This window comes from Phoca vitulina, unplaced genomic scaffold (genome assembly GCF_004348235.1).
Source record: "Phoca vitulina isolate PV1807 unplaced genomic scaffold, GSC_HSeal_1.0 scaffold2, whole genome shotgun sequence".
NCBI lineage: Eukaryota > Metazoa > Chordata > Mammalia > Carnivora > Phocidae > Phoca > Phoca vitulina.
This window is the reverse complement of record NW_022589705.1, coordinates 64,853,851-64,993,117: the sequence shown is the minus strand read 5'-3', so window position 1 is coordinate 64,993,117 and position 139,267 is coordinate 64,853,851. Positions and strand designations below refer to the sequence as shown.

The 139,267-nt window shown below is 53.0% G+C and overlaps 5 protein-coding genes across 17 annotated transcripts; 1 reads left to right on the top strand and 4 right to left on the bottom strand.

Moving 5' to 3' along the window:
• The first annotated feature begins 30,523 nt into the window (after positions 1 to 30,523).
• Positions 30,524 to 36,394, top strand: DMBX1 (diencephalon/mesencephalon homeobox 1). 2 transcript variants are annotated; one of them, XM_032416945.1, is made up of 4 exons: positions 30,524 to 30,686; positions 34,338 to 34,516; positions 34,776 to 35,124; positions 35,916 to 36,394. In XM_032416945.1, the coding sequence occupies exons 1-4, from the start codon at positions 30,533 to 30,535 to the stop codon at positions 36,365 to 36,367; spliced, it is 1,134 nt and encodes a 377-aa protein (XP_032272836.1). In that variant the 5' UTR covers positions 30,524 to 30,532; the 3' UTR covers positions 36,368 to 36,394. The 2 variants fall into 2 exon arrangements, with proteins under 2 accessions (XP_032272836.1, XP_032272835.1); XM_032416944.1 differs by having other exon boundaries at positions 30,533 to 30,684; positions 34,321 to 34,516.
• A 17,006-nt stretch (positions 36,395 to 53,400) lies between these two features.
• On the bottom strand, positions 53,401 to 54,636 carry TMEM275 (transmembrane protein 275). The gene has a single exon (XM_032416943.1). It carries the CDS (start codon positions 54,634 to 54,636, stop codon positions 54,115 to 54,117), a length of 522 nt encoding a protein of 173 aa, XP_032272834.1. The 3' UTR covers positions 53,401 to 54,114.
• A 10,534-nt stretch (positions 54,637 to 65,170) lies between these two features.
• On the bottom strand, positions 65,171 to 68,991 carry KNCN (kinocilin). 2 transcript variants are annotated; one of them, XM_032416933.1, is made up of 4 exons: positions 68,841 to 68,991; positions 67,685 to 67,753; positions 66,905 to 66,979; positions 65,171 to 66,097 (listed from the first exon to the last, which is right to left on the bottom strand). In XM_032416933.1, the coding sequence occupies exons 1-4, from the start codon at positions 68,989 to 68,991 to the stop codon at positions 66,018 to 66,020; spliced, it is 375 nt and encodes a 124-aa protein (XP_032272824.1). In that variant the 3' UTR covers positions 65,171 to 66,017. The 2 variants fall into 2 exon arrangements, with proteins under 2 accessions (XP_032272824.1, XP_032272831.1); XM_032416940.1 differs by lacking the exon at positions 67,685 to 67,753.
• A 5,664-nt stretch (positions 68,992 to 74,655) lies between these two features.
• Positions 74,656 to 118,921, bottom strand: MKNK1 (MAPK interacting serine/threonine kinase 1). Of its 8 annotated transcripts, none has more exons than XM_032429748.1 (14): positions 118,836 to 118,921; positions 108,721 to 108,891; positions 101,955 to 102,009; positions 98,405 to 98,506; positions 95,541 to 95,638; positions 92,548 to 92,627; positions 90,916 to 90,989; positions 88,281 to 88,385; positions 84,876 to 84,931; positions 81,301 to 81,396; positions 79,406 to 79,600; positions 78,588 to 78,752; positions 77,294 to 77,337; positions 74,656 to 75,974 (listed from the first exon to the last, which is right to left on the bottom strand). In XM_032429748.1, the coding sequence occupies exons 2-14, from the start codon at positions 108,883 to 108,885 to the stop codon at positions 75,740 to 75,742; spliced, it is 1,470 nt and encodes a 489-aa protein (XP_032285639.1). In that variant the 5' UTR covers positions 108,886 to 108,891; positions 118,836 to 118,921; the 3' UTR covers positions 74,656 to 75,739. The 8 variants fall into 8 exon arrangements, with proteins under 8 accessions (XP_032285639.1, XP_032285648.1, XP_032285655.1 ...); XM_032429757.1 differs by having other exon boundaries at positions 118,817 to 118,899; XM_032429764.1 differs by lacking the exon at positions 118,836 to 118,921 and adding an exon at positions 100,662 to 100,768 and having other exon boundaries at positions 101,955 to 102,025; positions 108,721 to 108,808.
• A 1,885-nt stretch (positions 118,922 to 120,806) lies between these two features.
• Positions 120,807 to 130,507, bottom strand: MOB3C (MOB kinase activator 3C). 4 transcript variants are annotated; one of them, XM_032429711.1, is made up of 4 exons: positions 130,126 to 130,507; positions 126,624 to 127,092; positions 124,353 to 124,514; positions 120,807 to 123,989 (listed from the first exon to the last, which is right to left on the bottom strand). In XM_032429711.1, exons 2-4 carry the CDS (start codon positions 127,039 to 127,041, stop codon positions 123,760 to 123,762), a joined length of 810 nt encoding a protein of 269 aa, XP_032285602.1. In that variant the 5' UTR covers positions 127,042 to 127,092; positions 130,126 to 130,507; the 3' UTR covers positions 120,807 to 123,759. The 4 variants fall into 4 exon arrangements, with proteins under 4 accessions (XP_032285602.1, XP_032285593.1, XP_032285613.1 ...); XM_032429702.1 differs by having other exon boundaries at positions 130,263 to 130,507; XM_032429722.1 differs by having other exon boundaries at positions 130,371 to 130,507.
• Between the last annotated feature and the right edge of the window lie 8,760 nt (positions 130,508 to 139,267).

The window sequence follows — 139,267 nt, the reverse complement described above, 5'->3', positions numbered from 1 at the left end:
ATAATGATGGGATTGGCAAGTTAGGAGGGCCTTGGAAAAATTAAAGACTGGTTCTTACCTGTAAAAGACAAGAGGGAACCTGTGGATCCCTAAAGAGCAAGACTCTCAGTACCATGGACAGCAAGAACCATCCCTTCCAGACTCAACTAGGCTCATCTGTCCGTTTTTTCATTGTGTATTGGTGTGTGTTGGGGTTGGGGATGGAGGTGGGGGGTGTACTGGAGAAGAAATGGGACAAGGAGAGGAATGAGGCTGTGTCTCCACCCTCAAAGCTTTCAATAGGTTGAAAAGACTACTATGTAGCCAAATGGAGGGGATTGTGTCTGTGTTGACAAATCTGTTCTCAGCCAAGCCCTTTGCTTGCAAGGTGGAAGGTGTCTTTCCACATCAGAGGCTCTCAGAATGCTAAAAGGGTGTTTAAACCAGACAGGGCCTCCCGGGGAAACTGAGAAGTCAGCTTTGCAAAGCACGTCTTGCAGGCTCCAGCTGACCTTAAATTCTAGCTGGCACCTGAATAGCTTTGTAGCACGTTAAATTTCTCTGTCTTTTCCAGGTCTGGCCACATTAGCAGATCCGTATCTCAGGGAACATTCACACCTCTCGGAGCACAGGGCCTAGGGAGCGCAGAAGCAAGACTGTTCTGGGCAGGCTCTAACAGTGCTGAGGGTCTGATGGTGGTTGGGACTGACATGCGGACAGTGATCATGGATCTGGGACAGCCGGGGAGCTGGTGGCGGTGCTAAAGAGCTCATGGGGTGGGGAGGGGGCGGGGGTGTGGTAATGGTGGAGGTGTTGGGGGAGTGATGGCAATGGCCAGGAGCTGGCCGCACTGTAGGCAAGGAAGTAAGCCCTGGTGGGAGATCGCTTGGAGTAGCAGCTAAGAATTTGGCCTGGCTTTGACTCCTCGTTCTGACCGTATGCTAGCTGTGTGACCTCAGGCAAGTTATTTAACTCTTCTGTGCACCAGTTTCTTTATCTGTAAAATAGGGATAATGATCGTGCTCCCTCATCGGGGTTAAATAAGTTAACATGTAAAAGACTTAGAGCAGGGCCCAGCAGGTGGTGAGTACTATGTAAGTGACGCTGCTGTTTGCTCTTAAGGCAGGTGGTGGGGGTGGTGATGAGGACAGAGAAGGTGGCAGTGACGTTGATCATGGTGGGAGTGGGGATGGTAATAACCGCCGTACAGTTTATGGAGTGCTAAGGACGTGCCCTGCACTATTCCAAGCATTTTGTATGTAGCAGCTTGTTGAATCCTTTTTAACCCTATGAGGTAGCTGATGTCATCCCCATCTTAAAGGTGATAAAACATAGCCATAGAAGGGGTGAAATACGTGATCAAAGATAACACAGCTAGAGACTAGAGGAGCCTCAGAGCTATGCCCTTGACCCATTGTTGACTGGAGACCGTGGTAGAGTTGGGGGGACAGCAAGAGTGAGGGCTGGGTGCCTGGTGGGGATGGTAAGGGAGGGAGCTGGGCACTGGTAATGGTGACCACGGAGGTGAGGGATGGCAGCCGTGAGGGAGCTCCCGGAGGAGGAGGTGCAGGGGCGGTGAGGTCCTGCTCCAGGAACACCCACTAGCCAAGCTCCCCGCAGGGCTTGTGGCCGCCAACAGTGCAGGATTTCTCTGGGCAGAGGGTGAGGTGACTGACCTTCTGTAAAGTTCTGTTCTGCAAGCAGGTAGGAGAGCAAGGACCTCCCTTAAACGGGCAGAATTTCGACCCACCGTGTAGCAAAGGGCTGGGCTGGGGCTTTCCATTTTTCCAGCTCTGTCCTTCTGGGATTTGGCATCCCCTGACCCAATAACTATCCAGTCCTCTCTACCTCCCTGCCTCCCTGCCGGTCTGCACTGATGGCAGAGGCAAGCCACCCAGCCCCTCAGAGAACGCTCCCTGCCTCGCCTGCCCAGTGCCGGCTCTGGCCTGCCTCCAGCTTGCTGCTGCGCTGAGAGGGGGAAGCCTTAATAGAGAATCGGCCTCTGTGCCGCCGCTCTCCGCCCGCCATCCCGTCCCTATTATCAGCACCATCAGCGGCTGCAAATGACACTCTCGGAATCTTGACTCCAATCTGATGCCTGGTCCCCGGGGCCGCGGAGAGGCGCAGGCCAGCCGGGCTGGGGGGCTGGGGAGGGGCTGTGCAGTAATAGGATGTGGCTGAGGATGGTCTATTAGCAGCACTGTTGATGAGCCCCTTTCCCGGCCCCTTGGCGTCCCCATCCCCACTCAGCCAGGCACAGCAAGAGGCCCTGGGGGGAGTGAGGAGGGGGGCTGCTGAGGGGTTAGGCTGGGCCGTCTTTAAGCCTGGACACCAGGCTCCCTTGGGAACTTGGGGGTGGGGAAATGGAAGTTGGAGAAATGAGGCCACTCAGACACTTCCTTAGACCATGTGTCTGGGGAGGAGAGGAGTAGGGGGCAAGGATTTGGTCTGAAGGTGGATGACCTTTCCCTTTCCTACCTAGGGCCCAAGGTGTAGAAGGAGCCTCAAGAAGCATCCCATCCAGACTTCCTTCTCCAGCCTCTTCTTGAACTCTCCCAGGCATGGTAAGCCTAGCTCTCCCCAGCCACCTCATTGCTTTAGTGCTCCCTCATTTGGGACCCTGATTGGCCTTTCTTGGTACCAGAGCCCTGAGGCCTCCTTAAAAGCACTCACCCCATGACCAAGACAAGCTCACAGGATTTGGAGACAGAAGGCCTGTACCAAGCCTGCTTACCTGGTCCTCACCCCTCCTCATGGCCACAGATCTTCTGGCCTCTGTGTACTTTGTGTGGAAAGGTTCTAAGAGGCTGGGAGGCAGATGGCTAGACCTGCTCCTGGGCCCTGGAGAGCCAGAGGAGATAGTGGGCAGAGCCCCGGGCGAGTGCAGGACACCCGAGTACTAGCCCGACTTGTCTGCTGGGTGATCATGGGAGAGTTACACATTGCTCACCTAGCCTCCCTCCCCCCACCTCCACCTCCAAGGGCCCTTGCTGACAAAGGGAGTTAATGAAGCTGGCTTTTCTCAGGGGGCTGGGTAGATAAATGTTTTGGGAGGCAGAAATCATGGATTTGGGGCTGGACAATCTGAAAGGACGGTCTAATTAAGACCCCCTCCACCCTCTCTTCCTTGGGCCTAGCTGTCTGTGTGGGGCACACCATGAAGGCGTCTTTTCTGCCCTGAAGGTACCTGGCAGGCTAGAAGCCTGAGCACCCCTGACTCCAGCCCAGCTGGACAGACCTCCCCTCTGGGCTTTGAAATAGCAGAGAGGCTGACCCTGCCTGAACAAGGACCCCTGGGCCAAGCAGATGCTGAGGAGGGGGGAGGAGAGGAGCCTGAGGAGGCCTGGCTCACAGTCACAGACCCTTCCCCCCCCGCCCCGCCCCAGGCCTGGGCATTTGACCACAGCACTGAGCTCAATCTGTTCTGCCCACCGCCCCTGCCATGCCCCACAGTCCAGAGGCCACGGACATCCAAGCTGTTTGCCTCTGCTGAGTGCCTGCCCTCAGTGCCCCAGCAGGGGCCTGGCCATCAGTCACAGGGCTGCCTGGACACACAGGGTTGGATGTGGCCCAGCAGATGGCAGGCAGCAGGGGGCACTGACTCCTGCTCATGAGCCCTTGGTGGCCTCCTTTCACTCTGCATCATTCCTGCCCCGTTTGCTCTTCCCCAGCTCACCTGTGTCCCCACCTGTGCATCGCTCTCTTTTTCCCATCACCTGTGCCACCTCACCTGGCCTGTTTACTATGTCTTCTCACCTGTGCCCCTCTGATCTGCCCCCTCTCTCCTCTCTCATCAGATTCCTCTCCCCTGGCCCCTCCTCCCCAGTCTCTGGGTCAGTCTAACTTCTCCTCTCTTAGCCATTTTCCTGTGAGTCTCCCTCAGTCCCTTAGGGAGCAAAAAGCCAAGATTCAGCCTTTGGAACTCCATCCCCCTAACAAGTGCTCCAACCTTAGGCAGGCTATCCCTTTTTCCAGCTGGCTGCCAGTGGGAAATTGGGAGCCCAAGCAGGATAGGTTTTTTTGACCCAACCAAGGGCATCTGGAGGTGGGAGGTGAGAGGAAGAGGTCTTGTGCAGTTGGGGTGGGGCAGGGTGGGTTACAGAAGGATCGGGCTGGGGCGCCCTGGGGAGAGGGCGCAGTTCTGAAGGTCAGACAGCAGGGGGCGCCCAAATCCTTTCTCTATTCTGGGACCCCATCGCTGAGATCACTCAGAGCTAGAATAATCCGAAGGGGTAAGTGTTGAGTACACCGTGGGTGGGAACCCTCAGGAGGGGGCCAGCTTTGTCCTAGTCTGAAGTTGGCCTTGTATTGTTAGCTTTTTAAAGAAACTCTTGCCTGTTGCTCAGAATAACTTCTCTATTTGAAATCCTGCAAGGGATGAATGAACTTGGGGCCTTAAACCTCTGGGGAGAGGGAGGAGGAAGAGGTGCTGTCCTTCCTCTGGGCAGGGCCACCTCCACTGTCCTCCACCCTCAGGGAGGCTGGCAGCGCCTCCCCTCTAGCCCCCTTAAGAGCACTTCCCTCTCATCTCCAGGCAGCGTCCTCCCTCCATGCCGATTCTCTCTCTCTCTCTCTCTCTCTTTCACCTGTCAGCTGGGGGAGGAAGCAAGCCCATGCCAGGCCACCAGGCCGCCAGTGTCCCCAACAGACCTGTCTGGTGCTCAGTGGTGCAGAAGCGAGGGAGGGGCCGGGACGGTGGACCTTCCCTGTGTGACAGTGTGGCGGTGTCTGTGACAGTTTAATAAAGAACGTGTGCGTGTGTGTGCACAGTGTGTGTGTGTGAGAGATAGAAGGAGAGAGAGACAGGGAGGCTCGAGGATCCTTAGGTTCTTTTCTCAGTGAAACCTCAGCCAGGGCCTGTGGCACCCCCCTCCTTCAAGAAGGGCCTGAACCTGGGTGTGGGGTCAAAGCAAGTGTGAGGGACGTTGACTCCAACTACGTGGAGCAGGCTCTTGGGGTCTGCACCACCATCCTCTTTGTCCTGGGCACCGAAAAGCTCACATAAACTTAGGAAGGAAGGCACTGCCTCGTGAGTTGAATACTATCTTAATAGTTATGGCTCTGGGTGGGACAGCATGAAGGGCCCAGAAATGGCTTGGAGAGGACCCAGGCATCTGGAGACAGAGGGTGGCAGAGGAGACTTCCTGACGGAGGCTAAACTTGATGGCGGAGGGGTCTTTTAGACAGCCCTGCGCCCTGGCGGGCAGGAGGGATGGCCCGGCACAATCATTTCAGGACCCATAAACACCTTTCTGGGCCTCCCATTACGCTGGGAACTGGAACTGAGATCCTTGGTGTAACACCCCCTCCGCCCTAAGCAGCCCATGGGAGGTTGGTAAATAGCGTAATCAGATTAGTGGAGTGGAGGCGGCAGAGGCTATGGTGGGAAAATGCTTTGGGCTGGCCAGGCCCCCACCCCTCTCCTGGGAATTCAACCCTCTTGCCCTGCCCAGTCCCTCCCTGCAGGCCCCAAAGTCATCCTGGCTCTTCAGTGGCCTCTGCTGGGCCCGGGTGACCCCTGGCACCCGGCCTTCCCTGGATCTGGTGGAGATTTCTGCGTCCTGGGTCTCCTCAGCCGAGGGGAGGGACGGAGCAGCAGAGAGCCCAGCCCTGCCGACACCCCCTGCCCTGGGAAGCTAGGCCTCTGGGCGGCTTTCCTCAGCCAGCAGGGCTCCTGCCCTTTCCTCTGGCCACGATGCTGTGCTCACCTGGGAGCCTGGGCTGAAGCATCAGGATTCCAGGGGGATTATGGCTGGAGGGAGTGTCTGGTGGGAGGCGTGGGGTTTCAGCAAGGTTGAGTCAGAATCATTTCCCTCCTCAATCTTCTCCATGGCCAAGCTGAGCACCGGTCAATGGAATGGAAGGGGACAGAGACAGCCAGACATACCCGTAGAACAGCAGGGGCGTCAGGTCAGGTCTGGGGGGTGAGGGGGCAGGGCTGGGAGAGCAGGGGTTGTCAGGTCTCCAGAGGCAGGAGGTGGGGTCTAGGGGGGTGAGAGCCAGAGGGCTGTGAGACTGGAGAGTTAGGGGCTGGGGGAGGAGAGGTGGAGAGTGGGAGTCTGAGAGTCGAGACTGGGGGTGAGGAATTAGGGGACAGGGGATTGGAAACTAAAGGATCTGGGTCTGGGATACTGAGAAATGGGATATTGGGGGACTTGGAGGCTAAAGGCAAAGAGCCAGGTGTTGAGGGACTAGGGTACCAGGGCCTGAAAAGAGGTTAAGGTGTTGGGGGCTGAGGAACTAGGGGCCGGTGCAGCTGGGCTGGGAGGGAGAGGAAGAAGAGGAACACCTCCCCACGGAGAGGGAGAGGAGTCCATGGGGGGACAGGAGGAGGCGCAGAAGGTCCCAGGCCAGGCCTTCCTCATCCCCCGTGGCCAAGCTGGGGCCACTGGGGCGGTGGCGGGCCTCTCCTTTTCGGGCTGTCAGAGCGGGTTAGGCTCCAGGAATTGGTTCCCTGGATCATCTCCTGGGAGCCAGCCCCTCCTGGCAGCTTTGTTTGGCGAAAGCGCGGGGATTAGTGGGGCTGCCCCCACACCACCTCCCGGCCGCCAGCTCCTGGCGCTTTCATCCCTGAAGGTCGCTAAAGCCGCAGTGCTTTGAGATTAGGCCCCACAAAGGGGCCCCTTGTGCTCCAGCCAAGCCTTGGGGGCAGGGAGGGGAGGGGGTCCCAAGAACTCAGCCTCCACGGAGCCCCTGAGACAAATCCTTCTCTCTCTCCCTGGTGCATCACGGAGGGTCCCCGTAGCCAAAGGCCGAAGACCCCCCTCCCATCTCTGCCCCCAGCTCAGAGACTGTCTCCAGGGGAGCCTGGCAAAGGGGCATTCAGGCCAGTTAGAGGTGACCCCCCCAGGCCTAACCTGCTCCACGGGCATGTCGGCATCCACCTGTAGTCATCTCAGGTTAGGGGTGAAGGGGGTGGAGTGCAGGGAGAGGTGGGGGTACCCAGGTGAAAGGTCAGAGTTAGTTGAGAATCATCGACTGAGAAAGAACATCTGTCCGACCGCCCATATAGCAGATGGGGAGACCAAGCAGGGCTGGGGAGAGGAAGGGGCTTGTCCTGGGTCACTCCAAGTTGCTGGTAGAGCTGAGGCAGAAATGAGGTGAGCTCCCCCTTTCACCTGGTGTCTGAGCCCAGGTTAGGAGTCAGCAGGTGTTCGGGGTGGGGGGGACAGTTTTGTGCCTCTTGCACAGAACAGAGTGATATTTTTAAAATGTGGGGTCCAGCATAAAGTTGCCGGCTATTAATTTTGCCATATAAGGGCGCTGAGGGAAAGCTGCCAACGGCTCTCAGCTTCATTTCATAAAAGAAAGGATATTTGGACATCAAAAAAGTTGAAAAGACATCATCTCAGAATGGAGAGGATAGTGCTTCATAATGAATAGGTGTAGCTTTATGCACAGTTGCCTCTCAAAACTTTACTTTTCTCTTTTCTTGTTGTTTGGGTGAAGCGTCTTGGGACTCCTAGAGCAGGTGAGCGGGGAGAGGATGCCTGCCCCAAGGGGCTGAGGTGACTCTGGGATCCAGGTCTGCCTACCCCTCTGTGTCAGGGGCAGGTGGGGGCCTGAGGAGGTTGAGGGAAGGGGCACTGGGACTGGGCTGCTCCTCAGGGCTCTGCTGTGAGGGCAGTCTTCACCTTGTCCCCCTCATCACCAAGGAGACCTATGAAGAGGAGGGGGAGGGAGCAGGCCTGACTGCGGTCGGTCGATAGAGGAAAATTTCTTCCTGTCTTCTCGCTCATAAAATGTTTGTGGCCAACATACTGCACAACATTCCCAGAGAGGCCGCAAATGGCAGTGCTCGGCTGGCAGGGTCAAATGGAGCTCATGGAGCCCAGACTGTCTGCTTAGCCTTCCACAGGGCTGGCCTGAGGGGATGGGGTCAGGGAAGGGCCCAGCGTCACTGGGGTGGTGGTGGTGGCTAGATGGGCTTAGTTTGAGGAACATCAAAGGTGCTCAATAAATTCCGTGTGAGAAAGTGTCCACAGGGAGGGATCTGCCAATGAGACGTAGGAACTGAGTGTATTAGCTGAAACTCATGTGGCATTTATTTTTTTTTTTTAGATTTTATTTATTTATTTGACAGAGAGAGGAGAGAGAGAGAGTACATAAGCAGGAGGAACAGGAGAAGGAGAAGGAGAAGCAGCCTCCCCACTGAGCAGGGAGCCCGATGTGGGATTCGATGTGGGGCTTGATGTGGGGCTTGATCCCAGGACCCTGGGCTCATGACCTGAGCCGAAGGCAGATGCTTAACCGACTGAGCCACCCGGGCGCACCCTCATGTGGCATTTATAACATACCAGGTACTGTACTAAATGTTAACTCATTTAACCCTTAGAACAACCCTAGAAGTTAAGTACTATTACTTCCCCCATTTTACAAATAAGAAAACTGAGGCACAGAGGTTGAGTGACTTGCCCAAAGTCACACAGCTAGTCGGTGGCGGCAGAGCCTGGACTTGAACCCAGGCAGTCTGGCTCCATGGTCCATGCATGGAATTACTGTGCAATTATACTGTTATACTGTGGTCCTGAGCAAGGGTTAGCTCTGTCTCCCCCATCACCTGGCCACGCCTTCCCCACTTCAGGATGCTTCATGGTTTTCCTGGAGTCTGGAGCCATCAAGAGATGCTTGCCATTTTGCAGACACTGGGTAGAGTGCAAGTGTCCTCTTGCCTAGTTGTTGTAGTTTAAAAACTATGCCCACAAATTCTTTGATACTTCTTCCTTTGAGTGGTGGAGTTTAATTGTCCTCTCCTTGAGTGTGGGTTGGACTTAGTGACTTACTTACCGGGACTAGAATATAGCAGAAGTGATGGGATGTCACTTTTGAGATTAGGTTTAAGAGATTACAGCCTCTATTTTTGACTTTTCTCCTCTCTTTCTCTCTCATCCCAGCCACCATATAAAGAAGTCCAGGCTACTGTGCTCAAGAGGCTGCATGGAGGAGAACTGAGACACCCCAGCTGACAGCCCGCACCAACTGCCAGCCACATGAACAAGCCCTCTTGGAAGAGGCCCCCCGCCCCCGTCAAGACTTCAGAGGATGTAGCCCTAACCAATATAACTGCAATCCCTAAGAGACCCCCCAGGCCAGAACCACCCAGCTAAGCTGCTCCTGGATTTCTGCCCCTCAGAAACTGTGATATAATATAGGCATACCTCATTTTATTGAGCTTTGCTTTATTGCACTTTGCAGATACTATGTTTTTGTTTTTTGTTTTTTGTGGGTTTTTTTTTTTTTGCAAATTGAAGGTTTATGGCAGCCCTGTATCAAGCAAGTCTATCGATGCCATTTTTTTCCAACAGCATTTGCTCACTTCATGTCTGTGGCACATTTTGGTAATTCTTGCAAGATTCCAAATCTTTTTGTTATTATTATATTTGTTAGGGTGATCTGGGATCAGTGAGTATGACCAGCTGAAAGCTCAGATGACGGTTAGCATATTTTAACAATAAAGTATTTTTAATGGGGATATGTACATTGTTTTTTAGACATAATGCTATTGCTCACTTAGTAGACTACAGTGTGGTGTAAACATAACTTCTTTATGCACCGGGAAACCAAAAAATTCATTTGATTTGCTTTATTGAGATATTCGTTTTATTGTGGTGATCTGGAACAGAACCTGCCAAATATCCCCGAGGTGTGCCTGTAAATGTTTGTTTTAAGCCACTTAAGTTTAGGAGTAATCTGTTATGTAACAACAGATAACTGATACACTTGGCCAATCTCATGGTCTGGAGTCTCCCCATTAGAGCTTCCCCTATGGATGGGTTAAGTCACTGTCTCCTCCGTGTCTCTCGCCAACCCTGAGATAAGTAACAACTGGATAACGCTGATTCGCTGAATCAGACAATGGCCACAGGATGGTTAGGTGATGCCGTTCTGGAAATGGCATGTGGCCACTTAATCATTCTGAACCCACCCAGGCCAGAGGTGGTCACCAATGAGCAGTTTTGACAGAATTATGTGACTTTACAGCTCTCCTATACAGTGGCTTCCAGAAAACCCACCCCCTGCTTTAGTTGACAGAAAAGGCACAGGGCAGTCATGGGGATGAGGGCCTGAGGAGAGCTGGGCTGACTGGAGTAGGGCCCAGGTTCCACAGATCCCATCTTTGGGCTCTGAGACTCCTGGCCTCTCTCTATGCCTTGCCCAGTAGTGGCCATAGCTGCATTCATGAGACCATCCCCCCTTCAGCATCTTCCAACCCCCTTTCAGAGTCCCCATTCTCGGCTGGCCACTACCCAGTCACAAGTTAGCACAATGTGATTGTGCACATCTCAGGGTCATGGTGCGTATATGTGGGTGTAAGAAGTGAGGTGGGAAATATTTGTATGTAGACATATGTGCTGGTGGCCTTTATGCAGCATGGATTTGTGCATTTGTGCACATGTGCATTTGATTTGTGGGTTTCTGGGCGGGAGGGAATGTATACGCTGCTGTATTTCTGTGTGTACCTGGGAGAGCGTATGTGTACATATATGAGAACCCGAGTATCTGAGCGATGGCTTTATGGGGGCCTGTGCACTTCAGTCAGTGTGTCTGTGTTTGCTGCAACTGGGATGTGTGTCCGTGTGTCTGGCTTTCCATGGCCAGGTACCAGCACTAGAAGCTCCTGGACTGCGGTCCTTAAAGGGTTAAGGGAAACAGGAGCCGCCATAACTCTTAATCATAGCTTTGCGAGCTTAGCCAGTGCCCCTGTTGAAAAATGTTTCAAAAAGCAAAATAAATGATCTTTTAGTTACAGAAGTATTGATTTTGCCCACATCTAGTAATAAAGAGCAAGTCACCTGTAGCTAAAACTCTTGTAAAATATATTTTATACTCTAATAGTCTGCAGATAGAGTCACCCGCTGAGCACAGATGACAAATCTCCCCAGCGCGGCCCGCGCCCCCCATATTTCACGTCAGGGACACAGTGGTGGCGCAGGCAGCGACAGAGCTGGATCTCCCTGCGGGTGAAGACATGGCCTGGTTGGCTACAGGAAAAGAAAAAAGTCAGGTTCCCGGCACATGGTCCATTCCCCTGCCCCCACCTGGGCACTCAGCACCAAGCTGGGTCATGGTAGAGGTTCAAGACCTGCTGTCCTTCAGACAGAGTGCCCCCTCTTATATGCAAATCCCTCAGAAGGAGGTCCCCCAGGCTCTTAGAGCAGGGCCACGTCTCTCTGTCTCTCTGCATCACAACTATAGAAGCTGATGGTTTGGGAATGTTGACGATCTAGGAGAAGAGCAAACAATGGGGTGGGGGCTCCTTCCTGGTTTTGAAGCCAGTTACCTTCGGTGTGCACAGACATGTTCACACCTAGGCCCCATGCTGGCCCCTCCCAGGCCTCCGTGTACACTGAAAAAGACACACTTAGCCCCCAGTGCATATATATATCCAGAGGGACACACTTGACCACCCCCACCTGTTCAAGTACACACCCCTTGGCTTTATCCATGCATCCAGACCCACACCCCCAGGAGCTCACCTAGTACACATCCAGTCCCTTCACGCGGATCTGCCATACTTCTCAAGGACCACATCCAACCTACCCAGAGAATTTTTTTTAAGGAAGACTTCTGTGGGAAACGACCAAATAGTCCCTTTGCTTTGGGGGGATCTGAATGGGCGGCATGCTCTTCTCTCTCATTATCTATCATATATAGATAAATCTGGCCAAACCCACCTACTTTCCTTTATAGTTCTCCCCACCCCTCACTGCAGGTGAGAGAGGAGTTGCTTAAGGAGGGCACCCTGATCTCTTGGTCTCCTTTCCTTCCAGAGGGGATGTAGCCTGGGGATGAAGCCAAGGCGTGGGAGGCCACACACCTGGTTGCCATCCCTCTTCTGCACTGACCTGCTGTGTGGCCCTGAATTTCTCTGAGCCTCTGTTTGGATAGGGAGCAACATCTCCCCCTGGCATTCATAGCCTCCCCTCAGAGAAAGTCTACATGACTCACCATCAAGCTCCCTCATCAAGGTACCCTTGGAGAAGGCAGTGTCCTCCCACCTCCACAGCTAGCCAGCTGCCTTGCGCCACCCCAACCCCCACAGTAAGGTTACCTGGGGACAGAAGTGGTCGGGAGGAAATTCAAAAGCACAGTAAAAGATCCCTCTCCCCCAAAGCTGGTAATTAATAGGGTTTCCAATCCCTGATGGCAAGGGGGTAGGTAGAGGAGGTGAGGAGGGTGGAGAGAAGAGGGGGGACCCTCTGGGAGTAAGAAGGTGAGGGGTAATTCAGGTGGTATTGGGAATAAGGCTGAGATGCGGTGGGAAGGGGCCAGGAGCAGGGGGGGGATTGGGGGAGCGGCTGGGCACGGGAGCCGGTTGTAGGAAGGCAGCGGACAGGTATGGAGCCCAGCTAGGGGAGGCGGGAACGCAGAGCAACTCGCAGGGTGAGTGTGTGTGTGTGTGGGGGGTTACTTTGGGGTGGCCGGAGAGGGCCAGGAATATGCCGGGGTATCTTTGAGCGGCGGGGGGCAGTAGGCCATCGGAGGGAGGGGACAGAGCAGGTAGCCGCCCCGCGCAGGGGTTGGAGCTGGGGGGAGGGCTCTTTAAGCGGCGGCCGCGCTAATAACCTGTCCAGGAGATGGCTCGTGGCAAATTGCTTTGTTAGTCTTGTCAGCGCGGCCGGGGCCGCCGTCAGCGCGCGCCATGGATCAAGATGATGAATCGCCGCGGACCGCGCAGCTGCGGGCGGCCCGCGGCCCTGCCCGGGGGTGGGGGGGGGGCGTGGGGGGGGCGCGGAGGGGGCCGCGGGGGGCCGGGCCGCCGCCATTAACTCTCGAATTAGCTCTAAGCCGCCCACCACCTCGCCACTGCCCGGGGGAGCGCCAGCCGTGGGGGCGGGCTGGGGAGTGGGCCGGGCGCCCCCCACGTGGAACCAGGGCTCCAGACCCCCCGACTCCCGACTCATCCGGACGCAGGGGAGAGTGGGGTTCCGGGGAGGAGCGTGGAGGGGCACGGTCACGAGTCTGCCCCGCGAGCCTCTTCCATCGCAGCCGGCGTTCGGGCAATTCGAGGGTCTGGGGGCGCCTACCGAGTGGCCTCATCGGGGCGTCTGCCCCCTTCCCTCTCGCGCTGTGAGTGGCCAAGGAGGCTACGAGCTCTCTTTCAGAATGTGTGTATGTGTGTGGTACGGGAGCAGGGGGTTGGTTTGGCATTGCTGCTCTAAACTGAGCCCAGAGATGGGACTTTAGGGAACCTCGGACCCTCACTTCCCAGATCTTTCTGCACAGATGCCTGGGACCGGTGGTCTCAGAGTTTCCATGCCTGTGAGCACCCGGTTTTCCCAAGTTCCCAAGTTAACCCATCCCTCGCCTACCCACTACCTTGGTCCAATTTAGAAACATCTCCCCCAGCATGCCCCAACACAATCCACATAGGCGCAGTCTACACTCACATATTATGTATTTAAACGTGTACACACATATGTTGTGCACAAATATAGGAGTATATACATGTAACTACTCATATGCACATAATTCACAGGATAATGAATGCACACAAACATACAACCACATCCCGAAATGCACCGCTTCCTCCACTCCCAGCCCCAGCAGCCCTGGAAAGTCTATCGGGGGCGGGTCCCCAGCCAGTCTGGGGACGCCTTCCTTTTAAGCCCTTTGAAGGTGTCAGCCACAGCCCAGGGGCGGGGAGGGTGGGAGGTTCCAGGAGCAGGCCGGGGAGGGAGGCCCTGAATCATTTCTACTTCTTAGCTCCTGTCTAGACGGTGGCACCTTTGGAATAATTTTGTTAAATCAGTAAAACCCACCCACCTTGTGGCTTGCCAAGCTCTCCATCACCCCAGGCCTCCCTAAAGGATACCTTTCCCCCACCCCTCCTCCCCCATTTTCCTCTCTTTCTGTCCCAGCTATGTGCCGGGGATTTTGCTCACCACCACGCCCCCCCCCCGCCCCCAGTCCCCTAAAATCCACAATCAACCTGGAATCCAACATTGTGCTGCAATATGTATGGAAGTACACCGGGGTGGGAATATGACAATGAGGATCCCAACAGCGTGCCCTTCTGTGGAGCCCTGCGCGGCACTGCGAGGTAGTGTGGGATTCTCCAGGTGCCTGGGAATTCCAGTCTGTGGAGGCCCCGTGTGTACCATGAGGCTTGAGGCATACTGGCAGCCCAGCCACCACCTCCAGACCTCTGGGACTGGGAGAGCTGGCCCTGGCAGGGGCCTGGGATCAGAGGGGTTTCGCCAGCTGGGCTCAAAGTCTGTGTGGCAGACAAGTTCCCTCCAAGAGCAGGTGCCTAGTTGGGCCCTATTCCCCATCACCTGGAACCCTCCGTAGCCCTCAGCTCACCTGCAGAAACTGCTCATCCTCAACAGCCCTGCTCTGCAAGTCTGGGCCTGGCAAACCTGGCCCCAAGTCAGGCCCTGACTGGGTTGGGGTCCCCGTCCCACCAGTCTGCCTGGCAGCCCCCTGTCCTGTCTGAGGAGGGAACAAAAGAGAGATGGGTTAGAGTTGGGTCTCTGGCAAAGATGAAGCCCCTTCCTGCTGGGACGGGAGTCCCAGTTGAAGCCAGGATTCCTCTTGGGGGGACTGCCCTCAGCAAACCGTTCTGGTACCACCAAGGAGGGATGGCCTGAGACAGGGAGGGATTCCACATCTGTGCTACCGTGGGAGGGACTTCAGTCTCTCTCTAAAGGGGATGCTCCGTACGTGCACCTGTATCTGGGTTTTGGTGTGTGACTGAGTGACTGTGTGTGGAGGGGGTTACGGGTTTTCTCCGGGATTATCTGTGCACATGTGTTTGTGCGTGGAGGGCAGCCAGGTGGGGGCGCAGTATCCTTCCCACCATTTCTGCTTGTGAAGGGTCTGGCCCAAGTCTGGATAATTTAAGCCAAAGAGACAGGCTTCTTTCCTTCCCCTGCCCTTCCTTCCCTCCTCCTCTCTCCCCTCCCTCACAGGGCTGGATCCCTGAAGGGAAATTAAAAGGTTATTTAAAGCCCCCGCCTCCACCTTTCTTGTCCCTTTAAATGGAGCCTAAACGGTTTTGCTTTGGCAGAAGAAATCTTTTCTGGAGCTTTAGGGTGGGGGTGGGGGATCCTGGTGGGAGAGAAGGGTCTAAGCAGCCTAATCCTCTTACCGCCCCCTCCTCTCCCCTCCCTTCTGAGGCCCACCACTCCCTGCCCCCCCTGAGGCGCTCAGCCCCTAACTCTGCCTGGGGATCAATCCTCAAATCTGTCCACGGGCCCCTTCTGCCCTGCCCAGGCCAAAATTCCTGACCTCCTTGACCCAGGCCAGGGCTCTAAAATCTACTGGCAGCAGCAACCAGCCAACATCTTCCACCCCTTCATGCCTTTGCCCCTAAGTAAACAGCCCAGCTCTCAGGAGCTTCACTTACCAGAGGGAATGCCAAAACCAGGGTCCAGCTGTTCCAGCCCCAAGTTTAAGGCTATGTGCTCACCCTGTGTTTATCTTACATATAGCCACCTGGATTCACAATCATGCTTGGACTCACAATTGCACAAAGATTGGTTATACACACAAAAGGGACTTAGGACCACAGTTACACGTAGACTTGTAGTCATGAGAGCACTTGTCACAAGGACACACCCCACATTTGACTCACAGTTGCTACCACTGTGACCAAAGGCAGACTGCACAGAATCCCAGCCACACAGGGACACACACCGTATGCACCCCACACACCCTATGCACCCCACACACCCTTGGCCAAGTGCCTCTCACAGCCACACAGCTAGACACACGGAGCCTCAACACAATCACTTGTCACTAGGGCAGCAGCAGCAGCCGGGGTGTTAACCTGCCCCTCTGGCACACGCCTCCGACACACCTTTCAGGAGGCTGGCCTCCTTCACCACCTGGCCCCAGAGCCAGCTCCAGAACGTCATCTTCCTGTGAACCGGTCCTGCCTGGAGGGAGTAGGCCACTGGCAGGAATGTGAGGGTGAGGGCCCCAGGCCCAGGATTTTCCCCATGTGGGCCTGGAACCACGTGTCTGTCCCCCTTGAGACAGGCGCATGCCCTGCGTGTGAAGCTGAGCCCCGCATCCGCAGCCTCTCTAAGAGGCCTACAGCTGCCAAACTGGAGGCCGGCGGTTAGGAGCACCACCCTGCGTGCGGGCTGTGTTAGCGGTGAGTTCCGATCTCAGGTTGTGGGGGGCTGTGGTGGTGTGGCGGCGGCAAGGCTGCGGGTGGTGTGGGACCTTAGGGAGAGAGAGCGTGTGTGCGTGTGCGCGTGCGTGCGCGCGCCCTGCTCAGGACCAATCTTGGGGGGACGGCGGGGGTGGGGGTCAGCCAGAGCGCCCCCACGCTGTCGCTACCGATCCTGGTGCTAAGCCCCCAGTCGCGGTGAGGCCTTGGGAGGGAAAGGTTTCTCAAGACCCCTCCTCGTCCCAGGAATTGGCCTGCGACGTTTGCAGAACCGAGAGAGGCAGAGATTCCCGGGACTGGGAGATCGAAAGATGAAGATTCGGAGGAGGTGACGGATGCTGGCCGGGCCCACAGACCCACAGACGGTCGGACCCTGGCCGCCTAGGCCAGGAGTGGCTGCGCCGCACCGGCGGGGAGGGGCGGGGCGGGGGCGGGAGCGACGCGTGATTGGCAGCCACTGGGGCCATTAGGGAGCGCGTGGGCCCGCGCCGGGCGCCCGGGAAACGCCGTTTAAAACTCCAGCCCCGGCCGCCGCGCGCGTAGATGGCAGCGGCGGCGGCGGCGCGGCCGGGGAGACCAGGTGCGAGCGGGCGGGGCCGACGGGGCCGAGCCGGGAGGGGCGCCGGGGCGGGGAGGACATGGTCCGAGAACTCTGGGGACCGCCTCCCCTCTTGTGGTCCTGCAGTCCCATACCGGCTGGGAGGCTTGGAAAGTTTGCTTGCGGTCAGAGACTTGGAGACCAGACAGACTGCGCAGGGACAGAGGAGGCAGAGGGGAAGGCCAGAGGGACAGATTCAGGGAGAGACAGAGGGAGACACGCAGGGTGAGACAGAGGGAACGATACCCAGGGCTGAAAACGGAGTCAGAGACAGCGAGCAACCCAAGGAGACAGAAAGCGCGCAGAACTCGGAATTCCGAGGCGGAAAGAGAGAGAGGAGAGAGCCGTGGGCAGAAACGCGCCGCGGCAGAGACGGAAGCCTTGGCCCGCGGAGACGCAGGCACCCGCAGAGAACGCTTCGGATCCGTCACGGTTTTGCCTCATTTGGAAGATATTACTTCACCCCTGAAAAAAAATAAATACAAAAAAGGTTTGGATATTAAGCGGAGACAAATCCTTCTCAGTTTGGAGGGGGCGGGGAGGAGGTGGCCAGGGTAATGCGGAGCAGATGCGCTCCGGGCTTTGTAAAGCCCGGGGCCCAGGCTGGGGAGGGGGGCGCGGCCCGAAGCCCAGGTCCCCGCCCGGGGAACGCAGGGGCCGCCCACGCCTCCCCGGCTTCGGTGTCCACGCCGCCTGCGAACCCCTCGGTGCCCGGGACATTACCCGGGATCCGGCTCAGGTCGCGCCCGCGCGGCTCCGGCTCAAACTCCGCCGCCGCTGACGAGTGCGCCTTTTCTCTCGGGATTGCGATTCTGCACGAATTCTCCAGTTGGGGGTGGTTCAGCTCTCAGCCTGCCTCTGTCCGCGTACACGCGGCCTCGGGCTAGGGGACCCCAGGTGGATGTTTGGGGCGCGGCGGGCCCAGTCCCCTGGAATTCGTTTTGCCTTCTGCGGCCTCGGCTGGCGTGGGTCGGGTGAGCTCAGGCTAGGAACCGCACGCTGGGGCAGTCCCTGGAGCGGCCCTCGAGGTGCATCGGAGGAGCGGTCAAGGGGCTGGGGAAACTGCCATGGTCTTCTTGTCTTTGGGCCTCCCCCCCCGGGTGGCCTTGACCGGGTTCTGGAGGGGAACAGGCGGTGTCCCGGACACAGCTGGCTGAACTTTCTCGCCAGTCACAAGTTCCCGGGCTCTGCGCTGGGGCCCCGGCGGCCCTGGCGGTGCGCGTGGGGTGCCTAGGAGCAACCTCTCCTCCAAATTCGCCCCGAAACTGGGGCTCGAACTTTTCTGGGCTCTGGCAGAGGCAGGAGGGGGGGCTCTTTAGGCTGGTGATGTGCTCGACGTGGGGGTTTGGCTTGGGGGCTGGGGTCCGCGGCCTTTTAGCCTTCTTTGGGTATTTGGAATCCCCCCAAGCAGGGAACCCGCGGAGTCTCCAGCGCAGGCTCAGGGCCGGTTCCGCCGGACACCGGGCGACCGTTTTCGTTTTAGGAAAGTCTGCAGAGGCCCTGGATTGGCCCGGCTGGTGCTGGTTTTCTGAGGCTCCCCCGGTTTAAGGACGTCGGGAAGAGGGAAAGGCTTTACAGACTCGATGGGCCTTACAGAAGGGGTGGGGGGGAAGGCAGTTCGCACCTCGGAGGTTGTTCGCGCCGCAGCGGTGGAAATTGTGCAAGTTCCCAGTTCGCCGCCGCGACGGCGGGGTGGCCGCCGTCTCGTCCACTCGCTGGAGCTCGGGATCCTGTGCGCTGCAGGCGGGTTGGCCGGGCCCAGCGTCTTCCTGGGAGGTCTTGTCTATTAGCTTTAAGGGGGGTGGAGTGAGTTGTTTTCAATTTTGCTGGGATTCGCCTTTAACTTCCCCGCATCCCCAGTCCTCCCCAAAAGGGAAAGCAGTCTGACCTGAGGATTGGTGAATTTAGTCCCTACCTCCACTCTCTGCGAGCCAGCTGTGCTAATGTGTGTTTAGGCGGTCAGAAAAAAATCGAATCTGCTACCTAGTGAGAGCAAATTATCCGGATAATTGGTTCAAATTTCTCTCCTCTGTGGCTGGGGTATACACAATCTTTGGACCAGAAGCAGGGAATCCCTACTCAAAATGGGGGTAAATACCCATCCCCCTTGCAGACCTTTTCAGCGCCGTCTCCTGCTAGGACCTGGCTGCGGGGGAACAAACCCTGCGTGGAAATCCAAACGGACGGGCAAAGGTGCAGAGGAGTGGAAACCCGCCCGGGGCGAAGGCGAGCACCCTGGGCCTCTGGATGGGTTCGGCCTGTTGGCGGGCTTGCTGGTCAGCTTCAAGGGTGACGGGTGAGTGTCTGAGGGGGGGGTTGCTGCTCACTTTCACACGTGGCATCATCCAATGTGGTCACGCAATTGGAGCCATTTCTCTGCTCAGATACAAACAACTTGTTCTGGACACCTGGCCCCTTGCGCACTCACTCACACTTCCCATGCTAGATCTTGAGCAGGAAGCAGTTTCCAGAGGAGCCCCCAGCCAACACTATTCTGGCCCTGTGGGCTTGGATCAGTTGAGGGATCAGTTACCGCCTTCTGTGCCAGCTTCCCTGAACCCTGGGTTCTGGGGGACTGGAGCACCCTGACCCCGCCTGTAGGTTGTGGGGGCAAAGGGGGAGAACCTGACCAAGGGGCACAGCCTCCCACCCCCATCTCTGAGCTAATCCTGCACACACATTTGGGGGCCATTCTGATTGACCGACACACAGGGCCACGCATCCGCTGCCACACAGTCAGACGCATAGGCTCACCTGGGCTAGGGGTAGCTCACTAAGACCTACCCAGGTGAGAAGCTACACAGGTAGAGAACACACACACATAGGGGCGCACAGGCAGATCTGCAGGCCACACACTCAAAACCCCTCAGACAGACAGACACAGTTATATACACAGGTGAAACTCACAGGGACACTCACTGCTCATCACACCAGACACCCCCGAGGACCATGCTGGGAGGTGCAACAACCCCAGTTCTTCGTCTTGCCAGAGCAGCCCAAGGGCCCGCGGGTCTGCAACGGGCGCCTGGCCTTTGCGCTCCCAATTCCCCCCCATGCTCTCTGGGTCTCTGGTCCGGGTGGAGCTGGCCCCCCTCCCCCATGTTCCCATTCCTTTCCTCCTCCCCCGCCCCTTCCCCGCAGTCCCGCTCGGCCGCCCTGCGGTGCCCATGTAAATGACAGCAATAAATATCTAATCAAGGCCCCGGGCGACGCCACCGCCGCCCGCCAAAGCCCATTACCGAGCGGGCAGGCGGGGTAGGGAGGGGTGCTGGGTGGGGGGGCGTGTGAGCTTCTAGCCCAGCGTGTGGTCGGGTCTGGACAGTCGTCCTGCTCTGAGTACCCCTCGTCTCTGACCTTGGGCGAGTCACTGCTCTTCTTCGCCTCAGTTTCCCCTTTGGTAAGAAGGGCACTGAGCTGGGTTCTCGGTTACGGGTCTGGCCCTCCCGCCACCCAGCGATCTCTCTTTCTGTTTAAGTCTCACGACAGTTCTTCGAACGACTTATTTGACACAGCCCCACTGCTGCAGGATGGCTGGACGTGCCAGCTCGCACAGACCCGGAATCACAGCTCTGGCTCCCACTGTTCTTCGCACTTGAGCCGGCTTTCCGGCAGGGGCACAGCGGAGACTTCTGTGGACCCGAGGCCACCAGGCAAGAGTGCCTTTCCCAGATGGGGTCACTGCTTGCGGCCAGTCTACCGCCGCTGCGGGCGCCGCTTCAGTGCGCCCAGGTGACTGGAGCCCACGGGGTCTCGCGGCCCCTGCCGGCCTGCACAGCTCTATCCACCAGGGTTTGTTCGCGTCCCCGGGCCGCAAGTCCCCCTCTGTACCCGGACGTGTGGCCGCGCGCAGGGCGGGAACCAAGCACTCCGAGCCGGCACCGCGCACTCCTCTCCGAGTTCCTCCAGCGCTCCGAGCCCACCCCGGGGCCTGGAGCGGCGGCTCTGCTGGGACTCTGCAGTCTGTTTCCCAGCGCCGGCCCGGGTCTGGGTCTGGACGAGCCCAGGGAGGCCCACTCGTCCCCGCGGAAGCCTGAGCGGGGGCGTCCCAAGCGAGCTAGGCGGCCTCCTCCGCTCGCGGGAGGGGCGGGAACATGCTGGCGGCCGACCTCCGCGCCACCGTGGCTCCGACCAAGACTTCTCCGTTTTCTCTAGCGTTCTAGCTGCATCTATGCTGGAAAGGAAGTGGAGAATCGAGCAATTATTTGGAGTTCTACTCCCAGGACCCATGGTCAGGCCTCCCCCGCACCACACTGTCCTCAAGAGCATACGTGCTGGACGGGTTTCAGGATTCGAGAAAAAAGAACAAAAATTGGCCTCTCTCATCTTTTCTCCCTCCCTCTGCCGCATTTCATTGCCTTAAAAAAATTAACTCCAGCCGCCTGATTTCTTTGCACCTCCCCGACATTAAACACCTCAGAAAACCAGAGGAGGGTAGGCAGAGTGGCCTCCCTTAGTCTCGGCCCATTAGCCTGCGGGGGGCTAATTACCCCAATTAGCTTCTGATTTATAATTAATGGCTCGGACCAAGGGATAATTGGATGTTAATGGATAACAGTTTGTGTAGGGAACTAAGCTTCTGGGCTCCTCAGGAGGGCCATGGAGGTGGGGCCTGTCCCAAGACCCACCTCTGACCCTGGAGCTCTCCCCACTGGGGGGCGCACCCCTAAACCAAAAGGGGAGGTAAGAATCTCCTTTGAGGAATTGATGAGCTCTAGGTGCCAGACCAGCACCCCATCTGAGCTGACCCTTGCAATGCTACACACCCTGAGGCCCATCTGAGGTCTTTGGGTCCAAATCCAGAACCACTTTGGGGGCCCTCAGCTGAAGGGGCTGCTGGAATTTCTGGACCTCAACAATAGCCCATGCCCTCCCTACATGGATCCAGCAGTGTGAGGTTAATGGTAGCAATGTGGGGTCATGGTACCTTTATCAAATGCCACTGGGGGATGGGGCATGGCCAAGGTGAGAGTCACTGGCCAGGGCTTCATGTGGGACAGGGTCAGGGCTCAGTTTGTGGCCAGATCAGGGTCACAGCTATGGCCAGGAGGTGGCGTGGCTTCTGGTGGGGACATGCGATCTTCCCTGCTAGGGTAGGGTAGGTCGGGCAGGTGAGGAGGAGACTCTGGGCGTTGGCTCACTGAGTTCTGGGCTCTGCTGCTCTTATCACTTCTCCTAAAGCTTGTCTCTTCTCACCCAGGACATCTGACCATTCCCCTAGAATTTGAGCCCGTGGAGCTAGAACTCATTACATTACCCCAGAGTCCCCTGCCTGACAAACAGTGGCTCTCTTTACTTGAGGAATGAGGGTCTAATGTCCCCTGTGCTAGGTACTGAGAACTAGCTCTGGAGCCAGATCCTGCCCTACAGGAACACCCTAACTGGTGAGTTCTTGGTGGGCACTGAGTTCACACTGTGGAGTTAGACTCCCTGGATTTCATCCTGGCTAAGCTGCTTAGCTGTGTGGCTTTGGGCAAATGACTCTACCTCTCTGAGTCTCAGGTCCCTTATCAGTCAGATGGGAATTACGAGATTGTTGTAAGGATAAAATGAGATGCTGCCTGTCAGGTCTCTATCAGGATGGCTGGTAAAAATAGTTATTATTATGTTTTGGGTGAAGGGCAGGCAAATGGGCAACTAACTATAATCTGGTGAGGTAATGCTATGATAGGAGTTCAAAGAAGTCACCTGACCCAGCCTGGTGTATCACGGGAGGCTTCCTGGAAAAGGGGGTACCTAAGCCTAGTGTGAGGGGTCAGGAGTTCCCAGGGGAGGAGGCAGCAACACAATGACTTTGGAGAGCTATATCTCAGTGCTGGGTGGGAGAGTGGTGGTGCAGGAGGGTAGGGGGAAGCAAAAGAGGGAGAAGTGGAAATGATGAATTTGGAAATGCCTTTCAAGAAATTTATCTTTGAAGGGACCAGAGATAACTGGTCTGAGAGATGAGCCCATTTGTTTTAAAAGGGGGAAATGGAAACAGGTTTGAATGTGTACTGATAGGAGCAGCGGGGCCGGGGTTGGCCATCTAGGGGATGAGGATCTGAGGGAGATGGATGTGCCCCAGTTTCCCCAGCTCTTACACACCTAGAAGCAAATGATGCCACATTTCCAGCCATCAGCCCTTATGTGTGTCTCTAGAATGTGTCCTTGGCCATTTCCTGTGGCCTTGCTGGCCACGTTGAATCACTGAGTTGTTGGCGCCGTGGCCCACGCCCTTGGGAGGGAGGCCGTGGGTGGGGGACTCTGGCCCCTGGCAAGGGGAGGAAGTGGCTGGTTCCTGGGCTCTCTGCACCTTTGGGTGCCTGATACTGACAGCGGAGATTTTCGGAGTTGGAGGGTTCAGAGGGAAGCTGTAGAACAGCATCTGAGAGGGAGAAGTTGGGGACACGCTCATCTCAAGTCTGCCCTCAGACCTGGTGACCGTAGGGCCCTTGCTCAGGGAAGGGCAGGGCTCTCGCTACCCCCTTACATCACATGTCCCCACTGCTCTTTCTTGGCAACTCGGGACTAAGGACCCATGTGGAAATAGGGGTGCTTCCTGGGAGGGGGCTCAGCTTTTCCAGTTCCCCAACAGGTCAGCCAAGGGTAACTCACCTTCATTGAGTTTCAGTTCGTCCTCTGTAAAGCAGGGGTGACGACGGTGCCTCCCTCATAGAGCTGAGGGAAGAGATTAGTGAGGTGACCGCAGCTGAGTATCTGGCGTGTGCGAGGCACAGAGGTCTTCTTAAAATCTTGGACCCACCTGCTCAGAGCTGAAAGTGTTCTAGGTCCTCTTGGTCCGCTACCCCCCCATGTGTGTGTGCACACACACGTACCCCCATGAGGGAATCTCTCCTCCTCAGCCTCCCTCAGGTGGCTGGCCAGCCCTGGGTTACGCACTGCTCATGCTGTGGGACCTTAAGCAGGTGGTTTTTACCTCCCTGAGCCTCGGTTTTCTCATTCATATAATGGGGATAATAATTCCTACCTAGCAGGGTTGTGCTGAAGCCTGTGAGCGAGAAGAGGGTTTGGCTCATGGTCACTGTGCCCTGTAAGGTGGCTGTCATTGTTAATGAGATAATGTGTCTGGCCGGGCTGGGAACAGAGGAGGCAAATCCTCAGAGAATGCTGGTTCCCGCACGCCCCCCCCCCCATGCTTTGTTTCCATCCCTTTAAACAAAGTTGTTCTGCCTTGCTCCCCACTGTGTGTGGGGCTGAGGGGGAATTAACACTTCGGAACAGGAGAGGAGGAGGTGAAGAGAGAGGGCGTGGGCCTGTGGGCGTGCTGAGCCGGGTGTGACTGAAGGAAGGCTCCACTCTCTTGGTAATCAAAGGTGCCTTGCGTGCAGTTTCCTAGCAGTCCTGCTGTTAATTTATAAAAAATGCCCCCTAATAAAATTCTGCTTGATTCTTCGATTGGCTGGGCATTAGGCCGCAGCCGGCAGCGACGCGGGGACATAACGGATGCATTTGCAGATTTGGAAAATTAAAGCCATCTATATGGCGCCTGTGGCGGGAGATCCGCCGATCTGCTTGCTTAATGAAATATAAAGATTCTTTTAACCAATGTAAGCACAATTCGACAGCTTGTGAAACGCGGCCGCGCCATGATGGATGGCTCTCCTGGCTCGCCAGGAATTGCGGGGCGGCACCTTTTAAATATATAATTGATTCTGTTTGGAGTGTGCAGTGGGCTGAGCCCGCGCAGGGCCCGGCCTGGGGCCAGGAGTGCAGGGCCCTGTTTAGAGGCTCTCGCAGGCCCTGCAGGACTCCAGCCTGGGCGGCTCTTGGCCTTGCTCTAGGACCCATGCACTCAGAAGTGGATGTGTATGGGGTTCCAGCTGCTGGGCCTGGCTGAGGACCCCAGGGGCAGGTCTGGGCTGCCCTGATTGCTGGGAAAGGGCCCACTGAGCAGGGCTCTCCCCAGACCCTGGCTTCTAATCCTGGGGACAGAGGAGGTGGTGGGACTCTGCCCTGAGGACCATCCTGGACCACGGTGGCCCTGCTTCCTTCAACCATTCCTTCATCTCTCTTAGCCTGTGGTTCTTTCTCATCCATTCAGCATTTATGATTTACTAAACACTGGCTGTGTACCAGGCTCTGTGCTAGGTGTTGTAGAAACAAACAAACAGAAAAGGATGAGACAAATCTATTCATTTTCTCCGTGTTGATCTATCTCTGCGTCAACTCCATCTCCTTGGTTTTTCACCTTTTTTTCTCCTTGTATTTCTCTCTTGTTCTCCCTCAGACCTTGTTCTGAGGGTGCCGTTTAGTGTATGTTCCTCTGGTCACACACACACACACACACACACACGCACGCACATCAGCTCATGCATGCACACGGGCCCACAGACATGCACACGCACGGAGACATAAATAGCTGCAGATGCGCACATAAACACAGACACACACACCGTTATGCGGCCAGTCGCGGTCAGGCTGCGTACAGACATGGGCACACGGGAACACTGAGAGGAGCTGCAGACGTGGGACTGTGTGCTGTCACGTGTGCACAGCTCGGGTGGTAAGTGGCATCCACAGACGAGGGCCCCTCTGTGGCCTCAGAGGAGACCAGGGGCCCTGACATCTACCTGGAGTGAGGAAGAGGAGTGTGAGGCTGGGGAGAGGGGAGCTCAGCTGGGAAGATTTGGGCTCACACACAGCCTCATCTCACGACACACACGTGTGTGCGTGCACATGAACGCACACACATGCATGCACAAGCGTGCACACCGGGGAAATGTGCTATTTCTTTGCTGTCATCCTGTTGCCTTGGATCAAATCAGAGATGCTGGAAGTCAGGGAACAGAACATGCTGGAATAAGAGCCTGCGTGACCGGGGTTAGGAAACACGAGTTGCTGGGAAGAACCTCACCGTGGAAACCTGTTCCAGCACTTCCTAGCTACTTGCCCTTTAACAAATTAATCGGTCTTTCTCACCTTACACTTCTGCATCTGATAAACACAGTCCCTACCTCCTATGGTGTTGGGAGGATGGGTGGAGATGGCTGATGTATCTGAGGCACTTCATACAGAGTTGTTTTTATTAATTTATTCATCTGATCCTCATCTCCTGAGCCCTGCCTCTGACCTTGTGATCTGGGCTGTGATCTGGGCTGCAGTGGGGAGTCCAGAAATGCGTGAGTTACCCCTTTTACCCTCAAGGAGCTCCGTCTAGTGGGGGAGGTGGAAGTGTCATCACACAAGTCTGAGTCAGGTGCTAGAGTTAAGAAATTCCATGGAAGGTGCTCTGTGTGGTGAGCCAGGGCTCACAGTGTGTTCGGGAATCAGACGCTGTTGCTGTTGTTTTCTTCTTGTTGGCATCATCATTTCTATGACCTGAGCTTAGCTCTCTGGAGCCTGGAGAGGGGAGAGATGCCTTCTTAGGGACGAATTGGGAAAGGCTCTATTTCTGAGGAGGTGTCAGGTGAACTAGGCCTTGATGGAGAAGGAGGAATTTGGCAGGTGAAGGGGGGAGGGCCCAGCAGCAGCAAAGGCATGGAGGTGACAAGAGGGAGTGGCAGGTAATCTGAGATTGCTGGGTGCTGAGGGGAGGGAGGGCATCGGGCTGGAGGGGCGGGCAGAGGCCAGCCTGGGAAGGTCTCGGAGACCTTTGGAGGACCAGTGAGCTGGGGCAGTTGCGGCACTGAGAGTGGTACCTCCCTTGGCTTTAGTTAATAAAGACTTGTCGTGCATCGAAAACTGTGAGATCTGGGGCGCCTGGGTGGCTCAGTTGTTAAGCATCTGCCTTCAGCTCAGGTCATGATCCCAGGGTCCTGGGATCGAGCCCCACATCGGGCTCCCTGCTCAGCGGGAAGCCTGCTTCTCCCTCTCCCACTTCCCCTGCTTGTGTTCCCTCTCTCGCTGTATCTCTCTCTGTCAAATAAATAAAATCTTTAAAAAAAAAAAAAAAAAAAAAAAAAGAAAACTGTGAGATCAGCAATAATTAAGTCAATTAAAATGCCACCACATCAACAGCACTGAGTATTAAAGCAACAAAGCCCTGCAGGGGTGGGGGAAGGGGATGGATAAAATTACTTCTAAACTCTGTTTCCTCTTCCCCACCTGGAGCCTGTGACACCTTTTGGGGCCTGGCTCCATCCCCACATCCACTGGAACACCTGGATAACCCTCCCCATCCCCACCCTCAAAAAAGGGAAAGAAAGAAAAGATATAAATGTGAAAATCATCAGTAATCCCATCTGCTATCTCCCAGAGATAACCTCTGTTAACATTTCAGGGTATAACCTTCCAGACTTCTTTTCTATGCATATTTATACATACATTACAAAAATGGGATCATATCATGCATACTGTTACCTCTTTCTTCCACTCAACAATATATTGTGAGCATCAGCACGTACAGATACACATCATTGTTTCAAACTGTGGCACGGTGTTCCATCGCGGGCATGACTGTCCCCTCATTTACTGAACTAAGCTCTCTCGATGGACAGTGAGGTTTCTGATTGTTTGCCATCATAAGCAGAGCTGTGATAAACATTCCTGTACACACATCTCTGCATATTTGAAGGATATGTTTCTGGAAATGGAATTGTTGTGTCAAATGATGCTCTTTCTAAAGGCTTCTGATGCAGGGACTAAAGCTCTTTTGTCAGCGAAGTAGGAGAAGGACCATTTCCCACTCCTCTAGATAACCCTGGGTAATAACTTTTTTTCATATTTGCTAATCTGATTGGTGAAAAAATTGTATCTTATTGTTTCTATTTTTATTTCTTTGGTTACAAGGAAGGCTGAGCTTTTTGTCATAGGTCAGATGGCTATTTGTGTTTTTCCTAATAAGTTGTCTCTTCAGTTACTTCACTGTTTTATTAAGGTGACCATCTTTTTGTTTCTAGAGAAGAGCTCTTTATATATTATGGATATTCTCTTATTTTTATCTGTGCTATTTTTAAAATCAATTTTGCTCTATCATATATATGGTAAAGATTTTTCCAGGTTTGTTGTTTGCCTTTTTAGCTTTGTTTATGGTATATTCTATTCTTTTTTTTTTTTTTTAAAGATTTTATTTATTTATTTGACAGAGAGAGAGACAGCAAGAGAGGGAACACAAGCAGGGGGAGTGGGAGAGGGAGAAGCAGGCTTCCCGTGGAGCAGGGAGCCCGACGCAGGGCTCGATCCCAGGACCCTGGGACCATGACCTAAGCTGAAGGCAGACGCTTAATGACTGAGTGACCCAGGCGTGCCTGGTATATTCTAGTCTACAGTGTTTAAACACTATGTCGTCATGTCTATCCTTCTTTTCTCTTAGATCTCTGCCCTTGAGGTCATGTTTATAGTGCACAGAGTGGGCCTCTGTAAGTAAATGTTGTTGGTAGGTGTTATGTGTGAGTGTTGACTCAGAAATCTATAAATCCAGCCCTCAGCTCCTGACTTGTATATCCAACTGCCAATTCAACACGCTTACTTGGACATCAGATCCATATTTCACACTTAACATGTCCCCCCAAAACCTTGATTCCTATTGCTTCTTCCCCAGACCCCCTTCTCCCTCAATGCTCCTGACTCAGGAAAAGATCCATCTTCACTCAGTTGCTTAGGTAAAAAATTTGAGTCATCTTTTTTTTTTATTATTTTTAAAAAGATTTTATTTATTTGAGAGAGAGAGAGCATGAGCGGGGAGGAGGGGCAGAGGGAGAGGGAGAAGCAGACTCCCTGCTGAGCAGGGACCCGGACGTGGGGCTTGAACTCACAACCCTGAGATGAGTTGCATGCTCTGCCAACTGAGTCAGCCAGGCGCCCCGAGTCATCCTTTTTTGACCTCTTTTCCCCACAGCTTACAGTTAATCTATCACAGTCATGTCGAGTCTTCAAAATACGTCGTGAATCTGACCACTTCTCACCACCTCCACCCCTACCGCCTAGCAGAGGGCACCTCGGTTGCTGGCCTGGCCTTCTGTGGTGACCTGGTCTCTCTGCTTTTCTTCTTCACCTCCTGCAGTCTGTTCTCTGTAGCCAAAGTGAACTTTTCATGACAAATTGTATCATGTTACTCTTTATTCAAGACCCTCCAGGAGTCTCCCATCACGGTGGGGATAAAATTCAAACTCCCACAGTCGTCCCATGAAACTCTCTGGGGTCTGGCCTCTCCTCTCCCTCCAGCCCCATCCCCTTCACTTGCTCTCTCCCTCTCTGGGCTCCAGCTGCCCTGGCTTTCTTGCTGTTCCACATACACACCAAGCTTCTTCATGCCTCAGGGCCTTTGTCCTTGCTATTCCTTCTGCCTGGAAAGCATTCCCCCCAGAACTTTGCATGACTCACTTCAAATAGCAGAGAGTGCTTTCCTGACCACATATTCTCAAATAATCTTCCCTTTTCCTCTTGTATTCTCCTCCTCTGTCTTATTTTCTTCAGAGCACTTGTTCCTGTCTGACATTATTACATAAATTTCTTTGTTGTTTGTAGTTCTCCCTTGGAATGTAAATTCCATGAAGGCAAGGGCTTTGGTACTTAGTAGGTGGGTGCTTAATACATATTTATTGAACAAATATGTGTAATATATAAGTGTGTGAGAGTGTAATGTTTGTGTGTAGATACGTCTGCTGCATGGATAGATATCTGTGAGAGTGTGTGCAGAACCACCGGAATAATGACACTGAATTTGTAAATATTGCTGAGTTTGTGTGTGAATATGACTGCATCTGTGAGTGCCTTGCTGAGAATGTCCATGCATGTGTATTTGTGCGTGAAACGTGTGTGTGTGTGTGTGTGTGTGCGCGCATGCTCGCGGGTGCATGCTGTGGATGATGGGTTATGTGTAGCCTGAGCGTCTACTTCTGTGAGGGTGGGGAGCTGGGACACCTGGGCAAGTTCTTCCTCTTACCAAATGGACCTGCCATTGCCGCAACCCTCCCCCTTTCCCTCCCACACCCAGGAAACAGGAAGCACCTGTGTGTCTTTTGGAGCCTGCAGACACTGGAGCACATTCCAAAAATGCCATTTCAGGGTGACACAGGGTGGGTGGTCAGATGAGGACCATGAGGGTCCAGAGGAGACCTGGGGCTGATAGGACCTCATGCCGAGCTGGGCGATCTCAGGAGGAAGGATGATAACTTGACCACCAAAGAATGAGACTGAAGCAGTGTGGGTGGGCTGGGCCCTGGATTGGCTGTGTGGCTTCCACATGTGCCTGCTCTTTCTCTAAGCCTCAGTAGACCCATCTGTAAATGGGGTTGGTTGCTCTTGGGGAAATGGTAAATAGAGGGAGGTAATGGTAGTGAATATGTAACAGTCATAACGATAGTGTTCTTACATCTGTGCAGCACATGAAGGTCTTAATCCACGATCTCGTCAAATGCCTCAGTGTCCCCAGTCCAGCCCTGGACTTGGCCCCATGTGGGCCTCAATGGTTGAATGAATAGTAAGTGTATGAGTGAATCAATGCAGGTACAAATAAGGCAGCGCCTGGGTGACTAAGTGGAGACATGGCTTCGGAAAGCAGCAACAGGGCTGATAAATCACAATGACTGACATTTTTTAGCACACGCTATGTGCCAGGCCCTATGGTAAATGCTTCTCTTAATTCTTGCAACAAACCCATGTGATAAGTTCTATGATTAGCCCCATTTCGAAGAGGGAGAAACTGAGGGTCAGAGAAGTGAAGTGACTTGCCCAAAGTCACAAAGCTCCTGCGTGGCACAGTTAGGATTCCGGCCCACGCAGTCTGACTCCAGAGCCCAGAGCACGGGGTGCTTTCCGATGGAGGCGCAGAAGCCCTGGGGGCTGAGGCGGGCGTCCCAGGTCTGGGCTGGGGGTGGTGTCTTCCCCAGGGTAGAGTGCAATACCCTGTCTCCTGTCCCCCTCTCCTCCTTCCCCGTCTGCAGGCGCATGCCGGGATGCAGCACTACGGGGTGAACGGCTACTCACTGCACGCCATGAACTCCCTCAGTGCCATGTACAACCTGCACCAGCAGGCGGCCCAGCAGGCCCAGCACGCCCCGGACTACCGGCCCTCGGTGCACGCACTTACCCTGGCCGAGCGCCTGGCTGGTAAGGGCCGTGGGGATGGGACCCTGGGGACAGAACGGTGGGGGCTGGGGGTGGAGGACAGGTCTGGGTGGGAAGGCTCTGGGGGTCCCCAGTAGGAGGGAGGGAGCACTGGGAAAGTTTACTCTGGGAGGCTCTGGAAGTCCCAGGTCACTCAGCAACACAGAGAGGTGTCGATTCAAAATCTGTGTGTGACCATCCAGAGCACTCCTTGTTAGCTGGCGCTGTGCTGGGCGCTGGAGCCGCCCCAAGCCTTCAGATCCCTTTAACAGCCCTGTGGTGGTGGGCGGACGCGTTAGCCCGTCTCACAGACGAAGGCTGAGGTGGGAGGGTAAGGGAGCAGGCTCGAGGATTGTAGCTGGGAAGTAGCCGGAAGTGGGCTGGAGTGCCCAGGGAGGACACTTCAGGCGCAGGAAGGCACATAAAGAATAACAGCTCCCGTGTTTTGAATGCCGATGATGTGCCAGGGGCTCTGTGAGGCTTTCCGTGTGCATCACAGTATTCAAGGCCGAGGAAGAGAGGTTATTACCTCCATTTTATGGACCAGGAGACTGAGGCTCAGAGAGGTTAAATCTAGGTGGGGGTGGGGCTGGGGGCATTGAACATGACGTCATGGCTAAAAATAGAGCTTTGATGTCCCGGATCTGTGGTCGCTGCAGATCTGCCCATTCACCTCTCCTCTCTGAGCCTGGGTCTCCCCTTCTAAAGAGGGGACAATAGGCTGGCTGGGAAGTTATTTGAGGTAACGTACGCAAAGTACTTGGCAGAGACTGGGATGTGCTCAGAAGTCATTATTACTCAAGTCCTGAGGTAAGTGGCCACAAGGGAGCTGCAGCCTTGTGTCTCCCTCCACCTTCAACGGAATGTTGCCCCCTGCCCTGCAGCCTCTCACTGGGCGTGAGAAGGACTTGACAGCATAGGCTAGGGGCATGATTCCTGGGAGGGGGTGCCGTGCACTCTCTCCTGTCCCAGGTCAAACCCTGAGCAGCTGGTGAGCCCACGTGGGCCTAGCCCTGTGCCAGGCAGTACTCAGAGGGCTTGAGAGCACCCGGGGGGTCGGTGCTCCTAGACACCTAGGAGAACATGGCAGGAGTGCGGTGAGGGTCGTTTGGGGGGGCAGCTCAGAGCAGCGGCAGCTGGTGTAGTCAGAGAGGACTTCCTGCAGGCCGTGGGGCTGGAGCCAGGCCGTTGGTGAGGGGAGCAAAGGCACAGAAAAGGGATGAGATGTGAGGACCCTGCTGGGGAAGAGGTGCGGGCCTGGAAGGGAGGGTGAGGCGGCCATTCCCACTCCTCAAGCCCCTGCCAGGCCTTGGGGCGGGGCTCAGTGGATAAAACGGAGCCCCTGGTTACCTTCTCTAGATCAGCGTGGGACATGAGTCTCCAGTGTGGCATGTGGGTACAGTCCTGTCCTGACTGGCTGCTTCCCTGGTTGGCAGTGAATTCCCTGTGTCCATCCTGGTGGAGACACCGGCTTCTCACTGTGTGCTAGACTCAGAGAGGAATTGGGGATGGGGGCTCCCCTCTGCTGGTGGGGGCAGAAGGCCTGGATTGTTAGCACTCTACCCCCATTCTCCAGTTCTCAAGAAGGAGGGACATGAGCTCCAGGTGGGCCTTTGTTTGGAGGCCTCACCTTCTGGCAGAAAGTTCTGCTGACGGGAACGGGACAGACCGCCTGGCCTCCCCTGTGATCACCCACCCTTTTGGTCCCTGGAGCCGGTAGCAGGATGCTGAACTCTTGCTCCCTCAACCAGGGTTCAGCTGACTGAGGGGTCCCCAGTCCCCAGGTAACCAGCATGAGCTCAGTCCAGGCTGGGATTAGTGCCAATTTGTGAGAGGTTCAGGGCTCCCTCTTGAAGCTGAAAGAGCAACCCAAAGTCTGAGCCTTTCTGGAAACCCAGTTGTGTCCTTCCTCATTTAGGGCGTTGTGGATGTCTCCCCAATCCCTGGAGTACAGGGGAAGGACCCTGGCAGCCCTATCAGAGCCTGACACAGCTCGGGTTCTCTTCAATGTAGACAGCCCAGGATCCATTTGTCAGCAATGGGAGGCAGGGGAGAGAGGTTATTGTCCATCCACCGGAGTCTAGTGAAGCAGGAGGGCTGGATCCTAGACACCAGCCCTGGGCAGACCTCTATCCTGAGTTGTTTTCTTTCTTCTTCTTCTTCTTTTTTTTTTTTTTTATAGTTAAGAATCTTTTTTTTTATTGTTATGTTAATCCCCATACATTACATCATTAGTTTTAGATGTAGTGTTCCATGATTCATTATTTGTGCATTAACACCCAGTGCTCCATGCAGAACGTGCCCTCCTCTTTTTTTTTTTTTTTTAAAGATTTTATTTATTTATTTGAGAGAGAGAACGAGAGAGAGAGAGCATGAGAGGGGGAGGGCCAGAGGGAGCAGTAGACTCCCCGCTGAGCAGGGAACCCGATGTGGGACTTGATCCCGGGACTCCAGGATCATGACCTGAGCCGAAGGCAGTCGCTTAACCAACTGAGCCACCCAGGCGCCCCAAAACGTGCCCTCCTCAATACCCATCACCAGGCTAACCCATCCTCCCACCCCCCTCCCCTCTAGAACCCTCAGTTTGTTTTTCAGAGTCCATCATCTCTCATAGTTTGTCTTCTTCTTCTTTTTAAAGATTTTATTTATTTATTTATTTGAGAGAGAGAGAGAGAGAGCATGAGTGGGGGTAGGGGCACAGGCAGAAGGAGAAGCAGGCTCCCCGTTGAGCTGGGACCCCAACATGGGGCTTGATCCCGGGACCCTGAGATCATGACCTGAGCTGAAGGCAGACGCTTAACTGACTGAGCCACCCAGGCGCCCCCTGAGTTGTCTTCATGTTACCACCGTGCGAGCAGGACTGTAGAAGCAGTGGTCCACCAGCTCTGTCTCCGCTCCAAACCTGCGGTGGTTAGAACTTAGTCTTTTTGTCCTCCTTTGAAGAAGCAGCCAAAAGGGGCAAGACTAGATGCAAAAACTTTCCTGTGCTCTGAGGGTCCTGCCAGAGCCAGGTTTTCTGTTGAGGAGACATGAGAGCAGGAGCCTCAGGTCCTGCCGTCAGAGACGCATAGAACAACTGGGATAACGAGAGTCATACCCAGACGACATAGAATCAAGTACCAGTGAATTAGGGCTACCGGTCAGACCTCCCCTAACTGGACCTTGCAGATACGTCCCAGCTGCCAGCCTGGCTCCACATAGCCAGGGGCCAGTATTCTGCCGGTACCCAGAATCTAAGGGTCATGGGATATTGGAACCTTTAGTGACACTGATGTACAGATTATTAGTGTCGTGTGGTCTTAAAATATTATACTCATAACATCCTAGGACTTTAAGGATCTTAGAGCAATGTCCACCTACCTACCCACCCACTGCCAAACCAGACGAGGACCCTGTCAACCATATTCCTAACAGAGGTTCATGGAGATGAGTCAGAGCTCTGTGGTCCTTATGGCAAATGTGGCCGTGGGGAGATCCTGGAACCCAAGCCATATGGAGAGAAGATGGGTGAATTCCGAGGGGAAAGGGTCAGGACCCGGCTCTGCCAGGGCCCGGGTGTCCACAGGGGGGTCAGAGCAAAGTAAGATTCAAAACCCATTTCCCATAATTAAATGGGCCCCCTCTCCTTGCCCTCCAACGGCTGTACATTTCAAGACATCATCTTGGAGGCCCGCTATGGCTCCCAGCACCGCAAACAGCGCCGCAGCCGCACGGCGTTCACCGCTCAGCAGCTTGAGGCCCTGGAAAAGACCTTCCAGAAGACCCACTACCCGGATGTGGTGATGCGTGAGAGGCTGGCCATGTGCACCAACCTGCCGGAGGCCCGGGTGCAGGTAGGGCCCCGTTCCTCTGAGGAGACCCTGCAGACAGGCACCAGCCCATCAGTCTGCTTCCTGCTGCCGCCGAGCAGGCATTTTCGGCCCCGAGTGCGGCGGAGCTGCTCTCTCCGTGAAGGCCTGCAGTGCTAGCCGGGGAGTCTGGGAAGCGATCGAGGGCGCGTGTTTCCTGGGAGGTGTGGGCAGCAATGCTATCATGCGCCTCCCCTCCCAGAGCACCCAGTGCCACATCCTACAGCTCCTCTCCCATCCCCAGGTGTGGTTCAAGAACCGCAGGGCCAAGTTCCGGAAGAAGCAGCGCAGCCTGCAGAAAGAGCAGCTCCAGAAGCAGAAGGAGGCCGAGGGCTCCCAAGGGGAAGGCAAGACAGAGGTCCCAACCCCAGACACCCAGCTGGAGACTGAACAGCCCCCAAGCCTGCCCAGTGGTGACCCCCCTGCCGAGCTTCACCTGAGCCTATCTGAGCAGTCGGCCAGTGAGTCAGCCCCTGAGGACCAGCCAGACCGGGAGGAGGATCCCCGGGCAGGGGCCGGGGATCCAAAAGCTGAGAAGAGCCCTGGGGCTGAGAGCAAGGGGCTGGGCTGCAAGAGGGGCAGCCCCAAGGCAGGTGAGGCTTGGCAGGTGCGGTGGGTGGGTGGGCAGGGGCCCAGCCCAGGGAGGACAGCCAGATCCGGTGGGACAGGGGCCTGGGAACATGAGGTGGATCAGAGGAGCGGGGAGAATCAGCTTTTAACACAGGGCACTAGGGCATGGCCCGTTGGGGGAGTTGGCCCTGGCAGGCCTGTGCCAGTTCTTCACTCTTCAGTTGCTGAATCCTCGGAAAGTCTTGGGGGTTCTGGGGAGGGATTTGGTGGCAGGGGAGGGGACTTGGGGAGCTCGGGGCAAAAGCTATTAATCAACCATCATGGAAATATGAAGGTATTTAACAACCAGTACAGACAAAGCGGTGCCTATTGGGTGAATACCACATTGGTACCAGGGCTTCTCACACGCGGCAGAGACTCAGAACCATGTTTTTGAAGGAACGGAGTTGTGGCATGAGGCCTATCTCAGACACAAATCCTGAGCCCAGGCAGAGAGCTGGTGGGTGGGAGGAGCCACAGACAGGAGAGGGGAAGGGAAGGTGACAGTTCTTGAAAAGAAAAGGAGTATCCCCAAGAAGTCAGACATGGGGGCCTTGGCAGGGTTCCTGCCCCCCCACCCCAGGAAGCCTGGGTCCCTCCCTCCCAGGATCCTGAGGGATGCTTCAGCAGGTGCCTTGTCTGAGATGAGTGGATATGGTTTCAGCCAACACCTGTCTTGTCTGCAGTGCGGAGGGGGTGGGAAGTCTGAGGGAACCCCCCTGGAAGACCATTGTCCTTGTCCTGAGTCCTTGGTTCTCGGTTTCTCTGCTTGCAGATTCCCCAGGCAGCCTGGCCCTGGCTCCTGCAGCCCCCGGGGGTGGCCTCCTGGGCCCCTCCCGCTCTTACTCCTCCTCCCCACTGAGCCTCTTCCGTCTGCAGGAGCAATTCCGCCAGCACATGGCGGCCACCAACAACCTCGTGCATTACTCATCCTTCGAAGTCGGGGGCCCGGCCCCTGCTGCTGCTGCGGCCGCTGCTGCCGTGCCCTACCTGGGCGTTAACATGGCCCCCCTGAGCTCACTGCACTGCCAGTCCTACTACCAGTCCCTGTCAGCAGCCGCCGCTGCCCACCAGGGCGTGTGGGGGTCCCCACTGCTGCCCGCGCCCCCGGCCGGCCTGGCACCTGCCTCGGCCACCCTGAACAGTAAAACCACGAGCATCGAGAACCTGCGGCTTCGGGCCAAGCAGCACGCGGCCTCTCTGGGACTCGATACGCTGCCCAACTGACTGCTGGCCTCCAACCCAGCCGGGGGTCTTGGGTGCCCCCTCCCAGCCCCAGGGTTATCCCCAGATGGCTTGCAAAGAGTTAACTCTATGAGCCCAGGGATCCCGGGGCCCTGGAGTCCTGCTCCCTGTCCCCCTCCCCAAGCCCCCGCCCGAGGTGAAGCGCACACCCGCACGCCCTCTGCATGGCCCTGCTTGGATCCCGTGGAGGCCAAACTGGGCGGGGGGAGGCGAGGCCAGGGCGCCTGCCGCCTCCTGCAGGGGAGTGAGGCCCTCATGGCCAGATCCTCACCCCAGCCCGGTCTCCTCCCTGCCTGCCCTCCCTCCCCTCTGCCTCCTAGTAAGTCGATGTGTGGAATGTGAGCTATAAATATAAATATCTAAAGCTATATTTTCAGGCCCCCACCTACCTGCCCCAGGCCCCCTGCAGCCCTTGCCTCCACCTCCGGCCTCCACATCGCTCTCTGGCTCTCCTCTGTCTCTCTCCACCCTCTCCTTCCCTGACCTGCCTCTGTCGGGTTGCCTACCCCGCTCTCCCCAGCCTCCAGCTTCCCTGCTCTGGACCTTGGCCCACGTCTCTTCTCCCCACTCCTGCTTTCTTTCTTTGGTCCTGGCTGTGTGGTGTTGTCAATCCCCAGGCTTTGTGACTTTTTACTCTTAGTAATTTTGCTTCTTCCTGTCCCTCGCCTCCTGCCTCTTCCCACCTGCCCGTCTCCTCCCTGCACGGGCCCTCTCTAGACTGCTGTTCCTTTCCATCCCCAGTGGGGGTGGGAGGCCCCAGCTGGAGACCCTGCTGCCCCTGGAGCTGGCCCCCTTCGCCGCCCTCCCTCAGGCCTGGCATTTAGAAGCGGTCACGAGTCACGTTCTCTTCTCTCTCTTTTCCCAGCCTTGAGGCCCCATTCCCAAGCTCGAGGAGGAGGGGAATGGAGGCAGGAGTCAGGCTGAGGCAGGCAGTAGAAGGGCGGCATCCCTGCCCCTAAGAGCTCCAGGAAGAGACCTGCTGCTGGCGTTCAGCCAGGACTGACCACAGGGCTCTAGAACTCTCTGGTGAGACTTCTCTGGCTGAGGGAGGCAGCAGGGGGGAGGGCTGCTCTCAGAGAGAGGTCTCTCCAGGGGAACAGGGGCAGGTTCTCCTCTCCCACCACCTGGCCTCCAGGTTCAGCAGTTAGAGTCCATCGCAGGGGTGCATCTGAGCCAGGAAGGAAGGCGGAATTTTAACTCCTGATCACAGTAAGTGCAAACCACACCACAGCGCGCAGTCTCTGCCTCCGCTGACGTGCGTCCTGGGGCCAATTGTTGCAGTGAGGGCTTCCGGCCAGCTAGTCGCTGACACGGAAAGGTGTCCTCCTGTTCATGGCCAGGGACCCAGCTCAGCAACCTCCCCTCCCAAGCGGCGGGCCTGTTTCCGGTCTGGATGAGATGGCCGGTAATGTCCTGTCAAGCTCTAACATTCTGCATGTCCGTGCTCACAGCCCTGGCAGGGCAGAAGTTTTTAGTTCAACTAACAACAACAGTAACAACAACAAAAAGGCTCTCGAAAGTACAGTGGTTGAGTTGAAAATTACCATTGCCTTGCTGTGAAGCAGTGAGTGGTGCAGGTGCAAGCCTCTGCATGGGCACGGCCAGTCTCTGGACCTCAGTCTCCCAATACATAGAATGGGTCCCTTCTAGTTGAGAAAATCTGGATCGGATCCTGATTTTCTTGAGCTACAGTGCCAGGCTCTGTGGTTGCCCCATCGCCGTGCCTTCACATAGTGTCAGGGTTTCAGGGCAAGGGGAGGGGAGTGGCTTGCACAGATTCCGAGTCATGATCCCCAACCCTTTGTGGCTCACCACTGAACCCTCTACCCCCTGCTTAGAGAAACCACATCTGGAAACCAGGGTACAGATTCCTAAGGTGTGTCTCCTCTCCCAGTGCTGAGGGGCAGGGGGCTGTCTATTGGTGCCGGGTAGGATTGGTTTGCAGAGTAGATGATGCCCATCATCCTTGGTGTGGAGGGGTGTCTATCTGAGCTGGGGCCAATGGAGAAGGCTTTGGATGGGAAAAAAGTGAGGGGGATGGTAGCCTGGGCCAGGAAAGCTATTTGAACAAGGCAATGGAGTGAGACTAGGTGGACGGTGGGGCAGGGGGCCCTGGTTTCATGAGAGGTGGGGCTGAGGGCCTTGAATCCAGGCTAAAGACCTCACCCTGATGGGGCAAGCACCAAGACAGGCAGGTGGGGGAAGGGGGGATGAGTTGAACCCGGATCTGGGATCTGGGATTTGGAAGGTGAATCCAACAGCCACAGGAGCATCAGAAGAAAAGAGACTTAGGCAGGAGGACTGAAGGGGTGTGGAGACTCTAGACATAAGGGATTTTTGGTTTGTCTTCTGGGATCAGTTCCAGGAAGATCTGTTTCTGAAATGAAAAGTTTCATCTAGACCGGGCACGGGCACGGATGTTTCTCACAGTCCCTGGATGCAGGTGACTGTCAGTGGGCCTTGGAATCCAACAGCTCTGGACCTCACCACCTCCTCCAGGAAGCCTCCCCTGACCTCCTAAGGGGCAAGTCCACCCTGGAGCCATGTTCTCTCCTGGCTGGAGCCAGGACCCCCTCAGGCTCAGCCAGCTTCCCTCAGATCTTTGTCAACACTTCCTCATTCAATTGAGCCAATTGTACCAGCCCAGAGAGGGCAGGGAGAGTGTGCATGATCCCCCGCCCAGGGCGGATGTCAACCTAGTTTAGGGGACCAGCCTGAGTTCCTGAAAGCGGCTAGAGAGTGAGAGGAGGGCGTACTGCGTGTCTCCTACAGGAGCCCGAGGGTATGGGCTTGCGGTGGGCCCCTTGCACCTGAGATGGAGGCCTTCCCCAGGCCTGCTGGTTCACCCCGAACCTCTGTCTCTGACTGTTCCTTCCAGGAAAGCCTCCTTCCTCACCTCTCCCTCTTATCTGAGGTCTCCGTTTCCCTGCTTCTTCACTCCCCCAGAGCATGGTCCAGGGGCCTGGGCCCCCACCCTGACTCCGCAGCTAGCGGGCTGGACAGACTGCTTTCCACACTAGCCGTTTTGTGACCATTTGTGCTTAGAGGTCGTGCCAGGCCGTGGCAAAAACACTGTGTACCATATTTATTTATTCTGTTAGTTGAAAAAAACAAGACTCAAATTTCCCCCTCCCTGCCCTGTCTCCTGCGTAGTGCAGCATGACGCTCTGTCCTGTGATCCGTCCGTCTGTCTGATTTCCTGTGATGTTGTGACCTGTTCTTTGTCCTTCTTGGCTAATAAAAGAATCCAGCAGCACAGCCCTTGGTCCAGGTTCGTTCCCTGAGATGCCTGCAGTGGGCTGAGCGGGCAGCTGTCTCAAGGTCTACTTACTGCTTGTCCAGTGCTGGGGCCGGTGGGGGAGAAGCGGGGGAGGCAGGCTGGCCACGTGGCTCTCTCCGTGGCCCTTTCCATCTGTAGCTGTTATGCCACTCTGGAGTGTTCGTGGGGAACAGAGGAGCCGGGGTGGGGGGCTCCCATCTTCTGTGGGCTGCTTAGACCACAGCACAGGTGGTGGGCGCAGGGGCAGCTGGGGGTGTGCACGGTAGCCTGGGACGATGGGTCTGTAGGGCGGAGAGAGGCAGGGGATTCCATGGAAACAGCAAGTGAGCCAGGACCAAAAGGGGATGACAGGAAGGCACATTTGGACCTAAAGCCTGAGCTGTTCTCCAGTGGGATGGGTGGCCTCTGGAGGGAGTGAGCTCTTTGTCCTCAGAGATGAACAATCAGAGAATGAAGAAGGGATTTCTGCTCAGGGTGGCAGGATGGATTAGAGATTTATGAAGGTCCTTCCAGCTCAGGGTGAGCAGGGGGTGTGTGTGTGATTATAGCCTATAAGTCTATATGTATGTAGGAGAACCTGTGCCATGAATTCCTAAGTGTCTGCGTGTGCATGTGCACGTGCATGTGCGTGTGTGTGTGTGTGTGCGCGCATGCGTTTCTGTGGCAAAGATGACAGGCCAGCTTCCCCACTCAGCCTTCACGGCCCTTCCCTGGGGTTCCGGAGTGTCTGCACAGGGCCCCTGAGCCAGAAGGAGGAGTGCAGTCTCAGGGCTGGGGTTTGGGGGTGGTGAGAGTCCCCTCTGGAGATTCCCCGGTAGAACCCCTGCAGGCCCTAATAGTGTGCAGCGAGCTGCCGGCCGCACTTCCGGGGGGCAGGTGCCTCAGGCCGCGGGGACCCTGGGAGGGCCCTGACCTCCCCACTTCCCTGGTCGCTGCCGACCCCAGGAGACGCATTCCTCTCTCCCCAGTGTGGTTGTGGATTAGGGTGGTGGGGGGGCACCCCCCTTCACCTTGCCTTCCCACCTCCCTATGAGAGGCTGGCAGATCAAATGTCTGCCCCAAATCTCCCACTGCTTCCTCCCAGACCTGAGCCACTGGGATGCCTCCTCCATGCGTCAGCCCCACAGAACACACGTTCCCGGGTGTAGAAGGTGCCCCGGGAATCCCGCAGTTTGAATCCCTCATCTACTCAACACTTACGGAGCATCTGCCCTATGCCTGTCCCTGTGCTGGGGGCTGGGGACATAGACGCAAGGGAGGAAAACATGCTCTCAAGACAGTTACAACACAGGGTGATTTCGGATTCAAAAAATGGAGAGCTCTGGGAGTACAGAAGAAAGGTCCCTAGCTCAGCCTGGGGAGGCCAGGAAGGCCCCTTGGGAGAAAGACTTCTGAGCTGTGCTTCCTAGGTCCAGTGTTCACCAGGAGGCAAGAGAGAAGAGGGTCCTGGGAGAGGCGGGGCACATACGGAGCTGCAGGACTGAGCTGGCTGGGTGAGGCCCTGAACCTGGAGGAGCAAGGGGACTGTCTGGGTGGGGCTTGAGGATGGTGGGGGGCAGTCAGGGGCTGAGAATGGAAAGAGAGGCTGGGAGCTTGGACTCCACCCCAAGGGCCGTGGGGGACATTAAAAGTTATTTCCAGCAGGGGAGTGGGGTGATCAGACTGCATTTTAGTAAACCCACCCTCCCCATCTCTTCGTAGTATGGTGGTTCATGAGGAGGCTGGGAGACCAGAGGGGAGGCAGTTGTCATGTCCTGCTGAGAGGAGGGTGCATCCATGTGGACCGGGAGGAGAGGGCAGGGGAGAAGGGGTCAGCTTGATGAGAAATGTAGGAAGTAGAACTACCGTGGTAGGCACGGGAAGGGTCAAGGATGCTCCTGAGTCTCTCTGGTTTGGCCACATGGTAGATGGAGACACTTGGGCTGGGGTGCCTGTGAGGAAATGAGCCGGAGCCCATTCTGGCCTTGTTTGTGGCAGTTGAGGAGCCTTTCATTTATTTATTCAAGGGAAGATGGAGTGTACTGGACCAGGGCTCAGGAGGAGAGTTGTTCGCACTGCTGACTTAGACTTTAATTATTTAACAAATACTACATAGCACTTTTCCTGTGCCTGGTACTTTACAAATATTCAGTCCCCCAATCCTCACACAACTCTACGTGGTAGGTACTATTATCTCCATTTCACAGATGAGGAAACTGAGGCACAGAGAGGTTCAATGCTTGCCCATGGCCACGCAGCTAGTCATAAGTGAACCAAGGTGTGACCCTGGCTAACCTCAGAATCCACGCTCTTAACCTTGGTGGTTGTTAACACAGACATGGCGAATGAAGCCTCGTTACTACATGAGATCACACAGAGTGACTCTGAGGATGGGACCTCAGGGAAATGCAACGAGGAAAAGAAGATTCTATTATGGAGTTGGGACAAGCTACTCTCAGCTTGCTGTTTACTAAGGCAAATAACTGCCCCTCTCTGGTCCTCCGTATCCTCTTCTGTTAAATGGGAATCGTTAACTATGTCCAGCCTGCTTCCTGGGAGGCTCAGATGAGGTAAAGAGGAGAAAGCCTTGGAAGAGGCCGAGGGGCTGAGCGCCTGGCATGCAGCAGGTATGGGGACAGCCGGTCGTGGGTGAGATGAGAAAGGCAGTGGGGGGTTCCCTGAAGCTTCCCCTCAAATCTTCCTTTTCTTAGGCATTGGCCTCAGTGTTCTTTGAGTCCCTCAGGGGCCCAGGGGACAGAGAACCTCCTGAGAGGTCGTGGGGGATGGACCCCTTTAGGGCCAGTAAGGCTAGGCCTACCCCTCCCCCCCTCTTTCCCACAGAGCTTCGGGGACTGGAGCGCCACCCCCCTCCACCTCCAATCTCTCATTCCCCTCTCCCTTCTGGGAAAGCCGATTAGGAGGTGGCCTCCTGCCCGCCCCCCTGACAAGTTTGTCTGAACTTCCAACAAAGGCCCTCAGAGGGCTGCAGAGGGAGGGCCTGGCCGCCCGGGAACCTGACACCACTGGCCCGGGATCACCCCAGCAGCCTAGGAAGCAGCTCTGTGGCCCTGCCCACCCTAGGGCAGGCTGGAATGTCTCAGGGAGCTTCTGGCCTCACAAAGGCCTGGGGGCTGGGCTGGGGGACGCCCTCACCTGGGAGCCCCTCACAACAGGGAAGGCAACACAGACCAGGGCCCAGGAGGGTGGGTGGGGATATGCATACGTTCACACGCACACTCCCGTACACTCACAATTACACACATACCTTTTCCCTCCCTCACCCCCCCCCCACATCCTCTCTCTCATACACACGGGACATGCTGACTTGGACTGGACTCCACAATTTCAGGGTGTCTGTCTCTTCCCTACTCCTGGACACACCTCCCACACAAGCCCTCAGACACACAGCCCACAGTCTGCTGCTTGGATGTTCCGCACACACTCACCCCACCCCCAGGCGTGCATTCCTCTCAGTTTACACTCCAGACAGGCGCCCCTGAACGCGCAGAGAGCGGCACCAGCTCCCCTCTACGTGCGGGCCTCCCTGGCCGCACCGGCCGCCTGCTGAGGATCCCGCCCAGATGCCCACGGGTGAGTCCGTCCTCGGCTCGAGCTGCTCCTCGGACACTCATGTCCCCCGAGCCCCACGTCCACCTTCACCCACCGTCCTCCCTCCCAGGGCTGCCTTCGTGGGCCTGTGCCCTCAAGCCCTAGAATGTTCTGACGTTGCCATCTTGAAATCCTTCACTTTTAAACAAGGGCCCCGCACTTTCATTTTGCACTGGACTCCACAAATCATATAGCTGGTCTGGCTCCCTCATCACAATCTCCCTCCGTCCGACTCACCCGTCGCCCCACTTTTTTTTTTAAAGATTTATTTATTTATTTTTGAGAGAGAGAGAGAGAAAGAGAGATGGGGGAGGGGCAGAGGGAGAGAATCTCCAAGCAGACTCCCTGCTGAGCACAGAGCCCAATGCAGGGCTCCATCTCACCATGAGATCATGACCTGAGCTGAAATCAAGAGTCAGATGCTTAACCAACTGAGCCACCCAGGCGCCCCTCACCTGGCCCTTCCGTAGCTTCAGAAACTCAGTCTCCAGAAGGCTCTCAACGCTTTGCACCTGCCCTCTTCCTCTCACAGCTGAGGCTTCCCTCTCTGCCCCCAGCCCTCACCAGGCAGCTGAATGTGATGCATGAGGGAACTACTAAGAGCATCCTGTACTTCTATATCCCTCCTCCTAGTGTGACCTTAGGGCTCAGTGTCCTCATCTGTAAAATGGACTCAGGATAACACCTACTTCAGGGTTCTTTGTGAGGATTAGATGAGATAGCATCTGTAAAACAGCACAAAGCCTGACATTTACTAAATGCTCAATAAATACTTGTTATTTATTGCTATTACAATACTAAGTGCTGGCAAACAAGATGGATTCAGCTCCTTGGCCCTATATATAGTCTAATAGGTAAAATAGAGATTATTCGAGTAATCACACATATAGAAACATAAAGTAGGGGGGTGAATGAGGAGCACAGACCTCTGACCTCATGAGGTTTACAGCTAACAGGAGAGGCAATCTGAGGCTAGGATCAGGGATCCGTCTGGGGTAGGCTGTAGTTCCGTTAGGGGCCAGGGTCAAAGCGCTCTGTGTAGCTGGGATCAGGGATCAGCCAAGGCCAGGGGCAGGGCTCAGTCAGTCTAGGGCAAGTCACAGCTCAATTAGAGGTCAGAGTTGGGGCTCAGAATGGGCTGAGCTAAGTCTGTGACTGGGGCCAAGTCAGTTTCATTCCTAGCATTAATTCCCTGTGGGGCTGTTTAATAAACTGTAGGCTTCTCTGAACCTCTGTTTTGTCACTATAAAATGGGGAGATCTCTGCCTACCCCCAGGCTTGTGGGAATTGAGTGAGCTAAGAATGGAAGTGAAGGATTAAAGCTGCCATGCTGCTCAGGACTCCAAGCCTGGCCCCCTGGGGCTCTCCTCCCCCCTGCCAGGCCTGGGAGGTCTCGAAGTCCTTGCCTACATCTCCAGCTGCGGGGAAACCGCCACCTCAGCCCGGGATCGGTTCCAAGAGGAGTCTGGAGATTTCGCAAAGCCCTTTGAACAACAAAGGCCACAGGAGCGATATTTCCTCCTGGGGGCTGACCGCCCAGTGGCTCCTTTATCTTGGCAACTGGGCTTGGAGAGCGGTTCTTGGAAAGAGCTTGTGTGGGGCGTGTGCGGGTGCGTGTGAGTGTGAGCGTTTGTGCACAAAGCCGCTCTTTGTCGCCACCTCCACCTGAGCAGCCTGGCAGCCCTGGAAGTCTGGATCCTTCACAGGTCACCCCATCCGTCCCCTGGCCTCCATGCAGATGTGCTGGGCAGCCAGCGGGGAGGAGATTCTTTGGTTTTTCCTTTAAGATTCTCTCGGAGGAGAGAACTCCAAGAAAACAGGAGCTGCATTATCGCAGGAAGAATCCAGGTCAGGCCGAGGTGGATGCTTGACAACATGGGACAGATGGAAGGGAGTTTCAGTTCTTTTGGAAGGTACAGGACATCCTCAGAGCCCCGGGCCTCTCCCCGGCACACCCAGGCCCCCTGCAGGCAGCTTGGACAGGACGGCCTGAAAGGCTTCCCTCATTCAGGCTCACCTTCAGTCTGCCCTCTGTAAGCCGCCTAGAGAAAGTCCGTGCAGCCCCCATCTGCGTCTCGGACTGTGGGATATGGGAAAAGTCCCGCTCAGGGTCTTAGTCCTGTTTTTCAGTCAGGCTTGGACTAAAGTCCCTTAGACTGGGCTGGATGGAAGCTACAGATACACAGGCAGGACCCTGAGTAGCTGGAAGAGGAGTCTCTCTGCCCGCCTTCGCATCTCCTTCTTCCCCATTCTAGCCATCAGAATCCTGCTGAACCCAAGTGAATGGACAAGGGTGGGGGTGGCAGGTTGCCTACTGGAGGACTGGCCTTGGGGATGGTCTGGAGATTCCTGCTGCAGGTTCTGAGAATAGACATCTGCAGGGGTCTCTACAGTCCCCATTTGGGCAGGAGTCACCAAAACCCAGCCCCTGCTCACAAATCTGCAGGGATGGGAAGCTCATTACCAGGTCTGACTATTGTGGAGTTCTTCTTCATACTGAGCTGAAATCAGCCACCTCCTCATCAGGCCTGGCCTGGGGTGGGGTTGGGGGGCTGTGCCCATAGGACATGTCTATTCATCCTGTTCTGGAACGTCCAACTAAACCATGTGGTACCTCACACACTCACAGTGCCCTTTCCCACATGTTTGCTCCGCTGATTGCTCCTGGGGAAAGCCTATTCGTTGTTTAGAAGCCATTCACAAGCCACCCTCTCCAGGGGGCCTTGCCTGATCACACCAGGGCAGAGGAAGCCCCTTCCCTCTCTTGAGCCCTCTCGGCCGCACCCAGACAGGACGCCCTGAGCAGGACTTGGCATGGCCCAAAGCCTGGCTCACAGCTGGTGTTCAACCTAAATACCATTCTTGTCCAATTGAACTGGAGCTGTGGTGTGAAGGACAAGTTCTGCCTCGAACCTCGGGAACCTGATCCCCGTCTGCCCTTGCCGTGTGGCCTTAGGCAAGCTCTGGCTTTTTGGGCACCTCGGTGTCCCGTGTAGAGGTTGGAGGGTAGTCTATATGGGCTGCCTGCCGGCCTTGGACAGCACTGGATTCTGAATGTCTTGCTGCGGTTTCTGTCCTGTGTGGTATCACCCCCCCGCCCCCGGCATTTTCCTCAACTGTTCCATCCAGCACCTCTCCCCATGCTGGGGTGCCCAGCTGTGGGTGCGGGTGGGGCTTAGAGGCCCTTCTGTGGCAAAGGCCTAGCAGCAGCCTAAGGAGGTGGGTGCAAGCGTCTCCGGGGATGGCACCCAAGGATGAGTGAGCACCCTCTGGCCATGTAGGGCCTCTCCCTTCTCTCTCTCACTCTTGGCGTCCGTAAGAGCTGAGGCTAGGCCCCTGTCTCTTCCGGAAGCCGTGGCCCTGGCCTGGCACACAGCCTTCATCTCCTACCTCTGCCCCTGGAGTATTGATGTCCAGAGTTTAGGGACCACAGCCCAGTCTTCGTGAGGTGGATGGGAGGCACTCAGTCAGCTCATTTTCCTGAGCACCATCTATGGGCCAGACAGGGCCGGGGCACTGGGAGACAGTGCTGAACAAGACTGGCTCTGCTCCAAAGGCCCCGAGTGCTAGTGGGGAGACAGACAACACCCAGATCATCAGTGAAACAAATACACCTGGGGTGCTGAGTGAGGGTTATGAAGAAACTAAAATAGGAAGTGGGGTCAAGGCTCAGTGCATGGGTGGGGTCAGGGTTCAGCCAAGGAGACTGATGGAATGACCAGACCAAGAGTGAGGCCAGAATGACCACACTGATCCATAGCCAGGTAGCCGGTGGGTGAGTAAAGAAGTTGGCCCAGGCCTGGAGGCAGGACTGAAGGCTCCTGGGGGAGAGGGGGTAGGGAGGCGAGGTGGGATCTATTAAACTGATGACTCCAGACCCTAATCCTGTGCCAGGCCTAGGCGGGGAGTTGGGGGGGCACCCCTGCTGGGGTGTAATTTCACGCTGAAGGGTCTGATGGGGCGTCCCAGGGACTGATCCTTTCTGGATCAGAAAACTCACTTCCCTTTGTCGCACGCAGGGCGATTAATGCCTTAACCCTTTGTGGGCTGGCCTAGGGCCAGTGCTACCCCATCCCACCTCCAGCTCCTTGGGATCTAGTCAGAGCCCTTTACCTCCAGCCCAGGGAAGTCCTGGACCTGGTCGTATTTGCAGGGAGGGGGATGCTGTCACTGAGGAAAGCCAGGGCTTGGGTTCCAAAACAACTTGCCCACGTGTCTGTTTCCTTGCACGCAGCTTCCCCAGGCCCTTCCTTGTGCCCCTAGAGAAGTGAGCTCCCCACCCCTTCGTGCAGGTTCTTATAGCTCAGTTCAAGTCCAGTCTCCCTTAGGAGACCCGGGCTCTAGTGCAATCCACCAGCACAGCCTTCCCACATGTGCCGTGACGAGGGGCTCACCACCTCCCAAGGGGAGCCCCTCCCACTGGCAATAAGCAATAAAGCCCATAACCTCAAGAGTCCCGTGACCCATCAGTGAGGAATGAGCACTGGGTGCCCCAGGAGGCTTGGTCCCCTGAACACTCCCAAGCCATGCCTCCAGTAACACTCCAGGGAGCTCCCCGGCCATTTTGTCCAGTGGTGGCAGCCCAGCCTGGGCAGGTCATCACCGTCCGTCGCCCCAGCCTCTCCACCCTCCCTTGCTCGCGTCACCGACCACCTGTCACTGTTCAAAGACCCACCGGGAAGTTGTCGAACCTTCTCTGGCCCCTCCCCTCGCTCCTCCCAGTCTAACTTCAGTGCCTCCCCTGCCGGCTCCCCTGGGGTGGGGGAGAGGGGCAGGGACCTGCTGGGCCTCTTCTAAGCTCCCTGGGTCTCTAAAACCCCAGCACCATTAAAAGAAAGCCCCTAAATGTTATTTACACTTCGGAGTCTTAAAAACCATTAACAAAAGCCACTTAATTCAATTATGTTCCCGGCTGGCTCAGTTCTCAGCACTGAACAAGGGCCTCCCCTTGCCGCCTCCTCCCTCTGCCCGCCCCCCCCCACTGTCATTGTGTCGGGCTAATGAGGTAAACTGAAGCGAGCCCTGTCCCCCCTGACAGGTTTATGAGAATTTAATAAAGCGTGGCCGGGACCAAATGAGTTGCCTCAGCCTCGGAGAGCTCATTGTCTTTGGCGTCAGCGTTTTTTGACTAGAGCCGTCCCCTCCCCCGCCCAGGCTCCTGCCTGGCTTGGCCCCCACTCCTGCCCTCACTGCCTCGCAAGGTGAGCTGGCCGGGGGCCTGGTAGAGGCCAGCTTGTGCCTGCAGGGCAAGGCGCCCAGGCTGAACCCTGAGGAGGGCCGAAACTGAATTGGTCCGTGTGCCCTGGGCCCAGGTGTGTGGTCCCTTGTGCACCTCCCAGCCCTCACACACAACAGACCCCCGGAAGGTACAGGGACCTCTGGGACTTCTACTTCCTGACCCACACCCCCTTCACGCTCACGGGCCCCTGCCAACCTGAGGCTGAGGCCTGGCTGGTGCTACCCTGAGCATGATTCACTTTTTCTTTGCCTATTTGGAGTGACCAGCCAGAGTGAGCTCCCAGAGTGAAGGGGCTTCTCTTCCTGCCGGCCCTCAGTCATGGCTTGGTCCATGGAAGAACACCTTCTCCTTACATTGTCCCTCAAAGGTAACAAGGGGTAGACAACAAAAGGGATTTGCCCAAGATTCCTTGGGAGTCAGAAGGACAGATGGAAGAAACTCCCAGCCTGGGGGCCCCGCAGACACACAAGCAGGCAGGAAGTCCCCACCCGGAGCTCCAGGGGTATCTGGAGAAGGCCCAGCTGTCCTTCCTTCCTCATGTCCTGGACAGCCTTTCTCTGCCTGGCCTCTCAGGGGTCCAATGTCCAGGAGTTTCTGGACGATTCAGAGACCCAGAATTCCTTCTCTTACCCTCAAAAGTATTTCTAGGAGTTATTTCCTTCTGGGGCTGAAACCTGACTCAGTCTGTGACCAGGATGAAAATTCAGTCTTTGTCCAGGGTCAGGGTTCAATGTATGGATCAGGGTCAGAGTTCAGGTTGGGACCAGATTGAGGGCTCAGTGTATGGATCAGGGTCAGGATTCAGTCTGTCACAAGAATAGAGGCTTAATATATGTCCATGATCAAGACTCAGTCTGTGCCCAAGTCAAGGTTCAATCTTTGATAAAAGATCAGGGTTTAGTCAATGGACTGAGTCAGAACTCAGTCTAAGATCAGGATCAGGATTCCGTGTAGCGACCAGGCAGGGTCAAGGCTGAGAGTGTGACCAGATTTAGGTTAGGACTCAGTATGGACTGGGGTGAGGGCTCAGTCTAAGATCAAGGTGAAGGTTCAGTCTATGACCAGACTCAGGACTTACCTGTGACCTTGATAAAGGCTGTCTTTGTCCAGAGTCAGGCCTCCTGCTATAATGTCAGGTTTCAGGGTTGGAGGTGTCAGTAAATCTGGGTGACTTAACACCCCCTACCTCTTATATGCCCATTTCCTTGCTCCCCCTCTTCCTCGGGGCATTGGCCCTCAGAAGGGGAAAAGGCAAAGTTGTGCAGCCTGGCTGGGCTGAGCGGTCTCTATCCCCTGTCATGTGCCCAGGGTGCCCTCTGGTGGCCCTCCTTAGCAGTGCCAATTTCCCGAGGCTTAGCCAATCTATCGGGCCATTTCCTACTTTTGGGAGCCTGGCCCCCAAGAGTATCCATCATTGCCCATCTAGCCAGCTCTATATTCCTGTGTCACCCTACCTCCCACAAAGAAGCAGAAAACAGGAATTGGTCTGTTCAGGGGAACTCCCACACACGTAAGGAGATTTTTCTCCTTTTCTGCCCAGAGCGGGCATCTTAATAATACTCTATTACCGGAGACCTCTGGTCTTGGCCGTGGGATAAGATCCACACCTTTTACTCATTCGGTCATTCAACAAATATCTAATGGCAGGTGAGTACTTGAGTGCAGAGCAGAACTGCTAATCTTTTGGAGCTCACATTCTACTCACTTCTCCTGAATCCCTAACTCCTAGACCACAGACCTCATCAGAAAGGCACTTCTATCAGCAGAAGGTTAGGCGAGATTCATAGCTCGGCAATTCAGAGCTCCTTCCCTCCTCTAGATCCAGAGGTTTCTAGACTATTCTAGACTATTCTAGATTCTGAGTTCTCGGTCTTCACCTCTCCTCAGTTGCCTCATCTAGACTCGTAGCTTCCCCACCACCCATATGCCAATGGCTTTTAAATTCGTATCCTCTTTCCGGAACTCAGCAACTCCAGGACAGCTCCACTGGGTTAACAGACCTTTCACCTTACCACAGCCCTGGCTCTTGCCCAACCCTGTGCCCAGCTGCTCAAACCAAAATTCTAGAAGTTCCTCCTAGATTTCTCTCTTTCACTCCTCGTGAACTTCTCCAACAGGGAGACCTCAAAAATGGGTGTAGAATCTGTCCACTTCCCAGCCACCACTCCAGTCCCAGCCCCCAGCATCTCTCACTGCAATAACCTCCCAACCCGCCCCGTTTTCTCTCTTGCCCCTCAACACTCTATTTTCCACACAGCAGGCAGAGCGATCTTTACAATCATAAATCAGACCATGTCACTTCTCTGCTTAAAACCCTCCAGTGGCTCCACTTCACTGAGAATAAAAGCCCAACCCTGCACCCTGGCTTACTAAGCTATACATGAGCTGAGCAGCATGCCCCCTCCCCTATCCTCCCCAACTGCATCTCCCACCCCTGTCCCTACAGCCCTTCTTTCTTGACCGGACACACAGAGGCGAAGCTCATTCTCACCTTAGGCCTTTAGCACTGGCCATTTCCTGAGTTTGAAATGTTCTTGCCCTAGACCTGTGCGTGGCTGACTCTTGTCCGTCAGAGCTCAGCTTAAATGTCACCTCTCAGAGAAGACCTCCCCAGCCACTCAACAAGTCCCTTATTGTGATTTTCTGCACAGCACTTCTACTAGCTAATATTTTTTGTCTTGTTTACTTACTTACTTATTTACTTACTTACTTGTTTATCTTCTGTCTCCTCCAAGTAGAATGTAAGCCCCTCCTGAATCCGGTCAGAGCTTGCTTGCTCACTGCTATATTTCCAGTGCTGGACACACAGCAGGGCTCAGGAATTGTTTAATTAATTAGTAAAAAATAGTCCTAAGTGGCTGCCCTCATTTCTTCCAATGGAAGAGAGGGAGGAGATCCGAGTTCCCAGCTCCTTAGTGGGCTCCCCCGTCCCACGCTATCAGGAATTCCCTCTGGGAAGTGGGGCTCACCTAACCACCCCTGGAGCCCTGAAGGCCCCAGGAAGCACCCCTCCTTTCAGAAGGACCAGCTTTGTGTTCTGCCCTGCAGCTCCTGGACTTCTGAGGACAGGCCCCGGCGACTCAATTCTCAGAATCTCAGGGAGGGAGTGGGGGGTCTGGCCCTCCTCCCCGTGCCCCTCTGCGGTGTCCCTGCAGGAGTCACTCATCCCTGCTCAAATTCCTCGAGGGCAGGGAGCTTGCTGCCCTGTGCTGTCAGAGTTGTGTCCTCACTTTCCACGGACTGGCCCCCTGGAGCCTGCCTGAGAGGGGCCTGCCGACGAGCGGGGGTAGAGCAATAGTCCAGCTGTGTGTGAGAGAGAGGGGTGCTTCCAGGCCTCGCCGGCTCCTCAGGGGGGGACTGCCCTAGAAGGGCCTGAAGGAGTGTGAGGGGAGGAGATCCCTGGAGTGGCAGGCCTGGAAAGGTACGGGGGTGGGGGGGTGAGGGAGTGGTTGCTAGGGTTGGGTGATCGCAGAGTGGACCCTGGGGTATGGAGACTATCTCCTGGTGTGCCTGGGGGGGGGCACAGATGGGACAAATGATGACCTTCCGCTGGGGGTGGCCGTGGAAGGGAGACTCCAGGGAGTGCACCCCCCATTCTATTCACTCACACCATCCATCTGTGGCCCACTGCCTTGAGCGCTTAGCACATGCTCACTCTTCCTCCCCAGCAGCCAGGCTCCCAGACAGGATCTGGAAGTCTTTGGCGGGGAGAAGAGGAAGGAGCCCTGGTGATGTAATTCCAGGCCTCTGCCAGCAGGTGGGAGAGGGGTTGGGGCTGGGCCTAGCATACCAGGGCTAGAATCTGGGGTGCCTCCTCCTAAGGAGGGTGGCTCAGACCACCTCCGGAGGCAGCAGCGGTGGCCCCTCTCACCTCCTGCTCTACCAAGGCAGCAGCAGATGGCGTCTGAGGCTGCAGGCCAGTGATCCAGAAGCAACGAGACAGGACTGAGCCTGAGAAGGCGGCCTTCCTTGCGTGTGGGTGTGTGAGCGTGCGCGCGCGTGCACACACGGTGGGGGTGGGGCAGTGCTCTGCGGAGAGGTCATCAGCTCCAGGGCCTGGATGCTTCAAAAGTTAGGGCGCATCGATCCCTGTGAATTAATAGAGATGACCTGCTTAGCACCTACGGAGATAGACCCTCTCTTCTCCAGGTCAGCGGGCGGGAGTGAGCAGGAGAGGCAGAGGCAGAGAGGGGGTCAGCCCTTCCCAGCGCTGGTGGGGAGTCCCAGACCAGGCCAGAAGAGCAGTAGAGCCCACCCTGGAAACAAAAAGGGAGGCCGATGAAGCCAAAGGTGGATGGGCAGGGAGTCGTGGCCAACAAGGGGTCCGCCACCATCACTGGGCCCTGCTTTTCCGCGGCCCTGCAGTGAGAGGAGGGGCTGGCCCAGAATTGCAGTACCCCCCCCCCCAGGCCCCAGGAACCTTGCTTCTTCCTGTGAGGCAGCTTCCCTCCCTCTACCAGAGGGCAGAGCATAGGCAGGCCAGGAGAAAGCTGTAGGCTTTGCAGAGCCCTGGGGAGCCCTTCTCTCAGCCTTCTCACTGGGTGACTCACCCCTTAACCACCACCACGCACACCCACACACACATTCACATTCACGTGTGATGTCCGTGTCACCCAAACACTCCCACGCTCCCCATCTCATATGTGTAGCCAAGCAACCCCACGCACACACACACTCATATATTCAACCAGGCCCCACTCTCGCACGCCTGTTCCCATGGATGTTCACAGTCACATGCTCCGCTCCCCTGGGGTCCCCTTCCAGGTCTCCAAGAGGGGCTGGTGCTAGGCAGATGAAGCACTTGGCTGCGAGGATCCCTGGAATCAAGGGTGCTCAGCCCAAAGCCCCGCAGTCAGTCCCTCCCTCCGGGCTGCACCATCACAGAGGACTTGACTCAAAAAAGGTGCTTTATTGAGGAGTGAGGCACATCGGGATGGCACAGTGCAGATCACACTGAGTGAGGCCTTCCTGGTTGGAGGAGCACGCTCACCGTTCACCCCTGTCTGGGCTTCACCCGCAGCTCCCCCTGCTCTACCAGTCAGTGAGGTGCTCAACCCAGCTCTATCTCAGGAGACTACCCTGGCTCAAATCAGGACCCCCCCCCCATTAATGCCAAAAGATCATGTTGGGGGTAGAGACAAGGAGGGCAGGGAGGAGCAGAAGGGGAAGCTGGTGGCCTTTCACAGTGCGTAGGGACAGGAGACAGCCCAGGCTGACATTCCTCCCTGCCCCTGCTTCCTCCCACCCCTGGGGTCAGGGGCCTTGCTGGGAGTTCGACCCTCTCAGAGCCGCTCCGTTCCCAGTGCCCACGTGCCATGGTGGTGGTGGTTGTGTGAGGGATGGAAGGTGTGTGGGGGGGCATTTCATCGAGTCTGGGGAGTGAGGTCAAGTAAGGCCCAGCCGACCCCACTTAAAGGGCCAAGGCACTGCTCCCTCCTTTGGTGAGTGTGCCTCCTCCCTGTCACATTCTCCCTTCCAGAAGTTCCAGACGTGGGACAGATGAGGCCACCTGTGCCCAGCATCGGACCCATATGGACACATTTTCTCTTTTCCTTCCTCTCTCCCACTCCGCACCGAACGGACGGCGCCCGGACGGGGAGTCAGGGCCCGGCACCGGCTCCGCTAGGGGGCGACGCGCTCCCGGGGAAGGTTGAGCTGGACGCCGTCGGTGCGCGGCGCGTAGACGGCTGCGGGCGCGGGGGCGTCCAGGGCGAAGGGGCCGGGGCTGGATCGGCCCGAGGACGCGGCCGAGGCGGCGGGGCTGAGCTGCACGGCCGTGGTGTCCTGCGCCGTGCGCTCGCTGCTCTCCATCTCCAGCGCCACCGGCCCGCCGCCGCCCCGGCCCGGGCCCGAGGCGGCCGCCGAGCGCGGACGGGGCGCGGGGCCCCGGCGGCTACACGCGCAGCAGGCGGCGAAGCAGCCGAGCGCCAGCGCCAGCAGCGCCGGCCCCACCACGAGCGGCGCGTTGCTCCGGGGCGGGAAGGAGGCGAAGGCGCCCACCAGCGTGACGTTCACGCCCGCCAGCAGCACGCACAGGCCGCAGGCGCAGAACAGCGCCGGCGACGGCAGCCCGGGCAGGCGGCCCCGAGCGCGGCTCGCGGGCGCCCGGGCCGCCGGGCCTCGGCTCTGCTCCGGGGGCGGCATGGGCCTGGGGCCGCCGGGCACGCGTCAGGCTCCGTCCTGCCGCCGGCCCGGCCCGGCCCGCATGGCGGCGCAGCTCACGGTCGTCCCGGTCGTCCTGCGGGCACAGAGCGGGAGGGATGGTCAGCGGGGACTCGGCTGCCACCACTCTCGGCTCTGTGGCTACGTTCAGTGCCTGGCCAGCCCCTTGCCTCTGCCTCGGGGAAGCACAACCCATCCTGTACGGGAAGAGTCTGCCCAGCGTTTCCCCACTCAGGCCCTGGAGTCTCTGGTGGCCATCCTCTCTCTAGTGCTCCAGACAGACACAGCCCCTCCACCTCCTCTCCTCCAGGAAGCCTTCCTGCATTAATTGAATTAAGCGAGTGAATGGCTGTAAGGTGTTCAGCAGGTGCCTAGGTGCTCATCAAATGATAATCATCCTGATCAGTAGTCCTAATTAGAGGGCAGATGTCAGCTCTTGAATTTAGACAACTTCCTCCATCCCCCAAGTGGAAAGAAGCCTTAGAAATCATCTGCTCAAGCCCCTCCTTGTCCAGATCAGGAAACTGAAGCCCAGAGAGGTCTAGCAATTTACCCCAGAGTCAGGACCAGGACCCAATGACCTTGCCACCTGGCCTGGGTGTCCTCGCCCTAGGCTCTGGTAGGCACGGCAGTGACATTAACTTTCCTGAACATCAGATGAGGCCCTGGAGTGAGTGGCCACGTGAGAGTGAGGAGCCCTGATGTTTCAGATGGCCAGTGAGAAGGGAAAGTGTCTACACAGGCTGGAGCAGACCCAAGATCCTTTGTAGACTGGGCTTTGTATTAGATTCCAACCCTACCACCATCCCACCCCCAGGATTCTACTATTGAACCTGGACTTGAAAGCCCAATCACTGGGTGTTAGAATTCCTTTCTAGGATTCTCTGTTATATCTGGTTCTGGGATCGACCGCTGGATTCTAGAATTCTGGGAGTGCATGCAGAAGCAAGGGTAATGTAATTAGAATCTAGAGATTTATGGCTTCTGAGAATTCTGTTCTAGAACATGAAATCACAGGTATAAAGGCCCTCAAAGGATAAGATCATAGCTATGGAGCTGTGTTAGAACTGTGGAAAAAACATCAGAAAAGGGCTCTGAGTGGGGATGAGAGAGGAGTAATGGGGTAGTGGTACCACCGGGGAGCAAAGCCTGCCGGATGAGCAACTGAGCATGACCTGGACAAGTGGCCTCTCTGCGCTTCGGTGTTAGCACCTGTAACAGAACCTACCTCATAGGGTGTAGTGATAATTAACTGCTTTCAGCTGAATCAAGTGCTTGGAACAGTGCCTAGAACATAGTGAGAATTCAATAAATGTTAGCCATGTTGTCATCGTGGTGGTTGCCAGAGAAGGGGCCAGAAGGTCTCAGATCTGGAGAGGCTCGTCAGAGTTTGGAAACAGAACAGTTGATCTATCCCCCAGGTCATGCTCAGCCTCAGGGCTGAGATTGTCCTTCCTGAGCGTCCAAAGCCTGCACACCTTGGGGCTGGAGAGAGTCTGATGACTGGGTGAGTGAAAGCGAAGGCTAGTGCCAGGGAGGGACAGCACACTCCTCACTCGGGACAGCCTTGCTCTGCCTGGCCTCTCAGTTTGCAGTAACATCTAATTTAGTTTTTACGGCATGAGATTAGGCATTTCTGTTATATCCCCATTCTATAGATGAGTATATTGAAGCACAAAAAGATTAACTAAATTCCCCCAAGACCTCTGAGTGGCCGTGGCTGTGGCCGTGTCAGGACTCGAAACCTGGTGTCCGGGCCCTGTAGCCTGAGCTCTCAGCCTAGCCTCGGGCTAGGTTTGCTAAATGCTGGTGGAGCGGCTGGAGCTCGGGGCTGGAACTCTCCTCAGGCCCTGTAGATAAGCTCCTGTAATCAGCACTTAACATTGCTCAAATGTCAACAACAGAAGACGGGGCTGGCGTGTTGTGTGCATCTCTCCAGAAAGGTAAACTCACTTTTCTCCTTCCTTGGCTTAGCATACTCAGTGCAACACAGGCCCTAAGCAACGGCTTCAGCTTCCAAGGGCTAATTGCCAATAAATGATTCTTACCTGCTCCTGGATAGAACTACTCCCGGAGTCCCCACCCCAGGCAGGGATAGGGCTCAGGGCCCGTGGGTGTCTCCACCCTGGCTGATTGGGATCTGCGGTGCAAAGGGCGGTCGCAGTTCAGTTTGGGCCACCATCTCCCTCGGGCGGACTGCGACCCTCCAGCTGGGGCTGTTGCGACGTTGGATACTGCCATGCGGCAGGTGCTCTGGCAGGCTCTGTGGGGGGCTGTCATCGGTGCTGTTCACCAGATCTTTTTGGGTCTCCCCGTTCTGAACACATGTCATGATTGCACTTCCTGGCCAATCTGTGATCATTGGCCACGTGAGGGGTTCTGGCCAATGAATTGTACGGTGCAGCACTTGCCGGCTCCGTCGCTTCTGGAGTGTTTAATTTCAGAAGCAGGAACCTTTGAGATGATGCTCTTGCTTTCCCGAATCCTTCAAGCCTTTCTACTTCATCCCAAGCCCAGCCCTCGACCTCATTGCCTGAGCAGGAAGGAAGGTCATGGCTCCGAATCTTAAGTTGTTGGGACTAGAACACACCTTCGCTTTAGTGAGCACTTCAGGCTGCTGAGCTGGTAGAAATCACCTAGTTCAAGCTCTTCCTCTATGGATGGGGGAAACTGAGGCTTGGAATGAGAAAGCTGAGGGAGGGAGTCTGGGGCCCAGGCCTGACCAGAACCGTGCTTTCCTCCCCCAGGAAGGACCCTGACCACTGTCATTCAGCGGCCCATGACTCTGATCAAGCAGTCACCCTCCTTGCTGCCCTGCCTCTGGCAGGAGAGGCCCTGTGGTCTCTGTCTGGGAGTCTAGGCCGGAAGCACTTTGGGGCAGAGGCAGACACTAGAGGCTAAGCCTCAGATGACCAAGACTCTCGACTTTGGCTTGGGTGCGCAACTTGGGGGATTGGGCCCCTCTCCGGGCCTCAGCTGTCAGAATGCAGGGAAAGGTTTAACCGGGTTGTTGTCTCTGAACGCCTCAACCTGCTGTCTCGCTCACCTACCTGCGGTGTGTGGAGGTGAAAATGGGAACCTGCTCAGAAATTTACTGTCAAAATATCAAACGGTTTCTGAAAAATGGTACATTGATCTGTGATACGGCTGTTTTGGGTTGGGATTAGGTCACTCCCCTGAGAAGCCACCTACTGCCCAGGGGTTCTGGTCCCTCTCTAGTGACTCTGTGCTGAGCACTTTTCCTACACGAATACAGTCAGTCTTTCCTACAACCCCGAGACCTGCTGCAGTCCTGAACCCAGGATGCCGTGAGGAAACCAAGGCTCACAGAGGGGAAGGAACTTGCCCTGGTTTACTCCGCTGTAACCAGTAAAGCTGGGGTTCAAACCCAGGTCTGTCAGACTGAAAAGCCCATGTTTCCCCTACACCAGAATTTCCACTATGGGAAGGTGTAGAGATGTTTGACTATTTTTTAAAAATGTAGTAATTGATTATTACTATCCAGCTAATCATCAACAAGCTTGAGGCCCAAGGAGGATGGTCCTCAGTAGGGGGAGGCGAGAGCCCCTGGAAAGGGGAGTCTCTGCCTGAAGCCCCTTCAGGTCAGCTGGCCAGCCCCGTGCCCCCTGCCCGGTCCATGGACCTGGGAGGTCTGTGTTCTGCAAGAGCGGCTGCTTGACCAGGGGCAGCTGCCAGGCCTCCCGACCCTGGGGTCCTGCTCCAAGCGCTCAGGAGCCTCTGGGCGAAGGGGCTGGGGCTTCCGTCCAGGCAGCAGCTGCTAGTCCCAGCCCCTGTCCTCTGGGTGGGATCGAGTCCCTTGTTTGCTCAGTCTGGCTCTTTACTCCGCACTGTGAACCCCTCCACTCCCCTTCATCTTAGCCCTTCTGTTCCCCCTCAGCTGAAAGTCTGGGCCAACTCTCAGGCCCCCAATACTTCTAGCACGCTGTCTATCCCCAGCCCTCTCCCTATCGTTAGGGAGCCTCCCACACCACCATTACTCAGGGCTGGCTTATTCACTACCCTGAAAGCTCTCAGCTTCTGCCCGCTGAATTGTGCCTCCCCAGAGCCCACAGAGCTGCTCCCACCCCCCCCCCCGTCCATCCCACAGGCCACCCCTGCCCCCTCACAGATTCCCCAGGCTGGAACTAAGGCTTGAGGATGAGGTCTGAAGGTGTGGCTACCCAGCTCCTGCATCTGACTCCTGGGCCCCATCATCCTAATCCCTGAGTGCCTGTGCGCGCGCACACACAGACACGCACGCGCACATGCGTGCACATGCACACACGCGCGTGCACACACACGCACTCACACGCGCACGCACACACACGATCAGTGAGCAGACATACCCAGAAATACACACACAGATGCCGGACACCGTGAGGGCTGCAGACGCAGGCCAGCACACAGACAGCCCCTCTCTCAGCGGCCTGCCTAGCCAGTGGACAGTAGAGGCTCTGGAGTTCTCTCCGCCTGGCAGTGTGTGTGTGGCAGGGGGCGGGAGGGGGCAATTTGGAGATAAGCAGAGCTGGAGCCTATTCGAGGGGTAATGGGACTTCCATTCTAGCTGCTCTGATGGCGCCCTCCCCTTTACCGTGGGTCCCCATGCCTGCAACAGGCAAGGTCCTTGAAGCTCCCCTCACTGGGGCTCGGGTTTGCTCTTGGGAAAGTGGGAGTTCGGTCTAGATGATCTCTGCCAGCCCAGCAGGCTCCAGCTTCCCGCACAGCTGAGGGGCCCCGGGGACCTCGGACTCTGCAGTGATCACAGCTCTGTGGTCATCAGACCAAGTCTGCACCGAGGCAGGCGAGGTGCTCCTGGCTGCCCCGGGCCTCCTGCTCTCGTCCAGTCTGCCCTGGGGCTCGCTGACTTGCCCACCAGACTCCTTGGGCCACAGCCCCCAGCAGGGGCCGTGTCTGTGGCCAGATTTGGATCTCCAGCCTCAGTCTGGGCCTCTGCCTCCCCTCCACGCAACTCAGCTGCCTGGAGCTCGTGGGAGGGGTGGGGGGAGGGACTGCGGGCTGCCTGGTGTGGAGGTGGCCTTCCTGCCCTCCAGCCCAAGTCCCCCACTCCGAGGGACTTCAGCATCCTTGGCACAACCGCCCCATCCTGTGCCCTCCTAGTTGGTTGGCTTCTCATCTCCAGTGCCCAATTCCTCCATTCCACCTCAGCGACCCTCTCCCTCACCAGCCCCGGGGCCTCATCACCCCTGTCAGCACCACGAGCCCTTCCAGCTCTGAGAGCCCCAGCCATCCTACCCGTGACTATCCCCTCACCACTACCACTCTAGACACACCGGCACGGCATCTACTGTGTGCCCAACACTCTTCGAAGCCCTTTGCATATGTTATATATCATCTCGGTTAAGCCCCGTGACAGCTCTACAGGCGGATGCTACTGCCACCTCTGTTTTCAGATGGGAACACAGAGGCTCCGAGAGGTTGCCTTAGTTGCCCAGGGTCATAGACATGGTGATAATATGTGGCAGATCTGGGATTCACACCTAGGTGGTGCGGCTTCCAAACGCGTGCCCTTGGCCGTGACTCCGTGCTGCCTCTTGCTGTGACTGTGCTCTGATCTGGGGCCCTCCTGCAGCTCTCAGCATTTCCTCCAGAGCCTCTTGCCCCCACGTCCTTCTGCATACTACCTGACCCGTGACTCCCTTGCAATTTACCTTGTCTTGCAGCTTAACTTCTTCCTTTGTCCTTCTGCCAAAGCCGCCCAGCAAAGCCTCCACCCTGCCTCCTCCAAGTCTATGCCCAAACTGCTAAGCCTCATGGGTGAAAAGAAAATCACCAGCCATCACGTCTCTGGGATCACTCAGGCCTTCAAGGCTCCAGGGGAACCTTCCCCCCACCCAGTCAGTGCTCATCAGCCCCCCTCACCGGGACCACACCTCCTCCTGGATGCACTCATGCCCCTCCCGTCCTAAAACAAAACCAGACCCTCCTTCAACCCCACATCTGCCTCCACTTAACACCCTCTCCCCTTCCTCAAAGCACTGTCTACACTCCCTACCTGTCTACACTTTACCTCCGCAAGACTCATTCCACTCCAATCTGGTTGCTGTCCCAACACGCTCTCTCTCTCCTCATTGCTGAAATCAGCAAACGAGGTTCAGTCTTTAGCTAACCTGACCTCTCCACAGCTTTGGCCCTGCTGAACCCTCCCTTCTGGAAGCACCCCCTTCCTCTTGGAAACAGGCTCCTTAAACTTCATCTTCTCCCACAAAGCCCAGATACCCAGCCAGAAACCCGAATTTCAGCCTCGCTCTTCCTTCTCCCTCAGGCTTTCCTCCACACGTTTCCAACCCAATCCATCGCCAGTCCCCTGCAGATTCTTCCCTCTGTGTCTCTAGAAACCATCCCTTCCTCTTCAGTCTCCATGCTACCCCACCCACTCCCCTCCCCCATCTCTCCCTGCTGCATCCCTCCTGGGCTCCCCACTGCTGCCTCCTGGCTGGCTTCTTCCAGGTGGCCCCCTTGATTTTGCTCAAGTGGAGCCGAACTCAGCAGGTGCAGTCAGGTGAACATGCTGCCCCCTGTGCCTGAAACGTGGTCGACTTCCCCTTCGCCTGGTTAACTCCAGCTCAACCCTCGGAGTGCAGCTGGGCAGTCACTTCCGCCAGAAAGCCTTGCCCAACTCCCCAGATCAGCAGGTCAACTCAGGTGTCTGGGTCTGCATCCTCCAGCGTTTTTCCTGGAAGACCAGCATTATATCCACCTTAGAGCTGCAGTGGAGTGCCTGACTGTCCCCAGGGGCCCAGGGAATGCTGGTTAAACAAATGGTGAAGAGAGGAGTTGGTCACAGGGGTGTCCTGCCTTCCTGGCTTCACCTGGGTCCTGGTTTTGAAGTGACTCTGTGCCCACTTCTCTCTGATTCCCTGATCACTTTGGGCCTTGGGAAGTGGTGGCTGTCAGCAGGGCCGGGACTGGAGGTGGGTCCTGGGGCAGATTCTCACGGAGTTACATAGAACAGGGAGGGATCAGGGTCAGCAGAGGGGCCCAGGGCAGCCACTGCATGCTATATGTCCCCTTCCCTTGTTTCCCTCTACGTCCTTCTCATCTCTTTTCGAAGTCTGTCCCGGGCTACAGGTACCTGACCTCTTGTCTGGGCACTACTCCGTTCTGCTGGGGTTTCAGGCTGGACGGAGCCTGTCCTCCACTCCCTCAAGACTCCCCTCCTGGCCGCCCTCTCCCGCTGGTCTCATCCCCTTGGTCCCCCTCCAACCTCCCCCAACTCGTGGGGCTTTCACTTGCCTGAGCCGGTCGGACGGACGCTTCTCTGAGCAGCCCGGGCCAGCCGGAGGGCAGGATCCCGCGGGCGCAGGGGGCCGGGGGGGGGGGGGGGGGGGGGCGGGGGGGGGGGGGGCGCAGGCCCGGGCTGCCCGGCCCCGGGCGGCCGCGGGCGGGGGGGCGGCGGGCGGCGGGGTCCGGGTGCCCCTCGCGCAGCGTCGCTGCGGCCGCTGGGCTCCTGGGCGCCCGGGCGGAGCGGCGTTCTCACCGAGTGTCCTCCCCTCTCCCGCGCCGCACCGCCCCTCTCCCCTTCCCTCCTCTAGTTCGGCGGCTTCTAGCACCTTGCTCTGAGCTCCCAGCACCCCCGCGGTCTCCGGCCCGGACTTTGGGGGGCCTGGGATGCCGACGTTGCCACTCTGGAGCGAGGGACGTAGGTGGCACGGTTCCGTCTGCAGCCCCTTCCCTGGAGGGGGCGGGGGTGGAGCTGTGGGGGCAGGGAGACTTCGGGGGAAGGGGCTTGATTTGAACCACCCTTCCCCAATCACCGCCCACCAACCCCCCCCCCCCCGAATGGGGTGTGGCCACGAGGCCCTTCCAGGAGGCGACACTATCTCCCAGTGGGATCTGGAAGGGCCTATTGGGGATGAGGGGGTGGGGAGGGAGGACTAGGTGGGAGACCGAGGTGCTGACTTCCAGAACCTGGAGGTGTTCAGCTGGAAGAGCATCTCCTCCAGCCTCTGCCTTCATTCATTTGCTCATCCATTCATAAACCCTTCCTGATGTGAACCATGTGCCCCCCAACCTTCCTCCGGACAGGGGCCCTTCGAAGGAGGCACTACACCCCGTCCTCTGGCTGCAGAGGAGGAAACTGAGGTGCAAGTCCCCATGGCCTCTTGCCCAGCACCCCCTGCACTCTGGGAGATGCAGAGGCAGGATGTGAGTCATCCCCAGACTCCAGCCCCAGCGTGGTCAGTCCTCCCGATCGGCCAGCAGGGCTGTGACCTCCGGGGCTGCCTGGACCAAGCACTCTCCACTTCGGTGTGTTCTCTGAACCATGGTTGACTTTCTCTTCACCTGGCTAACTCCAGCTCAGCCTTCACCGTACAGCTGGGACATCACTTCCCTCAGGAAGCCTTCCTTAACTTCGCAGTCCAGCAGGTCAGATCCGGTGTCCAGGTCTGCATCCTCCAACTTTCTTCCTTGAGGACGGCATTATATCCACCTTGTGGGGCCAGCCGGGCACAGGCACAGTTGAGGTCAGAACAGGGCTCTGGGACAGAACTGATTTCATTTATTGAACAGACCCCTGGAAGAGCTGGGTCCAATGACCTGTCCCTGCCCACACCCACTCCATGCGGAAATACTGGAGGGTTCCAGAGCTGCTCAGAGCTGAGAGAGCACTTCCCCCCTAACACGACCCCCCATACCACCCTGCCCACTTGGCCCAACATCACCTTCCAAAGCATGGGTGTGGAGAAGGCATGAGCTCCACATGGACCACTCCTGTGACCAGGTTGAGGGGGCTGGGGGGTTGGGGTGGAGATACACTTGGGAGGATGCATCTGGACATTCACTTAGACTGGGGGGAAGGAGGTCTCAGGGGTCCAGTTCCAAGGGTCTTTTGAACCCCTACCTAGTTCTTCCCCAGTGGACATAGCCCTTGCCTTTTTATGTGTTCATGCCTCAGGTTATTCTACTCTGATCCCCTACACCATTCTGTGCTGGGCTCTGCCAGTCAGTGAAGATACCAAAGCCCTGCCTTGGGGAGATCACGCTGGGGGAGGGTTGGTGGCGGGCCGAGGGGTCCCACCCTCCCCACAGCTCAGGCCCCACTTCCCCCATTCCCACCCCTTCCATCCTTGGGCATCGTTCTGGGGTGCTTCAGGTGAGGATTGAAGATGGGCAGGAGGAAGGGTTTCCTTATTGATCAAGGGGGGCCCCCAGGCCCGAGTTATGCACTGATAACGCTGCTGAGGGAACGGAGAAGGGGCAGCGAGCAGGCGGGATGGGGGGTAGAGAGGAGGGAAGTGCAAGGGGGGGGTACTTCCCTCAGGCTGGAGGAACCACAGGCTTCATGACTGGCCAGCATTTATGAGTGGAGGCCTGTCGCACTGTGGCCAGGGGCTTGGTCCCTGTGCAGAGCACAGCAGCGGGTAGGGGCTCTGGTGGGGAGACAGAGGAGCCCTGGATACAAGGCCTGTCCGTCCAATCTCTCACCGCAGGACTCGATGAGTCCCTTTCTCTGGAGGGCCTCAGCTTTCCCATCTGTACAATGACGTGGTCTCTGCCACTTTTGGTTTGGTTTTACAACATTCACTGGGTACCTGTGGGCCTGGTCCTCTGGCCCGGGCTCTCGAGAGGAGGAAGTAGACAGGGACCACTCAGAGTGACGTGGGCTGTGATGAACGGAAGCCCTGGGGCTGGGGGAGCACAGCGAAGTCAGGGGAGGCTTCTGAGAGGAGGTGTCATCTGCACTGACCCTTGAAGAATGAGACTCTTCCCAGCTTGTCCTCTGCTCAGAAACCAGGACAGAAGCCTCATGGAGCAGATGGCTCTGTGGAGGTCAGACCCTGCTCCACCCTGAGGGTGTAGGTGAGTGAGGAGGGGCGTGGAGGGCGTAGCCACGTCTTCGGCACAGCCACACACACCTGGGCCCGGTCCTCCTTGCCCCAAACCCTGTGGCTACATGGGTCTTGACGTGGCTCTCCAGGGAAAGATTGGGGATTGTTTTCCCATTAAATTTAAGCCACTAACAGCTTTTTAAAAGAGTTTTTTTGACACAGAGAGAGAGTGAGAGAGCGAGCACAAGCAGGGGGAAGGGGCAGAGGGAGAAGCAGGCTTCCCGCCGAGCAGGGAGCCCGATGCGGGGCTCGATCCCAGGACCCTGGGACCATGACCTGAGCTGAAGGCAGACGCTTAACCGACTGAGCCACCCAGGCGCCCCTAAGCAGCTAACGTTTATTGAGCACCTACTGTGTGCCCTGACAGTGACCAGAAAAGGGCAACTATAGTAGGTTTTAGTAGGATTAGTAATTGTTTTGTGAAAAAGAAGCCTTCAGCCTGCCTGGCCACTGTGGAGAGAGGGAGGCACAAAGGAAGGGGATGAGGAGGGTGTTGTGTTACGGGGATCCTTGGAAGTGGGCCTTTCAAGGTGGGGGCTTTTTTTTTTTTTTTAAGATTTTATTTATTCATTTTTGAGAGAGAGAGAGCACGGAAAGGGTAAGGGGCAGAGGGAGAAGCTGGCTCCCCGCTGAGCAGGGAGCCCGATGCGGAGCTTGATCACTGGGATCATGACCTGAACTGAAGATGGACACTTAACCGACTGAGCCCCCGAGGTGGGCAGAGAGGAATGGGAGGCCTCCAAGAGAACACAAGCCAAAGCTTGGAGGCTGGAATGTTTGAGATTGTTCAGGAGCAGTGAGAGGGCGGGGGCGAAGAGGGAAGGCTGGCGTCTCATCTGGAGTCAGATCACCAAAAGCCTTGAAGTGTGGAGTCACATACCAGAGTCAGGACAGGACTCGGCTCAGGAGCCACCTCCTCCTGGAAGCCCCTGGGTCGGTGCCTCAACTGGCCTCCGCGTCATGGCAGTGACCATTTTGTCTGTCCAGGCCATGCTCCTGTCCGGTTCACTGCTGCCAAGAGCCTGTCCCTGAGGAGTTGCCCAGAGTTTTTGCGAACCTGAAAAAACCTGGTCCAGCCCCTCTACCTAGCCAGTGAGCTCTAGAGGCCCGGGGCCAGGCCTTAAGGGCTGAGGGATCCCCTCTGTGGTTGCTGTGGGCCTGTGGTTCATTTCCGTGGCCAGCCTGGAGCGAGAGACTGAGATATCTCTGGCCCCAAATTCCAGAGAAACCAGTCAGTAGATCAATAAGGGAAGGACACTGAGCTGCAGTCCAGAGAGAAAAAACCAGGTCAAAATCCTGATACAAGGGTCCCCTATGGAATGTCCAGCAGTACCCCACTTCAGGCCCTGCCCAATGCTGCCGCATGGAATCCATTTGCAAGAGCTTTGCCCAAGCGAATGCAGGGCTGGTGTCTCCAGGGCCCGGTTCACCTCTGGTTTGGACCCAGGAGGGCTGTGAGATCAGGGTAGCAGGCAGGGAGGGAGGGCAGGGTGTAGCCCCTCAGCCCCTGCCTCAGCCCTCCCCAGTCCCCTGGGCCCCTGGCTTCAGCTTCTCCAGTGTTCTGCTCACCGTGGACAGGCTGCTGCGGGCTCCTGGGGGAGAGATCAGAACAGGGCCGCCTGAGCAGACAGACTCCGGAGCAGAGCAACCCAGAGGGACCACGGGGGGGAGAGGGGCATCCCAGGGGACCGTTTCTGCTGAATTTAAAGAGCACAGATGGTCAGAATGGCCCTTCAAGAGGACAGCAGCATGGTGGGGGTGGTTAGAGAGAGGACTCTGGGGCCAAATACCTGGTTTCAGGTCTGGCCCCACCACTTCCTAGTTGCCTTACTTAATCTCCCTGTGCCTCAGTTGCCCCACATATAAAGTGGGCCTAATTACAGTACCTTCCTTATGTGGTTGTTTTGAGAATGGAACAAACTAACATATGTAAGTGTTTGGAGCAGGGTCTGGAATGGGACCTTTTGCTGGGATTAGGCATCCTCCACTGGTGGTAGATGCTGTGGGCTGGGGCCATCTTTGAGAAACTCCTGCCCTAGAATTTTCCAGTGTGTGGAGATGGGAGAGGAGGATGTTCCATTTCAGGTACCAGCTCTGAGAGTTGGATTCCGTCATTGGAGAAGAGAGTGAAAACGTAAACTGGGGCATGGGACCTAGGGACGGTCCCAGTGTCCATGGTGGGCATGATGGAGAAGGCCTGAAGTCAAACAAGAGGAGCCTGGCTCAGCTTGGAGCAAGAGGGGTTTTGACCAAACACATGGCAGAACCGCCTGATATGCTGGCTCCCGGTGACTGGGGACGTCCCTTCTGCGTGCCCCTCAAGGCTTCTCCCAGGGTCTCACAGAGCTGCTCAGCCAAAGAGCAAAGATGGAAGATGGACTGGAATTTTTAAAACTTACCCTCTTTATTGCCATTGGCACTGGATCTTCCCTCCCCATGGTCTGGCCCTGGGTGGGGGTGGATTCTCAGGCTCCCTGCGGGATAAGACCACCCCAGGCCCCATGGTTACTAAGCCATTCTCAGATCAAGTCTTGCTTTGGGAAGGGAAGTCCTTCCTGCTGGCTCATCTCCATCCCTGCTGCTGTCTTTGCTCCACCACATTCCTTGAGGTGTCCCACATGATTAGGGAGTGGAGTTGGAAGAAACGGGCCCTTGAAGGGGAGGAGGGCAGACTTTTTAAGGAGGTGGACGTCATGGGGAGAACTAGGAATATATAAAGCCCCCCAGGATTGATGGAGATGGTAGCATGTATGTGGGGGGCAGAGATGAGTTAAGGAGCTATACAGGGGTCCTGAGGTCTTAGGAGTGGTAGAGGGTGTTTATGGGGGCTCACGGAATGAAATGGGCTTATCTGGAGATCTTGGAGGCTTTGGGGGAGTTGGAAACTCTCTCGGGGGGAGATGGGAGTTCTGGGTGCTCTGAGCTGGCTGAGGCACATTTGTAGCAACAGGCTGGAGTCCGCTGCACGGTAGTCATGGCAACGCTCGCACACCGCACCTTGTGCGCATGCGCGCACACACACACACACACACACACACACACACACACACACACACAGCCAGGAGCAGTCACACACATGGGCTCGGCTCCACCGCACAGTGTGCCACAGACTTACACACAATGGGTCTCACCCAGCGGTCCCTGGAAGAGGGCTCTGCTGGGGGCTGGGGGGGACTCACCTATGGTGGGCAGAATGTGGTCCAGGTTGAACCGAGCCTTTAGGAACGGGTAGGCCAAGATGAGGATCCCTGAGAAGAGAGACACAGAGGGGTTCTGTGATGGGGAAGGGGCCTGGTTAGTGCCGGCTGCATGAAGCTGTGGGTAGGCTGTGAGCCTGGGGGTGTTTTCTGAGGGGGATATGGGTGTGCGTGGGAGGAGCATGAGTGTGTAGGTTGGGACTGTGGGTGCGTAAATGTGAGCCTGTGAGTGTTGGGAGGGGGCGGCCCCCCAACACCCAGCCCTAAGGGGGGGCAGGGAGTCGTGCCTATCTGGGGAAGGGGCTCCAGGCTGTGAAGGCCCAGGCTCCTGGCTCCAGCCTCCCCAGGTGATTAGCATGGTTGGCTTCCTTCCTTCTCAGCCGGCTGGAAGTGGGCCCAGCTGACATCACCACCGACTCTCCTTTGCCCCACCCTCCCGTAGGGCGGGACTGGGAGCTCCTGAGCAGGCTCCTTCCCACCCAGACCTGGGGAGGGCTTAGCAGAAGAGTGGATGGTGCCCTACCCACCCCCATTTTATCCCCAGACCAAGTGTTTGTGGCCTTTGGCAGGAGTTTGCAGGTCCGGATGCCAAGAACCCACCAGCCGGGTGCTTCTGGCTCTGCTTTTGCCCCAGTGTGGTGGAGTGGGGAGAGGGATGGTACTCAGCATCATTGTGGGGATATCAGTGGGACTGGCCCAGATAGACAGATGGTCAGATGCCTGGAGAGACAGACAGATGCCCTGCCAAGGTGTACCAGGAAAGTTGGATCTTATCTTGGCTCACAGAGTGTCCCGTTGGGACCTCTGAACTCTTTTACTTGCCCCCTGTCAACCCACCCCCAACAGGCTGATGAATTCCACCAAAAACCCAAGGGCCCAGAGCTTGGACCTAGAGGACCAGAGGGGGAGCAGCCAAAGAGGAGTGTGGCAGCCAGCTCCCTTCTCCACGGTGTCCTCATCCCTGGCAGAAGGAACCTCACCCCAACCCTCCTCTGCCTCCCCGCGCCCCGACAGCTGCCTTGCTCACACCTCTAGCTTCCGTCCTCCCCAACCAATTCCTGTTGAACCAGCCCTTCCCTCCATTTCTCATTCACCGGACCATGCCCCTGCTCCCTCTCTGAGCCCGGCACCTGCTCACCCAGACCGGCGGCGCCAATAAAGATGCCACCCACGGCAGCTGCAGCTTTGGACACGGACACACCGATGATGATGCTGCCGGCCACCAGGCCGAGGGCCACACAGGCCAGCTGTAGGCAGTGGAAGTCTCTGCTGCTGATGGGGATGTCCATGCAGGCCTGCCCAGGGCACCGTCTGCAGCCGGTGGCGCCTGTCCCCAGGAAAGCCCCAGAGGGCTCGGTTCTCTTGGATGGGTCTTTGTTGGAGCTCCACCTTCAGAGTGGGAATTTCTGGGCAGGAAGATTCGGGGCTAGTAACCCTATCCCACCGCTCCCCTAGGGGCCCCCAGCCGCACCTTGACCTAGAATCCCTGCCAGGTCACGCCAGCCTACTCTTCCTCTCTTGAAGGCCCCTGAATCTGGAGGCCACTCTTGGGACTCTTGCCTGATCACATCCTGCCTTGGCTGTCAGAGTCCTGGGGAGCCTTCCTGCCCCACCGGGTCCCCCCTGTTAGCTTCCTCTCAGGAGGACTTAGCCTGAGCTGCTCTGCCCAGGACATCCTGCCCTTGCTGTCTGGAGCCTGCTCGGCTGCCACTGGGCCTTGGCCTATTAAAGTTTAAAGCAGTGGAGGAGGTTGGTCCAGGGGCCACGGGTTCCTCGGAGATGCAGGCAGCTGGGAGGTCCTGAGTTATTCATGAGGCTGCAATGTGAGCTGCTGCCTGCCCCAGAGGCCCGCTGGGGCTCTCAGCCCAGGTTCCGCTGCTGGTTCCTGAGGGGGCAGGATAGACTGGCGGCTTCGCAGCCAGGGATGTGAGGAGACTCCCTGGCCACATGCTCAGGGCCCACTCTGCGCTCTTCTGCCATTTGACACACGGGGCTTCTGCTAGGGACTCAGAGGCGGGCATGGGAGGGGACCTGGAGGAGGCTCAGTGACTGGAACAGGAGAGACAGGAACAGTGACTGGGACAGGAGGAGAGAAAGAGGTATTCCACTGAGTTCGTGCTCCTCCCCTTGCCCCTCCGCCAGCCTGTCAACCTCCGGTCTCCTACGGGGAGCAGGGCTGAGGGGTCCTGGTTTGAGGCTGATTTCAGGGGACCTCCTTCTCCTCGGGTAGGCTTGGTATCCACCCCCTTAGTTGCCAGTGGGCTGAGAGGGCGAGCCCCCCAGCCCTCCTGGGATCCCTGGCAGGGGGCTGAGAAGGAAGAGCAGGAAGCAGATGGTGGGGGGGAGGAGATGGGGTAGGAGGAAAACAAATATGGGGAGAAGGATTGGCAGGGACTGGGTGCCAGTGGCCAGGGGACATGGCTAGCACCTCCTGTCTAACGTACTTGCAGGACCCACCAATTCAAGGCTGGGCAGTGGTAGCCCAGCCCAGCCCTAACCCACCCCCAGACCCGGCCCTCGCCACCTACTGCATTCTCTGGCCCCTGATGGATCAGGGCCTCCCTAATCCCCGAATCTGGACCTGGTCCTATGCCTGCACCTAGGCATCTGGGCCCTCTTCCCAGGGTCCCATCACCAGCCCCACTGGCCTCTGTGCGTGCCTCTGTCTCCCCACGATGTCTGCCACCCAACATAGCCAGGCCACGGCCCTCCGCCTCCACAGGGACCCCTGCCCCTTGCTCCACCCCTTCTCTGCTGCCACCCTTCTGCTGAGTGTCTGCTCGGCCAGCCCCAAGTCTGTAAAGCCATTCCTGATGGTGCCTGAGTGGGTGGGCTGCCTACCACTGCTCCCCCATCATCTGTCCTGTTCTCTGTCTCCTCTGTAGACTGTGAGCCCCTCACGGGCCGGTTCAGGGAGTGAGCCCCACAGAATGCCCCGAGAGGACCTGGCTTCTGAACACAAGGCAGAGCTCAGGGAGGGCCTGGGCCCGCAGGACCACCTCAGGTCAGCAGGGAGGAGGGCCATGGGCCCCGTGGGACCTCCGTCTCTAACAAGGGGCTTTCCTTGGGCAGGGGTGGGGGCCTGAGAAGGCCAGGGTCACCGGACTGAGCTTCAGCGGAGGTAAGCACTGCCGGGAGGCTGGAGAGGGGCCTGGGCAAGGACAGGTGTGAACTCAAAGGTACATAGAGAGGAGGGGGACTGCAGAGCGCCAGTGGCCCCCTGGCTGTGTTCCAGGCCCCCATAAGAGGAAGCCCCCGGAGGTGGGGATTCTCCAGCTACAGCGGCTGTGGTCAACGTCCCCTGCGCCGCTCTCCAGGATGAGGTCTGATTATTCCTCTAATTAGGCATCAAATGACAGCCCATGTCTCTGTCACACGTAATTGATCCCCCACTGACTAGTTTTAGAAGGAGCTGTCAAAATAATTGTCTATGACAATGTGTTCCTGAGATGTTGAGCTCTGGGAATCTCAACACCTCACCCCCAGTAAGTGTTTGCATAACTAGCTGGGCAGGGGCGTAAGGCTGAGGGCGGCCCCCACACCGTCAGCAGGACAGGGCACCTCACATTGTGGGACCTGGGCCAGCCGCTCACCTCCTGAACCTCACTTTGCCCACCTGGTGAAGGCGGATGCCGATGGCAGAGGCTGGAGGCAGGGAGGCCTGTGCATTGTGAGTTTCAGATCCCAGAAGAACACTCTAACCTCTAAAAACGAGACCAAATTCGAAATTAGAGGGTTTTGTTTTTGGTTTTGTTTTTGTTTTGACCTTGTAAATCCCTCAGGGCCCAGAGACATAAGAGGAAATATGGAGGAGAGACACAGTAAAGCATTATCAGTTACAAGATCACAGAACTACAAACCCATCCAAGCTCCTTATGGAATAGATGGGGAAACTGACACATGGGGAGTGGAAGGATGGCCCCAGAGTCCTTGAGAGAACCTCGGTGTCCAGATTCCGTGCTCAGCTGGGAAGTAGCATTTCTCTGTCCCTGAATTTCTAACTTGTCCTATTTGAGGTGGGAGGAATTGGCAACCATACCGTCAGAGGGAGACATTGTGTTCAGTCAAGGCCTCCATCTTTTCCCTCTTGACAGGGGAGTGTCATTAAAGGCTACTTGAAACCTTTGTGATGCCTGCTCTCCTGTTGATTGGAAATGTAGAGAGGGAGGCTTGCTTATTCCTTCCTCAATACAGGCTGTTTCATCTGCGAGAAAGAAAACACAAGCTTGTCCTTGGGTGATGTGCTTCCTATCATAGGTAAAGGAGGTGGAGGCTCGAGTCACTAGAGGATGATTGCCCCACCTGTTCCCCACCTCGCAAGCCTCAGAGCCCTCCTCGCTGAAGCCTGGGTCCCCGAGGCCTCTGGATCTGGGACGGCGCGTTGGGGGTGCGTAGGCCCCAGGTCACAGCTGAGTTCTGCCACAAAATCTCTGTTTCCCCGCGAGGTCCGGGCCGGAGTGCGTGCCTATGCTCTTTCCTCCCCAGAGGTGCCGAGTCCAAGGCTGGCATGGGTTGGGGAGGAGGAGGGGATGAAAAGGCCTCGGTGTGGTTTAGTTCCGTTTATTTTCCTTGAGGGGTGAGGACCCTGGAAAAGAGCGTGATTAATGCCCCGGTCCCCTGGGGGACGGGCCGCTTTCCCAGACTGTTCAAAAGCTGAACTCGGGGAAGTGGCTTCCAAGGCAACTGCTACCATGGCAACAAGAGTGCCAGCTGAGGGGGGACCTGGCTCCTGGCTCCGGGGAGCTGGCATGGGACCAGGGCACTGCTGTTCGGGAGCGGGGTCTGGTGAGAGGCATTCGGCCAGCAGGGAGAGGCGGCCCCCAAGAGCTCAGGCGGGTGGACATCTGGAGGGAGGAAGGCTTGGCTCCTGTGCCCAGGCCCCCAGACAGGGGTTAGACAGGAGTCCTGCTAACTGGGTTAGAGGCAGGAGGCCTGAGGTCTGGAACACGCCGGCTGGCTGGAACCAACTTCCTCCTAAGGCCCGGTCCACACCTGAGCCCTAGAGCCAAGGGACTGGCCGCCACAGTTCCAGGCCCCAGAGCCTCCCTCAGTGGGTCTGCCATACCTCCCCCTGCCTAGTAGAGCCAGGCACATGGCCCGGGCCTCAAAAAGGGCAGGGGACTTCCCAAGGTCACCCAGTGAAGAGTGGCAGGACTAGAACCCAGGACCCCCGATCCCCAAACGCAGACAGCTGCCCCTTGGGGACAGGGACTGCAGCCCAGAGGGGCAGAGCACCCTGTCGGCAGGAGAACCCCACAAAGGGCCAGAGGCCGGACCCATCTGGAAAGCGCAGATCCGTCTCCACACACGCCAAGGAAAGGGGGGGAAACTGGTCTCCGTCGCTGGCTCCGAGTAGAGGGACTGTGTCCTGTGCTGAGGAGACGGCAGTAGGAAGGACCATAACTGCCGTAGCCAACCCTGGCCCGCGCGCTGGCCGTGCGCGCCCGGAACTGTTCTAACCACTCGGCATTTAATCCTCATTTCACAACAGGACCAGGAGGTAAGCCCTAGCAGCCCCAATTTTTGGTTGAGGGAACTGCCGCCCTCAGAGACTGAGTCGCTTGCCCAGGGCTCACAGCTAGTTAAGTGGCAGAGCTGGCATCTGAAGCCGGGCAGCACGGCTGTGTCCCACGTCTCTCTGCGGAGAATCCCGGTTCTGTCTTCCTACCTGTACATCAAGGTTTTTCTCTCTTTCTCCGATCAGTTCTAAGTGGGGTGACGTAATGGTACCTCACCTCACACGACGGCTCTGAAAATTAAAGGAGATAATGCCTGGACATTTCTCTGCCAGCGGCTGTTGCTTAGCGCACGACAACACGAACAAAACCGAAGGAGGCGCCGTAGCATTGAAGCGGAGCCGGGAAGGATGACAGTGGCCTCGCCAGGTGGACCAGGGTGGGGAGGCGGGCTGGTAGAGGGCAGCGCCTGAGCAAAGGCACGGAGGCCTGAGAGCTGGCTGGAGCTCTACCCAGAACGAGCCCAGGAAGCCCCTGGAAATCACCTCTCAGCTGGCCAACCCGAAGGACTGACGGGCTGGGGCTGGAGTCGGGACAAAACTCATACCCTGGTTCCGAGTCCCCACGGACTGGGAGACTTTGGGCCAAAAGGCTTAGATTCTGCAGGCCTGTTTTTCCAGCCCATCCACCTCCAGCGAGAAGCAGGGATGTGAGGGTGGTGACAGTTGCTGCAAAGGGAAGACTGTCAACAGAAAGGATGTCAGCGTCAAGACGGAGGCACTGATGCTGCCGGATGGGCCCTAGACTGAGGAGCCGCTGACCCCATCTCCCCTCTCCCCAGGGAGAGAAGCTGCCGGCAGCACCTTGTCCGCTGCCCTGGCCTTCAGACCTCCCTCCTGCTCCGGCTTGGGAACTTCTAAAGCCCCTTCCCAGCCCAGCCCTCTCCAGTGTGGTTCTGAGGGTGACACAGGACAAAGCACACGAAAGCCCTTTGCATGGTGAACACGAGAGCTGCGGACGTGAGGCACCATTTTTCTTTGTTCTAACTCTGGCAAGTCCTGGGCACACAACAGATCCTCAAGAAAGGCTTAGTGCTGCTCCAGACTGAGGGGACCTTCGCTCCTGCTTGGGCGCGTGGCTGGCCTGGGCACAGGGCACACTTATTAAGGCGTTGTTTGAAGCCGGTTTGTGTGACGGTTGCTGATGCCTCGTCTTCCGCCTGATAGGGAGACCCTACAGGACAGAGGCTGTTTCTCACTCCTCTCTGGGTCCTGGCACAGGAGACTGACCAATGTTGAGGAACTTCATTTCCTCGCCTAAAAAAGAAAAGCAATGATCTCTCCTTCACCTTGTTTTGTGGATCCAGTGAGGGGCTAGATTTAGAGGTCCCAATTAGGGGCACCTTCTCCCCACTGGGCTGGACTCGGCCCCGCTCCAGAAGGCCTGTCTCCCTCTCAGGTTCACAGGGGAGGAAAGGACCACCAGAAAGGCCACAGCTAGAATTTAAAACAGTTTTATTAAAACAAGCACATTGTATAATAGCACTGTTGTGTGTCTGTCTGACTTGTACAGATCCACTTTCTTCAGGCAGCTGGGCAGCTCGGCTTCTCGGGGCACCAGATGCGCCCTCAGGCTCTCTGGCAGCAGGCCGGCGCATGGCTTGGACCAGGGCTGCCTGCGATCTGGTGCTACTTCGGGCACGGAGCCCCTTCTAACTGCCCTGGACTGGTGCTGCCCTCCAGCAGACACAGCCTCTAAGTCACTCGTCGTCTTAACAGCTTAAAACCAATTAGAATAACAGGAAACAGCTGAATAAAACCTTCCACATGCATGGACATTCAAGGAAGAGCACGCCATGACATGTTCTGGAAAATCCGCCGGCTTGCAGTGGGAGTTGAAAGTCCCATCTTTGCTGGAAGTGCATGGTTAAAAAAACAAACATTTTTTAAACGAAATAATACTGACTTCAGCAGCAATCCCAAACAAGGAAGAGGATGATAAATGAGGGACACGTTTTGGTCCCAGCAAAGAAAGATTATGTGCTTCTCCCGTACCAGACTGGAAGACTGATCTGGCCTCCTGAACGCGGAAGGCTCCCTGCCCTTTCCTGAATTGAGGGGATGGCTTCACTCAGCCGAAGGGAGGACATCCGGAGGACAAAGGAAGGACCAGCGAGGGGTGGGGGGGCAGTGACTGTGTAGGGAGAGTAAAGAGCCTCTGTCAACTGCCGCTTCTCAATCCTGGCTCCCTGAAGGCCGCAGCCCCAGCCCGCTGCCGCCCGCCCGCCCAGGAGAGCAGGCGGATCCTGGATCTGCAGGCGGGTGAGCAGGTGGGCGGGAGCCCGGCAGAGATGTCCCTGCCGCAGGCGATTATGCAAAGTGACAAGTGATTGCTTTCCTTTTCAAAGACAACCCCTCCGGATGGAGCTTTTTCCTTGAGGACTCCGGGGAGATGGGGGGTTGGGTGGGAACCTCAGGGCCTTGGCCAGGACGGGGGGCCACGGAGCAGCTTCCTCTGCGTGCTCTGCAGACTTTGGCTGCGCCGGGCGGGCCGAGGTCCGGGAAGCCGTGGCCGGAGTGGGTCAGAGTGCGGCGGGAGCTGGGCACGGTTCCGGGTCGCCGCTGCGGCCTGCCTGGGCCAGGGCCCTCCGGCGGGCCAGGCGCGACTTGCAGGGAGGGGAAAGCCTCACATAGCAGAGGCCCTCGACCAGCGACTCGGACTCCTCTGCCAGCTCGTCTTCCTCGCGCTGAGAAAGCTGGCGGTTAAGGGCGATGGCCTCAGCTGCGAAGAGCGTCAGGTCCATCGTGCTGCTATTTCTACAGGGGCGGGCGGCACAGAGCAGAGGGAAGCGGGGCTCAGCGCCCTGGCCAGCCCACTCCCACACCCCCCGAGGCTTTTTCTGGGCTGCTCCTCCCTCCCCCGCCCCCCCCCCCCCCCCGCAAAGTCGTTCTTGCCCAGGTTTGCAATCTGATTTCACTGAGGCTGGAATGGCTTTGAGCCTCAACTACAGTCCTTGGACTTAGGAGTTGGGACAAATGTCCCCTTCTGTTCAGAGCACCCTCCTCCGCGCTCCCACGCTCTGCACCCAGCTCTCCCTGAGGAAGGGCCTGGCACATGAAGCGCGCACCCATGTATCCCCCTCCCCCGTCAGGGTGGGGAGCTCCAAGAGCAGGGGCCGTGCCCTTGTGTCTGTATCCCCGGGGCCCAGCCGGGCTAGCATACAGCAGGCACGTGGGTCTGCCGGATACATCTTCTAAGGTGGGCCACAGGTTCGGAGCCTCAAGGCACCTGGACGCAGCTCCAGAGAATCAGGCTGGCCCATCCCCGGCAGCAGCATTCTGGCTCACCCCAATGGCGATTACGGTGATGTAAGACTTCCCGTGTAACTCCCAGCACCTGGTCATGAGGTGGCTCCCTGGAGGGCTTCCCACAGTGTGGTAGCCCTGGTCCTTTGGGAATAGGGCAGTGCTCACTAGGAACACGGTCTGGTGTTAAAAGGCACCAGAGTCAAAGAGATCCAGGTTCAAAGTCCAACTCCCCAAGGCAACTGTGTGGCCCTGAGTGAGTTACCTCAATCTCTATTCTTGGTTTTCTCATCCATAAAATGGGGTAATAGGAACACCTTTCCTTTAAATTTATCATAAAGATTATGAATAGAATCTCTGTAACGCCCTTAGCACCATATCCTGCGTGTGGTATGCATTTACTATAGTGTGGCCATTACTATTACTGTGTCTAGTGGTGACAGGACAACTGGTCCTACTGCCTCACAGTGCCCCCCCTGCTACTGTCACCAACCCGCAGCCGAGGGAGGGAACCTTGGGGTGAATAACCTACAGATAAGGTCTTTGGGCTATAAATGGTGATTTCTAGTTAGATGCAAGCAGACATGGAAACCGTTTTTTCTCCTGCAAACAGCACCTGAGGGGCCTTGAAGGAGCTGGAGGGCAGGGGAGGCCGTCAGGTGGCAGCAGAGAAGAGGGGAAAGAGGGCAGGCCGGGGAGCCCCTTCAGGAGGATGACACCTGAGCCTAGAGCTAGGCTCCCTACCCCACCTCCACCCCAACGTGGCTGAGAGTTTGAGGGAAAGTCAAAGCCAAAGAAAGAAGGGCATCAGGTGTGGTTGGAGCATTTACCTCTGGAGGACTTGCGGCGTGGGGAGTCCCCTTTCTGGAGCTTGCTAGAATGGGAAGGATAGACGTGGGGGTAAGCACTGCTCCCTCCTTCAAGAGCTGCCCGACCCACCCCAGTGCAGAGTGGGTAGGCCACTACAGCCTCCTGGCCCAGCACAGACACTTGGCCAAGCTTGCCTGCAGGGTCAGACCTTCCAAGGAGAGAGCAAGAAAGGACAGCTTGAACCCAGCTGATTCTGCATGGAGATTCACTCCCTTTGCCTGGCAAAGTCTTCTTTATCCTCCAAGACCCAGCTCGGTGGTCACTTCCCCTGAGAAGCATTCATTCTCCCACCCCTGCCACCTCCCTACCCCTGTCCAAGCAGAGGTGGAACCTCGTCCTTTTGTGTCCCTAGCACTTTTGATGAGCATTTGCTACACGATCCCATAATTTATGCCCTTGTCTCCCCCTCCCCACTAGAGTAAGAAGACAGGGATTGGGTCTTACTCATCCCAGTATCACCAGAGTCTGGCATGGGGTAGGTGCTCAGTAAATTTAGCAACTCTTGGGTGGCTAGAAATCAGCCACTCAGAGATTCTTAGATTGGGTCCCTCCTATAACATGGGGCTGGCAATGTTTGTTTCCTTCCACTGGAAGGGCCACTGAGGCTGGCTAGGGCCTGGCAGACCAATGACACAGTAAATCACAGGAGGTCTGGCAGACCCCTTGGAGGGGCAGAAGTCAGGTAACATGCCTAACTGAGGAGGATGGTTAAAAATGTTTTCTGGTAAAGACCTAGATCCTTTGTTTGAGGAAAACACCACCATTTGCCTTTTAGGCAAGCTGCACCCCAGGACCACGAGGAGAACCTTTGTGCCCTGAATGCATCCTCACTGCAAGCAGGGAAGCAAGGCCCTGCTTCTGAGCGTTCTCAGCTCATGACATGTCTACCTAAGGGGAGGGTGCCACAGGCCCCAACGCCAATACCAGGCTGCTTCCGAGACTGTGTGCCTCTGCCAGTGGTTGATGCGTGTGCCAAATCCCCCAGAGGCCTCTGCTCATTCCTGAGAGGCAAGGCTCAGTTAGAAGCCTAGTCCGAGGCCAAGGTTAGAGCCAAGTCTATGACCAGTAAGGGGCTCCTTCCGGGGCTACGTCAGTGGCCACTTCACTCCACATGGGCAGGGACTGAAGCTGGTCTCCCTCCAGCTGAGGTCAGCCACCTGGGCTGCTGTCCAGTACTCGCTACTCTAAAAGCTTCCTCACGGCCACGCTACAGGCCTCAGGAGGTGGACTGCCGCCCCTCCCCGGGTTACTCACCCCTTGCACCCAAGGGTGCTGCAGAACTTGGGCAGCACTCAGTCTCTGCTTTGCATCTCGAACCAGGAGCTTGGAGATGAGGTCTTTGGCCTCGCTGGAGATGTGTGCCCAGTCCTTGTCAGGAAACTCATACTTGCCTTCTTGGATGCTCTCGAACAGCTTGTTCTAGGTAAAGAAGATTCCTCCTGAGGCCACGCTACCAGGGAATAAGTGGAATGTGCCTGCCATTGATTTGGTCACCCTGGGTCCCCTTGGCTTTAGCTGAAGCTGCAGCTCATGGCCTGGGGATGCTACAGGCCAGGGCCCTCCCTGGCTCCCCATCCCCGCTAAGTCATCACACCACACAGAATGCCCCTGTCGGGCAGAGATGGCTAGGCTACTTGGAGGGCTGGGCGGGTGACACCTGGGGAATGCCTACTAGGGAACACAGCCCAAATTCCTCGGCCCTTCATATGGGGCCCCCACAAATGGGCCCCTGGCAATCTGTCCGGTTATAGCTCCCCCCACTGCCAACCTTACACTTCTACTCTTCTTCCCCCATACACATGCAGCTGTCTCACTCCTCCATGTCTTGGCTGGTACTGCCACTCCTGCTTCTATTTCTTGGGCAAGACTCATGTATGAAGGCTCAGCTCAGGTATGGTCCGCTCTAACAACTCTCCCCTGAACTCCCAGCTAAGCCTGTCTCTCTCTCCCCCTGTCGCGGGCCCTTGGACAGAAGGGGAAGAGGCACTAGAGACCCCCTTCCGGAGCAGGAACACCTCCAGCCCAGTCCTGTTGGGCATGCCCCGTGCAGCGGGTCCCTGAGCTGTGCTCACCTGGCACACGCTGCAGACCTCTCCCCGGTCCCAGCCACAGTCGGTCCCACAGTGACCTACGAAGGGGGGGTAGCCGCTCAGCATGATGTAGAGGACCACGCCCAGGCTCCACAGGTCACAGCGCTTGTCGTAAAAGGTGGCCTCGTCCCTGAAGACCTCCACCACCTCCGGGGCCATGTACTCTGCAGAGCCACACTGTGGGGGCCGAGGTTGGGAGGGGAAATGGCAGAGAAGAGAGAGGCTTAGTCACAGGGAGAGGAGATGGCAAAGAGCAGAATGTCATGGGACTTCAGCAGGAGGATGGGACCGAAGAGCAAGGAGTTGCCAGGAAAGCCGGCCAGAGGGCTCACCTGATACCACCAGGGCACCTGGAAAAGCTGGGCTAACTGAGCGTTTGGAAATGGAGTCCTAGTGTTCCCCATGATCCACATGACCAGTTCCAGGTCACCTTCCCATCTTTCCAGGTCCTTCTCCAGTAGGCAGAGGCACCTGGTCAAGAAGCTGCTCAGCTCTCTGCAGACAGTCACTTAAAGTACAGGTACTTCAATGTACCAGGGGCACGGGTCCAGGAGGGGGTCTGTGGACATCCAGTCACATAAAGCGAGTAGTTCTTTTTTTTTTCTTTCTTTTTCTTCTTCTTCTTCATTTTTTTTTTAAATTTTAAGTAGGCTCCATGCTCAGCACAGGGCTTGAACTCACGACCCTGAGATCAAGATCTGAGCTGAAATCAAGAGTTGGACACTTAACTGACTGAGGCACCCAGGCGCCCCCATAAGATAAGGAGTTCTTAAAGTGAAGTCCCTGCCAAGCTTCTCTGCCAGCTTAGACCAAGGAGGTATAAGAATTCAGAATTAAGAGTCCATCCAAGCTGGGAAAGCTCTTAGAACAAATCCAATCTCCCCACTTCTCCCATTTATAGATGGGAAAACGAAGGACGAGGAGGGGGCAGGGATTTGGTTTCAAATCCCAGTACAAGAATTCGGGATTCTTTCCTTCCATCCTTGCATATAAGATGCTGATAAAAACAAAACATTCTTTTTGCTCCCCTCTTCCTTACTGCAGCCTTGCCAAGAGATGCCTCCCTGGCCCCCAACACACACAACTAATTAGATGGGAAGATAGGAAGTGGAGAAAGGACATTTTCCATATTATTGGCAATTAGAGTTAATGACTTTGAGAACAAGGTAGCTCAGTGTAGTAGAAGCTAATACAGAAACATTTCTAATAATGTCAATTAGAATAAGATACAAGCACATTGAAATGCATGTCTTAAAAAAAGGTTATTAGGAAAAATCACTTATGAAACATGCAAATCTCAAAAGACTCATAATAATTATAGTACATTGGGTATGTACAAGAGATGTCTAAGGAAGAACAGCTCCCAGCTGCACAACTGGGCATGAAATGTGAAGTGAAGGAAGCAACAGGATAACTCAGGCAAGTGATCCTACATGCGGAGAGCTGGGACCTCTCAGTTCTGGCCACAGAGAGACCACATTGCCCCTCCTCCATCACAGGGGGATGTGCTGAGACGCTGCCAGGGAGAGTGGGACTCAGAGCTATCGTGTGCTCAGGTGCAAAGGGCTGGCCTGGGCTAGTGTCTGTCTTTACCTGGGTCCGGAGTCAGCCCTCAGCCTGTTCCCACAGATACAATTTGTCTCATCATTGGCAGAGGACCTGCCCCAAACAAAAAGCTCCCATGTCAGTTTCATTAGCAACTAAGCCCTGACGGGGTGGGTGGGGGTGGCTCACAAAGTGGCCAAATGACAACTCAGGCAGAAACACTCGGTTTTCCTTCCTTAGCTCTCTGTTCTGGACTCCAGCTTTGGGTTGGGGGTGCTCCAAGGGTACAGGAGTCCTGAAGGAGGTGGTACAGGGTGCCCAGCCATACGTACTGGAGTGGTCAGCTCTGGTGTGGTTATGGGGGTGCAGGAGTTGTTCACCTTCACCCCACTGCCCAAGTCAAAGTCACAGATTTTCACCGGAGACACCTGAAAAGGAACGCAAAAAGCAAAGGTTACAAATATAAGAAACCCAAGGGCACCAGGAGACCAATGTGACTATGACACAGTCACTCACCCTCCCTCACTCCTTCCCCTCTCACTCGCTGGCTCTAACTATTGCACACACACACTCTCTCTCTCTATGGCTGCCATGCCAAAGCCCAGCTTTTTCTGCCACGTCATGTTTACTGTCCTTGGGTTAGAAACCACTTGAGAATTTATCCTGAGGTGTCCTCTGCCCCACGCTCTTTCCTCACTTCCTAAGAGAAAATGTGCGTGCTACGTGGTGCCAGGCTGCTGCGTACTTAGTAAAACGAGCAGCAAACCTACGGAAATCTTGCCCACAAATGACAAATGATGGTGTAGGCTGCAGAATCAGAGAAGTAAATATGTATTCCTGAAAGGCTCTTTGTGGCCCATTCAGTGGAGGGTACCACCTCAGGTGGCTTGGGGTGACCAACTCATCTTTGCTTGCTTGGGACTTTGTTGGTTGCAGCACTGAAAGCTGTGTATCCTGGGAAACCCCTCGGGCCCGAGCAAACTGGGAGGGCTGGTCACCCAAACTGGATGTTGCCCCTGAAACCACAGACAACGTGAGTCATCTCCAGAGCTGACCAGGAGGGCACCTCGCGTGCATGCAGGAGAATGGCCTGCGTGGTGGAAGCAGCACAGTGAGCCTCTCAGAAATGCTGGTTGTGGGAGTCCCAGCTCAGCCGCTGACCTGCTGGGGAAGCCGAAAGTCTCTCAACTTCCCTTCCTCCCTTCCTTTCTTTCCTCTCCCCTCCCTTCCTCCTCCTTCTCTCTTATACCCTTCTTTTTCACTTAACCTCTCTTTTTTTTACTGTGATAAAACATATATAAAATAAAATAATCCACTTTAGCCATTTTTGAATGTATAATTCAGTGGCACTAATTACAGCCACACTGTTATTCAACCATCCCCAGGATCTGTTTCCAAAAGTTTTCCATCATCCCAAACAGAAACCATCAGGTAGAAACTCCCCATTCCCCCCACTCCCCAGTAAATATCTCATCTACTTTCTGTCTGTATGAATTTGGCTATTTCAGATGTTTCACTAACTGGAATCACACAATATCTGCCTTTTTGTGTCTGGCTTATTTCACTTAGCATACTGCTTTCAAGGTTCGTCCATGGTGTAGTGTGGATCAGAACTTCTACTGTTGGGTGGCTGAACAATATTCTATTGTATGGAGGGACCACATTTTGTTTATCCATTTACCTATTGATGGACACTTGGGTTGTTTCCAGCTTTGGCTGTTGTGAATAATGCTCCAATGAACACTGATGTTCAAGTTCAAACCTCTGTATTCAATTCTTTTGGGTATATACATAGGTGTGGAACTGCTGAGTGGTATGGTAATCCTGTTTAGCTTGGTGAGGAACTGCCATGCTGCTTTCCACTGCGGCCACACCATTTCCTGTTCCCACTGGCCATGGGTTCCAATTTCTCCACAGCCTCATCAGCATTTGCTCTTCTCTGGTTTTTTCTTCTTTTTAAAATTCTAACCATCCTAGCAGCTGTGAGGTGGTGTCTAATGTTTTTTTAAGATTTTATTTATTTATTTGAGAGAGAGAGAGGGAGCATGAGCGGGAGGAGGAGCAGAGAGAGAAGGAGAAGCACACTCCCGCTGAGCAGGAAGCCCCATGTGGGGCCTGATCCCAGGACTCTGGGATCATGACCTGAGCTGAAGGCAGATGCTTAACCAACTGAGCCACTCAGGTGCCCCTAATGGTGGTTTTGATCAACATTTCCCTAATGACCAAGGATGTTGAGCATCTTTTCATACGCTATTGGCCATCTGTGTACTTTTTGGGGGAAATGTCTATTCAAGTTCTTTGCCCATTTTTAAAATTGGGTTGTCTTTTTGATGTTGAGTTTTAGAAGTTCTTTATATTTTGGATATTAAAGCCTTATCATATATATGCTTTGCAAATATTTTCTCCCATTCTCGGCTTATCTTTTCATTTTCTGGATAATGTCTTTTGATGCTTGGGTTGCTCTTAGTTTTAGTTTTTCAACCATAGAAAAGGGGCAGTAATCCTGAGCCATTAAGATCAAATGAAAGGACAAAAGCCATGAAAGCATATTGTGAACTGGAGGCAAGAGAGTAGATCAGAGTGTCTGTGGAGTTCTGGGGCCAGATTGACTACCTCAGTTTTAATCTATATACCCTACTACTTACCAGCTGAGTGACTTTGGGCAGGCTTCTTAATCTACCTGAGCTTCAGTTTCATCATCTGTACAATGAGAATAGTAATAGTACCTACACCTCATGAGATTTTACAAATACTTAATAAGTGCCTGGCACAATGTAAGTACTCAAGAAATGTTAACTGTAATTATTATTAATAATCATAATGATAATGGTGACAAATTATAAAGTCTTATGCCAGAGCCACTGACAGGAAATCACAAGATCTTATTTGAGGTAATGTATTACTACTCCCCACAGAAGAGCTGTAAGGAGCAGCTTACACTCACCACATTCTCTTGCAGCCGTTTCTGTTTATGGGCTATCCCTTAATTCAGACTGACAATGTGTGTTCATACATATGCACCCATATACATACACACAGAGCCATGAATGTGCGCCAGCAAAACCACCAGGGCCTCAATCCCTCCAAACAAACACAGAATCTGTCAAATTCTTACATGCTTACGGAAGTGCAAACACTTCCATTTACTGGTAGGTTAAGGTAAAGTTTAAAATAGGATGCATCAGGGGCGCCTGGGTGGCTCAGTCGTTAAGCGTCTGCCTTCGGCTCAGGTCATGATCCCAGGGTCCTGGGATCGAGTCCCACATCGGGCTCCCTGCTCGGCGAGAAGCCTGCTTCTCCCTCTCCCGCTCCCCCTGCTTGTGTTCCTGCTCTCGCTGTCTCTCTCTCTGTCAAATAAATAAATAAAATCTTTAAAAATAAAAAAAAAATAATAAAATAAAATAGGATGCATCTGTTCAACACCCAATCTATATGTTTGCTTTTTAATGGGCATCTTTGGAAATAAAAATGGAAACAGAAACCCTTTTCAGGAACTTGCTTCCTAATTAGTACTTCAAGTGGTGGGCACTAGCTGGCATACACCGTAGCATAAACATCCTTTCTAGGCAAAGATTGGCTTCACAGAAGATTGAGTTGTTTATGGCTCACACCAGCTGCTCTAAAGACAGGTGCACTGGGCTAGAAAACATTCATTTCGTGCAGAGTTTTACAAACTCTCAGGTGTAAGCCAATCACACTGTTGATAAAGAGCAAAGAAGAGACAGGGATTAAGCCAATTTAGAATGCAGAAACACTACACATTTGGTCTAACATTCTCATGTGTCCATAGTAATCAGTGCAGGTTGGTACCTGAGGCTGAGAGAACTGCTAACGACCCAACTGAAAATAGAGGTGGCTTCCCCACTTCAGTGTAAACTGTGACCCCCAACAAGTCAGCCCTAAGTACCTTTTCTGGAGACTCACACAGAATATTTTCCGGCTTCAGATCGCGGTGAGCGATGCCTGAAATGACAAGAGCAAAGAAATGGTTAACATATGCACATAATTATCAAACATTCCACACACAATTAATTTTTTCCAAATGCTGTTGTTCGCAGATTAATTCCCAATTATGGTACATTAAAAAATCAACGAGCTGCAGGAGGCAGAAGTAACCAGAGACGAACCAAAAGCACAGTTGATTCTGCAAGTTCTTTTGAAGCCGAAGCTTTAGAAGTCGGGCAGGGATAAGAAGGGGGCTAAATGAATCCCAGCTAGCCTACCTCTCAGCACTGCAGTGACAACCAAGAATAAGAAGCCTAATATGAAGCAGAGCAAAGAGCCCTGCAAATGGCCATGCTTGAAACCGCAATGCAGAAATAATCATTGCCTTGTTTAAGAGCATCTCAGGGGGCTGAAGCTGCTCTACCTCATTTCTTCTTGTGTGGCCGACTTAAAAAAAAAAAATGATTCCCTAGGTGGGACTCCCTGCATGTTCAGAGGACCAAGTGTTAGTTAACAAATCTTCCAAAGCTTGTCCAATCCCCTTCTCACCTGCTCTGCATGTCCAAGACAGTCCTGTCGGAAGCACAGCAAGGACTGCTTTGGCTCGAGGGTACTGTTCTTAAGAGACACCTCCCTCCTCTGCATTTTGACGAGACTTCCTGAAGGAGACACAGGCAGCAGCTTACTCCATGAAGGGTTAAAAGCTGCTGACCTGGCCAAGGAGGCACGTGGGGAAAAACCACCTTCTGACCAAAGACAGGGACAGAGAACCAACTCATAGGGCGTGGTGGACACAGAAACTCCATCTCTCTTTCCTTCTGCAGAATGCACAATGCAGAGACAGAAGGGCTGGAAGGTTGAGCAAGAGCCAAACAGCTGGTGCTCAGAAGTACTGGAAAGTAGCAGAGGATTCACGGAATCATAGGAAAAAGCAGAATCTGCTTTCCTAAAACTCCCTTGATGACCAACTTCTCAGGCCGCCCTCCGATTTCCCGCTAGGAGGCAGAGGCCCAGCCCACCCGAGGCACTTCACCAGGGAGGGAAAACCTGAGCTCCAGCAGGCTAAGTAACTTCATCAGTCACCTAATTGAATGAGAACCCAGAGCAACTCAGTCCAGGCTGCACAAATTGAGTCGGGCTACAGCTTGCTGCACTAAAAGTGAAAGATATTTTCCATTACAGCAAGTGCTCCCACAGAAGGATCACGAGCCACACACGGAGCCTTGCTCTCCAAATAGGTGCCGAAGGCCCCGGTCGTCCCCCAGCCTGAGAACTGAGCGCCATGCCGGAATAATGGGCCTGCCTCTGTGAACACGCCGGCCATCGAGCTGCTCTGCTTCATTTCCCAGAGGTTAAGCTGCAGCATGTCCAGTATTTAAAAGTGCGGAACTTGTTTCCGGGCTGACCCATTCCTGCCCAATCCATCTTCCCAGTGTGAAGTTATTTAGAAAACAGCCAAGTTCAGCTAGAAATTGTTTTCATCCCAACTTCAAGTCACATGGGCAGCTGGTCCGCTAGATGTTAGCAAGCACTTCAGAACTCCTACCACCACACCAACTCTGTTCCCTTTACTGCCTTCTTCTACAAAATAAATAAAAAATAAAACCGCCTCTGCCCCCCTCTAAGGTATGGGTCTTGCAAAAAGCGTGACCCAGTTTTGCAATCTGCAGAGGCAGCTCGGGGAACAGTTGTAAATCTTTGTCAAGCAGGTGTTACCTACATGCATCCCGGCTTTCAGAAACAGAACTAGTGCTATTCATCATGCTGGGGAAAGTACAGACACCCCTTCTAGGAACTTGCGTCCCATGTGCCAGTCAGGCGTCCAACGTGGCCACTGTCAGCGTGGAGATCTCCCTTCAGCCATGGGAGGAAACGAGGTAGGACCAGTGAGGCTGAACTCCCTGCACACATGCCCCCAGCATGCACTGAGCTGCTGGCACAAGGTGGGATGTGTGCCCAGAGCGCCTAGAAGTGGCCTGGGGCTCTCACAACCTATGTGGCCGGCCAATATCCACAATGGGGAAGGGAGCAGAGCTAAGTTACCAACTATTCAATCCACCCCCTCCTGTCACCAGACAGATGGCTTTATTTTAAAGGAATTAATATTAGGAATGAAAATGCTTTCTGTCTGGCGGCAGATCAGGGTGGAGGAAGGAACACTCTTGCAGAACTACTACATGCCGGGCACTGTGCCCCAACTGTGTTATACATACACGATTCAGACACAGGCCCACACCGCTCTGTAAGCGAGCGAGAATAGTGCCGCACGCTAACCAGAGCAGCGTTTAACTACTGTTGATGAAGTAATTACCTCTCTTCTCACTGTAATTCTGCGGGAAGACATCATTACTGAGAGAGCACATAGCTGGTAAAAAGGTAATGCTAGAATTCGTTTTTCCATGGCACTGCTGTTAGGCACGTTTTAAAAATGTAACCATCAGACATATTTATGGAAATATAAAAACAATTTGTAAAAAGATTTAATTCACTATAAAAGTTCTTAAACAATCAGTCCGAGATAAGGGACTGTAAACTGAAGTGTAATTCAGACAACAGCAACCTGCAATTTACCATCATGTTCAACAGATACCTCAAACTTAACCACGTTAGTAGAAAAATGCATTTTCCATTTATCGTGAACAAGATATAAAACTAGATATATACTATCATGCTGATTTTGAAAAGAGAGATACAGGTGACATATTTTAAAAGACTAGAAGGGTGTGCCTGGGTGGCTTAATTGGTTAAGTGATCTCAGCTCAGATCTTAATCACAGGGTCCTGAGTTAAAAAAAAAACAAAAAACAAAACGAGAAGGGGCACCTGGGTGGCTCAGTTGGTTAAGCGACTGCCTTCGGCTCAGGTCATGATCTCAGGGTCCTGGGATCGAGCCCCACATCGGGCTCCCTGCTCGGCAGGAAGCCTGATTCTCCCTTTCCCACTCCCCCTGCTTGTGTTCCCTCTCTCGCTGTCTCTGTGTCAAATAAATAAATAAAATCTTTAAAAACAAAAACTAGAAAACACCCAAATATTTATACTAGAATAGTATTATGATGAGGCTTGCATCCTTCTAGGACAGGAAAAGGAGATCATCCATACCCACACACTCATACATCTTATTCGTCATGAAATTTACTCTTTTTTCCCCCGTTCTTTCTCCCGTGTCTCTACCCTTCTTAATAGCACCACATCTGCCTGCCATCCAAATCCGAAGCCCAGCACCATCCTGGCTCACTCCCTCACCCTCATGCGTGGGGCTGTGAGCTGCACTAGCTCCTGGCCTAGTTCTCTGCCTGATCTGCCCCTCCCCTTCTGTCCCCAGAGGCTGGCCGGTCCAACCCAATCACCGAGGCAAAGGCCTGGTTCACCTTTGGTGTGCAGGAAGTCAAGCGCAGTGGCCACATCCTGTACCACTCGGCTGGCTTCTCGCTCATTGAAGTGCTTCTGCTTCTGGATGTGGGCCAGGATGGAGCCTGGGGAGCAGAAGAGACACACAGGTATGACGTTTCGGGCCCTAGGAAGTATAAGTTCTCAGAGGTCAAGTCTGCACAAGTTTGGGGTGGGGACACAGCCTTATTCATCACTAAATGTCCAGCACCAAGTGTGGTACTTGGCACAGAGGAGGTACCAGCACAAAACTGGACTGAACATGGGGTGCCTGGGTGGCTCAGTTGGTTAAGCAACTGCCTTCGGCTTAGGTCGTGATCCCAGGGTCCTGGGATCGAGCCCCACATTGGGCTCCCTGCTCAGCGGGAAGCCTGCTTCTCCCTCTCCCTCTGCCTGCCGCTCCCCCTGCTTGTGCTCTCTCTCTATCTCTCTGTGTCAAATAAATAAATAAAATCTTAAAAAAAGACTGAACAGAACTGGACTGCCATCTTCTGTGCCTGCCCATGATGAGCACAGAAGGGAGAGAAAACAACTATTTGTATGACCAAAAATATTAATGCCATTGAGGCAGATCTGGCTTCTGAAATAAGAAAGAATTAAAAGTGAATCCACATGAGGTTGGGGGGCCTCTCCATAGGAACATTTCCTCCTCTGCATCTGATCTCAGATCCAAACAAGAGCACAAGCCTTCAAACAGAAACGCCATACCCTCAACAGATATGTAAAGGTCTAGAAAGTCTAGAAAAAGGGGGAAAAGTGCTTTCCCTCTGACTTTCCTATTTATTATTAATAATATTATTTTTTGTTGGCAACGGCTAACATTTATTGAGTAGTTACTATGTGCCAGGCACTATGTAGTAGTCTTCAAATAGATTATCTTAGCCTTAACCACAACTGTGCAAATTGTACAAAATATAGTTATCTCCGTTCTATAGATGGGGAACCTGAAGCCAAGAATGGCTAAGCAACTTGCTCAAGATGACACACCAGTAAGTGGAGGCATCAGGACTTAAGCCCAGTAAGTCTGGCCTTAGAACCTGTATAGACTGCCCCTCAACTGGATGTGTAGTCTGACTGCTGGGGGCATGGGCTGCCCTCTAAGCAATACATTTACAGATGATCCCCAGCATTTTAAATGTAATGTCTTGGTGGTGCTGAGCAGGGCAAGGGCATGAACATATGGCACAGGCATGAGCACATGGCCTGGCTCCATGCGCTCTGTGCTCATGACTGGAAGTCAGTATTTCTGGGCTGGAGGGGTTATCTCTGCATCTTAAAAATGGCACAGGGGCGCCTGGGTGGCTCAGTCGGTTGAGCATCCAACTCTTGATTTTGGCTCAGGTCATGATTTCAGGGTTCTGAGATGGAGCTCTGTGCCCAGCGTGGAGTCTGCTTGAGATTCTGTCTCTCTTCCTCTCCCTCTGCCCCTCCCCCTGCTCTCTCTCTCTCAAATAAATAAATCTTTTTTAAAAATGGCACATATTTACTTATTGCTGGTTTTTGGCATAGGGAAGGGATAAAAGATCTTTCACTTGTCAGATTAAACAATGAAAGGATCCCGGCATGCTAGGGAACATTCCCAGATAACTGGCTCCTGGCTAGTCTCATATTTGCTCTACTGTAGTGAGTCTCTTGCTTCCAAATTTGTTAAAAGGGCAGATAGACAGTAATATGCTACCCACTCCTAAGATAGCCTTCGGCATACCCAATTGTTTTAATAATATTAATAGCTGACATTTATTGGACCCTTAGTGCCCATAGGGCACTGTGCCAAGCATGTCACATGAATGATCTCACTGCATCTTCAGAGCTACTGAAAGAGGTAAGTGCTGTCATAGTCCCTATTTTACAGATGAGAACACTGTTTAGAAAGGTTATGTGACTTGCCCAAAGTCACACAGCTAGTAAGTGATGGAGCTACACTTAAATCCAGCTTTGGGGGGTCTAGAGCATGCTCCCTTAACCACCAAACCCCTCCACATGGCCCCCCACTCAGCTCCAGATATCCTCCCTAACCTGCACCCTGCAAATCTGTCCTCAGGCTGGGTGAGTGATGGTGAGGGCAAGGGCTGCTCTATCCCATTCTCTATGTCAGAAAAGCAACCTGAGTACACGTTCCAGTGATTGTGGGTGTGGGTGTGGGTGATGGCAGCAGTGGTGACGGTCAAGAGTGGCATCTTTCCATCTGAAGGATACAGATCCTCAGGCCTCCTCTCTATCCTGGGTCTACTTCCTAAGCCATGGGACCCTCCTCTCCTCTGGTGAGCCTTTCTGGACTTCACAACGTATGCAAGAGTTTCCACCCCATAATTAGTTTAAATAGTGAACACATCAAAACAATGGATTGATAAATTGATGCCTAAATGTATCTATACATGAGTCCTATTACAATGAGAAGGCATTTATAGAATGTCCACACAGGTGACATTCTAGGCTCTGCAAAATGCTAATTAACATCCTTCCCTCCGGCCTCCCTTCTCCCAAATCAAGGGCAGTTTTAAGTCCTTCATCCTTTTTATTAGCTTGACTCATTTTAGAAGTCTCTGGGATTCATGATGGATGATCACCACCCTGGGTCTTAATCAGAAGTCCAAACACATACTCAACAGTAAGTACCTCCTTGCAATTTCTCAAAGACCAAGTAAAACCTTGTGTCATCTTCAAAGAACTCAATCAGCTCCAAAATGTTCCTTAAATAGGAAAAAACAGGAGGAAAGGGAAAAAAAGGGAAATGGTATTATATATTAAAGCCCACTTACAAATATACAATGAAAAAAATATACATATGCCCTGTAGCAGGGCAGAAATCAACCTGAAATCAGAATGCTTATTAAAGACTCATGTCTGAGAAGTAGCCAATAGTGTTAGCAAGACTCAGGTCACCTTATCTTTCCATAATGTTCAGTCTCTGGTGTTTTCACCAAGTCTGTGCTGTCAAACCCCAACCCTAAAACCCACTAGGTAGAGTTATAAAAAAGTCCCGGTCACATTAAACTGAATAAAATCTGCAGCCGACTGGAAGCAATTGCGGCTAATAACACTGAATAGTAGGTGTGTGTCCTGGAGGCAAGCAGCAAATAATTACTTGCCCTCCCTCTTGCCCATAAATCACAGGGCAGTATTTACATTGCCTGGAGAAAATGGAAACATCTGTCAAATAGACTTGGGGCCTAACGTGGGCACCGCTAGACCCTAACTGCTAAGCGCTGCTTAATGAAACGGCCGCGTTCCCGGCCGCCGTAGCACTTGTGGCCTTCCCCGGTGAGCACTCTCTGTCGGCCTGAGCATTACCCCGTGCCACCAACAAGGTCGTCTCGGAACTCAGGAGGAAAGCCGGCGGCCTGGATATTGGACGTGTTGGGGGCTTTTTTTCTTTTAAAGAACGAAATAAACCAAGTAGAGGCTCTAATGCTGAACTCAGAAGCTGCAGGGCTGAAAATAAAAATCTGTCCCTCATAAAAAAATGCTGACCACTTTGGGAGACACCAGGCTTTCACTAGTGTGAAGGCTTCTAAATAAGATGACTAAAATGGCCTGATTTGAAAGAAGATTGTAGAAGCAGCGCCTGGAGTTAAATCAACAGCAGCCCCCATCCTCCAAGCTTAATGACAAAGCCATCAATACCTGGTCGCTGGCTCCCCGTTGACCCTGCTGTGCAGGGAAGAGGGGGGAAGCAGAGTCTTAGAGGTGACCCTGATTTAAAGCCACCGCGGGAGAAGCACTCATTTGGAGCTGGTGGTGAGCCGGCTGAGGCGGGGGCGGAGACCACCTTGGCCCAGCTGGCCCGCAGAGTGCTAGGCGGGCGCCCGGCGCCTAAGTGGCGGCCGCACACACGCTAACATGCTGGGTACGGAACACGGTGGTATTTGTACTAGCTCTCATTGTCCTCATCTAGTCATGAAAGCTGGGCCCTCACGGTGTGTGCCGGGTGACACTCGGTCAGCCTTGTTCCCACAGGCACTTGAAGGAGGGAACCCCATCTTCTCCCAGCCCCTCATTCGGATCGCTCTCTCTTCCAGCTTGCCTGGGTTGTTATTTATAGTACTTCAGCCTGAACAGAAGCAAAGGCTCCTGCCGCGTCTCCTCTCCCCTCTCTCTCTTAAACACGGAAAGGCAGAAGGAATCCTCTGCAGTTGTGGCCAAGGCATGTGAGCTAAATGCTGGGGTCAGGAGGTGGTAAGAAATGACCTTTTCTACAGCTAAGCATCCTCCCAAGAGAAGCAGCAAGTAGCCCAAGACTGTACTCACTTGTTTCCTTGACACTGATAGAGCGTCTCCACCTCTCGAAATACCCTACTCCGGCTATGCCCTGCTTGTTTTTCGATGATCTATGGAAAGAATAAAATCTGTCATACCCACCTGACCTTGAAACACCTCTCGGCAGGAGCCCTCTGGGAGAATGCAAGGTCCAATTCAGCCCACATCCAGTTTCAAGCGCAAGCGTGGAGTAGGTCTTGGTGACACAGGCACCGTGACTCCGCCAGCAACACACGAGACCGGCCCAAGCTTTCCAGCCTGGCTGGGGCCTATTTTGACTCTGGCCAAGCAAATACTGTGGAAGCCTATGGGGACACTGAGGCAGCCAGCAAGAAGATAAAGAGCTACCTCTACCCAGGTCCTACCTCAAGGGCATCTCTTCCTGTCTTAAGGGTGAGATTTACAACCTCCACTGAAGGATCTTCCAGGGTTGGAGGAAGAGCAAGGGGGCTGGAGGACGCAGTGGAGAGGAACTAAAGCTCCAAGGCCCACCTTGCAGTTCTGCGGAGAACGTGCCCTTTGGCAGTAACTCAGGTACACAGTCTCAGTTAGTTCTTACAGCGCAATCCCAAAAGACAGGAAGAGGTCAAACATTTTGTCCACAGCTCTGGTAAGTGGTAAAAGTGTTGGCACTCAAGTCCAGAGCTGCCTCCAAAGCCCTTGCTATCCTATCCCTGTCTATGTCCCATGCAGTTTCTCTCAAGGAACCTAGAGACACTGTCTCTCCCACCTATACCTGGAGATGCTTGGCAAGTAGGAACTGAAGGCATGGGTGAGCCAATAGATGAGCAGGTGGTTTAAGCAGGGACTGGCTAACTCTGAACATCTCCACAGACCCATCAAGAGCCCCAAACCACTGCGAGTAGAGCCTGGGGGAAAGCCTTCTGCAGAGCTGACTCTGCCTTACGGTCCCACATATGGAGTGGGCAGCACAGATGGTAACACCCTGCTCCTTCATTCCCAGACCGCTGCGTAGAATACTTCAAACCACTCCCGTGTGTTATAGCACAAACACCCAGGACCAGGTGTAATATTCTATACAAGTCCACATCTGGTAGTAAACCACAGTGGGCCCACATTCTAAGCAGTCAGAGAGGTGCAGTGCTGGGGCACAGAAGCTATTTAACTCACTCATTTACCTAGCATTTCAGATCAAAGTCAGGAAGAATCTTCTAGCAGCAAGCTATTCAGCAATGGTATTATTTTGTCTGCAGAAGTAACGGGTTCCTGCTATCAGAGGTTAGGGCGCAGAACATGGACAATTATTTGAGGAGTTATGGAAGAAATTCAGGACCAGATTATCCTGAAACTCCGTTTCAACCCTGAGACTCTAGGATTCATCATTAGGATGCCTATAGGGAAGCCCTAATAAAACCCAATGTTTGTGGGGCCATGCTGGGAGAAGTAGCCCATCTCTAGGGAGCTTCCAAAGGACAGGAGAGATATGAGATGTGGGTCGAACTGCTCAAACCAAAGAATTACCAAGCCAGGGTTCAGTGTTTGCACCAAAGATGCCCCGAGGCACAGAGGGCCAGGTTTTCCTCTTTATAATCCAACCCTGAAGAAAAAGGTCTGGATGGATGCATAAATGTCCCCAAACCTTTGAAAATCAACTTATATTTGTGGCTTATTACCATACTTAAGCATATTTTTAAAAAATTACTTGTAATTTATACTGATGTTTCCAAAAAGGAATTGAGGTAGTACTTTTGTTACCATATGAAGCAACACTCCAACAAAAGGGAATGTGGCTTAAGCAGAAGTGTTCCCCTTTATTAACCCGCAGCTGGGACTATGGCCAGTTGGTCACAGGAAGAAACACTTCTCTCAGGAGCCAATTTGGCTGGGTTTGCCTGTATGAGGCAGCACTTAGACCTGAGGGCTCAGGTGGATGATGTGAAATACATCTGAATTGCCCCCTTGGATTTAATGAGACCTTGTTTCTAGATCCGTGGTTCCCAAACTCTGGTGGGTATAAGAATCACCTGGGGAACGGGGTAAAAAATACAAAGACCCAGGCCCTATCCTCTACCAAGAAAACTGGGTCTCTGTGCTATTAGCTCTCCAGATGATTCTGCTCCACACTGAATGTAAAACAGCCCTATATCAGGGCTTTCCAAACTTCAGCAAGTATCAGAACCACTTGGAGACCTGGCTAAAATCATATTGCTGGGCCCACCCCTGGTTTCTGACTTAGTAGGTCTGGGATAGGGCCAGATAATTTGTATTTCTGACAAGTACCCAGGCAATGCTGATACTGCTCATGCAGGAACTACACTTTGAGAACCAATGCTCCAGATCCATCCCTTCTTCCATCTAGAGCTGGCAAATGGAAGCACCGAGGGGTAGGGTGAGTCACCGCAAGGTCATGTAGCAAGGAGCCATCTCTCCTGCCCCAGAGCTGAGTGCTCAGTCCTCATTATGATGATACCATGCATCACTTTATAGCATTGTGTAATTGGTAGTGTTTCTACTTCCAGTTCATTTTAATTTTCATCTTCATAACCACTCCGTTGAGACAGGAAGGCCAGGTGTTGTTATCCTCATTTTAGAGATGTGGGAACTGAGGCTAAAGGAGGTTCAGCGACTTGCCCAAAGTCAAGTAGTAGTTTGGTAAAACAGAGATTCGGATTGGCCTTCTAATTCCAAATCTGGTTGTCTACTCCCTGAAGTTTGCTCCATTTTTCAGAATAAGAAGCAGCAGCTAGACATTGTTCTAAGCACTTTACACATATTCTATCCCCACATCAATACTCTATAGTTTCCATGATTACACCCATTTTACAGAGATGGAAACCAAAGGAGAGAAGTGTTAAGTAACCTGCCTAATGTTACACGGCAAGTAAGTAGAGAAACAAAGAGTTGAATCCAGTGAGTCCTGCTTTGGAGTTGCCATATTGCAGAATATGAAATGTATCTGGCTTAGGCCCAGCTAGGACTGACTGCACGCGAAGTCAAGTCTGGCATCCAGATGAGACACTCACTTTGACCGCATACTCTTTGCCATTCTGCAGGCTCACAGCACCTTGAACTTTGGCATAGGCTCCCTCTCCAAGCAATTCAGAGGTCAGCTTGTACATATCTAGAGGTAAAATGGGTGAGAGGAATAACGATAAGTCACGCTTTTGCAAGTTCAGATGGAGGAAGAGCTTCTGTCACTCCGCTTCCCTGGTGTGACAGCACGGGCACACACAGGGACTCTGTAGTGCTCAGTGGCAGGGAAGACCATTAACTCTCCAGCCATCGCAGGACTCAGTTTCTCAACAACCAGACCACATCGAAGGCATCCCATTCCTCATTTTATTTTTTTTTTATTTTTTATTTTTTTAATATTTTATTTATTTATTTAATTGACAGAGAGAGAGGGAGACAGTGAGAGAGGGAACACAAGTAGGGGGAGTGGGAGAGGGAGAAGCAGGCTTCCCGCCGAGCAGGGAGCCCGATGCGGGGCTCGATCCCAGGACCCTGGGATCATGACCTGAGCCGAAGGCAGTTGCTTAACCAACTGAGCCACCCAGGCGCCCCCCATTCCTCATTTTAAAGATGAGGTCAGTGAAAGAGTTTCAATTCGGCCCATGCTTCCTGAGTACCTACTATGTGCCACACAACATATTAAATTCATAATAGGGACAGAGTGAGGAATAAAATATAGTCCCTGCCCTTTGAGGGTCACAGTCCAATGGGGAAGACAGACATGCAGACAAGTGACTCCAGAATAAACCAGGCACTAGTAAGTACTATCATAAAAGGACAAGACACAGTTTAAAAAAAAAAAAAAAGCAGGGGGAGGGAAAGGTTAAATCTGTGTAGGGAAACTAGGGGATCCTCAGAGAAGGAGTGTGATTTCAGTGGACATCATTCATTCATTTACTTATTTGTTGAGCACCTGCTCTGTGCCCAGCGCTGCGCTAGGCACTGGTGATACAAAGGGGAATGAAGCACTGTTTTACTGTATACCACACACAGAAGTCACTGGAGGTTTCTGAGAAGTTTCCAGAAGTCACTCACAGGAAACAGGAGACAGAAGTAGGATGCAAACGGACGCCTTGAGGTTTTTAGGGTGCTGACTCAGGGCGGTTCTAACAGAGTAATAGGCCTGGGGTGAAAGAACATTTAGGTGACCTGCCCAAGCTCACAAATAGCACAGACTCTTTGAGCCCCTTTCAAAGGAAGCCACAGCTCCATCATGGCCTCTGCTGAGCTGACCTCCTCCTCCCTTGACCTCCATTCTTCAGTTTTTTCTTCTTGAGGCAGCCCAGCATTTAAACCCACAGGGTGAGCAAAACACTTTTAAACCATGAAATTAGATTTTATCACTCCTAGCATGAGGCCTATAATTGTACAAGCCATCCTCGAATAACGGAAATACTCTTGTGTTCACAGAAAGAACAAGACCTGTTGATTTGGAAACTATTCTAAAAACCTCGAGACTTTTGTCCACCCCACCCCTTTACACATATATCTACAGTTTAGTTAAAGACAAACAAATAGACAAACCCTACACTAAGTACTTTCTCCGGTCCAACACGGCATGGTCTTGCAGCTGTTTATAAGCATGCACACTGTTGTTTCTAAGTATTTTAAATGACATGCTTCTCTCACAAAGGATACGTTGGTATTAGCCTTTCGTGCATGTCAGGATAGGTTGGTCGTTGGAAGTCCAATATCCCTGATTCATAAAGGGCTTGTTATTAGAACCACTCTACAAAACAATCGATTCACTAGTCTATCTGCCACGTTGGAAAGAGGGACCATGAGGGGAAGCTATTTCAGGTCTCACAATGAAAGAAACGTAATAGGTGAAGGGGGCACATCACTCCTGGAGTAGCTACTGACCCTCCAGTCCTTTGCAAAAGTGTACAATGATTCACCTCATGCCATCGCATGCCCAGCGATGACAGGACCAGCACTGAGCCTGTGCCTCACACAGTGTTCAAAATCTTTGATGACCCAACACCGTATCCCCTGAACACAGCACGTGCTCTTAAAATGGGGTCAAGGGGCGTCTGGGTGGCTCAGTCACTGAGCGTCTGCCTTTGGCTCAGGTCATGATCCCAGGGTCCTGGGATCGAGCCCCGCGTCGGGCTCCCTGCTCGGCGGGAAGCCTGCTTCTCCCTCTCCCACTCCCCCTGCTTGTGTTCCCTCTCTAGCTGTGTCTCTCTCTGTCAAATAAATAAATAAAATCTTTTAAAAAAAAAAAAATGGAGGGACGCCTGGGTGGCTCAGTCGCTGGGCGTCTGCCTTCGGCTCGGGTCGTGGTCCCGGGGTCGTGGGGTCGAGCCCCGCGTCGGGCTCCCTGCTCCGCGGGAGGCCTGCTTCTCCCTCTCCCACTCCCCCTGCTCGTGTTCCCTCTTTCACTGTGTCTCTCTGTCAAATAAATAAATAAAATCTTTAAAAAAAAAAAAAAAAATGGAGTCAAACGCATACAGCACAAGTAGCTGCGATCTCTAGGAGTCAACTCCTCTGTTTCTAGAAGATTTAACTTTCACTTGGAGCCATGGCCCTTGGTGTTCTCTCATCCTTTTACACAGTGGTTCTACCTCTCAGCAGCTCCTCCAGGAACAGCCGGGACAAAGATCACATCAGAAAAGGGCCGAACTGCACCAAGCAATCTCACTCCATATCCAAGTCTGACGGATTGGTCTTTCTATCCCCTGGTGAAGTGCTGAAACCATTCAGAGTGCACCATCCGAGAGCTCTGTCATCCCACCTTTCATCTCTGTCACACAGATAAGCACAAGCTGACTCTCAGATGACGCATGCTCTGATCTAGAACTATGGGCCACCTGGATGCTCCTCCCATGCTCGGGGAGCCACAGGCCCAGATCTGAGGAGTCGTGTGACCAACCTTCAAACTTCCCTGGTAAGGAGTCAGTGGCCCGGGCCTTCCGCTTCTTCTTTTTCCTCTTGTCACCCTCTGCAATGGGAAGGGGTTCACTGCTGCCCATCTCTGGGGAAAAAGAGATATAAGGGAAATATCACTATACCGGTCAAATCATAAGTTCACCCAGAAGGGAAAAAAGCGGGGGGAGGGGGGACCCAGGAGCTTTACACTGATGGTTTTTAAATATCTGTGAGAACTATTGATTTGTTTGACCCAGGAGGCAAAACTAAAGGCAAAGCCATTATTGGAGATCATTAACTGTGGAAGGGAACTCAGACAGACAGGCTAGATTAAAAGAGGATAGCAGAGCCTGCTTTAACCAAGCTCATTAGTATATGGATTTAGATCTGCCACCAGTCAAACTGTAGTTCCCAACAAAAACAATGAAGCCATAAGCAGAATCGCACCTGTGACGTCCTCCTGCCTCAGCACCAGAAAGGCAAGACCCAGGGAGCTAAGCAAGGGCATGGGCTTGGGAGGGGCCCATGCAAATGAAATCATATGCTCAGGGACATCTGAGTGGATGTGCACAGGGATTCACAGGCCTTCGGTGGAGGTACAACAGGGCAGGGGATGGCTTTGAGGATGGCCCTAAATTACTTCAGGTCTAGGAACACAGACCTGAGTACCTGTGGAAGCCCGAGCATCCTCTTATTTGAGAGGATGCAGTTAGGGTCTATTCAGAAGTCTGAGAAGTCTGCAGTTGACAGGTCTACACCGGGCTGCTGGATAAGGTCATTTATTGCAAAAACATTACTATCTCTCACTGGCCAGCAGGTTAAAGGGAGGCTCCCCATGTTAAAGGGCAGATTTGTGAGGCAGACATTTCGACACTGGGCACACCAAGCAGGAAAGGGTAGGAATGGAAAGAATAAACAGGAGACTGAGAGGGGGAAAGAGAAAGGAGGAACAGGGAACCAGGGCCCAATCAGGGCACTGTTTCTAAGACACTCTAGTAAGGGCCTTCCCCTGTTAAAGATAAATTACTTATAGAACATGTCATGCCCCTGATCCAGAGTGAGCCTTAATACTCTTTGCCTGCAGTTAGAAATAATAAGATTTCTCTGAAGTCTCTGGGTCTAAATCCCCACCAGGGTGATTAAACCTTTACATCCTTCTAAAATAGAGGCACTCGGGTGCTGGTGGGGCATGCAGTGTGAGAGACTTTTAGACCAACCTTCAATAAACACAGGCTCTGGCTTGTTGGATTTTTTTTTTTTTTTTTCTAAGAGATTTTGAAATGGAAGCTGGCTCTTTGCCCATCAAGGGGAAAGGCCCACTTTCTTCTCAGAAGACTCTGGCTGAACACGGTCAGAAAAATGGCAAGTCTGCTCGGGAAGATTGATTAGGGCCGAAGCACGTCTCTATATTGTTCTCAGAAGCAAGTACACAACATCCATTAGGAGAGAGCACACAGAACGATGGCACTTTCCGCACCATAACCCGGAAAGTATGGTTAGGCAGCCAAGTGTCTGACAGCTCAGTTTAGGTGCATTCTTCCTCTCATTTTTGGATCTGATGACAGCAGATTTTCAATTATACTTTAGAGAACAAATAAGCACGTGGATAAAAGGAATCCACAGAGGATCTCAAAATATTACTCTGGCCAACAGTTTCAAGCACAAGATCTATCTGGGGATGGCAACACACTATGAATTCAAAGAATCCAACTTAAATATCAGCACCCAATATCCACCCTCACTAAGGTAAGTTAAAGGGAAAAAGCTGCCCAACACAGTGAGAAATTCTACAGAAATGAAACCCAGGGGGCTCTTCAGGAGCCCAGGGAAGGGCACTGGCCACTGGGACAGCAGGCTGAGGAGGAGGGGCCACTGTCCCTCTCGCCCTGCCCTTGTGTGCAGTCCAGTGCCAATCCGTTTTCTTCTCAGTGCTGCGAGGCAAGTGCAGACTAGACCAATTCTGGATTCCCTTCTCTTTCTCCTTCCTCTGCCTGCACTCAGACGGAGGGCCTAAGGACAAGCAAAACAGCCAAAAGGCAGGCAATGCAGAGGAGCAGCAAGAGGGCTGGAAGCATCATAATTCACAGGGGATGCTCAGACATACTTACGACTCTAGCTAGAAAACCCTGTTAGAGGCAATTTATACTTGGTTTTTACCACAGCAGAGCTGAGGGAGCCTCTTGTGGAAGAATCATACCTCTGAGCACCGCCGCATATTCAATATCAGATTTTATGGCTTCACACACAAAAAAATAGAGTACCTGGTCTATTCTGCATGGATTTCAATGGAAGAGGGTACGCCAGAAGGGACAAATGGTTAAGATTTTCCTTGGAAACAGAACTTGTTGAAGGAGAGTTGTTTTTGAAACTAGGAAGAAAAAAATGTAGGAAGGCAGTGAAGTGGAAAAAAAAAAAACAACCATGCTTAACTTCCCTGTTTACATGGGGGGAGGGGAGAGGGAGCGGTGTCATAATCTTACCAAGGGGTTGATAGGTTCCCCATCTGGAGCCTGTCCATAATCTCTATTCTATCGCAGACAGTCCACTGGCAGGGTCTGTGGGACCTTAATTTATTAAGCATGCAAACACTGGATGAAAGCTTCCTCAGGGGGTGCCTGGGTGGCTCAGTCGTTAAGCGTCTGCCTTCGGCTCAGGTCATGATCCCAGAGTCCCAGGATCGAGTCCTGCATCGGGCTCCCTGCTCCGCGGGAAGCCTGCTTCTCCCTCTCCCACTCCCCCTGCTTGTGTTCCCTCTCTCGCTGTCTCTCTCTCTCTGTCAAATAAATAAATAAAATCTTAAAAAAAAAAAAAGCTTCCTCGGGGCATAAGGCTCCACAATCAAGCTGGTCCTCGGCTCACCTCCTTCCCTTGGCCAGAGACTTCTTCTCACTGCAACCACTACAACCCAGCTCAAAAGTCTCTGCTCCCCCACCCCCAGTCTCCACCCCTTTGAACGAGTTCAGTTTGTACAAACACTTTGGAAATCAGTTAGGTACTAGGCAAATAGATGGCTTCACTGCACAGAACTAATAGTGCTCCTCCTCTGCTCCTAAACACCCTGCTAGAAGTACCATTAGAGCACTGGTGGGATCTGGCCTTGAGCTCTCTCTCCCCAGTGTTCCTAAAGGCCAGGACTGTTGCCTGTTCATCTCTGCATCTCCTATAAGCCATGGCACAGTGTCAGATACATACCAACCCTCAGAAAATGTGCACTGAAATGAAATGATAGGAAATGCTGCACATACTTAGTGTTAGTTGCAGGGCATGTCACCCAGGCCATTTAAGTAACAAGTGCATGCACCGAAAGAAATGTGGGTCCACCTCTGCCCTACAGACTGCAGAGTGAGGCTATTCTGTTCTGAGTTCTCTGACAAACTCTTCCTAAGAAAAAGCCCTGTGGCCCTTGACTTTCTAGCCAGAAGCCTGGTCTCTGCTATAGAATTGGGCAATGTGTTTGTAATTTCAGAGGAGGAAACGAGCACTTCTTTTAAGTTTTCAGACAGACTCCAGCTGGTGTGCAGGTTCCCAGTACTTCTACTGCCTCTAGCCCTTACCTTCCCCTTGGTCAGGACTCGGTGGTCTACCATCCGTGTACTGGTGGAGGTGGAGCTGGAAAGGAAGCACACTGTTGACAGGGAAGGACATGAGCTTGGCAACAGGAGACCAAAGTGAAAATCCTGCCTCAGATATTAGCAGACATAGCACCAAGGCTATGCCAAGTTACTTTGCCTCTTAGAGTCTCAGCCTTCTCATCTACAGAACAGGTTTTAAAATAATATCCGCCCTTTTCAGCAACCCTGTGAGGACCCAATGACACATCTGATATAAATGTGCAGGAGAAACATATATGTATGGGTCACCTGGGTGTCTCTGTTGGTTAAGCGTCCGACTCTTGATTTCAGCTCAGATCATGATCTCAGGGTCGTGAGACTGAGCCCCGCATTGGGTTCCACGCTCAGCGGCGAGTTTGCTGGGGATTCTCTTTCTCCCTCTCCCTCTGCCCCTCCCCACCCTACTCGCTTGCTCTCCCTAAAATAAATGAATACATCTTAAAAATTATGAGTATGCACAGGTATGTAGACATACTAGACAGAAATACACAAAAATGTTAATACTACTACAACTTGAAAGAGTGCCTAATATATGCCAGGCACCATGCTACGTATTTTACATACATTATAATAATTCTAATTCTTACAATAATCCCACAAGGTAAATATTTTGTTATATTTCAGGTGAGGAAACCGAGGCTCAGAGGTTAAACAATCTACTAAACACCAAACATCTGGTTAGTGCCAGTGGTTTAACTGGGATTCAAGGGCGCCTGGGTGGCTCAGTCGTTAAGCGTCTGCCTTCAGCTCAGGTCATGATCCCAGGGTCCTGGGATCGAGTCCCACATCGGGCTCCCTGTTTGGCGGGAAGCCTGCTTCTCCCTCTCCCATTCCCCCTGCTTGTGTTCCTGCTCTCGCTATCTCTCTCTCTGTCAAATAAATAAATAAAATCTTAAAAAAAAAAAAAATAAATAAAATAACTGGGATTCAAGCTCAATGCTACCTTTTGCATCCAGGACATTTCTAATCTATAGTAGTTTTCTCCGTGTGATGGGGTGATTTTTATTTTCTGCTTTATATTTTTCAGCATTCTCCAAATTTGATACAGTGAAATGTGTTACTTTTTAATGCTATTATTATTTTAGCCAAGTTTTATTTTCAATAAAATACACAATAATTTTTCTCCAACCCACTGGAATTTAGAATCTGAATATACAGTATTTAAAATCATATCTAGATTTCTCTCTACTGAAATCCAATGATCAGTGAGGAAAAAACATTTCAGGAATATTGGTGCCTTGAAAACAAACACTATTTTAATTTTAATTTTTTTAAATGCTATTTTTTTTAAAGGAAAAACTTTGTAAAAAAAACAAAATGATGTAATGAGCATTTGAGCCTGCAAGATACCAGTTTAAATCCTGGCTCCCCACCACTGTGTGCACTCTGGCGGCTTGCTTAGCTTCTCTAAGTATCAGTTTCTTGATATACCAAAAGAGGTCAGAGGCCTGGGCTGCCTGCACCACGAGGCTGTGGTGAGGGTCAAAGAAGACATGATGTGAAAGCACTGATGAGTTACTCATTCAACAGATACTGTATTTATTGGGCATCTATGGATTGTCCAGTGCTAGACAGTAAGAATACAAGAGAAGACAGTCTCTCTGCCCTTAGGAATTTAAATCCACTGACATATAAAACAATTTCAGTAGAGTGGGACAAGTGCCTTGTGACCAGCAAGTACCAGGTGCTGTGGAGCAGAAGACAGGCATCAAATTCAGTTTAGTAACTAGAGGAAGGGACAGCTAAGCTGCCATCTGAAGGATGAGTGGGAACTGGCCAGGGCGAGGCCTGGGGAGAAGGACAGAGAAAGAGCGTGTGCTAAGGCTGAAGAGAGGCAGCATGGCCGGTCAGTGTGAATTCGAGAGAACTCCCAGAGCCGTTGAGGAGGGGCCGAGGAGTCTCACCTATCGCAGTGGGACTGCAATAGCAACAGATATTCCCAACACGTTAAGTACCCTTCATCCACTGTTCTCCCCACCGGTGACCCCAAGGCCCAACCTCTGAAAGAACTGTCACTTCTCCAAAAAGTCTTATGAACCACACTGCCCCCCAAAGCAGCAGATCTGTTCTCCATGTTTTGGTGGAGCCTATAGAGAACTGAGCAGCTCCTGCATCTGGCATGTGATACCCAAGATGATCATTTTCCCCCTAAGAACACAACTTTGCTGGCTAACTCAGCTCAGCAAATGTACTTCATGCTCCTCTCCCGAGTCCTCGAGAGTTCTTTTCAAAGTCTATGGTTCACTCCTTTTCCCAACCTATAAGAGTTATTTCCCTCAGTCACAAGGGCTTTCCAGAGAAGGAAGAGTGGTGAGAACAACCTAAGGAGTACAATTATCTGTTGTGTCACCTCCTCAGTCGCCAGCTGGTGGAGGCCCCCAAACAATGGAGACCTGACAAAATCAAAGGAAGGGGGCAGACACTCTTAAGGAAGAGCCAAGACTGAGAAATGGGAGGCTGAGGAGGAGGCAATGAGGAGGGGCCTGGGAAGACGGAGCCCAGACATTTACTTCTCTTTTCTTTAAAATTTTATTATGTTAGTCACCATACAGTATATCATTAGGTTTTGATATAGTGTTCCATGATTCATTGTTTGCATATAACACCCAATGCTCCATGCAATATGTGCCCTCCTTAGTACCCATCACCGGGCTAACCCATCCCCCCACTCTCTTCCCCTCTAAAACCCTCAGTTTGTTTCCCCAAGTCCAGAGTTTCTCATGGTTCGTCTCCCCCTCTGATTCTCCCCCTTCATTTTTCCCTTCCTTCTCCTAATGTCCTCCATGCTATTCCTTATGTTCCACATATAAGTGAAACCATATGATAATTGTCTTTCTCTGCTTGACTTATTTCACTTAGCATAATCCCCTCCAGTTCCATCCATGTCAATACAAATTGTGGGCATTCATCCTTTCTGATGGCTAAGTAATATTCCATTGTATATATGGACCACATCTTCTTTATTGATTCGTCCGTTAAAGGGCATCTGGGCTCCTTCCACAGTTTGGCTATTGTGGACATTGCTGCTTTGAACATTGGGGTGTATGTGGCCCTTCTTTTCACTACATCTGTGTCTTTGGGGTAAATACCCAGTAGTGCAATTGCTGGGTCATAGGGTAGCTCTATTTTTAACTTTTTGAGGAACCTCCATACTGTTTTCCAAAATGGCTGTACCAACTTGCATTCCCACCAACAGTTTAAGAGGGTTCCCCTTTCTCCACATCCTCTCCAACATTTGTTGTTTCTTGCCTTGTCAATTTGACAAGGGAAACAAAAGCGAAAATGAACTTTTGGGACTTCATCAAGATAAAAAGCTTCTGCACAGCAAAGGAAACAGTCAACAAAACAAAGAGGCAACCCACAGAATGGGAGAAGATATTTGCAAATGACACTACAGATAAAGGGCTGGTATCCAAGATCTATGAAGAACTTCTCAAACTCAACACCCAAAAAACAAATAAGTCAAAAAATGGGCAGAAGACACGAACAGACACTTCTCCAAAGAAGACATACAAATGGTTAACAGACACATGAAAAAATGTTCAACATCATTAGCCACCAGGGAAATTCAAATCAAAACCACACTGAGATACCACCTTACACCAGTTAGAATGGCAACAAATAGACATTTACTTCTCTGAAGGAGCAGTACCAACAGCCGCAGTGCACAGTGCTACCAGCTCCAGCACACACACAGTGCTCACCAGATGCCAATGTCCCAAGCATTTGACAAACACATTTTTTTTTTTAAGTTTTTTTTTTTTAATTTATTTGACACAGAGAGAGACACAGCGAGAGAGGAAACACAAGCAGGGGGAGCAGGAGAGGGAGAAGCAGGCTTCCCGCGGAGCAGGGAGCCCAGTGCGGGGCTCGATCCCAGGACCCTGGGATCATGACCTGAGCCGAAGGCAGACGCTTAACGACTCAGCCATCCAGGCGCCCCTACAAACACATTTTACATATCCTAACTTCTTTCATCTTCACAACCCTATGAGATATTTTTACATTTTACAGATGAAGAAATTGAGGTACAAAGAGATTAAGTAATTAATTTGCCCAGGGTCACAAAGCTAGTTAGTGGCAGAGCTAGGATTTAAATCTAGACAGACTGGCTTAAAATTCAAGCTTTTAACTATTACGTTACTAGTAGTATATTTAATATTATTTCATATATCAACTATTATTAATATTATATTGAGGCATTCATGCTGAAAGGCAGGAGGGGTAGCCAGTCAGAATTAGCCAGGCACCAACAAGAATGCTTTTATTTAGAAGCCTCAGCACAGAGTTTCCCTACTGATGTGCTGTGAATGAGATACTGATCCCCTCATGGGGCTGAAGAATATAATTTTCTGTGTGTGCTATGATGTCAAGAAGGCTGGGCAGCCCTGCTCTAGCTTATACAAATACAAAGGCATTATCACCACATTACCATTATTATATTAATCTGAAATCTGATTTATCAGGAGTTTCTTTGTCTTACTTGGAGATAACTTTGTATTTTGTGTTTTGGCATATTATGGAGGATGAGCTACAAACCAGTCCAACCACATTATTTCACGGCAGTTCTGGTATCAGGTACAAGGCTACATTCTTCTTCTATCTGACCTATTGGTTGGTTGGTGTCGTTTCTGATGGTATCATTACTACGTAGGGGACAAGGTCAAGGAAAAAGTATACTCAAACAGAAGCTAGTCAACTTTAAGGCATGATGGATGAAAGGAGCCACCTGTGCAATCAGCTCACTCAAAGGACAGTCTGTGAGTGTGATTCCAGGGGGCTAAGCTATTTCACAGGTTTTTCCCAAGAGTCCTGTGTGTAGGCAGGCTAGCCAGAATGAGGCAGACTGCAGTATCTCACACAGCTACAGTGAGAGTTGGCAGTCTGAGGCTCACAAGGATGCCGGCAGGGTGGTGATTCACAACAGGCCTCAGACAGGGCTGGGATAGCAAGATTTCCAGAGGGAAAAAGTCTGGAGTCAGGCCCATCTTCTTCCTCTGTTCTGACTCTTCAGAGCTGTCAGCACATCTCCTGGCGGAAGGAATGATCAGAGGAAGGACAGAGCGGGTAAAGAAGTATGTGCTTTAGAAAGAGCAAGCAAGAGGGAAGGACTGTATTTGTGTGAGCAGGACAGTATAAAAAGATGAAAAAGGCAGGCTGAAGTCAGATCACCCAACCTTATTAATGTGGCCACAAGGCCCTCCAACATCTGGTCCCTATCTGCTCTGCAGCCTCACCAAGCCTCAGTCATTATTTCAAGTAAAAATGAAGAGTGGCTAGTTCAGCTTGTAATTCAAACAATCCCACAAACGCTTTTCGTTGAGACAACCATTGTACCTCAGTATGCACACAAGTGCTTTATGAGCATTTCCACTTTGTCACACAGAATATAAAAAAGATGTGTACTCAAGGGTTGAGATTCACTAAAATTAGCAATTTTTACTGCTTCATAAGGACCTTCTTTAAAAAAAAAAAAACACAAAAAACTAAGAGTATAGCAATGAGGAATACAATGACTGCAAGGACAGTTCCAGGCCACTGCCTTGATTCATGCTAAGGCACCAGCAGTTCTACTCACTATTGCTCTGCAACAACAAATAACATCTTAGTGCTGTTACAAAAACAGTTTTGACCTGGTAGATACCCTGAAAAGGTTTCAAGGACCCCCAAGGTCCGCACAGCCCACTTGTGAACCACCATTCTAGACAGTGGGGAGGGCCTAGGCCGTGAAACCGGCTGTGATGGGCAGAACCAATGGGCAGCTGGCTGGGGACTGGGAGAGCAAGGAGAGGCTGCTGTGGCTGGGAGGAAGGCAAGGAAGGCCTGTAACTAAGGCAGGGATGGGAAGGAAGAGAAAGAGATGAGGGGATGAAGGCGCAGAGGCAGAACTGGTCTTAGTCCTGCTGAGCGACTGGAGATGGTGGAGGAGTCAGAGATGTCCATCTTCTTTGAAGGCAGGGACGGGGCCTATTATCTCTCTGTCCCCTCTGCCCAGCAGGGAGCCAGCACAGAGGGGGACCTCAATATATGTTTATGAACTAAAATCAAAGAAGGGGAGAATTCAGGAAGGGGAGCTAGTTAGGAATGGGGAGGGGGGAAGATGGTGTGTCACTGGGAAGCTTCAAATGAAGAAGGGTGACACACAGCAGCAAAGGAGTAAAAAAGCTCACAGATCAGACTCAAACCATCCTCGCCCAACCCTCATCTGACCCAACCTACAACTAAGGCATTATTTCTAACCTGCCAGGCATGATGGAGCCTCAGGCATTCAAGAACACTTCAAAAGAGCATCATATATGTCACAAATACGACAAGTTAAAAAAAACCTGGAAAGATACATCTCAAGCCATTATTAACAATGGTTACTTTGGGAGAACGAAACTTGGTAGGTACAGAATTATACTTTTCATACCTCTGTTGTATTTGATTTTGTTATTTATGGCACAGCTGTTTTACTTTTATAATTACAAGTAAATATACATGTTTTACTTACTGCACGGTTTCCCTTATGACCTTCTCTCCCATTGTGTTCTGGTAGAAATGTGCTCATCCCTACTACGTAACTGTCTTAGGCACACCAGGCAGCCCAGCTAATCCTAGCTGCCTACTGAATACCGAAATCTCCCACCCACCCTTTCCTCTGGAAGTATCAGATAATTTCAACCCAAAGCAATCTAAAACGTTAAACAAAATATGCATCCAATCTTACCTTGCCCAACTTCTGAGAAGTAAATCCTCCGTAAACTGAAATGAAATAATGAGATAATGCTCCTGTCGGAGGGCTGCTGTCTTCCAGCTCCAGGAAGTGTTTCAATAGTCTCTGGAGGTAGCAGGCATTCTTCACTTCCCCACTGGCTGTTGCTTCATCTGGCATGAAAATCTTAAAAAAGCAGAAACAGAAAAGATACAAAAATCTGACGTCTTTAAAATGACCAGCGAAGGTAAAGATCACCCTACATGTCCCCCAAACCTATATGTCACACCAGTAAGTAGATATACACAAGACCATCACAGATTTCCCGTCTTTAAAATCAGGTATTTGAGCATTTGAAAATGCTGATACTAAGCATCTGAAGATTTAACGAGGGTCTGAGTAAAAGTTTTCAGATTCTGTTTCCGCTGTGGGAGTCCAGACTTGGACCTGGAGGACAGATCTGGACAGCTCTGTTCACTGAGGAGTGTCCTGCGGAAGGTAAAAGCTGACATTCTCTGTCATCGACATTTTTATTTTATTTTTTTTTAAGATTTTATTTATGGGCGCCTGGGTGGCTCAGTCGTTAAGCATCTGCCTTCGGCTCAGGTCATGGTCCCAGGGTCCTGGGATCGAGTCCCACATTGGGCTCCCTGCTCCATGGAGAGCCTACTTCTCCCTCTCCCGCTCCCCCTGCTTGTGTTCCCTCTCTCGCTGTGTCTCTCTCTGTCAAATAAATAAATAAAATCTTTAAAAAAAATAAAATAAAGATTTTATTTATTTGAGAGAGAGTGTGTGCACATAAGCAGGGGGAGGGGCGGAGGGAGAAGGAGAAGCAGGCTCCCCACTGAGCAGGGAGCCCGACGCAGGGCTCAATCCCAGGACCCTGGGATCATGACCTGAGCAGAAGGCAGACGCTTATCCAACTGAGCCACCCAGGCACCCCTGTCATCCATGTTTTTAGAGATGAATGAACTCTGGCTCCATCTCTTAGTGGCCAGGTCCAGGTCTCACAGGCAGGAGGCAACAGAGCCAGAAAGATAAAGTAGATGCTAAGAACAGCAGGTGGTATAAACACGAACAAGGTTTTAGGCCCAATGCATAATTATTGCTAGTTTTCCATGTGATAACTTCATTTTCTATATGCCCACTGTAATGTTCAATCTTTCGACTCTAGCTATCATATGTCAAAGGTGATTTGCCAATTTCCCTACAAAAGGAGTACCTATTTCTCCTTTCCCCAGTGGAAAAGCTCTGAACATGCAGTTTAAATCTGAGTTCTGGAGCACCTGGGTGGCTCAATCAGTTAAGCATCTGACTTTGGCTCAGGTCAGGTCATGATCTCAGGGTCCTGGGATGAAGCCCCATGTCCATGCTCAGCAGGGAATCTGCTTGTCCCTCTCCCTCTGCCCCTCCCCCTGCTCGTGCTCTTTCTGTCTCTCTCTCAAATGAATAAATAAAATCTTGAAAAAAAAAAATCTGAATTCTGGGCCCTTGTGCTAACATTTCTTTTTTTTTTTTTTTTTTTTAAGATTTTATTTATTTGCGAGAGAGAGAATGAGATAGAGAGAGCATGAGAGGGAGGAGGGTCAGAGGGAGAAGCAGACTCCCTGCTCAGCAGGGAGCCCGATGCGGGACTGGAGCCCGATGCGGGACTCGATCCCGGGACTCCAGGATCATGACCTGAGCCGAAGGCAGTCACTTAACCAACTGAGCCACCCAGGTGCCCTGTGCTAACATTTCTAAACTGGTTTTCTAACTGGAAGCCGGATATGTTTCACCATGACCTCAAATCATGTGTCCCAAACTCGACTTGTCCCAACCCTCATCCTTCCTCCTTTCCCTTCTTCTCCATCAGATTATATCACCCTGCCAGGGGCCCAGCCATAGGTGGTTTGAATCATTTCCACTGTCTCTTTCTCCTCCAACCTCGTCGTTCCAAATGCTTACACGGTCTGGCTTTCCCTCAGCCTGGTATGCTGCTTCTTGCAAAGAACACCTATTCATCCTTCAGGGCCCCTCACGAATTACTGAAAGTGATCCCACAAATTACAGCAGTCCTTGACTTTTTTCTACTTCACCCAGCATTTCATCACATCCACGGCATGCTATGATAATACACAGAGCTGGGTATTCACACACATACGTGGCTTGTCCACTAGGCCGTAAACTCCTCAAAGGCAGGGACGGATCTTTTTCATGTTTGTATTTCTAGTATCTAACAGTATCTGGCTCAAAAAGGGCTCTAGTAGATATCTGACTACATTACTTCATCCATAAAATGTTTCTTTATTGTCCAATAGAGAGTGTTAGCAAACACAATTATTTTTCCTATCGTGCTTTTTATTCGCCAACAAATCTCTGTGGCCCAATGGAACTATTTCCAGGGCCCAAAGAAGCTCAGGTTACACTCCCTCTCCTTATGGCCACATCTCCAGGGACAACCTTGAACACCTTTGAGCTTTAACTCTTTGCCTTTAGTCTTGCCACAGGTTCCTTCTTATTGCCTATAGTAGGAGTTGGCCAATTTTTTTTTCCTACAAAGAGCCTGATAGTAAATATTTTAGGCTTTCTATGTTGCATGATCTCTATTGTGACTACTTAATTTTGCCTTTGTAGAGTGAAAGCAGCCATAGACAATATGTAAATGAATGATTGTGGCTATGTTTCTATATGGATTTTATTTATTTATTTTTAAAGATTTTATTTATTTGCTTTAGGGACAGAAAGAGACAGCACGAGTGGGGTGAGGAACAGAGGGAGAGAGACAAGCAGACTCCACGCTGCAACCACAGGGCTTGATCCCACAACACTGAGATCATGACCTGAGCCAAAATCAAGAGTCGGATGCTTAACAGACTGAGCCACCCAGGCGCCTCTTTAATTAATTAGAGAGAGAGAGAAAAGAGAGCAAGCACATGAGGGGGGGAGGGGCAGAGGGAGAGGGAGAGGATCTCAAGCAGACTCCCTGCTGAGCATGCAGCTCAATGAGGGGCTCAATCTCAGGACCCTGAGATCATGACCTGAGCTGAAAGCAAGACTTGGATGCTTAACCAACTGAGCCACCCAGGCGCTCCTGGAATTTGGATTTTAGATAATTTTCCCATCACAAATATTAATCTTCTCTTGAATTTCCCCCCCAACCATTTAGAAATGTAAGAAGTATTCTTAGCTTGCAGTTCACACAAAACAGGTGGTAAGCCAGATACAGCCTGTAGGCCAACCCAGATTATTTCCCCTCCTCACCAACTCCATGAACATACACACACGAACACACCTCTGTTCACTTCCACCTCTAGCAGGCCTGTAGTAAAAATAACCTTCAGAATTTATTTATGGATTTTGTGTTATTCTGTTGTTTGGAACTACTCAAGGGCTGGGGAGGTAGAAAGTGCATGGGATTTTGAGCCATGAGGGCCTAGAATCAGATTCTGGCCTTCCTATTCACTAATGAGGTTGTCTTGGACATAATACTTAACTGCTCTGCTTCACCATCATCATCTATAAAATGGGGGCAAGAACACCTATGCTGCAGGGTTATTGTGAGAATTAAATGAGCTAATGTATTCCAAGTTCATGGCACAATGGCACATAGAGTAGGCACTCAATAAATAGCAATTATGACTCTAGCTTGAGATATGGCTTCCCCAGATCAGCTGTAGCCCTGGAACGCACTCTATAAACCAAAACTGGGCACCAGAAGGAATAAACTGACAGCAAAGTACAAAGGCAGAGAGATAGAATTTGGAGGTTTTCAGATTCATGACCCAGGATTCTAAGTGCCTGGTTGGCCCTGATTCCTTCTGGTACCATTTCAAATTCCTCTGGGTCTGTTTTCCTCCTTAGAAAGAACTTCTGACTCTCACACTGCCTAAATCTTCTCAGCATTGCTTACCAAATACCCCAATGAGCACTGGAGCCCTCTTCTCCTTCCTGGACCTCTTCCTGGGATACGGCTGGGAAAGGATGAATGTGGCCAGACCACACCTACACAGAGCGGCCTGCCACTGGGCCTTATATAGGCTGGGCACCCAGTTTCCTCTCATTTCTTCTGAACTTCCTGCCTGTATATGGAATGAAATTTTTCCAGAGTTCAAGAACTAGTTTTTCTATAGAAGTTTTAGAGCAAAAAAGCCTGTATACAAACAAGGGATCCATCATATTATTTTCAAATAATATGAAAATATCCGTGAAGGGCAGATAAGACTAAGGCTTGTGGTATCTCTGTCCTTGGTCCAAAAAAGCCTGTCACTGCCTTGCTCCAACACTTCTAATAGGTGTTCATTCCCCTGGAATAACCAAGCCCCTATGCTATCATTCAGGGCCTCCACAACCTTGCCCCAGATTACCCCTCCTGCATTATGTCCTACCATTCCTCTACAGAAATCCTGACCTACAGTCCAGGCCGAATGGATGATCTGTTTCTACCTAATTGCCCTCGACAATTTCCAGCTCTCCACACTTGTGCATAGTCCAATCACAGCATCTGTAACATGTGATTGCATATCTCCCCTTAGCCTATGAGCCGGGGAGATCAGACTATGTCTGATTCCTCTCTGGGTACCTTACACCTAGCACAGGGCCTGGCACGGGGCAAACACTCAATAAATGTTAATGAATGAATGAAAACACCTGAAGTTATTCTTCCCTTAAACTGTTTTAGCTGGACTCTTATTAGCAGACTAAGCAGTCTGGGTCACTGCCAAGAAATAGAAAAACCAAAAAGAAAGAAAAGAAGCATGACCAATGTGATCCAAGCAATGGAAAATAGGTTTTAAGAGTGAGGTAAAAGAAACCAAGGCTGTTTAGCCTGGAGAAGAGAAGAGGAGGCCTAACTTGATTCTGGCTTTAAGTACACAAAAGGTTCTCATGAGAAAATCTTGATCTCATCCTGCCTTTATAATCAGAAGGAAATTTTCCATATTCATGGAAAATGGAACAAGAAGAAATGGCTTAAGTTAAGGTCAGAGGGGTTTAAGCTGGAGAGAAAGAAGAACCAAATTAGGCACCATTTTTCCAGAGATACTGTTATTGTACTTTTTGGCAAGTGAATTGGAGGGGTCTTACTTAGCACTTTTGTTGAAGGCTGTGCAAAAGGGAATTAAGTATGCTGCTCTGTTCCTGTTTACTATGGAGAGAGGTGGGTGAAAACACAAGTCAGGTAAGATTTTCTAATGAGCCACTGACTCTTAACTGACCCTTTTCCTGCAGGCACTTTCTGTCATGTTACTTTGCAGCTCTGTGATAGAACAATGTATTATTTCAAAGTTTCCTGATAAAGCAATGGAAGGCAAGAGAAGGCAGCGATAGAGTAAGACGGTAGGGAAAACTGCCCAAATAAATATACCTTCTATAAAAACAACAGCTAATGGGGCATTAATAATAATTGTTAATATGATTACTATTAAAGCTAACTTTCATTGAGCACCTACTTTGTGCTGGGCCCTGTGCTAAGTGTTTGACATAAGTTATATCAATTCTCATAACAACGCTATGCGGTAGGTAATATTTGTACCCTCATTGTACAGATAAAGAAACTGAGACCCAGGAAGGTTAAATAACTTGCCCCAATCACACAGCTAGCAAGTGGTAGAGCCAGGACTCAAACCTAGCCAGTCCAACTCTGGAGTCTATATATAACCTAGCTACTGTCAATCCAGAAGAAGGATGAGAGGCTGGAATTTAAAGCCTAATCTCTCAGAATCCAAGGTGCATATTCCCAGCCACTTCCTTACACTACCCCAAGCCAGGAAGAGCAAAGCAATACATGACATTAGCAAGAGAAGAGATCTCAGAAGTGAACCCATATAGACCTAATATTACAGAGAAAGAAACGGAGATCAGGACTCACAGATGATAATGATTAGAACCAGGACTTGAATGAACCAGCCTAGTAACTCCAAGTGTGGATCTCTTTCCTCAATTATAGATTCTTGTTGAATTTGAGGGTGAGAAAATGAAGGAATGGTATCTACCAAATGAGTTCCTTCCCCAGACCCTTCTGTAATGAACTGCTAATCTCGATTAGAACTTATGCCTGAAACACAAGGATGCCAGCAGCCTCTGTAAATTGATTCTGAAATTCTACTAGCAAAAGACGGCAATGCACTTGGTTGATGGTGCTACAGCAGCTGCCAAAAATGCTCGCACATTAAACCAATCAAGCACACCTGGGCCAGGCAGCTTCCATATTAGGCTGGTGGTTCACAGTTTAAGCCTGAACTGGACTATTCCAACAGCTTCCTCGTTGATGTCCTCCTTCTGGGACTTTTTTGCTCCAGACTGGCCTCCATTATGCAGCCAGAGTAAACAGAGTCCTAGTCATGGTATTAGGAGCCTTGCAGCATAATGGAAAGAACATAGGTCTTTGAAATCCAACACCCCTAAGTTTGGACCAAGCTCTGCCACTTACTTACCACCTGACCTTGGGCAAGTCACTTTAATCTTGCTGAGGTCTGGCTTCTTCATCTTTAAATCGGGAAAAATATCCCCATATTGTGGGATAGGAAGGATTAAATAAATCGTAGTGTGCAAAGCATCTAACATATTGTAAGCCACAATGCAGAGCAGACCCTCAATAAATGTTAATGTTTTCCTCCCAACCCCCCTCTACATTTTGGCCACAACCTACCATTTCAGCTTATTTCCTCTCCTTACCAAGTCCATTACACACACACACACACACACACACACACCTGCTCCTTTCCACCTCTAGACCACTGCTCAGACTGCAGCTTCTCATAGGAATGAGCTTCTTCCAAAGCCCAGCAAAATTTCCATCTTCAGGAATCCTTTTCTAGACTCCCTTTGGTCATGCTGGGATTGATTTCTCCTTTTCCCAAACTCCCACTTTGTTTACATTCCTTACTACAGTCAGTCTGATTTCACTTATTTATGTGCTTCTCTATCTTCCCAACTACACTGGAGGGAGAAGGCTCTGAGAAGACAATTACTTATTGGAGGGCAGGAAATGTGTTGTTTTCCTCTGTGTATATTTCTCAATACCAAGGTTTTGTACATACCAAGAGCTCAATATGTGTTTATTGAATTGAATCTTGTCACCCTTGACTGGGAATCTTTACAGAAAGATCCTGGACTAAGTTTATTCTAAAACTGCATTTGATAAACACGATAAACTAATACTCACTGGCTTGCTTCATTTTTTTCATCCATTCTTTCAACGCACTCCGGACTCCTCTCAAGACATCTCCCCAGGTTACAGGGGGACATTGCCAGGAGGACATCTCTCACTCACAGAGGTAGCATGATCTGGGAGCAAGCTCTTTGGAGAACTGTTCCCACCCACTGGTTAGGAGATGACTGCCATATCCACCATATTAAAAATCAGAGTTGTGGAATCAGAAAGTAGATCTGAATGATTTCTATCTGCCTCAGTTTCCAAGTCTACAAACAGAGTTTTAAGGTGTTACATATAAAGCATGAAAACAGCATCTGCTGTATAGGAAGTGCTCAATAAATGTTAGATATTATATTAAAAAGGTAGTGGACTGGAAAAAACAGTCAGGACTTTCACTTTTAGTACTATCTCACTTTTAGTACTATCTCCACCATTGACTGATTCCTTGGGCAGTCTTAATCAAGTCCTTCCCCTCTTGGGGCCTCTCCCCATCTGTAAAATCAGAGGTAGAACCAGATGGTTCCCAAGCTCCTTCTACTATCAACGATGTGTATTTCTCTATGATCATCAAAGAACCTTCTGTTCCACATGCTGAAGCTGTTGGCAAGGAAAAATGTGAATTCTTAGTTGCAGGTTCCCAAATGAGAAGGACCAGGGCCAATACCAAGGCCAAAGGCAGAACAACAGATTAATAAACCACCTGTGAGTCTTCCCCTGCATGAACTGTATCACACTCAGTTCAGGCCCTTGAACAGAGCACAACCTTCCTTCCAACAAAACTCACAGCAAAGGCAAGAGAAGAATAACAGCAATGAAGAATCTTGCCTTGTACAGAATTCCTGCACTTTCTTGCCTTTGATGCCTGTAATCAGGGCATCATCAATCTAAACTAGGGCTCCCCTTAGGCACAAAGAGAAGGAAAAACACAAAGGCCCACTCTGAACCTGAAAGCTCATAAAACAAAGACCAAAGCGAGTAAATAAAAAATGTTAATGACTCATTCAACCACAAACACTGCAAAGGCCTACTATGTGCCAGGAAGAGGGGGGATGAAACAGACATGGTCCCTTAGCCAGTGTACTCAGAGTACACATGGGGTAACCTACCCCAAGGTAGACAGTCATCAGAGCTATATTCGAAGTTCAGCCCCCCCTACAGAAGATGGGATGGAGGGCAACTAATCCAGCAAGGGGATCAGAGAAGCTTCACTGAGAAGGTCACATGAGACACTGACCTTGAAAGACGAGAAGGAAGAGGGAATGTCAGGAAGAGAGTGCAAGCAAAGGAACATGGAGGGAGTGTTTAAGGAACAAAAACTGGTTTATTTTGACTGAGGCACAGGGCAGGTTTGGGAGAACAAAGGGAAACAAGGCAGGAGAGATGTCTGGGAACAGATTATGGGGGAACTTGTCTATGCGGCTGAGGAGTCCAGACTCTATATAGTAGGCAAGGAAGCCTGCCAAGGTTTCTGAGCAGAGACATAACATGATGAGAACATTGTCTAAGGAAGATCACATGGGCACCCATGAAAAGGATGCAAAAGGAACCAAATTACTAGATTACTATGAGACCACATAACAGGAGACCACATACACTTCCTAAGCGTGTGCTGGAATCCAACAGGTCCTGTTCACAGAGCTTCTCTCTGCCAAGGTTCAGCTTCATGCAATCTAAGTTTAAGAGGTGCTCTCTTGCCAGCCCTCTAACCATCAAAATCTGCTACAGCACAAGAGTAACAGGTTTCCCAAAGTCAAGAACCCAAGTGACTCTGGGATCACAGAAAGGGAAGAGCTGAGGTGGGAGAAACTGGGAAAGGGGATGCCAAAGTCTCCAGCTTGGTTCAGCTCCATATGAAAACCCAATCCTGAGTCTCCTCTACATCACTTCCAGCCTCGTCCTTTTCAGAGGGGCTGAAGCAAAGGGCAGTGAGACTGAAAGCACCAGGCCGATGGCTGGTGCTGAGGCCGATGGCCGATGGCTGAGGATCCAGTGCGACAGTACACATCAACGGGCCAGTGCAGTGCTTGGCACAAGAGCCATGGGCAATAAGCACTAGTTCCCTTCCCATTCTGCAAGGTAAGTTCCAACTATAAAGTCCAAGGAGGCTTCAAGACTTAGGGCACCTCAACTCTTCCCCAGGGGCCTCTCTAAGTACTCCCATCCAAAATGACCTAGTTCCTAGAAATCACACCTGCCATGTCTTTGACACCCATTTTGTGATGGGTGCCATACTAGGTGACCCATGTAATCCTAGTCAACCTTCACAATGACCTTATTATGCCCTTTTTATACAAGACAAACCGAAGCTCTGAGAGGGGAAATGACTCAAGGGCACACAGCTAGGAAGTGGCAGAGGTGAGCTAAACCCGGGACTACCTAACCCAAAGTCAAGCACGTCCAACATTTCATTTCATTCGTGTCACCTGCGCAGGGCTCTGATCTGCCACTGACCATCTGACAGGTAGCCTGGAAACTCCCTAAGAAGAGAATACGCCCAGCATCATCTCTCCTCACTGTACAGCAAACCCACACATGTCAAGAGCTTTTGGATGAAAACAGTTAACTTTAAAATAAGGTAGTGCACATAGATGATAAACTCCTCATGTGAAAATCTATTCGTGATGTTGGACTTTGTGAGCCTTGAGCCCAGCCATACAGCGTGGTAGGGACTGAGTTTCACACTGGCCACTGACTGAGCTCCGACCTCGGACACCTGTCACAACCTAATCCTGACCCCAGGTACCGGCTGAGCCCCGGCCGGGGGCATCGCGCCGCGTCCTGAGCTCGCCACAGACGGAACCCCGCCAGGTCACAGACGGGGTCCCTGAGGAGAGCCCTAAAGAAGCATTCCCTTCGACGGTCACTCCGCAGCACGATCGGATCGTGACCTCGGGCCACTCTGAAGGCCCTGACTGCCCTGTCCCGGGCACACCGACTCGTTCACAGACCCCCGCCCCATTCTGCTCGGAGGGATACCTCGCTGCGTCGCCTTTACCTCAGCTGCGGGACCGGTCGCGCGCACCCACCAGCAGGTCGCTCCGAGAACGCGGAAGAGGCGGTACTAGACCCGAGGGGCGGGCCCCACCGGAGAGGGGCGGAGTTGCGCATGCGCCCTGATGGCTACGCCGCGAGAAAGGGTGGGGGCGAGCTAAGTAAACTGAGAAGACGCGCTAGAGAGGGGCGGGAAGATTGCTGGGGCGGGGGGTGGAGCTTAGTTTCTCTCCACGCTGTTTTCCGAGTGAAGGTCGGGAAGTCGGGGAAGGGCCAGGAGGGAGGCGGCCAAGCGGCGGCAGGTGTAATTACCCTTTACCGAAAGTTTCTGAGAGCTTCCGTGTGCCAGGATGGAATTTTTAAAGTGCCTTTTGCATATGGGGAAATCCTGCCAGTCTTTTCTAAAACGAGGGCTAATTCCGTCAAATTTCCTCAGACGTTTGCGTACCTTTTTTTTTTTAATTTAATTTTTTTTTTTTTTTTTATTTATTTGACAGAGAGATAGCACACGTAGGCAGAGCGGCAGGCAGAGGGAAAGGGAGAAGCAGGCTCTCTGCTGAGCAGGGAGCCCGATGCGGGGCTCGATCCCAGGACCCTGGGATCATGACCTGAGCCGAAGGCAGCCGCTTAACCGACTGAGCCACCCAGGCGCCCTGTTTGTGTACCTATCATTTTACCCTAAGAGTTTTCCTTATGCAAAGCGTTACCCCCAGTAGTTCAAAATTAAACAGTTAAAAGTTCATTTCTTGGAGAAAACCAGCTGCGTTTAAATTAATATTTCAACCAGACCCCTGCCGCTGCTTGGTGGCCTACTTCCTGGCGGTCGAAGCCTGCAAGTGTAATGAGGGAATGGGAGTGCTGACTTGGGTTTAATTCAGGTCCTGACTTTGAGTGTGTTTCCTCCTTGGTGAAATGGAAGTAAAATATCCCTTCCCTGTCTGTCTCAAGATGGTTGTGTGAGTCTGGTGAGCACTGCTAGTTAAGAGCCTCTTAGACTTCCATCCCACCATCCTGATGAATGTTTGTTCTTTTCCCCTTCTGGGCTCAGTCTTCTCATCTGTATGATGGAAGAAGGTCTGGAACCTGAGAGAACATTCAGGGATTTGCTACATTTCTCAGTCTGGGTGAAGGCTGGAGAGGGGGCCTTCTCCCAAGCTTCTGTGTTGAGTCACTTACAGAATCCCTCAGTCCAACCCGAAGGCCCCTGTATATCCTGACCTTTCCCACCCCTCACCTTCTAGGCCCACTCAAACTTCATGTCTTCAGTGCCCACGCTGGCCTGTTCCTCTCTCTGTTCCCTGAATATCTAAATAGCCAGCTGGTCCTGAGTCTCTCAGGCCCATGTTTCAATCCAGGTTCTCAAAATTGTTATGTCTCTATGTACATGGTTCAGTTAATACTAGATGAGGGCTCTGGAGGATTCAAAGAAGGAAGGGCTCCAGGAGGGCTCCCCCAAATCAGGTGGACCTCCAGCTGTACTTTGGCTCCCTTCACCATGCACTACATACAGCTTCTGGGGGTGGGAGAGTGGGAATGGCAACAGGAAACCTCAAAGAAGCTACAATGTTCACCAGGGCCAAGGGTGGTGGGGTATCCTTTATTCAAAGGTAGATGCTCTGCCCCAAAATGGGGAGAGTGCCTTGCTTCCACCTCATTCCCTGCTCTAAATATTTTTATGGATCTTGAACAAACAGGAAAACAAAGCCTTCTGCAGTGACTGCCCAACCAAACTGTCCCTCTACCCCCAACACATTGCCCCTCACAGGACCTTCTCCTGCCAAGTTTTGCCCTATGGGATGGGGGAAATGCTGCTTGCTTTCCTCTGGCTTGCTGAAGCCCTAGCTCTCTCTTCTATATCCTTTTTCTTTAACTCTGCTCAGTCTTCTCTGAGAATCCCTCTCTGAATTTTTTTTCCTCTCTGAATTTCTCAAAGCAGTTTTGTGATGTCTTCCTGATGTAATCAGACATTCCCATGTTAAGGCCACACAGTTCTGAGATAAATTTACCTTCTCTGCTGCAGTATATTCCAAAACAACTATGAACGCAGAGCCTGAACTTTGAGTCTGAGCTGTCCAGTCATTGAGGAGGTAGTGGTGACCTGTCATAGGAGGTATGCAAGCAGGGCCACCTTTTAGGATGCTGGGCTGGGCTTCCTCTGGTGAGCCTGAAGAAGGAACAGCAGAGTGGAAGGCCTTCCAGATATTAAAGCAGTGAAAGCAGGAATACTGGGCACTAGGAAGGGAGCCAGGCAGCCAGCCAAAGACAAACCTGATTTGGTAAGCTATTACATGTCAAGCATTTAGAACTGTGCCTGACACTCAGTGAGTATTAGCTATTACTGTTGTGATTGTGAATGATCCACAGACTGTGAGTAATGAAGGAGCTCAGAGATAAGTCAGTCCCTCGCTCCCACACCTGCTCATGAAACGGACTGGGAAATCGAGGTCTAGAGGGGAAAGAGGCGCACCATTGTACCTTAGGGGCTGGGCTGGGACTAGACCTCAGGACTCTACCTCCCAGGAGAGCCACTGCACAAAGCCAGCCTGTCTCCTTCTCAGGGAGAGGAAAGAGCTCTAGGTGGCCCTTTGCTGACTCTTGTCTGGGCAGCTGGTGGGTAAGGGATAGTGGAATCATAGCAAGACCTGCGCTAAGGGGCTCAGATGTATCCTGAAGAATAAGCTCAGAAGTCAGCCCCATGTCTTGCCACCCCCACTTTGAGCTCTAGCCAGCACCCAACAAACAGCCTTTTCTTGAGAAAGGCTTCCTTTGCTGTCATTAGGGTTAGGACTATAGTTCTGCTCTGTCCCTTGACCCATTCACTCCAATAAACCACACAGACTAAGGGGGTGGGATGAGAATAGCCATGCCAGGGAACCTGAGCTGAAACAAGGAAAGACTCCCAAGAGACTGAATTTCCCGAAGGCAAGGGCCAGCCCTCCCTACTCCTGGACTAGGCCAGATATTCTGGGTCCAGAATTCCTAGAGCCCTGGGAAAACCTTGGTGTCTCCACCCTGGAGAGCTAGGCCAGACATGACCACACTAGCCAGCCCTCCACATGGCCTGGGATCTCAGGACAAAAAGCCCTCCCTTCTCCATTCTGGCCCAGTTCCCTCCATAGCCTGCCCAGGAGCCATGTGGCACCCAGACCACAGTTTCCCACCAGTGCCGCTTTAGTTTGCCTCCTTTATTTTACCAAAAATAACAATAATAAACTCTTCCCTCTGTTTCACAAAAATAGATTTCCCGTCTCCCCACCCCCTCCACAGTCAGCACTGGCCACAGCCTAGAACCCATCTTCCAATCCACAGTCCTCCCTGAGGGAATCTCTGATCCCCCCGGACCTCACCCCACCCCAGAGCCTCTGGCAAAGCTGCTGGGTCAGTGTTTCCCTCGGGAACTTCTCCAGAGGCAGCGGTCTGGAGTCCAGATGGGGGCCCCAGGAGCCCCACCTGCTTTCTCAGAGATCAGGCAGCTGCTGGGCCACGGAGAGGGGCATAATTTTGGAGGCTTGGCTCAGCATACAGCCCCAGCAGACCTGCGAGGCAGTGGGCACTCTGGCATTCACTAGAAATCCTTGCTCAAAGCAGGAACAATTGTGCTCTAAAGAGGGGCTGTCAAACCCTCTTTCCACAAGCAACTCATCTCCCTATGTAGCAATCCACAGGCCTTGGGGTGGGAGTCAGGACCCCTGTTTGCTAGTCTAGCTCCACAAAAGCCTCTCTGTGAGGCCTTGGACAGTTTCTCTCTCCTTTCTTCCTGGCTTCAGCTTCCTCCTACGTACGTAGATGATTCTGGGAGACTGGATGATCCTCAGGCCCCTTCTGGCTCTCCATCCTGGCCTCCCAGTGTAGAGGCTCTGGGAGGGAGGGCCCTGTCCCTGCCTCAGTTTCCCCACCGGTGGGTCTGGGCACAGGGCTAGGCATGGCGGTACAGAGTAATGGAGTGTCGAATGAACATCCCAGGTTCTCTGTGGATAGCTATCCAACCAGCTGGAATGTCTCACGGATGGCTGGGCAGGAGGCAGGTCCTTGCAGGATGGGGGCTTTCCAAGCCTGGAAGACTCCATTCACTAGCAATACGTCTTCACTGGCCGGGGATGGGAAACGAGTCTCCGGAGTTTCTGAATTCAAGTTCCACTAGCTCCTTGGGTTGGAGGATTATCTTGCACTGGGCTTCAGATCCTGAGAGCCAAGTCTATAGATTCTGGGAGCTAGATTGGAGTGTATGATTCCCAATTTAAGGACCAGAGGACCTTTGTGGACATGAGGGATCGCTCCCAGCCCTCAGGAGGCTGTCTATAATCAGGCTTTCCTAGAGGCAGAGGGATGAGTGAAATGACAGTTCCTGGGCATCTCTGGCTGAGCAGATCAGAATCTGTGTCTGTGGTGGGCCAAGGGTTTAGGTACTCAGGGCGACTCCCTTCTTAAGTCCCTACGGCTCCCCAGAACTCATGCTTATGGAAACTGGTAGCCTGAAGGTTCAAATAAAGAACTACATCTACAGTCATATTTTGTGCACTTACACACATGGTTAGACCACTGACCTGTCATCACTCCCCCAGGGGTCATGGTCTGGTGGTCCCAATCCCTACTTCCTTCCCTCCTTCCTTCTGTTCATTCATTTACCTAGCATTTATGGAGGGTCTTCTATGTGCCAGGGAGTGTCTAAGGCAGCTAGCTCTTACAGACACACCCCACAGTGAAAATCACACACTCACACACACTCACGCAGAGTCATCTCTGCTTTTTCACACACAGCTTGCTTACACTCTTGTACCTTTCTCGCTATCACTCAGCCACATCCACATTCCCCACATGGGCACGGGAACCACCATGGAAGGGTCAAGGACTGGAGCAGAAACCTAGCCTATCCCACCCTAGACTTCATGTGAAGATGTAGCTCCTTCTTTCCTTCTGTTTGCCCACTTTTAAGCTCTCCCCTTCTCCACTGATAAGCAGTCAGGGGGCATGTGGGCAGACTCTTGAGAACCACAAGTCCAGGGGCTTTGTGTGTGTGGAGGGGTCCCAGGGACTTTAGGTTCCTCTGCCACCAGATTCCTGAGGGTCTTCTCCCCAGCCACTCTGTGTTCAGATGGTCCACCTGACAGGAACAGCTCTAGGCTTGGGCTCAGTGACAGATCCGCTCTGTCATCTCCCTCTGCAGAGAAAGAAGGTAGGTAGGGGTCAGTCAGAGCTCAACCTACCAGGCAGCCCCTTCCCAAACCACGGGGCCTGGCTGTTCTTCTGCCTGAATCTGGCCCCTTTCCGCAACCCCCACCCCAACTCCAGGCTGTAGATCTGAGTCTATAAACTGAGACTAGAATGAATTCTCTATTAAAGTACAGAATCCACTGTTAAATGAATTGCCTTTCCCTAATTTATCCACGTGGGGATTGGATTTTCTGAAAGTAGGTAGCCTTTGGATCTGAAAACTCTGAGGCTAGCCCTGGGAGGGGAGGGCGGCAGGGGCCTGGCCTCACCAGCGGCTCCAACTCCCGCTGGTCCACCAGGCTGAACTCACGGATGAAGTAGTAGAAGTGTTTGTAGCAGGTGTTGACGTGTGCTTCAGCCCCCATGCTGAGGATGCTGTCGAAGTGGTGGATGTAGACATGGACGAAGACCCGGAAGAGGCGAGTCAGGATCTTGGTGCAGACCTGCTGGAAGTTCTTGGGGAAGGGAACTCCTAGCGGGCAGGGATGGGCAGAAGTGGGGGGATCAGCAGTCTGGGGATCAACCGCTGCCCAACCCTGCCCTCCCCGCCACAGGAAGCCTTCACCCGGGATGGCCACTTCCTTGCAGGGGATGGAGAGACCAGGGCCCGCTTTTTCCCCACTTCCCCTTTAAACAAAGCACAGATCTCACTGTGCCTCTCCCCTGCTGAACTACGAATCATCTCCCACATTTCCCCATCACCCAGAGCCAGACTGCACCCATGCTGGGGCCACTGATCAACCCTTCTTCGACTACGATGGAAGTTACGCCCAGATTCCCGCAGAAATATGTGTGTGTGTGCAGGTATTGCCCCGTGATATCTTGGATGTAATTCCAAGGTGAGTTTATCAACAGCTCTAGTCCATTTTTAAAAACACAGGTCTTCGGGATTAAGTTCTAACTTCGCAGCATGGTGCCTGCTCAAAGCCTTTCATGATCTGACCCCAACCTCCTTCGCCAGCCCCACCCCAACTCCTTCCTCTTCATAACATTCACACAGCAGGCCCCAGATCCTGCATCCTGAGAATTACAAAATCCTCAAGAACTAGTTCAGATACCTCTCATCGCTTCAACTATTCAATAACACAAAGAACCTTCCATCTTTGAGCTGGGCCCCGTGCTGGGTCCTCTGCACCTTTTGCCCCCTATGATATGGGTACGGTAGCCCTTCTAGACCTGATAAAGTAGAGGTGCGTGATGGCGACCCCACTCGCCCAAGGCGATACTAGCAATGAGTACAGACTGGAGGCAGGATTCAAACCTGTGGGCAGTGCCCTGCAGCGACCTGCAGAGATAAACGCCACACCCCCTGCCTGAGAGAGGCTCCAGCACCTGTAAAAAAGGTGTAATTTCGGCACAGTCCCCCGCGCTGAGGGCAGAGATCTTGGCGACTACGCCTTCTTCCCCGCTGTGGCAGAGCCATCCCCAGGGTTAAGGCACAGACACTGGGGTGTCCCAGGCCTGGGGGTTAAGCCTAGAAGGGAATAAGAGCTCAGACATGGGCCCATACTGGTCCACCCTGCTCCATCCGGGTCCTCATGGCTCTCAGGTGGGGTGGAGCCTGCCTCCTTGTGAGCCCTTGCAGGCCCAGCCCAGGTTCCTCAGACTTGTCCTGCCCATCTAGACTTGGGGGCCTGGACCCCAAGAGACCTGAGGTGCAGTTCTGAATCTCTGATTCAGTGCACTGTCCCTCTCTGTTGGCTTCAGTTCCTCCTATGTGAAATGCAGATGCCCACTGCTGGGCATGATAATGCAGGAAATGACAGGCCCCCAGATGGGGAGGGGCTGTGAGCCCTGAATTGTGACTCAGTGCCCAGCCTCCCTCAGTATTCAGACTTCTCCCCTCTGGGCTTGCCCACCCTGCCCCACCCATCTCTGGTTCCCATAGCCTTAACGTGGAGAACAGCAGGCCAGGTGGGGGGGGTGATGCTGTGATGAATACAGTGTCATGCTTGCTTGGCTCCTGGGCCAACACCCGCTCTTGCTGCCCTTGGGTGGGGAAGCAGGGCCAGTGTGACTTCACTCATCTCCTCTCGCCACCCTCACCAGGCTGCCCAGCTGAGATAAGAAAAGGCCCCAGAGCTTGGGCCTGACAAGGGAGAATTCTGCCCTTAGACCCCTCTGAGGTACAGATACAATCTGGCCCTCCCAATCCCCACCCCCTTCCCTTTCCTGAAGGGAAGAGTCAGAAGTAACAGGCGGCTGCAAGTCAGTCAGCCCAGGCAGGGTGACGGGCTAGGAGCACCTAGAGGCATTCTCTTCAAGAAGGTTCCAAAAATCACAGTGGTCTTGCCAGGGTGGCTCCTGGAGGGACATTTAAGCTTCAGATAAGAAGAGTCCCAAGCTGAGAGTGAGGCAGTCCTAGCTCTAGATGCCTGATCTTGGCAGACACTTAAACTTTCTGGGCCTCAGTTTCCTCTTCTACAAAATGGGGATGAAAATCATGTCCCGCCGCCCCCCGCCCCCAACCCCAACCCCTTACAGAACTGCTATGTCAAACTAAACGCTCATCTACAGAATGGGCTCTGGCGGCTCCCTCCCTCCCCAGCCGGGTGTGACTCGCCTGCTGGGAGGCACTCACCAACACGAGTGGGAAAGACGTCCTCGTCATTGATGAGGCCCTCAATCCAGTCCATGAGCAAGGCCATGTAGCGCGGGGCCGAGAGCTTGGCAGGCCGCCGGTACCGGCGCTCATCCTGCCAGCGGTACTCATAGCGGGGCCCGCCGGCCATGACCGGGCAGCTGGTCTCGCTGCAGCGCTCGGCCATGGTGCCGTAGATGAGGTTGATGCGATTGAAGAAGTCCACCACGTGCACGGCGATCCAGTCGTCGATGTTCTCCCCCGGCGGCAGCCTCACCACGCTGCGCAGGTCCAGGCCCGACTTGAGCGATGCTTGCGCCTTCTTATACAGCTCGAAGCGCTGTGTGCCTGGCTCGAAGCGCTTCCGAGGCCGAAACGTCTTGTCCTTGGCGAACACCTGCTTCAGGCACAGCGCCATGGCCGGGCTGGGCGGAGGGCCAGGTGTCCAGGGGCAGGACCTGTGGATGCCCTGCCAGGGCCAAGGGCACGGAGGGAGCGTGGTGGTCAGGTCCTCACCAAAAGGCTTTGACTTCCCAACACATCATTTCCCTCACACCCTCAGCTTTTGGCCAGCCTCTGCAGCCTTCGCCTGGAGTCTAAATCCCCCGCATCCCCTAGGGCCAGGGCCCCTGCCCAGTCTCCAGGCTACCCTCGCTCCCCCGGCCAAGCAGCCTCAGCCCTCCTATCTCATTTTGTTTCCTCTCCCCTCTCACTGCGTCTCACAGAGCTCTGGGCTTGGGCTCCAAAAAGGTGCTCATCTGACTTCTTGTTGACCATTAGAGAGGTGGCGGAGGCTTCCTGCAGGCTCGCCAGGAGGCAGGAGCCTGGATGAAATGACCTCGGGGGCGCCCCGTGGGCCAGCCGGGTGCAGCGTGGGAGAGCCTGGCTGCATTGTGCTGGGGGTCAGGGTAGGGGCAAGGCCCCGCCTTCGGCTTCCTCTGGGATATCCCGTAGTCCATCCGGCCACCGGGGATTCCCAGGGAGCAGGAGGGACTTTTCTACCAAAAATGTACTTTCCTTTTATTACCCTGGAAGGGGACAGGGCCCTCATATGGCCAGCTGGGTGACCTCTGAGTGTGGCTGCAGGCGCTGGAGGAGAGGGGGATGTGGCGGGTCCGGATGGGGGCCACTTCCTCTGACAGTGGCTAGAGATCCTTCCCCCGCCGAGCCAGCCTCCTCCTGCCCCAAAGCAGAACAAGCCACTGGCCTCTCCCCCTGCACCCGACATACGTGTTCTGCGAGTACCTACTACGTGCCTGGCACCGGGAGGCAGGAGAATGCAGTCAGGTCTACCCAGCTGGGCCTTTCTAGAACTCAGACAAATTTGCTTTGCCTCTCAAATGGAGGGATCCCAGACTCAGAACAGACTTTGGGACAGCAGAGCCCCAGGCTTGGGGGCAGGAGTCCTGGATTCTAGTTTCAGCTCCACCATGGCTGGTGACCGCCAGAGCAAGCACGAGTGTGACCCATACAATGTCCTGGGTCCCACAGGTATAGGCCAGGTGTCTGGGACTCACGTGGTAGTCATTTCACCTCCCCTAGGGGTGTGTGAGTCCTCGGGAAACATGGACCCAGGTACCTGCTGAGACCAGAATTTAGCCACAGACGGAGGGCTAAGGCTGAGCGTAGGCTAAGCACGGAGCTGTGGCTCCCGGCTGACCTCTGACCTGGCCCTGACCCCGGCCAATCTGAGTCCTGACTCTAGCCCTAGACTGAGGCTGGCTACAGCCACAAACAAAGCCTCGCCTTAACCTCAGAGCTGACACAGGAGCACTTAACCTTCTCACATCTCTCATGATGCTGGGGCGGGATGGGGGAAGGAACGAGGTGACAGATGGAGGGAGGTGCATGTCAGACAACAAGTCAGGCTAGTGAAGTCTGGAACAACGATTCTTCCTTGTACCCACAACAAGCAGGCCAGGATGGGGACGGTCAAGTCAATGACAGGCGTTTGGGGAGTAGGGGCAGGTCTCCCAGCAGGACCTTGTCCTCTTGAAAAAACCCTCAAAGATGTGGAAAGTCATCTCATCCATTCCTTGATCCTCGACTTCTACCCAGAGAAGTGTGGATCCTGGGTTTCCTGATCCCAGAGGAGGAATTTCCACACTTCACACGCCACCTGTATTCCACACTCTGCTCGGGGCACGTGCTTCCAAAATCATTCCTACTGCAGTTAGGTGGGGTTCCTGGTTCTCCTCCTTTGCACAGCCCCCTTTACTGACAGTTACCAACATCCATCACCTCACCCTATCTTTCCTGCCCACTTCCCTCTGCCATCCCCGCCCCCCCAACCTCGGCGCTGCTGTGTGATCCCTGAACCTATCCCCACCCTCCTGCCTCTGTGTGTTTTCTCACACCAGTCTCTCTGTCTGACTATACATGGTCAGGTTGAATGCGATCTCCTCCCACAGCCCCCTCTACTGAACCCAAATGTCTTTCTCCTGGGTGGGGGGAAGGCTGCTCTTTGGCCACTGTTGTTCCCCCCTCCCCAGTCCCCCCGCCCCTCCCCCTGCCTAGGGCAGGGCCTGGCACATAACTGATGCTCAGGCTTTAAGTAAAGCTTAGAGTTTCAAGAGCCCTGAGAAATCAACTGACCAACCCACTTCTTGCACAGATGGGGAAACTGAGGCCCTCTTTCTGAGGAGCCGCCATTCACACAGCAAGTTACTGACAGGGGATCTCCAAAGGCAGAACTGGGAACTGGGATAAGGTGGGGCTCAGCCCATCACAATGAGTAAAGGGCCATTTTCTTGTGCTGGCTGGTCACTGTTCTGGTGGAGGTAAGGGGAAAAGGGGGAAGTGGAGGGAGAGGGGAAGCATGTTCCCACCAATCAGACCAACCTAATTCCTGTTTCCCCAACATGCTGGACCTCCCCCGTTCCCCCAAAGCACCTTGAGTGTCCTGACCAGTAAGCTAGACTCCCATCGTCTGGATATTTCAAGACCTGGGTCTTTTCCCAGGAAAATGTAAGCTTCAGGAAAGGCAGGGGAGAATCTATACAAGCCACTTGTCACTTGTCTCTTCCCTTTCCACTCCCATGCCCTTATTGGGTCTCCTTGCCTTACAGAACCTCTGTCCCCTCCTGGAACTATGGCCATTTCTGCCTCTTAGCCCCCCTTTCCTAACTCTGGGTGTCCTTTTACTCCTAAAGTGCCCAGTGATGGCTCACTCCCTGGGTGGGCATCTGGGCTTCCCAAATGAAGACCACAGAGTGGCCCTGCCTGTTTCTGACATTTAGCCCCCTGCCAGGGCCACACCTGCCACTCCCCAAGCCTGGCCCAGGATCTTGGCAGGGGGCTGGCCCCAGTTTGAAACCAGAATGCTGCCTCTGCCTGGGCGAAGTGTGTGTGTCTGTGTGTGCGCGCGCGCGGGCGCCCTGAAGGCAGAGATCCAAGAGAAAAGTAAAGGCGGGACTCCGCCCAGCGGCGCTCGGTCCCCCGTGTCCACCCCTAGGCCGCCCCCGGACCCCCTAACCCCACTCGCCCAGCTGCCGGGACACACCGGTCGTAGGACCCAGAGGCGTAGGCCTGACGTTTCCGCGCCTGAAGACACGCCCCCCTCTAACACCGCCACCCCCGAACCCCGACTTTCGCAGCTCGGAGCCTCGGACTCCGGACGGAGCGCTGCGGCCAGCCTGCCTTGGGGCGGAGGTCGCCTCCGGACGGAGCCACGCCGGGACAGCCGCAGAAATGAAAGTGGCAGCGAGGCTGGGCCGTGCGCCGGCGGGGGCGCGGGCGCTCACTCACGGGGACCGCCTCGGTCCTCCTCTGGCCGCAGGGTCACATCCCCGGCGCGCCGGGTCGCCTCCTGCTCCGGTCCTCCGGCTGGGCCGGTTCTCTCGCTTGTGCGCCCGCCCGGCCGGTCCGCGGTCGCCCTTCGCCCCCGCGGCGTCGCCAGCTCCGCCCCCGCCCTCGCGGGCCCCGCCGCGCCGCGGCCTCCGGGCGGGGAAGGGGCGGGGAAAGGGGACCCCCTCCCAGTGCACAGACGCACTCCGCCTTTCCGGAAAGTCCGAAGCGCGCTCCCAGATTCCCTCTGGGCAGAGGACTGACTGAGCAGCTGGCCCTGGCAGCAAAGTCCTTGGGCTTCGCCACAGAGGCAGCCTCAGCTTCCTCGACTGTGAAATGGGGACAGACCCAGCCTCTGTGTGGAGCAGAAACAAAGGGGCTGCTAGGTAATCGTGGTTTCCTTGCCCTCCTAGAATCATCTGTGTCCCACTTGTCCCTGAGCTCAATCAGGGATGGGGCTGCCCTCTCCACTCTCGTACCCCAAGTTCCTGGCAAAGTGCCCGGCACATAGCAGACACTTAATGCCCATTTTCTGGGTAGATGAATGCTTTGGGAAACACAAGCTGAGTCCCTCACCCAGCACTGAAAGGACTGGCCCTGAGGAATGCTCAGGTGACAGACGTTCACCTCCCCGACCGACCAAGGCTGGGGTCTTTGCTCAGGCTGGGCAGATTCTCCTCACTCCTCACCCAAAGTCACCCCATTTCCCCCCACAAGACCTTTGTTCCAGCTCCGCCCAGTTTGGAATATCTTCTTTACCTCCTTTCTTCCAGCCAAATCCAAACCTTTAAGACCTGATGTGCTCTCTCTGCTTTTCAGCTTAGGTTCCTCCCCTGAGGGCAGATACCCCATAGCAGTACTCAAGGCACTATGGCCCCCAGGCCCAGAGATCAGTTGGCTGACTCTGTTCTGGGATGGGAGGGAAGGTTGGAGACCTTCTAGGATGGGAGGACCAAGGCCGAGAGATGGGCTACAGAAGTCACTCTGGAGGGGTGCAGAAGATGAGCAGGTGGGGGTGGGTAGGCATTTACTACTGCACTGATGCCCCACTGGGCTCTCCTTGTGTCTGGATTTTCTGTTTGCTTGATGGCAGGACAACAGACTGAATCCTTAAGAATCCCAGCTCATAGAACTGAAGATTCATTCTTTTGTTAAGCACCTATTTTTGCCCCAGTCTAAAGTCTAAAGTTCTTTTTTTTCTTGATGTCTGAGTCTTCACTCTGTCCCAGATCCCCTACAAGCAAACAATCGCATGCTCTCGTGTATGCAGAAGGAATTCTAATTTAGTCCTTCATTTGTTTGATATCCTAATCAATACCCTTTCTGTGCCCTGAGAGTAGACCAGGTGATGAAGCTGACCCTGTTGCTGACCTCAGGTGCTGACAAGTTAGCAGTAGGGACAACCCAGAGAGGGATAATACAAGGTCAGAGCTCAGTCATCCAGAAGTGAGAACACGGTTAGGGACTGCTGGCGAGCACTTTAAAAGCATGGGGTTATCCACAGGAAGCACATGGAACACTCAAATTGGGCCCTTTGAGGAGAGTTTAAGGAAAGCACTATTTAGAGGTGTAGTCGGGGTGCAGGGAAACCACAGGGTGGCATATCACTGAAGGGCTCGCAAGAGCAGCCTTTTGCTATCTACCCTAGGCCGAAGCTGTCGCCCCAAGCTGAAGGGGTGCTGGGAGGGAGTGGTGAAAGTAGGAACTATGAGGAGGGGGCTACTGACAGGAGCTGCGGCCTAAGCATGACAGGCATACCCAGCTCAGAGCAATCATGGTGCAAAGGACTGGGGGTAAATCCTATGGAAGCCCTGGACAATGGAATGTCTATGCAGCCCATAGAGGTGGGCACTCCGGAGCCTAGAGCTGGAGGGAGGAGGGTGCAGAGTGTAGCCGGAGAGGCAACGGAAGATAAATGCTTGGCACATGGGCCCAGAGACTGTGACTTCACAAAGGAAACAGAAACTGCTTATGCTTTCCTTATCATTCAGTTCTAAATATTTCGAAATTTCATTGTCATTTCCTCTTTAACTCATGGATGATTTAGAAGTATGGTTTTAGTTTCTCAGCCTGTGGGAGGTTTATATTTTTCTTGTTGACTTCTAATTATCATGCATTGTGGTCGGAGATCATGGTCTGTAAGATTCTTTGGAATGTGATGTGACTCCCTCTGTGGCTTTGTACATGGTTATTTGCTGTACCTCCGAGCTGGGTTTTCTAGGATGGGCAGGAGTTTGCCTGGTGAAAAGTGAAAAGCACAGAATCTTATGTTGTGGGAAATATAAATGATCCATTTTGAAGGCACTTCATAATTCCCAGCTCATCCTCAGAGCTCCCTGGTGTCTGCCTTAATACAAGCTGACAGGCTGACAGGTGGGATGGGAGGCAGATGGAAGGGTTGGGAGAAGCCAGAGATGACCCCAAATCCCTCAAACACCTGTACCCTCTTCCTATGGCTCTCAGTCTGGGCTAGAGAGACTGTGTTCTTCCAGGAGGCTCTTCTGGGACTAAGACCCAGATCCTGGAGAACAAGGTCCTGGCTATACCACGTATTAGCTGTGTGACCTTAGGTTACTCCTGCCCTCTCTGATGGCATGCTGGAACCCTATAGGACAGGCACTGGTCTGTGCCACTGTGTCCTGAGTAGAAGTGGCTCAAATAAGGCCCTGTCTCTAAAGCTTGGCGGGAGCCATCGAGGACCTAGTTGAGGACGTACTCTCTTGCACCGCACGGCCTGAGCACATGACTCCTCTACGAGAGCTCCAGGGGGCCGCTGGGCTGTGGCTAGACCTGGGCCCCTGCCCTGCTGTGTGTGTCTGGGAAAGTCTCTGCCCCTCTCTGTGTGTCTCTGGGAAAGTCTCCTTTCCCCATTTGTACCACAGAAGTATCTTCCAGCCACACCATTCCAAATGCCTTTTCAGGACCAACTTCCCGCTCCTGCCCCCATAGGCCTGGACCCGGTGACTCCACTGATACAGAGTGACCTCTCCCTGGGGACTCCCCAGCCCTCCTGTGCCAGGAAAGCCCCCCTCATTTGCACACTCCTCCCAGAATGAACTACAGTACCTCCAGCTCACCCCACCCGGGTATCTGGTAGCATCTATAGCCTGATGGCGCCCATCTTCCCTTCACTCTCCCAAGAAAAGGTTTCTATTTCAGCTTCTGCCCCTCCCTGCCCAGAAGGCAGGATCTCTCATCCTGAGTCTTTCATCCTGGCAGTGAGGAAAAAGTGAGGGATACGTCATGGCAGTAAGAGGAATTGAGCTGACTGCCTTTAGCTTGAGGAAGACAAGGTTCAAGGGAATGTGACAGGGGAAGACAAGGTCGAAAAGGATTTACGTTAAAATTCTGTGTGACTTTGGACAATGCGTTTATTCTCTCCGAGTCTATTTCTCCTTCTGTAAAATAGAAACAACAATAATAATATGTGCCCCACAGAAGAGCTGTGAGGGTCGGATGTGATAGTCCTTGTAAACTGCAGAAAGCTGTAGCCAGTCTTTCGGGGGGTGCTGCCTTCAAGCATCCAGCAGGCGTATGTGTAGAAGAGGGATTGCACTGGTCCCCGTGGTCCTGGAAGCCAGGGGGCAGAGACCCAGGCAACAGGAGACACATCGGAGCTGTCCAGCCACATAGCCTGCCTGTGCTCCAAGGTGCTCATCCCTCCAGGGTCCCCACCCACCCTTGCAGTGGGAGGCAGAGTGTGTGCATAAGGGCCCTAGGACAATGTCACCACCCTCTGCCCTGACCCCCAACATGGCTCTGGTAGACACTGCCCCCTCCCCTAAGTGCACACCCTCCAACCACTGGGGTGAGTTCCCAGTTAGTTCCCAGGGGAGGTGATAGTAAAGGGGGGGTGGTGTTCACCAGTGTCCCAGGCTCAGCCTTCCATAGAGCCCACCACAAAGCTGGCACAGGAAGTTCTGTCCATCCCTACTTGTGATGGAGAATAGACCAGTGGTTGCTAGAGTTAGGGTTGGGGAGGAGAGTGTGACTACAAAGATGTAGCACAAGGGACTTTCTCTGCGTCACAGGTCTGCGTCCTGATTGTAAGTCCATAAACCTGTACATGTTGTAAAATTTCATAGAACTATATACAAAAAAAAAAAAGAAAAATGAGGGGATATAAAAACTGGTGAAATCCAAATAAAGTCTGTAGTTTGTTTTTTGTTTGTTTTTTTTAAAGATTTTATTTATTTATTTGACAGAGAGAGACACAGTGAGAGAGGGAACACAAACAGGGGGAGTGGGAGAGGGAGAAGCAGGCTTCCTGCAGAGCAGGGAGCCCGATGCGGGGCTCGATCCCAGGACCCTGGGATCATGACCTGAGCCGAAGGCAGACGCTTAACCGACTGAGCCACTCAGGCGCCCTATAGTTTTTTTTTGTTTTGTTTTGTTTTTTAAGATTTTATTTATTTGACAGAGACAGACATAGCGAGAGAGGGAACACAAGCAGGGGGAGCGGGAGAGGGAGAAGCAGGCCTCCCGCGGAGCCGGGAGCCCGATGCGGGGCTCAATGCCAGGACCCCGGGATCATGACCTGAGCCGAAGGCAGACGCTTAACGACTGAGCCACCCAGGCACCCCCCTATAGTTTGTTTTTTTAAAAAAGATTTTATTTATTTTATTTGATGGGGGCGGGGGAGGCAGAGGGAGAGAATCTCAAGCAGACTCCATGCTAGGCATGGAGCCAGACATAGGGCTTGATCCCAGGATCCTGAGATCATGACCTGAGGCAAAACAAAGAGTCCGCCGCTTAACTGACTACCCACCCAGGCCCCCCTAAAGTCTATAGTTTTAATAGCATTATACTAATGTCAGTTTCCTGGTTGTGACCCTTAGTGTGGTTATGTAAGATGTTGTCACTGGGGGAAACTGAGGGAGGGGTACATGGGAACTCTCTCATTTTTGCAACTCCTATGTGAGTCCAAAATTATTAAAAAAGAAGTTTAAAAAAAAAACTGACCAAAAGATATATCAGTTGCAAATCTTCTCTGGATCCTGATTTGAACAAATAAACTATAAAACATTTTATGAAACAACTGGGTAAATTTGAATGATTGCACTTTTGATAATATTAAGGAATTGTTGTTATTTACTTTAGGATTTTTTAAAAGTACTTGTCTTTTAGAAATATAAACAGATGTATGTATGGATGAAACAATATGATGTCCAGGATTTGGAGGGAAAGTGGGTGAGGGTATATATGAAACCAGATTGTTATGTGTTAAAAATTTTTTATGCAGAGTCGTAGGGACTTGGGATTTATTACATGTTACACTATTGGCTCTACTTATGTATACATTTTAATATTTCAATAATAAGTTGAAACTTATTAATAAGTAAACTTAATTAGTATACTTAATAAGTATTTTAAATAAATAATAAGTATTGACTTATTAACAGTAATAAGTAAAGTTATTAACAGTAAGTTTAAAAAAGGAACCACACGAGGGCAGATTTCTGGGCCTCTCTCATAGCAATTTTGTTTCAGGATCTCTGGGGTGGGTCTCGGAATCTGCTGCTTAGCAAGCTCCGCAGTGATGTTTATTCAGAACACTGAGGTTTGAGAACATCTGGTACAGACTGAATGCTTACATCCCTCCCCTGCAAATCCGTATGTTGAAACCTAATGCCCAGTGTGATGGTATTTGGAGGTGGGGCCTTTGGGAGGTGATGAGGTCATGAGGATGGAACCCTCAGGAATGAGATTAGTGCCCTTACAAAAAGACACCCCACAGAATACCCTTGCTTCTTTTACCACGTGTGGACACAGCAAAAAGGTGGCTGTCTGTGAACGAGGAAGCAAGTCCTCACCAGACACTGAAACCATGGATGCCTTGACTTTGGACTGCCCAGCCTCCAGAACTGTCGAAAATAAATGTCTGTTGTTTTTAAGCCACCCAGTCTATGGCATTCTGTTACAGCAACCCAAACAGACTAAGACAACCTCTTCCTGTTCCCTGTATCACCTGTGGGGCGGGGTAAAGCTGGAGGGCCTCTAAGAGGGCAGCGTGATGTCTTCTAGTAATAATGGTAGTAAATTAGTACAGCTTTAACACCTTATGGAAACAGTATGGTGGAGTGAAAACAGTATGCCCATGTGGTTCATTTGTTCATTTGTTCATTTACTCTATTCTGTAAGTATTTACTGAGGGCTTACTAGATGGCAGGCACTGTACGTGGCCCCCACGCAGACCTTGCCCTTGCTTTGTGGGTGATAACAAAAGCCTCAGTCTTCTAAGGATTTTCCACCAGGCCTAGGTGTCCCATTTCACAGCTCATAAAACTGAGGCTGCACTGAGGCTCCTGGCTGGCTCAGTTGGTAGAGCACATGACTCTTGATCTCAGGGTGGTGAGTTCAAGCCCTACTCTAGGCATAGAGCTTACTTTGAAACAAAACAAAAGAAAACAAAAACCTGAGGCTACAGAAGATCATTATATGCAACAGGTCATAAAAGGGTTGGCTCTTAAAGGGGAAGGGCCCAGTGATTATCATCACTTCTTTTAACTTCCTGAGAGTAAATGGGGAAAATGAGGCACAGGGAGTGAAAGGGATGGGTCCAAAGATAAATAAGGACAATAAAAGCCATTCAGTGAACCTTTTATGTACCGTGCTTGAGACACATTTTCTCATTCCTTCCTCTCATTGACCCTGGGAGGGAGGGATGGAGGGGTGGCCAAGAGAAAAAGAAGTTACACCAAGGGGGAAGAAGGCATTGGACATGTTAGGATGACACCCCACACTCTGCCCTACAGTTTTCTCTGGGAGAATCCCGAGGTCCCATCTTGGCTTCATCTCCCGGAGGAGGGAACACTGCATCCCCTCCCAGCCAGAAAGCAGCGGTCAGGCGGTGGGTGGGGGCCCGCTTCTGAGCAGCCTGAATTCCACCACCAGCCAGCGCAGCTTGTGACGGCTTGTGACTTCCCACAGTTGTCCTCCAGCTCATCGGGGCGGGGTGCGAGTGGGGGGCGGTGCTGTGTTTAGGGCTTTTTCTAGAAGCAGCTGGAGGAGCACAGCTTTGCCCAAGGCAAAGGGAAATAAGGGTGTGCTCTCCTCTTCCAGGGAGTTTCCTTCCATTACACCAGCTGCCTGGAACCAATCCTCCTCACGGGGGAGCCCTTGGCACGGAAAGTTCTTAGCGCTCCGCAGATGGGCTCCCTGGTGAGGCCCATGAGATTGTCTTCCCCTTTGGACAGGAAACCCTGAAAAGTGGGCTGTTACTTATTTTACCTCCTCCCCTGACACCCTGTAGCAACAACTGACAGTTGTAAGGAACTTTTTGGTTTACAAAATGCTTTCACCACTCCGGTCATTTTTGAGTCCTGTAACAACCCCGGGAGGCAAGGACTAGCTCCAGAAGGTGAAATGACTTGGCCAAGAGGCAGAGCCTGAAAATGGCAGAGCTGGGACTCAAACCCAGGCCTCCTAACTCCAATCATGCCCCCCCCCCCCCACATACACACTGAGTGCTTAGCGGACGCACGGTTTAAGAGCTATCTCATATGACCCACCCAGTTAAGTCAGGGAAAAGGAGAACAAATCAGCTTAGAAAGGGAGCTAGACACTTTTCTAAAAATGGTCTCCTGGGAAAGTAGATGATAACACAGACATTTGTACCTGGATCCATGTCAAAGCACTTAATAGCATTAAGTTCATCCACCATCCTCAGTAACCTTGACACCACGTTAGATTTCTCGCTCACTCTTTTGATACCCTTACAAAATCTGCCGGTGCAGGTCATATTTCATACATTCTACAGATAGCACCCAAGAGAGAAAGTCGTTAGGGTGAGCTGCAGGTAGAAAAGGAGAAAAGGAGAAAAGGAGGAAGACACAAGGAGCCCAAACACAGCGAGAAGGGGTTCAGGAACAGAAGGCTATCTGAGGGTCACTTGGTTTTTAGAGTGGAGGGTCTCCGCCTCTGGGAAGAAGGTACATGGTAGACCACCACTGAGATACCCAGAGCTTCCCTGACCTTGACAGCAATTCCCTCTCCACAGGGGTAACCAGAGGACACAGTGCAGGCTGCTGGCCTGAGACAAACTGAGAAGGGCGAGAAAGTTCCAGCCAATCAATCCCAGCTCCAATGGGGCGTGTGTCTCCCAGCCGAGCTCCGTAGCTGAGTTCCCATCCATCCCCCATGCCTGCCCAGCTTCCATACATCATCCCCCTCTGCTCCCTCACCACAGGCGAGAGCAAATGTGCACAGGATGGATGGAGAGCTTCAGCCCGTGCAGGCAACACACAATTCTCCTTGCAGCTGCAGGGGCCAGGCACAGATAATCCAGCATTTGGCTCCAGGGGTCATGAGCTGGGGAATTCTCAGCACTTACAATCAGACAGGGAAGCCATCTGGACTCCAAGAGACTGGGAAGGCCTCTACTTTCCTCTGTTATCCTTCAAAGTCCTTACCTGGGACATGCTAGGAAGAGCTAGTCTCATCCCAAAAATCTTTCCTAAAGGAAGATAATAAACAAACTCTTGTTTTTCGGATATTTTACAGATGGGCTGCCTGGAACCGAAGTGCAGAGAAAATACACAACAAGGAGAGAGAAGGAATGTTGCTACCAACACACTGTGTGACATTGGGAAAATCATTTCGCTTGGTTTGGGGCCTTTTTCTTCAGGTGTAAAATCATTAACTTATTGCAGGAGTTCCCAAACCAGACTGAGCCTCAGAATTACCTGGAGACTTTTCTTTTTTTTTTTAATAAATGGTTTCCCAGGCCTCACCCCAGACCAAAAGAATCCATATTTTCATGGTGGGGCCTAAGAATCAATATCTTTGATAAGCTGTTCAGGTGTTTTTGATGCTCAACCAGGTGGGAAAATTACAGGCTTTAGACTCTACGCTGTAAA

Coding starts and splice junctions, on each gene's coding strand:
- TMEM275 (XM_032416943.1), bottom strand. CDS start 54,636: ATGCCGCCCCCGGAGCAGAGCCGAGGCCCGGCGGCCCGGGCGCCCGCG.
- DMBX1 (XM_032416944.1), top strand. CDS start 30,533: ATGCAGCACTACGGGGTGAACGGCTACTCACTGCACGCCATGAACTCC. Junction 30,685..34,320: donor ACCCTGGCCGAGCGCCTGGC/TGGTAAGGGCCG, acceptor CTTGCCCTCCAA/CGGCTGTACATTTCAAGACA. Junction 35,125..35,915: donor GAGGGGCAGCCCCAAGGCAG/GTGAGGCTTGGC, acceptor CTCTGCTTGCAG/ATTCCCCAGGCAGCCTGGCC.
- KNCN (XM_032416933.1), bottom strand. CDS start 68,991: ATGGACATCCCCATCAGCAGCAGAGACTTCCACTGCCTACAGCTGGCC. Junction 67,754..68,840: donor TATTGGCGCCGCCGGTCTGG/GTGAGCAGGTGC, acceptor CTCTCTTCTCAG/GGATCCTCATCTTGGCCTAC. Junction 66,098..66,904: donor TGCCAATGGCAATAAAGAGG/GTAAGTTTTAAA, acceptor TCTCTCCCCCAG/GAGCCCGCAGCAGCCTGTCC.
- MOB3C (XM_032429711.1), bottom strand. CDS start 127,041: ATGGCGCTGTGCCTGAAGCAGGTGTTCGCCAAGGACAAGACGTTTCGG. Junction 124,515..126,623: donor CGTCTTTCCCACTCGTGTTG/GTGAGTGCCTCC, acceptor CCTGCCCGCTAG/GAGTTCCCTTCCCCAAGAAC. Junction 123,990..124,352: donor ACACTTCTACTACTTCATCC/GTGAGTTCAGCC, acceptor CTTTCTCTGCAG/AGGGAGATGACAGAGCGGAT.
- MKNK1 (XM_032429748.1), bottom strand. CDS start 108,885: ATGCCAGATGAAGCAACAGCCAGTGGGGAAGTGAAGAATGCCTGCTAC. Junction 79,601..81,300: donor CACCAGAGCTGACCACTCCA/GTACGTATGGCT, acceptor CGGCCCCCACAG/TGTGGCTCTGCAGAGTACAT. Junction 77,338..78,587: donor AGCACCCTTGGGTGCAAGGG/GTGAGTAACCCG, acceptor TTCCCATTCTAG/CAAGCTCCAGAAAGGGGACT.